Genomic DNA, 144,179 nt, shown 5'->3' with positions numbered 1-144,179 from the left:
CTTCACTTATGAAGAACAGAGGGGGTAGAGTACAAGGAGAGAGCAGCAAGAAGACTACTAGAGACGTTCCTGAGAACTGTTTTTGTGGAACCTGGAAGGGGTGGGGTTCTACCTGGATATCCGATTTAGTGTGCACGTAAATAAATCATTAGTACATAAAAAGCACTGCCAAGACAATAGGTCTGCTTGCATTGTATGCCGTTTCTAAAACCTTTTTAAAAAGCTTTCTGCAGTGAGAAAGTTGTTTACAATGCATCTTTGAGATAAACAATGTCATGTGTGATGATTCAGTGTATTTTTGAAATGTGAAATAGTCCTGCATGTGCTGAATTCCACAGGAGGCAGAATGATACACACCAATCAGCCAATAGCATGAGGTGAAAGAAAAATACTCTTCTGGGTGGCGGTAAAGCCCACTCTATGTATATATTAAAGCTTTGGTAAAAATGGGTTTGATGGATAACTGAGCTCTAAAGACCAAATCATGGAACTAATAAATAGTAGTAAATAGCTGATGTTGATCCATCAAAAGGACAATCAAATGACTTTGACAGTGAGCAAATAACTATGGTCTCAATACTGAGACATAGTTAGAAATAGTTGCCAATATAAAGAATAGAGGAGTCAATTCTGAGTTCTTACAAAAACATTGAGGATATCGACCAAAAAGGCACATATTGCATGACGTGAAGGCAGCAGTGTTCTGAGACACACTTAATGGTGGTAGAAACATCTACGATGATATTCATGGAATGTGGGTTCTGTAGATTTTCATGAACAGTTTAAAGTTTATTCCCTAATGTCATATAACTAAAGAATGTGAATACCATAAACTATTTATCCAGTGGGGATGAGGTAATAGACCTTCTTTATCTATTTGGCCTTTCAATCAGGACAACATCCCCCTGTTCATTAGGGCCGCCCCAACCCTGCTCCACTTTAGGAGAGTGCTGAAAACGCACCTGCTTAAGGAACATTACAACAGTCCACTTTAGCTCTTAGAAACCAGCTACCCCTCAAATCACAAGTTGACCATGTCTCTGACCCTGTGCAACGCTTGCTGCACACTATATTAGTACCCCATATACATACAGAGTCTAGAAAAACATGAATGTGCAGACAAGTCTTTAGAGCGGTCTGAGTCATCCTGACAAATTCAACGGCTCATTAGATTAATTTATGTGTAAAATTAAAAGCATTCGATGTCTCACCAATCCACTTATGTACCACTCATCAGAGGTTATGTTAAATATACCACTCCCACAGGTGAACAAAACAGCTTCAAAGTCAAAGATGCCTTCAACTGCAAAGTCACTCTAAGCCGACCAATGGACAATGAATGGTGCAACATGAGAGAACAAAACTAACAGCAAAATAGTGCCAATAATACTTATAGGTGAATAGGCATTCCATAAAACACATTTAACAAAGACTTTTAGCAAAGACATCCATAAAGACAATGCTCTACACAGATCCATAACATGATAAATCTGGCCATACTCTATTTTCCTGACCTTAGGACTCTGGGCATTTTCCCACTGTACTGCAGCTGGAAAGTGTGCGTGCCCTTCCTCCACAAGCCAGAATCTGGTGCTTACTTGATTGGTTTAGGTATTGTACCCATGAGTGCCTTGTAAGAAGCTACACCACATACCCAGGGCGGGTGTGACACTGGCTAATAGGGTAATGTTGCACTGACTGTGCCACCTACCTGAATAGCCTGCCAAAAATGTCTAATGCTCGGGTTGGCTAGTCTCACTCTGAAGCCAACCCTGAGGGGGCTCTCCACTACCACCTAGCCAGGGTAGGTGAGTGGCTGGGTAGGTACATCTGAGTGTGCTTTGCCCGGATAGGGATAAATCCCCATGTGGGTTTTCCTCGCCTAGGGGGTTGGCTCGCCCTATGAGACACTTCTCTGGTGTGGCTGATTCATTGCCAGGCCCTTAGGGCTCGGGGCACTTTCCCACGATAAGTGCAGTGTGAAAGTTTGCGTGCCCTTCCTAAACACGTTATGAAGTGGTGCTCACCAGAGATGTCTAAAGCATTGGTCATGTCTGCCATGGCGGCCAGGGGAGGCGCGCTCACACCTATGAGGTTTTAAGACCTGGTTCCAGCGTGCCAGGGCAGGCTAGTGTGAGAGCTTGCACCGATGGTGCCTTTGAATACGTGGCTAGCCTGTCATTGCAGGCTGGTGTGCACTCAGCCCGATGGTGTGCTAAACGGGTATCCAGCCTGCAAGGGTGGGCGCACACGCACTGATGGTGTCCCAAAACATGTATTCATCCTGCCATTGCAGGTTGGCAAGCGCTTTTCACTGTGTGTCCCCAAACATGTGTCCAGCCTGCCACTGCAGGCTAGTGTGCGCTCTTGCACAGCAGGTGTCCCTAAATAAGTGTCCAGTCTGTCATTGAAGGCTGCTATGCGCGTTTACTCAAATTAGCCTGTTTAAGTAATTAGCCATTCTGAAAGGACGTTTCACTTTCATCCGAGTACCCTGAGAGTATGTCTTAAAGGGTGTAGCAAGTGGTAGGTGAAAGGCAGGGCAGGTAAATATGTAAAGTAAGGAGTGCCCATGTGTGTTTTCACTGCATATGTGGTTTGCTCTTCCCATAGGATAACATGGGGAAATGGTGGAAATCACTTCAGGATGCAATACAGAGGAGCAGCCTCATGATGTTTCCTATCATTGGATTTGCAGAGACAACCCCTTGACAGTGGTAAAGGTGGCTTTGATGTAATTCGCGTAGAAATGTCACTACTAGAAAGTGGGCCTTTCTAAGATCTAAAACTCTTTGCATGCCTTGGTGCTTGGATCCAGTCCACACTGGAGGTTGGGGAGGACATCTGGGCATTCCCCAGCGACAGCTATAAAACACTGGGTATGCAACTGGGACAACAGACCTCTGCCATTTGAGGGCCAGCTGGAGAGATTGGCAAAAGAGGTTTTGACACTTGGCCTCTGGAGTCAGATCATGTCCTTTTGGCCGTCTCAGGGACATCAAAGATCTACTAAGAGGGACTCCCACAGTCTACCAGTGCCACCTGAAGAACAGTGCCCTCTTAAGTGCCCACATTGTCTGCCGGGTCCCAACCGGTGGCGCAGCATAGAACTAAGAATTGTGCCTGGAGACCAGATTGCCTCGTGCAGAGCCCCGAAGTCCTGCCCGCATCTAAGGTATGTGGTCACCGCATTGTGGGGACCTTGGAAAACAAAAGCATCTTGTTGGATTCACCGGTTGCAAGACACAGCATGGCCTGCTTCGTCAATCGTGCTGTATCTATCTTGAGCGACACGCCAACTGCATGCTACTTGCGTGCAGTGCCCAATTCACAAGTTACAACCCTCTGAGGTGGGGGCGTAACCATAGAAGTGCCTCGTTCTACCTCACGAGGGATTGCTCAACTTGAGCCTGTGTGTGCGACCGGAACAGTCTGGTGCAACCAGTATCATCGCACAGCCGATGTTGTGTCCGGATTGCCTGAGTGAGACTCTGATCAACGTGTACCGTGACAGGGCGCATCCTCCTTCTGAAAACCCCTCCCCCCACTTCATTCTCTATTCATCGACAGTTCCCTTTTTTGGCCCTCAGCAGAGCGCACCAGCTCCCTTCGCCTCACCAGGCACTTCCCGACGACACCGTGTTGCCAGGTAGTATTGTCAGGCTCAGGTCTGGGTGATGAGAGTAACTGACTGGATTGGAGGAACGCTTCCAAGAAGGATTGGAAGTGGATCAAGAGAATGCATGACCCCCGTGTGCTTTGCAGAATGGGGCTGGTGGCGGAAGGCCCTTGTGGACGCCTTTGGGGTGACAGACTATTGGCTTCTGCCCATTTCTTTTTTTTTTTTTCCCCCAAAACCTTTATTAAAAAAAAAAAAACGGAACAGGTCGGACACAGCCGTCTTCCGCCTACAACCCCGCCAGGGCTGGCGGCAGTGCACGTTAAGCATACAGTATCACAGTCTGCAGTTATTACACAGCAAGCCGCCTACAACCCAACAGGGCCGGCCGCGTCAGAACACATAGGCATGATAACTGTAAACATCACGAAAAGCAGCTCAGAGTAGAAAAAAAAGAAAAAAGAACAAACTCAGTGGCACCACAGTGTACAAGGGGTACAGCCAGTATACCTACACTGGCTTATGGCCCTCGCTAACCTGTAGTCACATATGACAATGGTGAGGAGTGAGGCCCAGCAGACCTGTGATTCGCGCCCCGACACACGCGCCATCCGGCACATTCACACCCATGTCAGCTGCTCAGGTCAATATATATATAATAGCCCATACGAGCCCCAGCATACCATGAGCACATCATAGCCACAGCGGCATGGACTCCGCATCCCCCCCCCGTTCCCCAGGCATCCCCGTCGTGTGGCAGGTCAGGGCATGGGGGCAGTGGTGTTATCCAGTATCTGAGGGGTTTGAAGCAGGTACCCCCTTAAGGGGTCCCATATGTCTCTAGGTTTGGAGGCGGTAGGCAAAAGGTCGGCATAGAGAGTAAGTTCTTCCTGCCAACGTATCATATCTTCCACCCAGCTCTTAAATTTCGGGGCGCGCCCTCTCCCCCTTCTGCAGACCACCTTACGCTTAGCCAGGAGAAGACAAAAGGAGACAAATTTTCTATGAGGGGCCGGGATGCTCTCCGAGCACCCCAAGATACCCATTTGTTCGGTCGGTGGCAGAGTGGTGGCAATCATTTCCCCCACCGCGTCAAACACCAAAGTCCAGAAAGCGTGCACAGAGGGGCACGCCCACGCCAGATGCAGCATGCCCGCCCCCTCGGCCTTGCATCGATCGCACCTGGTGTCGTCCCGCAGCCCAAACCGGTGGAGCTTTACGGGGGTATAGTAGTAGCGTTGGATGAATTTATAGTGCGTGACACGGAGCCTGCTACTAGCAGCCACCTGCTCCGTCTGTCTGCAGCTGTAAAGCCAGTCACGATCAGTCAAGGGCTGTCCCAACTCTCCCTCCCAGCCGCCGTGCGCGGCACATTGTGCGTATTCTGTCCCCGTATATATTGAACGGTATAAGGTCGACACCAGGTGAAAAGCCGTCGTGGCCCGTAGCACCAAGTGCAACTGGGGTGATGTTGCCGGTTCTAGCGGATAGTCCGGTGTGATGGCCTGAACACCAGCCCGAAGCCTGACGTAAAGGAAGGTGCCCATTGTGGTGGGAGGAGGGTCAGAACAAAGCTGTTGTAATGTAAGGAATCTGCCATCTTTATACAGGTCCCCCCACGTATTTAGTCCCCTTTGTTGCTTCATTTTGAGGAAAATTCCCTCCTGCAAGAGGGGCATGCGGGGGTGGTACGCGAGCGGGAGCAACGGAGAGTACAAAAAGGGCACTCCAGTCTGTCTTACAATCCACTCCCAGGCGCGTCCCGTGCACTCCACAGTATCGGGGCTGCGCTCGCGATGGGAGGTATGTCTCCACAATGCCCCATCCAACGGTACGGGGTCCGCGAGCCAGTGCTCTGTGGCCACATGTGCCGTGTAACGCGGTCTGCTCGTCCAATAATGCGCGTAATGCGCCTGGGCGCACTGATAATACAATTCAAAGTTGGGCAGGCCTTGACCTCCTGCCGCGTATGGATGAGCCAGAATGTCCCATTTGATACAGGCTTGTTTCCCTCCCCACACCAGCCGTAAGAGTTCAGTGCGCAGGGTAGCGAAAAAAACTTTCCCCGGTTGGTATGGGATATTTGTGAAATAGTAAAGCATTTTTGGTAAGATTACCATTTTGATCAGGGATATTCTTTTCGCAAGGGACAGAGGCAGGGCAATCCATCGCGTTATGGTGTCTTTCAGTGCCTCTTTCGCCCGCCCATAATTGGCCCTCATGAGTTCCTCCCGATCCGCGGAGACATGCACCCCTAGGTATTTTACGGTGGAGTCGCACCACTCCAACGGAAAGTCTGCATGAAAACGCGACACAGCCGAAGTAAGGGGGAAAATCTGGGACTTAGCCCAATTGATGTGAATCCCCGAGAGACCCCCGAACCGCACAAACTCCTGCAGCAGAGGGTTTAGATTATTCTGTGGGTCTTTTACATATAGCGTCATATCGTCCGCGTAGAGCGAAATGAGGATGGGATGTAAGGGGCAGCTGAGCGCCTTGTTTCGGTGGTACTGCCATACCCGCGACGCCAATGGCTCCACAGCCAGTGCGAATAGCAGAGGCGACAGCGGGCACCCCTGCCTGGTACCCCGGGTAAGTGGTATGGCATCAGAGGTGTGACCGTTTATCATTACCTTAGCCACTGGTGCGTTATACAGCAGCCGGATCAAAGCGGAAAACCCGACCGGGAACCCCATGTTGCGCAAGACTGCATGGAGATAGTCCCATTCAATCAAGTCGAACGCCTTAGTGGCGTCTAAAATGATAGCAGCCAAGGGGAGGAGCGGGGCAACCTGATGCATGATAGAAAAGAGAATGCGCAAATTATGAGACGTTGCTCTCCCAGGTATAAAACCTGCCTGGTCTGGCAACACCAGCTTATCCATGAGGAGATTAAGACGATTCGCTATCATTTTGGTTAAAATGTTGATGTCTACGTTGATTAACGATAGGGGCCTGTAGGAATCGCACTTATGAGGGGGTTTCCCGGGCTTCAACAGAGATATAATAAGGGCCTCCCTCATTGTAGCAGGCAATATCTGGGCCTCTAACGCCTCTGAATAGACCTCTAGCAGCACCGGTGCGAGATGGTCTTTATATAATTTGTAGAAGTCCACCGGGAGCCCGTCGGACCCGGGCGCCTTCCCCGATGTCAACTGGGCGATTGCGTCTCGAACCTCATCCAGCGTAAATGGAGCAGCTAGAAACTCCCTTTGCCCTCTACCCAGGTACCCCAAGGTTATGTCCCCAAAGAAGGCAGCAAAGTCCGCCGTATTCACCCCTTGTGACGTGTACAGCGATTTGTAGAATGTCGTGAATGTGCCCAAGATTTCCAGACCATCCCTGTGTCTATCCCCCTGTTCATCCTCTATTTCCAGCACATGATTAGTGTGATGTGGTCGTCTGATGTCGCGAGCTAGGGCACGTCCTGGCCTGCCTCCCACACCATAGCGTCTGGCGGTTACGTATTTCCCTCTGAACCTTGCCTCTCGTTCAGCAGTGGAAGTGTAGTCAGTGATGGTATCACGCAATTTGGCTCTCCCCTCCCCCGAGTCCTCGCGCCAAATATCTGCTTCCAGTATTTTTATTTGACCTTCGAGCTGGTGTAGGCGCCGCCGCATGTCCCTCAAGACCCCAAAGCTCTTTGCCATACAAGTGCCCCTTATTGTGACCTTGAAGGCCTCCCATAGCGTGCCCACCTGTGCCACTGTCCCCCTATTGCGGGCTATGAAGTCCACTATCTCGTCCTCCAGCTCAGCTTTGAAAACTTCATCAAGGAGTGCCTCAGGGACCAGTCGCCAGCTTCTAGGACTGGCAATTAGGTTCGGTATCTCCAGTGTGAGGCATACTGGCGTGTGATCCGAGAACGTGCGTGCAAAATGGTCCACCGCAAAACCCAGCGACACATCCCCCTGGATCCCAGCCAATAATCCAACCTGGACCAGGCCGCATGCACAGTCGAGTGGTAAGTACCCTCCCTCCCCGTCGGGTGAGTGTATCGCCAGAGATCGGTAAGCCCCTCGTGGGTAAGGAGCCCAGCCATCGCCGCCTGACTACAGGTGTAGTGGTGCGGTAGTGCGCTGGATCTATCTGTCTGGGGGTCACTGTCTGTGTTAAAATCCCTGGCCCATAATACATGTATGGCCCTCACTCCTACGATCTGTCCCCAGAGTGAGTTAAAAAAAATCAGGGTCGTCCGTGTCAGGACCATAGCAGCTCACCAGCACAACAGACTGCGTGCCCCACATCATGCAGCTCCTCCCATCCCTGCTTCCCCTCATCCCCGCACACACAAACGGAGTGCTACGTTTCACGAGAATCACTGTGCCCCTAGCATATGTGGAATATGATGAGAATACTCGTTCAGAGGCCCATTTGCTCCCAAACGTCGGGTTATCCCTAGGGTCCAGGTGTGTTTCCTGTAGGAGCGCTAAACTGATATTGTGCCTATCGAGGTATGAGAGGATCTGTCGCCGTTTTCGGGGGTCCCCCAGCCCTCTAACATTCCAGGACAGTAATTTCAATTTCATCAGTGCATGGTGTGCGTGTGTACCACAATGTGAGTATGCAATGGGTTGTCACATAAAGTACCAACCCCAAGTGCTGGCCCCAATCCGTGTTCAGAGGTACCATGTATTTCGTGTGCTAGTACCGCAGTGGTTTCCTGAGCAGGTGCTGATTTCGTCCCTCCCCTCCACCCCCCCCCATCAAAATACTAACAAACCGTGTACTCCGCCCCTTCCCTCCCACAACAGCACCCCAACCGTGCCGGCATCCGTATACCCTCCCCCTTCACAACTCGCTAGCGACCTCAACATGTGGGTCAACTGTATATCCATAACATTCCGACCCTGTGGGGGACTTCCCATGGCGGGGGCTCCTGTGGACCCAGGTATCCCTCCCGTCACCTCTCCCTTGTGGTGGTCTACTTCCCGCCAGCTAGGCAGGAGCCTGGAGAGGGATTGGTGGGAGGTGCCTGGCTATATGGCAATAGTTCGCACATTTCCCTTATCTCTTCAAATTCGCAATTGGGTTAGCACAAGGGTATTGTCCCATACCTGTTATACTGTGTGATTGTACTCTGATATCCCCCCCGCCTGCATTCCCCGGAGAGTGGTAGTCCGATCAAGTCCATGTACGAGTCCTCATTACTACCCCCTCTTCACCCTCTCACCTCCGGCTTCTGTGTCGTACTCCATCCGGCAGCAGGGGTAACTCATATGCAGGAGCGTAGAGTTTTTACTCTCCTCCCCGCGTGCCAGCTGCGGGCGAAGGGGAACGCGATGCTTCATTATCCGCAGCATGGCCAGGCGAGCTGCACCGCAGAGTCTTGAGAAAATCGTCCGCCTGCTGAGGAGTAATGCACAGAGTTGTGCGCCCCCGATGTCTGATGCGCAATTTCGCAGGGTACAGTAGGGCATATTCAATGCTGGCTTTACGCAGTTTTTGTTTTACAGTTACAAATTTCCACCTCGCTTCCTGAACAGCCATGGTGAAGTCCAGGAAAATGGAGAACGTATTACCCTCAAATTGCAAATTTTGTTGCTCTCTCGCCCTCCTCAAGGCCACGTCTCGGTCTCTATAATTGAGTATGCGTGCCACAATAGGCCGAAGCGGCCCGCCAGGCGACGGCCGAGGGCCAAGCGATCTATGGGCCCGTTCCACAATCAGGTGGGGCGAGAAGGCCTCCGCGCCGAACGTCGTCGTGAGGAGCCGCTCCACGTAGTCTTCCATACGTCCGGTGCTGGCACTCTCGGGGATCCCGGTGAGGCGTATGTTGTTCCGGCGGCTACGAGCTTCCAGGTCTTCATTCTTTGCCGCTATCACTTTCAGGAGGCGGTCCATCTGCGTAACTTGTTTACCCATAGTACCTGTGTGGTCCTCGGTATCAGAGATGCGTTGATCCACTTCCTTCAGTTGTTCATCATGTTTATCCACCTTTAACACGAGGAAGTCAAGTCTGGTATTCATCGTGTCCATTTTCCCCGACAGACCATTCAGACTCTGCTGCAGCATCTTAAGCATCTCCTTGACTTCATTTTCCGGATTTGCCGCTTGGCTGGGCGACCGCTCCTGCCCCTGTTCGGGGGGTTCCTCCGCTACCGAGCGGGTGCCCACTTTCTTAGTCTCAAAGTGAAGCCTTTGTTGCCGCCCATCTGTCTTCCCCATCCTGTTGGCCTGCGTTGGGCTGTCTGGGTAACTTATTTAGTGAGGTGTTTGCTCTCCGCTTGAGGGCCGCCCCTCCCTCAAGCCACCTATGGTAGATGATTGCGCAGCACCCAGGTCACCGCGGGGCCAAGGGACCACCAGCCGGCCGTCCCCCGCCACCACCCCAGGAAATATGAGGGTAATTCAGCGCCCAACTCGGGGAGAACAGGGGCCTCTCTTCACTCCAGGTCCCGCAGGATCCAGCAGTCCCCAAGGTGGCCGTGCCAGCCAGCCCCCAACCAGTCACTTATTCCTCCTCCCAGGCGTCAGAGGCCCAATATTCGCCACCTTGTCGTATCTCCTCAGTCCCAAGGTCCAGGCAGCGCACCGGGCAGCGGAGAGGGAGGCAGCCGAAGGCATGCAGCGGCGCCAGGGGTCACCCCAAGATTTTTTTTTTTTTTTGCGGCGCTTCGAAGTGCGCTTCCAGAGTCCTGCATCAACGGGGGGAGGAGTATCCCAACAGTGCCACAGTCGCCCCGGGGGATGCGCCTATACCTTCGCAATACCTCAAAGCATGTTCTCAGAGCTACGCAGCTACCTGGAAAGGATGGGCACCAGGAGCCATGCAGCGGCGCTGACGGGGACGCCTTTAGCTGGTATGTGCTTCAAGATGTGGTCCCAGCGTTAATCCGTGTCCTGGAGAAGGAAGGGGGGCATGCCTATAGCCATGTAGCTGTACAGCAAGGGCGAAGGCTCACACCGCAGATCTCCGCCAGTAACCAGAGTCCGCCTGAAAGTCCACCATTTGTCCCCAAGCAGCACCAGAGATGCAGCACAGGGGGAGCGCTCCGTCACTGTTTCTGCAAACCGCAGGGAAGGCAAGAAGGATACTGAAAGTCTTCCGGCTCAGCGTGGTGTTTCACCCAGCCATCCACGCTATCGGGTGTATCGTGCGGGCAAGAGCTAGGCGGGGCCGGAGCAGCTCCGTGTGCAGGCTGTCAGTGCGCCGCACCCATCCGCCTCCGCCAGCAACCCGCGGCCTCGCCCCTCGTGGCCTCACCGGGCTCGCGTAGGTCCAGCGTCCGTCACAGCGCTCCAGGCAAGTCAGCTTCCCAGCTCCCGGCCGAACCAAAAGGGCCGCCGCGCCCCCGCTCCGCAACCAATTGATCCACAACTCTCACTGAGGGTGGCGGCTGCCTTGCTTCGCTCAGGCGTATCTTCGTTGCGCACGGGGAGGGTGCGAACTGCTAATAATTAACGGATGTACGTACCAGGCTTCCAGAGCCTCACAACGGTGCGGCCATCTTGGTCTGGCGCCACCTAGCGCCCCCCGCCTTCTGCCCATTTCTGCTCAGCATCCTGTGGGCGAACTTCTCGAGTGGCTGCCAAATCCCTTTTTAGGTCTCGCTGAGCCCAGCGCATGGGATGGTTCGGAGAGACATTTTGTAAGGGACTTTTCAAAGTGCTGCCGTTGGCATAGAGCTACAGTGCACGAGACGTGCACGCGCGCAAAGCAGCCATATGGCTTTACGTTGCTCTCCCTCATAGCCTCCCCTCCGCCCCCTTCCCTGTTGCCATTTCACACCAGTTGCACAGAACTCCCACTTCTCCTCTCCCCCCCACAGGTCGCGTCTCGTGGCCGCTCGCGCGGCCAATGCTTGTTTCTGATGAAAGCAGTACAGAACACAACAGTGCGGCTCATACATACTGCGCTCGCTCATGCGATTGTTAGAATGTAGCCGTGCATAAGAGGAGAATGAGGCTCCCTTCTCTGCCCACAGAGCACTAATGAGCTGTAGTAGGCCCGCCCACCACCTTTCCCAAACCTTCCCGTACTTGTGTGGACAGCCCCGTGCTTGGTATGGCGACTCCTCTAGCTCGGGGCACCAGTCCATGGCTGCTCTCCGAGCTCGGTCTGATTTCCAGTTCTTGGCAATTTACTGTTTTGCCAGGGTGACAGGGATCTGTTCTCCCCTGAGGCCCCCACATCATCCAGGATACAAAAGAGAACGAGTTCGTTTTTTAATGAGTACATGGCCACTATGTGTATGTATGTATGTGTGTACTTTGCATGTCTCCACATGAGCATGCAAACTTCAATGTGTACTGTTCACATGTCCACTCCATGCCTGAAGATGGGTGCAATCTCTATGTACCCGCAGATAAAGCACATGGTACATATGACCAGTTGCATGTGACCAGACCACGCATAGGTGCCATTTATGAACTCAACATGGGTGCTGCTGTTGGCCCCAGCAGATCATACCCTGTCAGCCATGCGAGTTTCCGCCTGGCATTGACTAGCACATCCTAATTGTACAGAGAGAAAAGCTGTCAGTAGTTGATAAATTCCCTGCTCCTTTACTGGTGGAAGGCAGTGAACCAGGGCACGGGTTAACAATTGTGAGTAGTGCTTAGGGACTTGCTGTCACTAGGGTAACACTCATGAGTGCCCACTTATCCAGCTCACCTCATTCTTAGAACCCAACACACTTTTATCACATCCACACCTCACACTAGCCCTATCACTGGCATCACTCATATCAGCCACTCCAGTCACACCGAACAGCCCATTCATGTCACACTCTTTACCTCTCACAGCACTGAAATTACACACATCACTTCTACAATGATGCACTAACATGGTTTACATCACTGGCATCACACTCATCACTCAAAGCTTTCCCCACTGTCATTCACATCGCTCGCAACTGGAACCAATCATATTACCAATCATTCCGTTCACAGCACTATCATCATACACACCATCATGCCACTAGCAGTAGAACTACTATTCATATGATGCATGCCCTACTAACACAGCTTACATTACTAACACCACTCACACCAGACATGACTGTCCCGCTATTCACAGATCACATCATACACACCATTCGCAAATGTTCACCACCGACATTACTTACAGCACTTGCACTGCTCCGTCACTCACACACAGCTTACACCACTGACATAGTATACTGCTCACATAGTTTGCCCCACACATAAAGATTCCACTTAAAAAGCTTTCACAACCAACTTCACTCACATCCAACTCCACTCATACAGCTCACATCACTGACATTGTGCACACCACTAATACAGCTTAAATAAATTACATCAAGCACACCACACACAACGGTTACACCCCTGACACCATAATTACCACAAAACCAACTTGCACCACTCACTATACAGACCATATTACTCACACAGCTGTCACCAGAGATATCAAGCATATCACTCACACAGCTTATACCAATAACACAGGTCACTGCTCACATCAAGGACACGAGCACCTCTCACATTAATCACATCAGTCCCATCACTCACCTTACTCACATCCATTGCACAGCTCCCAACAGTGTCACAGGTTACACCACTGACATAATGCCACTTCTCACATACTTACACCACTGACACGGCTAATACCACTGATAACACAAACTATTTGCGAAGCTTACATAATCATCACTTACACCTCTCACACAATACAGATTGCTAATGCGGATTACATTATCCACATCACTCACGTAACTCACATTAGCCATGTCACTCTCATGACTTACTCTACTAACACTGCTTACGTCATTCACACCTCTCAACCACACATATTACTAACATTGCTCACATCATGCACATCACTCACAACTCCCATGACATACACTGTTATCAACCTTCATACCAGGTCTATCTCTTATATTAGGCCTATCATTTTCAACACTCACATTACTTTGGTAGAAAAAAACGGCGCATGCTTTCGATTGCATTGGGTCACGGGTGTAACAATAAATAAATACGGGAAGGGTTTGCCTTAATGAAGGATCTTTCCGAGCAAGCACCTCGCACATCTAAAACGTTGATGCAAAGAATACATGTCCCCAATGAGTTATTATTTGCATCTTTCTTGACAGTTCGGGGTCAGCTGGCAGAGATCAGAACAGGATGTCTCTTCTGATCTTCTGTCGCAGGCTGGAAAACAAACTTACACCAAACGTCCCAAAAGCAGTCTAGCAGTCACTCACTAGCCACAGCACTCTCACACCCTAATGGAGTAGCAGCCGCACATTACCGACAGCACTCTGACATCATTCATAGATTAGCAGCCACACCATACTGATGACATTCTCACAGACTAGCAGCCACACAATACCGATGGCACTCGCATAGAGAAGCAGCAACACAATACCCATGGCACTCTCAGACTAGCAGCCACACAATACCGATGGCACTCTCATAGAGAAGCAGCCACACAATACCCATGGCACTCTCATAGAGAAGCAGCCACACAATACCGATGGCACTCTCATAGAGAAGCATCCACACTACTGAAAGAATTCTTATAGAGTAATAGTCACAGGCAACCAACAGCATCCGAAGTCACTCATAGAGCAGCAGTTTCACATTACTGACAGGACAGCACTCTGACACCACTCAGAGTGTAGCAGTCATACACTCTCAACAGTACTCTTGCACCCCCTTGCACTAGTGTTTCCATACTACTGTCAGCTCTGTCACAAGCCTCACAGACTAGAGTTTCCTACTACCAATAGCACTCAGAAACCAGCAGTAACACGTTACTCACAGCACTCCAGCAGCCTTCACAGAGGAGCAGTCCTACAATACACTACTGACAGTGCTTCCAGCCTTCAAACAGTGGCAGCCTCAACTACTAACAGCACATTCAGACCCTTCACACAGCAACAGTTTAGTACTACTGACAACAATCCTCTCGTTCCTGCTGCAAAAGCTCTGGCTTTAAAATCACAACGCAAACGCATACCCGCATAGAAGTGCACTTGACTTCTCTCGACATCCTTCTACTTTTAGTACCTGTATCGGACTGGAAGCTCCACGCGTAATAGCCTAAACTACTGTAGGCTGTTACATCAAGGGCTTGCATCTGACCTGAGAGACCTCCATTAAAGGCCCATAGCACTGAAGCCCACATCAGGAAATTGCCAATTACATATTCACAAAACTCCGAGGTAAAGCAACTGTCAGTGCCTATGCTACTAGAAACAAGCATTGGCATAGCCAATAGGTCTCGTCTTTGGGACCTTATAAGTGTTTAGCCATGCAACAGTTGATGTTGTTGCACCAAGGATATTGTGCTGGATAACTAAACACTTATAAGTTCCCAAAGGCGAGACCTATTGGCTATGCCAATGGTTGTTCCAACTGCCTCCTAATTGACCTTGCTGCTTACCCCACCTGCTTCCCTGGGATCCTGACTTAGAGTGCTTTCGGCTGCGTGTGGACTAGCACCGGTGGAGGGGGAGGGGTGTCTTCAATCTGGGGGTTAGATAGTCGGGCTGAGTTGGAGGGGGGCTTACAGCCATGGAGTCTGCAGTGTGTAATCAACGGACCTCCTGGGTATTATTTGCAGCATATTAGGGTGCTGAATGTGTATGTGTGCCAGTGCGTTCTGTTATAATTTGTCTGATATTCGTTGCACCGCGTATTGGTGCGGAGTGTGTGGCAGTGGGAAATCGCCGTTGATTTACGATACTGGATGGAGGTTTGCCTGATACAATGATTTCTTGACAAAAAAGCATTATCTTTGACATTGGTTTTTAATTGCGCAGCATCGGCCTGCGATGCTGCTAATAAGTGGTATAATCCTGTGTATGTACATATTTCATTGTGACCCGGGGTGCACCCTCGATCTGTGTGGTATTGAATTATAAGAACTGCTTGGCCCGGGGAGGAAAACGTGTTGCCCTGCATAAGGGTGCTGGAGGGGTCGGGTGTGGAATAGGCTCTTTCCCAAGTGTGCATATTTCTGATGTCATTCGAACAGGGTTAGGCCTTGTACTGCTAGTAATAATTCCGAGTGTGATTTATGCCCAGAAATACGATGTTCATGTTGAGTTGATTATTATCTGTTTCGAATACAAACGTTATTCACATACATCACGTGTGAAGATATTTGAGTGATATTTACACATTGCCTCTGTGATAAGCCTGGCTGATCAGTGCAAAGCTACCCAAGGGTGAGCCGCTGAGGGGATTGGTGGGGTTTGCCTGGCTGGGGTACTGCCTCAGCCAACCGGAAAGTGCCGGTCCTTCTATATATATGATATTAGAAATGAGCGAGGTGGCTCGAATTTTGTTTTTGTATGTATACATATACATATAAATATAAAAACAAAATATGAGCGCCTCGAGCATTTCTAAAATCAAGGTCTTGCTGTTTCGACAGCTCTGTATACCCAACAACCAAACTGCAGCACTGCGCATTCTTCTGGAGTTCAGAGGTCACGGGTTGATCACCCTGGGACCCGCCACCTGTTTTGTTTCACAATGATAAGGCGCCGTCTGAAGTTTCAGCTCGCAAGGACATCCTAATTACCCGGCTGACAGGTGACTGGGGTGTTTTTTTTTTTACGGAAGACGGAGTCTTTATAATTAACTGCTTGCCAAACAATATGCTGTTTACTGTCAATGAAGGTCAGTCCTCATGTAAATGCGAGCTTATTGAACCTTGGGGAAATGCGATTGGTGCGGCTGACATCTAGCGCGCGATAAGTGGCCGCACATTCGCCGTAATGGAATCAATTTAGCCAGGCTCACCGAAGATGGGAACATTAAGAAAATACATTCTTTGTTAAGAAATACAAAAGATTTCTAGTTCGACAAAACGTGTGTGCCCATAAATGTTAGTTAGTGGTTTAATGGGTGTTTTGTCCTTCTGTTCTGCTAGTAAACAAAACAGGAAAAAAAAAACTGGTCAAACTTTGGCTACAAAGCAGTCGATATTTGCCTCGTGTAAAACGTATTGAATCTTTCCTTGCAGTGTGGCTTGCCAGATTTGTCAAAAATGTGTATTTGTAGTTTCTTGATTCTTCTCTGAATTTCTGCTGCTCTGTTGCCACTGGGACCAAGAGGGAACTGAACCCCCTCCGTGCTCTCTTTCCATAAAATCTCAGCATCCGCTGCGGGGCTCCTCCGTCCAACCTGCCAACGCGTGACACCTGCCGCTGGCTTCTGAAGGTGAACCCGCTATGGCTCAAGCACGGATGCGCAATTCTCCGCTAGAAGCTTGTCAAGTTCTCACCGGAAGTCCCTGCGCGAGCGGATGTGAGGACAACACAGGCCTTCATTTGCTCAAATTCATTGGAAGCCAGGAACGAAAGTAAAGTTGCCGGGGTTCACTGCCAACAAACACGCGCAATGGCTACTTGGCATCAGCAGATACGCGTGTCTAGTCACCACGGGGTAGGAAGGCCAGTTGTAAAAGTCAATAGGCATGGCTTTCGTACTTACACTAAAAATACTGAAAGCCTTCTCTGTTTTCATGGATGAGATGTATTTGTGCAAAATTATGGCTGTGGGATGTTATGCTGATAAGGTAAATAAAATGTTTGCTGGTAATTGTTAGATACATTTTATAATTCTGTAGAAGACAATTGTTTTCAAACATTGACACATACAAGTGAAGAAGCAACGAGTGAGTTGGAGACCAGGCATAGAATACCATGTTACAACGGGCAGTGAGTATGAAGTCCTGATGAGCATGTATCCGCTATCATGTATCCGCTATCACCCGCACACAAAGGGGCCGATTAGGATGGCGGGCGGACTTTAGTCCGCCCGCTACCCTAGCGGTGCTGGGGCCGCCCGCCAGTGGTGCGGCGGTCCCGCACCTGCAATTAGGATGCCACCGTGGCAGTGGCATCCTCCATCCTGGCATTGCGGCGGGCGGTGCCACAATGCTGGGGATGCACTGTGTGCATTGTCATGCACAAGGTGACAGGCACCGCAAGGTGCCTGCCACCATGTCCATGACAATGCAGGGGGGTACCATAGGTACCCCCATGTGCACCCCCCACCTCCCCCAATACCCTGGGGGCCCGCAACGGGCCCCCAAATGCAGACTCTGCATGGCTTTCCATGGCGGGTCTCCGCCATGGAAAGCCATGCTCCGCTGCCCAAGCTAATATGGATGGTGGTGTCTAGCAGACACCGCCACCATATATAGCCCCTTTTCCGCCCGGTCGACTGGTCGACCGGCGGAAAACGGCAGACGGTCTTTCCGTCCGCCGGGGTCCCCCCCGCCATACTAATATGGCGGGGGGGAAATGGGTGGCGGGCGGGTAAGGATGTAGGGCGGAATGCCACCGCCATGCAGACGGTGGCGATCCGCCCTACATCCTAATCGACCCCAAAGAGAGCAAGTATAGCATGTACAACAGCAGTGCAAGCTTGCCTCCTATACACAGAACAGTTACAACATGGCAGTAGCAGCATTAGTGCAAATGACCATTGGGAATATTTGAGACTTCATATTGGATTACCTCAAAATGCCAGTGCTTAGTTGGGTAAAACAAAAAGTGTTTCTTAAGAGCCCACTGCCAAAACAAAAAATTAGGGAGGCCGAATAGCAAGGCTGCCTAATTCTGATTTGAACTCATGCCCCTTTCTTCACTTGCCCCACACTTTCTCTCTCCACATCTTGTTTTTTTCTCTGCTTTCTACCTTTGTTACTCTTTTCTTATCTTTCTCTGCCTTCTTTCTTCTTTTCTGATTTGTTTCCCTTCCCCTTGGTTAAAGTAGGATGATGACAAGTGAGGGCCTGATTAAAATGTTGGCGGTGAGGGAACTCTGTTGCAACGGCAATGGAGTTCCCTCCGTGCCAGCATTATGGTCCACCCACACAATTTCGAATGGAGCAGAGCATAGGTTTGATGGTGGCGGAGAGTACTCAGTCTCCATCATGGTCAAACCCATCAGACAGTCTGATGGAGTAAGGGCTAGCAGAGGTTTGGCTGTATACCCCCTGACCTAATTTAGATGGGCAGACATACCATCAATTTTCAATGCCCGTTACAGCCAGAAAAAACCTGCCCGTAAGGGGCATTTAAAAGTGTCAGGTGACCTCACCATGGGAGGGGATTCCGCAGTGAGGAGGGCATTTTTATTTAAAAAAATAAAAACATGGTTCAGGATTTTCTTTCTGAAAAAAAAAAAAAAAACATTGTAGGTTTGCCGTACAGCTCTGTCATGTTGACGAAGGCATCTGTGAAACTTACAATGCATTAACAGGAATAGCTGTCACATCACTCTTTGCCAGTCCTAGAAAATGTCCGCTCGGCATGCGGACATTCTAAATTTCTTGGGTGGCACCTCTATCAGGGCAACCAAGTTAATTACTCCATTGCCCTGCCGGAGAAAAGGGGTGCCTGCCAACATTTAAATTAGGCTTAATGTCAGGTCTCCACAAATGAGGACTGCCATCTTCAGCCACTGGTTCAGATTAAGCACTGCAGAGCGTATAAAGCAAAACAAATCAATGGGAAGAGCAAAAGAAATGTTCATGCACAAGAGGAATTGCTAATACAACCATCAGCAAAGGTAAGTCACATTCCAATTGAACAATGTCCACATATCAATATGACCTCAGCTGGAATAGTATCCACTTCTAAAGGGCTTACATTAAATATGGTATTCAAATCTCCATATTAGAAAGAGGAAGAGCTGCTACTTTCAGAGGCCACATCTAGTGTACAGTGTCAATCACATGTATAATGTTGTGCTCAGTTCTGCAGATCTTATCTGTGGCATTGTGGAAAGTAGTTGGAGTACTGTTACCAATCATAGAAGCTACTTCTAGCAGATCCTATGCCAAGTTCGAGCCCACCGCTGGGTCTGCACTCGGTTCCATCCATGGGGTTACATTTCTAATTCTGGAGTCCTCATCTATAGTGCTTTGTACAAAACATATGTGGTTCCTTTATGGTTAGAAAAGATTTCATTTTCTCAAAAGGAAATAGAAAGCTCTTCTGATAGTCAGACTGGACAACCTTCTCTCCAAGTGGGGAGTGTTCAGTCTAGGGAAAAGCACTAACAATAGAACTGATCTATTAAAGTGAAAATACAAAACAGGAAATATGTTAAGGATTAATTCTTAACAGCACAGTGGACCTGCGCAGAAAGCCTTCAGCTTTCTGATGTCCCTAACAGATGTGAAAGAGAACAGAAACACTGAAGTGGAGACATATTACAGAACATAAACGAACAAACTGAAAATAGGCTGTATTAAGTTAAACTCAACAATCCCTTTGAGTGGCAGATACAACTTACCACACAATTTCAATGCAATAAAAACAAAAGAGGGCAGGCATTACATAGAAGCCTGATCTTAGACAACAGCTCAGTTTAAAGCATAATCAAAGTCAAATGACCCATATTCCACTTGAATCCTCGTGTGCTGCTTCGCAGTGGATGGTATAGTCTATGATGCTTACCAATACCACACTATTGAGAAAGCAAATAGTACTCAAGCAGGCACACTCGCATTCACAAAACTGACTGAGCAGCCAAGTATCACCAAAGAAATAAGTCAGATAACTGCCCCATAGGTTCACAAACACAGCTAGAATGTGCTTCCTTAGGATCTTTAGCACACCTAGGATTATTATCCAGTAGAGATTGCAGGGGTGTGGAATTTAATAAAATATCTACTTGTCCATGGGGCAGATTACTTCATAAATCTACTTCTCCTGTAACAAAAACCACTTGTCCCTTTTGTGCCATGTAATGCGGTGATAAATTATGGCAGCAATACCCTTATATAAGAGCTCCGAAATAGCCTCTCTGAATATGCCAGGGCTCCTTCCATAGCAGGGTATGAATACTAGCAATTTCCTTATGTTGCCACATTTCTGCAGATCTACATACTGGCGCTGAAGTTAAGCAACAGTTCCAGGGTTGGAATGCCCTTTTGAGTCTGTGCAAACCTACTAACTTGCATGTTTTGAGGGTTTTCACCAGACTTCTCTAATCTTTTCCCATACTGAGAAAGGTTGGATATTTACTCCTGACAATGGCAGACATAAAACTTCTTCCTGGGTTGGGAAAAAAGTGGTTGGAGGGGAAGTAAACTTGCAAACGCTCAGATTTTCGCATGAGCAAATCTACACATGCATATTTGCTCATGCTAAAATGCAGTTCCCAAATATTTTCTAGGAGTATTATTTCTTGACCTACTTCTGCAAAGTCTTGTGAATTCAGGAAAGTCGTATATCTGCACTTAATGCAAGGACATAAGTGCACTTTTGAGACTTTACTTAATAATTGGCCCCCTAATTAGGTCTAGCATTAACCATGGCATGTTGTGTTCATTAAAAGGTCTCTCTCTGTCAGTTGGCTAGGTTCACTGTGAATGACAGCATTCTCCTCTTTCACAAGTAGGGTAATTGACACACAGTTGTTTTGTTCAGTGCCAGGAACTACTGTGGCAAAGTGTGCTTTTTGAGACCGAAACAATTTTTGCTTTTGCCAATGTTTGTTATAATGATGAGGGCCCAGCAGCACCCACACCAATAAGATTTTACAAAAGACATGCCAAAACAAGTCACGCATTGATAAAACCAAAAGACTGACCAACAATTTCAGACCTATTGGCTTTACCAATGCTTGTTTATTTTTATGTTTCCCATAATCTTATTAAAACTGGTTACAGTGACTTTCCATTATGAATATTTTTGGGAAATATTAGCATGCATCAACACATTTTACTAAATGATGCTGCAGAAAAACACTACCTAAAATGTTACAGTAGTTTAGCTAAATGGTTTTGTTTTTTTGTGAACAATTTATCTTGAAAGCAAAGAATAATCAATCTTTCTTTCAAGCGTCTCCATATATTTGCATGTAATCAGAGAGCATTCTGGGAGCAGTATGCATAGCCTCATAGTGCTAAACAATGGAAGTGTATGCACCCATTTTTATACTTTAATTACTGTCAGTAGTAGTCTGAGCTTACAACATGTAATTAGGTCACTCACCCTAATAATAAAGGTTTTGCATTTATGAACCATAAATACAAGTTTGACAGCGTTAAAACATGGAAACAAATATTACATTAACCCCTTCAGTGCCCATGACGAGATAGTCTCGTCATGGAGCGTGGTTGCGCTGTGCCCATGACGAGACTATCTCGTCATGAACCCCGCCCGCTAATGAAACGCCCGGCACAGGGCGTGGAAAGGGCGGGGCACTCAAGGGGTTAACTGCAGGCAATGCTTTCCCTGATCCATCATGTGGGACTATAAACTGGCAGGCAAAGGGTTTGTGATGTAGGGGGTTGGGCCTACTTGTCCCAAGGACAAAATACACATGGAAACTTGTTGCCCTTGACCCCAAACAATATGTCCCGGCCACATCCCTGCAGATTGTCACAGAAGCCTGATAAATGCAGTGGATTCTTTTACAATATATGCCAAGTTAACAGATTCCAAGTACTATCATCCATTTAAATGTAGTGCATTTGGACATCTAATGTTTCCTGTCAAAAAATGAGCCAGAAGACAAAAACGCACACAAATGGAATTAATAAGAAACATATCATTTGCTACCACTGCCATCGCAAGTTATAACATTTCTAAGACGACATAAACAAACAAGTAGTATATGGAAACAAAAGACAAACTGAACATTGAATCTTAAACCAAATCACACCATGCACTAGAAGTTATTTAAAAAAAAACCATTTATTAAACATTGTTCAGGCGTTAATATTGTTCAAAGGATTTAATATGAAAACAGATGGAAAATTAGAAGAAGGGTGCAAATCAAAAGTCTGATGTAAAGCACATACTCTACAATTGGCTGTTCCTGCAGAGTGGGGGTTTTGAGTAAGTACCAGCCATTTTATATCTACAAAGTGCGTTGATGTACATCGATGATGACAGGCTTCAACAATCAATGTCAATGATCCTTAAAAGTGTTTAGATGCTATTTGTTGTATATGCTTCATCTTGTTTAAAAATGAGATAAAAGTGTCTAGGAAATAAAACCACAGGAACAGGGGACACACTTTGATGCAATAAACAACATCTGAAGCCATGACAGGATGGTTTATATTTATTAATAACTCGTAGTTATAAGGGCACATATAAAATATAATTGCATTCAGAAACAACCATTGGCAAAGCCAATAGGTCTGGCTTTAATATGCTGATGCATGTAAACGGGTATTCCCAAATGCTGCATGCATCCATTTCTCTATGAGAGATCATGCTGTGGCCATAAACCGGCCGTAGCCCAATCTCCCATAGAGAAATGGGAGTTTATGTTAATCCCTGCACCGAGTGGCAGGCACACACGGTGGAGAGATTAACAAGAGGCACCTATGGTGCCCCCTTGGCCTCTAATTGGAGGCCGCAGGGAAAGGGGACCCTGCTAGGGGCCCCCAAAGTCGCTTTCCAACAGGCTTTCTATGGAAAGCCCGACATGGAAAGCCTGCGGGAAACCGACATCGCAATCCCGACGGCGGAAACGCCGTCATTAAGGCATTAAGTGCCGGTTCCGGCTGGCCGACGGCCTCCTTCAGTCTGTTGGAATCCAGCCAGAATGACCAGACAGTTTCACTTTCGACTGCCGGCATTGCAATGTGGAGGTCGAAAGTGAAACTGACGTAGTGAGTCAGAAATACATCGTAACTCAGGCTCTTGGTGTCTGTGTAGAATGTATATATGAGATTAAAAAAAGGAATGCAACAAACAATGGGATGATTGAGTATACGTTTCAGATGTAAAATAATCCCTCGTGCATTCCACTGGAAATGCTTCCTAGATTGAGGAATGGTATACCAAACAGTCATTTTAAGAGGCGTTAGAGGAGCCAGAGGCCACTCTGTACATTTTAATGAATTCACAATAGATATTACACACAACTACACGTACAAACCCCAAAAAAAGGGTATGGTGGGTTTTAAGAGACATCTCAAGTACATGAACACATTCAAGACCCATGTATGAGCAAAGGCTGAATTCCACAAGCACCTCTAATTGATGGCAAGATTACAGCAAAATGCACATAGAGCACTGCACAACTAGTAAACGTGCAATAGAACCCAACTCTGCAGTCCTTCGAGAATTCATGACATTAACAAAGGAAGACCTACAGCCATGCTATATGGAAATGGACTGTTAGGTACTCTTCCCAGATATGAAAAGTTAGGTTTCCAGAAAAGCCTGTTACAAATTTAAGCAATTCAACTTCCTTCGTACTACTTACTTCACAGCAACACGATTACATACTATTTAACCTTTTCCCATAGGAGTTTGTATGATTTTTAGGTCTCGCCTGACCCAGTGCATGCGCTGGTCTGGCGAGACTTATTGAGAGGGCTCCAAAAAGTGCTACCAGGCCAGCCTAGAGGTACAGTGCATGTGCACGGGCGCGCGCGCCGCGCTTTACCGTGATTACTTTCACTTTTTAAAGTCGCGATCACTTTCGCGGCCGCTTGGCATAGCCAATAGGTCTCGCTTTTGGGACCTTATAAGTATTTAGTTATGCCACTGTTGCATGGCTAAACACTTATAAGGTCCCAAAGGCGAGACCTATTGGCTATGCCAATGCTTGTTTTTAATGGTTTGGGTTTGCCCGATGGTCACTGATTACTGGGAAGGCATAATAAATAAGATTCAACATATGGACTGGGTCCTTAATCGAGTGGACCCTTAAACAATGCATATTGGAGCTACAGCCCAAACCTATGAAAGGGACAAATCATTATACATTTTTGAAAATCCTGTCTTTTATTGGCAAGATGCTGTACAATTATACCCGGATACAACTCTCTGATGCCTATCACAATTATGTTCCTGAATAGGATATGCAATCACAAGAAACCTACTAATAATTTAGAAAGGGTGAGCTGACTCGCACCTTGCTGTTCCCAACTGGCACCTTAATTGGTTTGAGGGAATTGTAACAGTCCCTGTCATGGAATTAATATTATTAGTTCATTTTCCTTGTTCAATATTTACACTGCCAATTAAATGTTATCTAAATTGCAATGGATTGTACTGTTAGAAACAAAGATTTTCAGAAAGAAAAGAGTGCGGCAGCCTAACTGCGCAACTGTCAACATTTAAAGTTGAGTGGTAAAATTGTTAAGTTATGATGCAGTTTCCACACATTTCACATTGATCTAAGGTTATTTTGCTGTGTTCCACCCCCCACAAAAAAAAGGCTGATGATGATTGTGTGGGGAGATGTGCTCAATAGTGTGGTTTCAGTGGTTGTTTGCCCTCCTTTTTCTTGCTGACTGCACGATTAGGAGCTATATCCATGTGGTACCAGTGAACCTGCTCCAAAGATCACCGTTCAAATGTCACACTTCGTCATCTTTTGTACAGGTAATAATCTCACACCTCGGCTTGAAACCACCCAGGCGCCTACCTACTATAACCTCTAAGGTGGAAGGAGAAGAATCACAGGTTGCTTAGCTGTGCCTCTAGTCTAGTGCAGTTGGTTCTCTGTCTCTTCTAGATGATCTCCATTGAGCCTTAGACCCTGGTGATCTGTACCTTCATGTGGATTGCTCCTTGGTATCTCTTGGGTGCATCACACTCATCCACATGCAGTGCAGATTAAATTGTATTAAACAGGCCACTATTAGAACAAATGGTAGGTACCCTCAAGCATGGCTGTTTCTCTTCTCTCATTCTCAGCAAGCCTCATGCATAGGCTCAGCTCCCAGTTTGCCCACAAGGCTCAGAATATGCCGCCCACACCTCTCAAGTAGGTCAAATTACACCCATCAGCCTGCCAACCATGTGCTCTGTCAGGATACCAGGAACCCAATGCAGACAGGAGCACTTTGCAGACTCGTAGGGATATGAAGTGCGCTCAAACCGATTACTAATGGTGCCAATGGGTTTGTGTGCTAACGATCTACAAAAGCCTTTCAGCATCTTGTACGGGTTAGTAATACCCACACCGTGCCATTCTGTAAAGTGCCCTCTTTATTCAAGTTTTTCCAATCAATGGCTCTTTTAATAGACCTTGAGAATGCATTTTGCAAAACAGTAGTACAGCAGGGATGCTCTGGAGCAAAACTGGACTGCTTGATGGCTTTTGCATTGAGTCTAGTCCGACACTTATTCAAACAATGCATGAATCGGTATTATCTCGCAATCCTGTTCTAAATTAAACTGTAAATATCTGTAATGTAGACCTCTTGGGTCCAAATATTGATACTTCACCTAGCCCCAACGTCATAAATAGTTAAAATAAATGTTTTTACAAACGACAGAAAGCAGAGAAATCGCACTCAGTTTCCAGTCGCAATCCCCATCACGTGCTGGTGTCTGTGATTGGTTTTCAGCTGTAAAGCACAAGCAAAATGCTACTCTACTGAGTAAATAAAAATGGATTCCACTGCTCCTTAGACCCACGTCCACACGCTATCAAATACCTACCTGAAATATGTAACAAAATATGATTCCAATAATCATTTGGAAAGGGAGATGGAGCCTAAATCTCTCCTGCTTGTGAGCTTAGTTTCTTTTCTGTACGTGAAAATGATTATTTAAAAAAAAAAAAAAAAGACTCCGTGCAAAAATGCTTTTTGCTCAGTTGCCCTTCAGCCGGATTTAGGATTGTTGTGTAGGTCAAAGTAGTAGTTTTTTTTCTCTTTTTTTAAACAATTTGTTTATTGCAGGCTTACCATGACATTATGTTACAGCTTAAGCACAGGTTTCTTAATCCATTTTAAATTAAGACAGATATTTGCGTTCCACCTGATGCGATCAAACACTTTCTCGCTGTGTGCTATGAAGCTAGTAACAAGGCACATCAGTACTAGGTCACATATCCCTATTTTTCCTGTTACAACCAAATTATATTTACAATTTGCCATTAGGCATATAAAACCACAAACATCACAAGAACATAAAGGCATAGCAAGGATGGTCAGCAGTTTATTTAGCAAGTTGTAGTGTGTCAATTGGTATTGTGTGGAGTTGTGGTGCAGCAGTTTGTTCCAGAACAATATGTCATCGTGTATATCAAGCGTATATCATGGTGGGTAGTCAAAGTCATAGTTTGGTGCTCCAGCAATAGCTTAATCCTGAAATCTGAAAGAAAACAAGGACTTCAAATGTTTATAATGATTACTTGCATGTAGCATCGGAGGGAGATGACCGCCCCGGGGTTGAGGGGGTGCCCCCGGAGCAAACTGGGCACATCACATAATTCGACACATTGGTATTCCTTGGCCTGTACGACATTAGAGGGCAGAGATGGCCGCATGCGTTGTTGAGGAGGAATGAGGGAGGGGGAGGGAATTTAGAAGTTTCGTGGGGGTTAAGGGTAGAGCTTTTGTTCTGTAGCTTATTGGTTTATGCGTTGTATAGTTCGGGAGGGAATTTTATGGCCCTGCTTTAGGTATTGTATAATTGGCAGGGGGCTTGTGCCTTATTTGTAGAACGTATGGTGAAACAAATTGTGCAAGGTTTTATATGTGGTTGTGTAAAAAACCAATAAAATATGTTTAAAAAAAAAAAAAATACTTGCATGTAGCATCAAAATCATAATGTCAGAAGGACAGAATTATAGTAACATAATATGCTTTTTTTTTTTTTAAAGAATGGAATTTATTTTCCAACAGCATAAAAACTACCATTACGATTGATCTTTTCTCCATCAATACATAACTCTGGCCTCATTCACTAAAAAGAACATTTATAAGATTTCTAAAGCTATGCATTATGTTCCAGTGAAAGTGTGATCCGAAAGTTACACAGCCATGTTGTAATCAATCACTCTCTTCTGATTGAGCTACAACAATCTAACAATATCAAACCCACAGCTTCATCGCCGCTAATGGCGTAGAATTCTATTTGCAGCAATTGAAGGAATCATTGGCCACCATGGGGTGTATTGAATCATCTCTGTCTCTTTGTAGGCATACAAGCATGTTAATGAGAAGGGTAGGTATACGTAGTGAGCTCTATATTTTCAACCAATTATAAATATAATTAGGTGTGCACCAATCATAGGTCAGTCCTACCAATTAACACCAATTAAGGGAACCATGGAAAGTTTGATTGCACTAATGCACTACATTTGACATTAAACCTACTACAAAAAACTCACAAAAAGCATAACCTAGAGAAAGTGGGCACCACTACTGCCAGCACATGGGGAATGACAACTCTACAGCTCGATTGGCCATTCTTGAAACACCCATCCCAGCAGAAAAGAAGTATTAGGAATCATTTCCATAAAACCAGACCCAGGGGTTTGAATATCTTATAAGTCACTCAGATAACTCTGTAGCAATCTTGGAACCAATAAATGGGCATAGTTATTTATTTACTTCTGAGGCATCAATGCAGTGATTGCCTGTTTCCGTAGCGTCTGACTGCAAAACAGCAGCAGACAGTTATCAAGCCAAACCTAATTAATTTAGTCTCTAATGAGTACTGCGCTGAGAACAGAATAAAACTAAATTTCATCCTAGAAAACCACATAGGAGGAAAAAGACATAATTCTAGCTAATTTCCATTCTGCAGGCACCTTAAATATGCAAAACAGAGGCACCATTACCCAGTTATTAATTTAACCCTTTTCGTTCTCACTGAAGACTCCCCTTTCTGTGCTATCCTGGCCTCAGTAGTTTTATAAAGATTGTGTCATTTAAGGCCAGCTAAAGTTACTCCAGCTGCTATTCCTGAATTGTCCTTTTTAAAAAGTGACATTGCCCCTGCTCTCCTAGTTTCAGAAATATGAAGGCAGTGTTAGGATCAGAGAGTAAACATAGCTCTTGGAGCCATATTTACTTATTCCAATTTCCCCACCTAGCTTCCTGATTTCATTTTGAGGGGCTGAAGGTGGGACAAGTGGTCAACATTTTGTTATCATGGATGGGTCAAAGGATTATTAATGTCATGTCGATTACTCCTGGCACTTTGGTGAATTTGCATTCACGACTCGTGTCATGATGCTCCCCAGGAGTCACGCGGGTAATGCTATAAGCACTGCAATTTAGCAGACTGACAGTAAGCGCATTATAGCTGTGCAAAACGAAGGATTATTACAAGCTCATTCTACAAAGAAAAATAATTCAGTACATCATTGTGTAATTATATGTGTAATATGAAGGGTAAAAGTGTACGTGTATAGCCAAGATATTAAAAGTTTGCGTCTGTGCTGGGAGGGGGAAGGAAGGGAGAGGAAAGGAGCAGGCCGCCTGCTTTAATATGAATGTTCAGTTCTGCTATGACATACGTCTTTAAAAGCTCTATTATGCCTAATAACAATTATAATAACTGCACGTATATACTGTCATATAAAAACTGAAGTGTCCCTAGGTGCTGAAAACAGGTGTTATCATTATCCAACGCAGAGGTACTAATTTTATGGTCCTCCTAAAATTAGGAGGCAGAGTGGACCCAATGGGATTCGAACCTGTGACCTTCATGCACACACAGATGCCTCAGTGGATCCCTTATTCAAATGACCATCTTAACAGCCTTGTATAAGAGCTACTATTTCTGTTGTTTTTAGTACTATTTTTCATGGTAGTCTGGCGCCATTTTTTTCTCCGTGCAGAGGATCTAATATTCACTTTGAATCAGTGCCGAAGGATCCTGGCCTAGTTGTGCTGTTGCCTAGACTCCTTGACTGAATTTTCTGCAAATATACCGGTTTAAGTGGCACGTTTCTTACTGCCAGAGTACTGTGAGCTTGTCATGACTAACAGTGTAAGATTATAAAGGAGGGCTCACCTACAGTTTATTTTGCTAAGCATATTTTGTCTTGAGTATCATGGCTCTGACCTAAGATGATCATCAAAGCTACAATTCAAAGGAGGGCTCACCTACAGTTTATTTTGCCAAGCATATTTTGTCTTGAGTATCATGGCTCTGACCCAAGATGATCATCAAAGCTACAATTCATACAGGTGTGTAAGTTTTTTCTAAAATCATAATTTTGGGTGACAAAATTGAAAACAAATGATTTTTGTAATTGATCGCTAGGTGTAAATGTTGAACTAATAATACTGCAGTTTAAACGGGTTTAACAGGATGTGCGGGAATGTGTTTATTGATGTAATTTACTTAAAAAAATATATTTATAAAGCGCGAGCTAATGCCTAAAGGCATCTAGATGCTACCAACTAGAGAGCAGGAAGATTATGAGAAAGTAGATGAACCAAGAAAGGGGCCTGAATCCATGAGAAAATCATATTTCCAGAGTACAAAGCTCGTTTTGAGGGGTTTTCTAAATTAAAGCGGTTCGGGCGAGTTCTTCAGATGAGAGGGTAGGGTTTTCGATAGTTTGGATGTGGAGGAAACTAAGCTCCTGCAGCCCCATGTAGAAAGCTCAAATCTTGGAACCTTAATCAAGTTGGCTTTGGAAGAGCGGATATTTCTTTGTGGGGTATACCACCAGAACCGGTGTTTAAGATATTCTTGTCTGGCATTATGTAGGGCCCTGAAAGGAATACATAAGGCTTTGAAATCGACCTTTTTCTTCATCGGAAGCCAATGATGAGAAAAGAGAGCTTGACTGACAGACTGCTGCCTAAGAATCTTTAACAGGAGTCAGGCTGCCACATTCTGAATAATCTGAAGCCTGTCAAGAAGATCCTTCCGTAAACCAACAACAACGGCATTATGATAATCCAACCTAGAAAGAATGAGAGCTAAAACAACTGTTTTCTGAAAAACCTGAGGTAAGAAAGGAAACATTTTTCTAAGCATTTTTAGTGTATAAAAGGTAGATGAAGTGATGACATTTACTTGCTGTTTGAAAGATAAGGCGGTACCAAGATTTTTTGCTTTTATTGCTGGGGTAGGAAGATTCCCAAGCTCCTGGGGCCACCAATTAGGTGACCAAAAGGAGAAACTGGATCCAAAAAGCAAGACCTCAGTCTTCCATGAATTCAATTTCAGGCAGCTCTCCAGCATCCCCTTACTGACCTGTTGCATACAGTTGTGAAATCTGATTGCAGTGTCGGGGATATTATTTGTTACTGTGACAATAAAAGTGTTGTCGGCATACGACACCATGATAAATCCAAAGGATTGGATTCGTTCTGCCAGAAGAGTGACATACAAGTTTAAAAGAAAAGGGCTATGTGAAGAGCCCGGTGGAACACCGCATGGTAGTCGAAAGGGAGGGGACACCAGATTGCCTATTTCTACAGCTTGCTCTCGATACATCAGAATTTTTTTTAGGAAGGGATAGAGCTGAATCCCCAATGCCCAGGCTCTGAAGATGAGTTATCAGCAAGCAGTGGTCAACAGTGTCAATCACTGCAGAGAGTTCTAACAGAATCTAAGCCGCATTACCTCCATTGTCTACCACACATCTGATCTCTTCAGTAGCGGCAATCAGAGCCAGTTTTGTGCTGTGCTAGCTCCTGAAAACGTACTGAGTCACGTTGAGAAGATTTTCCTGTTAATAAACGAGGTAAGTTCTTGATTTATCAGTTTTTCAATGATTTTTGCAGGCAGAGGAAGACGTGAAATGGGCCGATAGCTGCTAGGGTCCAGTTTGGGCTTTTTCAGAAGAAGTAAGATAAAGGCCTTTTTCCATTGCTTTGGAAAAACTCCCGTCTTATAAATCTAATTAAAATCATCTGTAAGATTTTGTGTGTTAAAAGAAGACACACAGGTAAGTTTCTTAGTCTTTTATTTCATGTAATGAAGAACCACCAACTCCAGCTGCCAGCCTGTCAGTTCTCCTGGTAGTAACTGTCTCCACATGAGACGCTACCATGGAGATAGAATTGCCAGGCTCATGCAGCTCGTAGAATGACCATAACACATCCCCCTTACTGAAAATACAAAGGAAAGAAAGAAAAGGAGATAATGAAAGAAAAAGAGAACATGGAAGGCATAAGAATAAGGAAATGCATGAGAATAAGAAAATGCGCAAGTAAAAACATGGCAAAAAGAGTTCAAAAACATCTCAAGAGAGATCAATACATTTCATAGTCTTCATAACGTTTGGGAGGACAACGAGACCTTGGAGAAGGACCTCGCGAATGAAAGCTCGGAGGAGGGACACACTTGGGCAAATTCGGACCATACTTATTTCCATCTGAGCATGATGGAAATAAGGACTTGTCGCCCCGAAGTTTCACCAGGCGAGACATTCTCCACTTGCTACCATTATTAACAGTGACCACATTCTTGTAAACAGAAGTGATGACCAAAGGGCCCATAAACTCAGTGATACCCTTCCTATGCCAGCATGGTCTTTTAAAAAGTACCCACTCACCCACTTTCCATGTTGTAGCTTTGGTTGAATTCTTAAAGTCAAACCTCTCCTTGTACCTCTCTTGGTAAGACTTGATTTTAGCACCCACCTCCTCCTTATCCAAAACGGGACCTTCAATGAGGTAACCAACCAGGATTGAGTTTGGATTATGCAACTCTCCCTCTCAATATCTGGAAGGGAGATTTTTGTAGCACTGCATTGAGAGCAGTGCGATGAGCCCACCATGTATCCCTTAGGACACCCTTGAGAGGAGCCTTCCTTTCAATTGCCCTCTGCACACATGCCTTTACTACTCTGTTCATGCGCTCCGCAAGTCCATTAGCTTGTGGCGCATAGAGCGCGGTTTTCTGATGAGTGATATCATAGTCCACCAAATAGTCTTGCATCTCCTGTGAGATGAACTGCACTCCATTATCCGTGATGAGGAACCTAGGTATGCCCTCACACGCAAATTAATCTTTGAGAAAGTCAATAATCACCCTGGTGCTGACAGAGCTCACGCATTTGGTAGATACCCACTTAGATGAGTAATCCACCAAGAGAATTACAAACCATTCTGAAGGACCTAAAAGCACAAAGGGACCCATAAGGTCCAAACCAAGCTTGATCCAGGGCTCACGTGGAACTTCAACAGGTGACAAGGGAGAGGTACTGGTGAACTGGGATTTATCACTGGAGGCACACCAACAGCACTCCTTAACCACTTTCTCAACATGGCTATCCAGCCTGGGCCACCAATACCTCTCATGGAGACGAGACTTCGTGAGATTTCTACCTAAGTGCCCCTCATGAGCGAGATTCACCAGCTTAGGTCTCAAAGTATCAGGGGTATCACTCTCTCACCAGGCATGAGTTGACCTTGGCACAGAGTAAGTTAATTTCTGATGGACCAGAAAGTTAACAGGTCAGAATCAAGTTTCTTGCTGTCGGGCCACCCTTTGATAACAAATTCCAATCAATAGGAAGCAACACATCTTCCAATGATGCCTGTTCCTATTCCAGTTCTTGGATAGCAGGCTCCTTGACCCAACAAACACTAACAGAATCACAGTCCAAGGCATCACTGCAACAGTCAATGGGGAGTCTCGATAAGCAATCTGCTGCCTTATTGGCAGAGTCATGGAGATATTGTACTTGAAAATTGTAATCTTCCAACCCCTCACTCTAACGCTTAAGTCTAGGTGTAAGTCTTTCACTCTCCACATACGAGAAGACCTGAACTAAGGGGCGATGATCAGACATAACTGAAAAGGGAATGCCCCAAAGGTAAAACTTAAAATGTGTAATTGCCCAAACTATATCCAAAGCCTCCCTTTCGATGCACGAATACTGTTGCTCAGGTTTCTTCAACAATATTGAGGCGAATGCAACAAACTTTTCCTCATCTCCATCAATTTGGGAAAGCACCGCCTCAAGGCCACACAAGATGGCGTCAGTAGTTAGGAAGGTTTTCTTTTTTGAGTCAAAGTGACCAAGGGTGGGCTTCTTACCTATTGCCTGCTTGATGGAATTAAAACCCGAAACACACTCTGATGACCAGACAAACTACGTTCCTTTTCTCAGAAGGACCCTGATGGGTTCAACAATGGAGGCAAAACCTTGAACAAACTTAGAGTACAACTCGGCGAGGCCAAGGAACGACCTCACTTGCTCTTTATCAATTGGGGCAGGGGCATCCACAATACTACTTGCCAGATCCAGTTTTGGTCGGATACCCTCCCCAGAGATGACATGTCCCAAATATGTGACGGAAGATACACCAATCTTACACTTTAGTCTATTCACAGTCAAACCTTTGTCAGCTAGTCTTTATAGGGCAGATCTCAAAACTCTGTCATGCTCCAAATCATCCTTCCCGTAGACCAAGATGTCGTCCTGGAAGAACAGGACGTTAGAAATATCACCCAGGATCAGCTTCATGATGCGCTGTAAGCAAGCAGGCGCAGAGGCTAACCTGAATGGCATCCTGATAAAACGGAAGGCCCCCAGTGGTGTCACAAAAGATGTTAGATGTTTGGATCCTGGATGGAGGGGTACCTGGTGGTAAGCTGAGGATAAGTCTAACACGCTGAAAACCTTTGCACCGTCAAGCATGTTAACTGACTCAGAGAAATTAGGAAGGGGTTGGCTGTTTACCCATATCCACTTGTTTAAACTCCTCAAGTCGACACACATCCTAATACTTTCCCCTCCATCCTTGGGGGCCAAAACCACTGGGGCCAACCATTCAGAGGATTCGATTTCCTCAATTACACCCAGAAATACAAGTCTTTTGAGTTAATTTCTGAGAGGTTCGAGCATCATGTTGGGAACCTTTCTAACCTTGTGTACCACAGGTGTTGAATTCTGCTTAAGTACTATGCGGTGCTAAAAGTTTTTAAGAAGACCAAGGTTGTCAGAGAAAACTTGAGGGAACTCCTCAAAAAACTTACTAGAGGTTGCTGATTGGTCAACCAACATAACTTGCTCAGATGGATAACGAGCATTTGGGTTGACGATTATCCCCAAGTCTCTCTGATGTCTCCACCCAAGGGGATTATCACCTTGTTTGGCGACATAAATCTTCCCAATGGTCTCTCTACCCTTGAAATTAATCTTCATATGAGATACCCAATTACATCAATATGTGAGCCTCCATAACTGACTGGGCTAATGTCAGGGGCAGAAAGTTGTGACTCAGGAAACGTTTTGTCCCAAAGTTCATTGCCCAGCATAGTGAAAGGAGAACCAGAGTCTGCCAAAACCACAAACCGCTTGTCTCCAATCATCACCTCACATTCCGGCATGCTGATGAGATCAGCATCAACCATACAATCACCTCGCACGCTCAGCATAACGGTTCTCGAGATGTCACAGGTCTCAACATTCTCTACAGAGCGCACTCTGCCACCAGACCTGCATACTCTGGCATAGTGACCCTTGATTCCACACTTGTGGCAGGTTGTGTTTCTTGCATAGCAGTTAGGGTAATTGGAGGAGTGGTTGGTGCTACTGCATCTGTAGCATTTCATTCTTGAAAAATCTATTGAAGGTTTGAGCTTGGTTCCACACATACTTTTGGAGACATTATCAACAGAGTCTTGAGGTGTCTCCTTTTGGGCCAACTCATGGACGCTACTGGGAGTCGGAGCATTGTCAGTTATAGCCTTGTGGGTTTTCATCTCTTCAACCCAGCCAGAGGTATTTTCCATCCCCTCTACGATGGCTATAGATGGGTTTCTAGATAAAAGTTTCCTTGCACTCTAGGACTGTTGGTGCACTTGACCATTTGATCGTGTATTAACGAGTCACTAAGGTCACCAAACTCACAAGTGCGGGCTAACGTCTTTAGTGAAGCTATATAATTCCCAATTCTTTCATTAAGCTCTTGGATTCTCATGAAAAACGTGTGCCTTTCTAAAACAACGTTGATGTGGGGCCCAAAGTACATTTCCAACATTTTTATGGACATTTCAAACACATCAGACAGTTCGCCATCACCATCACCAACAGGAATTACATCAATACTCTCATAAATGTTGCGCCCTTCTACTCCAAGATTATGAAGGAGAATAGCTTGTCTCCTATGAGACGAGAACTTTTCACCTCCAATGGCTATCAAATATGAATCAAAAAGTAGTTTTCTTCTTTTCCATGGTAGCAGTGGTTCACCTTTTTCGCAAAGAAATGGAGGTGGCTGGCTCATTGTAGTAGCAGCCGTGGTGAAGCTTAGGTGTAATTGGAAGTTCAGTGGGCCGTTGATTAATTAAACGCAGATGCAATATATATTCATTCCCAAAAATCTCATGTAACAAGAATCAAAAGTTAAAAAAGGCAATGCGGCAAAAAGTCAACTGAGGAAAACGTGAGGAAAACAATCGCTTCAAAGGCAAGGCAGCAAACAGGTACAGGCTTGAAGATCAATGAGCGCAGGCTCAGGCGGCTTTTCAAAGTCACGGACCAAAACAGGGAAAACAGTAACTGTAATAACCTTGAAGAACAACGGATCAGTAAATAAAGTTCAGGGATCCATAGTGGTAAATTAGGCTCCGTGACGATTTGCTGGTTGTCATGGAGACGCGACAACAAATCAAGATGGCGGCACGCACGTAGCGTAACGTGACGTGCGTGTCACTTGATGAAGTGACTAACTGGATCTGTGCGCATGAGTGAGCGCACGGGAGCAGCGTCACCTACAGCGTCGTGAGGAGCAGCAACCGTTGAGAAAAAGGGGAAACTTCTCAAAATTGCCCAATTTCGGCGTGGAATCTCACAGGAACTCGGGAAAAGCAGGAGCATCCATCCAGAAACATGGATAGTCACCTCTTCACTGGTCACGCGATCATACTCGATGAGGAGAAGATGGCAATCCGTGGGTTCATGAAAAAGGGGAGAGTTGGTGGTAGACTTGTCCCCCACAAGCTTCGCTCGTCGCCAGTGTTAAAAGGAGACACAGTGGTAAGTTTCTTAGTCTTTTATTTCATGTAATGCAAAACCACCATCTCCAGCTGCCAGCCGGTCAGTTCTCCTGGTAGTAACTGTCTCCACATGAGACGCTACCATGGAGATAGAATTGCCAGGCTCATGCAGCTCTTAGAATGATCATAACATTGTGCTATGACTGCTGGTGCCAAGCGAATAATACTAGAAGGACAAGGATCAGTGGTAGAGCCAGATTTGGCTGAGCTGAGAAGTTTAAAGACCTGCTCATATGTAGTAGGTGAAACAATGTTTTCAGGCTGAGCTGTTACAAGGCAAGCCCAAAGGAGATGTCTGATTGCTCCCAATTCTACTGCCAGTGGTAGAAAAGCTACTGGTGTTCTTAGGCCAACCTCCACTGTTTAAATTTAAGGAGAAGGCATTGTGAGTACTTGAGCCACATTTTCATAAAATCGCCACATCAATTAACATGGATGCCTTATGGATACTGCTCATTTCATTCCAGCTCTTTCCCTCTCCCATCTCATTCCCCTGCATATCTTCTCTCCCCATAGGCTCCTCAGAGCAAAAAAAGCTGATTTAATAGTAATTTTCCTAATTCCATGTATTGTGAATACACTTTCTAGTGTTCCAACCTGTTGCAAGTGCTCAAGGTCCTTCCGCTGTAGTTATGTTGCTGGGCTTAGCACTCTCTGGCTGGTGTGTAGTCCATTGTTCAGAAATGTTGAATATTACTTGAACTTCCTATGATAATGTGACACTGAGGATGCTCGATTTATGGAATAGTACTAACATATAGTGTCATTGAAATGGATATCTATAATTTGCCAAAAGAAATGATACGTGGGATCATACCACGCTGAATCTGTGGTTTCGCTAATTGTCTATGCAAGAATTGTGCATAAGAACCCCTGGATTCTGGCGATGAGACAGATTTTTGAAGATTTTAGAGATTACTTTCTTGTTTTACTAGGAACTCTGTCTATTTCTGATGATTTATAGACACTTTTCGTGCTGTCCGATTTGATTTATGATTTTGTATTTTGTTGTTTATTTGGGACTTAGAATAATTCTGATTATGTACTTCGCATTTTTGTCTTCATGGTATTTTAACTTTTATGCAGTATCGCTTAATTTTGAGATTTTGTAATAAAACCCTTTACCTTTTCCTGATCTAGAGCTCAGATAGTGAGTGGTCCAAATTAACTATTTGCATCTTTGCTAACTAATGTTTGGGTTGATGTTGCGGAAGGTGCCTTTTAGTGCAAGATCAACACCAGAGCAGAACAGCCAGAGGTACATTTTGGGTGATCCAAATTTTGGGGTGTCTTGAATTCTAGGGTTCAGGGTTCCCATTCTCACACGGGGTATTGGAAACAGAGAACATAAATTAAATCCTTTAATACTTTTGAAAATATGAGGCTAAACTATGTAGTATTTTATCAATAGGCGTTTGTATTGTTCTGCCACTCAATAGTTGACTCATATACACTGCTTAAGGTTCTACATGCACACACTAACCTAGGAAACATACAAATGATATATCTATTTAAAAAAAATATAACATATATCATTATGACCTTGGAACCAATTTACAACACAAGGAATAATTAGTGCACATTTACATATTATCAAATACTTGGACCCCCTGCAAGCAGTATTTCGTCCCAGCCATAATACAGGAACTGTGATTCTGTTGGTAACTGATGAACTGAGAGTGGACCTTGAATTAGTTTTAACTCTTGCCCTAATCCTGCCAGATCTCTCTGCAGTATTTGATACTGTTGATCATAATTTTCTCTTATGGTGTGTTAAAGCTGTGGGTATTGTGGGGACCCGCCATACCTGGTTTAAGTCTTTCCTGAGTTATCCCCCAATTGGCAGATAGGGCTAAGATAAAGCATGGGGTCCCACACGTATCTGCCTTGTACCCGCATTGTTTCTACATATACATCAGGTTTCTTATAAAAGAACAGACTTAGAGAGGTTTCTGCATTTTTAATGACAAAGTTGATTCCCAGATTCTATTACGACTATAAGACAATGCATCACTTATATAAAATATAACCTTGTCTCGCCACAGGAAAAGTAAGGTAAGGCGAAACACAATTATGTCCATCATGATGCAGTGTCCCATAGTTCAAATGCTACGTATGTTTTATGCTCATTCATCAAAACTACTATAAATCAGGATCCGTTTAAGCTCAGATGTCCATCACCAATCACTGCGGATGGACTTGAATCACCATTGGAACATCACTGGTTAACCTGTAGATGTTTCAACATCCATAATATCCTTACAAGGTAGTGTATGTGATGTAATGAGTTTCTTACCTCCGCTGGGCTTTGTCAATACTATGCAAAGAAACTACAGAGAATCCAAAATGTGGCTACTAGGCCGCTGCTCAACTATCCATCGAGGACCCACGTGAAGTCTGCTCTCATTTCCTTACACTGGCATACATTGACCATATGAAGCACATTTCAAGCAACTTGTACAGGTCACGGAGAGATCCATCGGATTGAGACACTTTTTCTTAAAAATAAAATACTCCACTCTATGGTCAAGCCAGACCATTACTTTCGAGGCTTGCCCCATTACCATCTGTCCCTGCACTCCAAAACTCACAAACTGGTGAAACCTCCCTCTCTGACCAGTTGGCCAGAACCATAGAACCCAATGTCTGCTTGTGTAAGGAGAAGAGAGAGCCATCTTCAATTATGGAAGCTTTAAAACTTGTCTCCTTCCAAAACTGTAACAAAAAGATCCTGAATCTGATCTTCACAGATAAAATAAGTAGCTATAAATGGCTGCCTTTCCTCACACGCCCTTCACGATCACTTGCCTCAGTGCTGCAACACATGCGGCATAATGCGTGGCGCATGTGTCTCAACCTCATGCACTATAACCAATATTTCCCACATAAGATATACTACGTCCAACACCATTTCCATCCAAACATTTTGAAATTGCAACCATGCACCGAACCATAGAAGCGCTTTGCAGCTTTGTCAGCTCTTTGAAGCACTATACAAAAGCACTATACAAATGAGTCAATGCATTATTGTGGTCCTTTCCAGAGCAGCTGACTTTGCGTGATGGAAGTCCACCTATGCGTGGCATTCTATGGGAAACAAACATGAGCTGAAAGTACTGTTTCCACCCATGGAAGCATTGGTAAAGCTCACATGTCAGTCTTACCTTACCTTTACTTTATTTTTTCAAACCAATATAAGCCCTTCTTAGATAGCTAATCTTTCCGGAGTTATCTGCATCGTTATGTTGTTTTAAGTAGAAACATTCTGTACCTACCTTGACGTGTGCTGTTCTCTTTCCAAATTTGAAGTGATTTACCCCCACACTCTGAAGAGAACTATATTTAAATGTTGACGGAAATATTAAAAGTTTTCGAATCCAGCCAGCACAGCTGTTAGTGAGAAACACTGAAGCAACCAGGAAAGTGGATGTTACCATCAGATAAAATGGTATCAAAATAATTCTTGTGCCCACGTACCCATGTAGCTTTGTTTTCTCCATAGCTAGACTGCATCCTGTGCTTCAGTTTTTTTATCCATGCTGGTTTCTGCCAAATAAGTAGGCCATTGCAGAGGGGTGTCCACGCTGGCAGCATGCCACAGAGTGTGCATGTGTTTTTGAAGGTGATCCTAACTCTAGTTAAGGGTGCTGATGAGTGTGAGATGCAAGTACAATGAAAGGATATAGGGCAATTGTGGGTGGTTACAATAGACAATGTGTGTGTGTGGTAGGACTGAGAGGTAATAATAGACTGCGGGTCCCCAGCTGAACCTTAGACAGGGCCGGCTTTAGCGCTGGTGGCTCCCTGTGCGACAATGTTTGTTGGCGCTCCCCCAATGACCATCTCTGCCACAGATTCTCTCTCCACCACCCCTTAACAGTGCCCATCAAGTCTCCATAGCCGCTCTTTCTCAGATTCATTTACTTCGTTTTATAGCGCCACCACCACTAATACCAGTGTGGGATGTCAGAGCACTTTACATACACAGAAACAACCTATCATAGGTGTGTCAATCAGTGAATGGGAAACGTTACAGAGGACTACAAGGTGTAGGAGTCACATGTCATCCATACTGGTGGGCAGGAGAGTTTAAGAGGGCTTGGTCTTGATAGGCACCGGCCGCACCGCCCTATAACCGGCCCTGACCTCAGGCCCTGGTCTTCAAGTTCTGTGGAACGCTCGCGATCCTCATGAGAAAAGGTTCATCAGAGAGTGGGCGTTTCCCCGCATGCTTTTGCATAAATTAGATTATTTTTCAATGTCACCTTCCCATTACACACAAAGTAGATGAGGGATCTAAAAAAAATAATAATAAACTAGTGACAAAACTATTTCCCCAAAGTTCAGTATTTTCAAGTACCATGCCTGTAACCACTTATTTTATAGGAAATACGGCAAATGAACTGATTTGCCCACTTAAGTACCGATAATAAGTACCTGAAAAATACTCAAAGTGAATGCTTAAAAATCAGAAAAGATTCTCCTTCCGCTTCATTAGGGCTGGCTTGACCGCGTAACTGTCTGCATGATCTGTTGTTATTAATTCTTGAACAGAGTGGCTTTAGCTTCGCCCAGAGGCTATTTGTCTCTCGCCTCTTGGTAATGAATAATTGGTGTATCGTTCTGCCCTTAGAAAGTGCCTCCCTTTGAATCCATCAGAGATAATTTTACATCTGATAAGTAGATTTAATTGTGTCACTTTTTTCTCAAATTAAATTCTTTATTCCTATATGCATGCTTTAAAAAAAGCATTCACGTTTTCCCACTCCCTCCTCTCCAGGATTGATAAAGCCAATAGGTCTGTCTATCTTTAATGTGCCAAACAGCATCTGTGTATTCAACGTAGGCAAATGGCATTTGTACAAGCCTGTGCTTGCATGCTTCAGCACATGAAAGATAGATAGCCCTACTTGGGCACGGTTTGGTTGGCCATTTTTATTGCAATAAATGGAAAGCAGGCAGGTTTCAAAATGCCCAGTCTGCAAGTCTTTTATTTGTCTGCATGCACTGAGGGTCCTCAAAATTAAGGCAGGCTACGCCTAGTTACACCTGCAAGCTCTGAATCGAACCACATTCTAGTTTTCAAGAATTTCAGTTTTATGGTTTAGGTTTGATGAGTACTTCAGGCATCACTTGTGAAAAAATATACATTCCCTCGGCGTTTCTAGTTATAAATTTATATTAGAAAATTCCTCGAGTGTCGAGAGCATGAGAACAGTTACAGAAGTGCACTGGTCTATAAAACAATTTCTCCTACGTAAATCAAAATGTATATATCTATGAGAAGTGACGCTCTGAAGTGTACTTAAGTGCTTTGAAAAGTTTGCAACCCCTTAAACACTCACTGCAAGCCGCGTTGTCAGTGTCACTTCAAGGGATGGAATTTCAGCTTTAAAATTGGCGAAGCCAGAGGTTCCATTGTCGCAAATGAGCAACAGCTGCTTCTAAACTAGCTGCATGTGCACCCTTGCACTATCGACCAATCGACTGCACGCTTCTTAAAAGGGGGCATCTGGGATCCATTTCTGGCCATTTCAACATGAAAACAAGTTTATCCAAATTGATTTAAGCTGGGCCAGCTCCGGGCTCGAGTTTTAACAGACAGCTCTTTGACCTACACACCTTGCAATCGGCTCCCATTACCTCTTCACGGCGCTAATTGTTTGTAAAACGTCGTGATTTAATACATGGCAGACATAAAAACACGCAACACGAATAATCTCTCATTGATATTAAAAATCCGGTGTTTTAATAAGAAAAGCAAGAATCTTTTAACTAAACGAATACAAAAAAGAACTTTTACCGCCTACGGGTAGAGTGAGGAAAACTGTGGTGAAGAAAGAAGTGTAATAAATGCACATGGTTGGTAAATAACTCATATCAACACTACATGTTATTTAAATGCATCAGTATCATCAAAGGACTGTCACTTCCACGCCAGTTTGTATGTGGTCATGGCGAATTTTATATAGTCACATACGAGGCTATCTCGCACGAAATTCATGTTCTCACATACATGGTTATCCCAGAGTTATTCAGGGCCACTGGAATTATGCGGCAGTAACGGGCAAATTATGCGGCATGGTTGAGTAAATGATGCAGCAAGAAAGGCTAAATTATGCAGCATAATGCGGCACATTTGATAATAGTATTACTTCACTATTTCATCATTTTTAGGTCTCGCCTAGCGACGCAGTGCATGCGCTACTCGCTTGCGAGAACTATTGTCATCGGTTTTGCCTCCTAAGTGGGGTGGAAACTCCACCCATGCTTTGCATTGGCGCACGTCAAAAACGCGTGCTTTTGATTGGTAGGGAGGCATGTTTGTTCACTCCCTGTCTCCTGTTTGCTGTACCTGCCCGGACAGGAGATGTGCACGCGCACGACATCTCTTTTGCTCGCGGCGTTCACTTTCGTCGCGTCTCTTGATCACCACTGCTTTATGACCTGTTTACTTTCTTCACTAAAGAGGAGCGAAAGGAAAAGAAAGCCTGAATGCAATGAATACTTTACATTGCGTCAATGTTTTTGTTTACGTGTTCTCGGTCTGTCTTAAAGTAGGCCCAAGGCCACGACACTGACAGTAATGCACCAAATTACAAGTCCTGCTGTCTGGTTTGAAATGCTCATGTTTAAAATGCAATTTATAAAAACGTGCACAAATGCAGACCTCTGGATAAGATAGATACATCATCATAAACATATACAACTTGTATTTTCAAAACACTGCGCAGGCACAGTTGTATAAACTGTCAAAAATGATTCCCTGCCCTTCAAATATCAATACACACTAAAGGTTAACATGGTGAACTCTCCTGTGTTCTGTAAGGATAGAGCTAAGGGGCTTTCGGCGGCCTTTCATACTATGTGAGAAAGTGACAATTTAATTGTACCCATTTATTCATCTGTCAGTTGTAAAGCCGGTTTCCTGCTGAGTGTTCCAGGTGCCTATAGACAGGTGAGTGGGCTCTTGATATGTTTGTTTTGTCGGATGTCAAATGCAGGTCAAGAAGATACCCCAGTCATTGATCAACCGCTAGCTCCCCTAGACAACCTGCCGCCCAATAATCTATCCTGCCTCCACCAGATTAAGTCGGGTGTACGTCTCCCTGTTTGACACCCAGCTAGTGAAGTGCCCTAACCCTACACCCAGCTAGTGAAGTGCCCTAACCCTACATATTCCATCTGACACTGCAGTCAAAGCAGAGAGGGACACAAAAGCTGTTTTGCTGTACTGGGGACCCCAGGAGGGGGACTGTTTCCTTCCAGGGTCTGAGGGCAGAGCATGGCGAGGCATGTCTGATCAGACGTGAGCGATGACCCTCTAAGTGCTGAACCCCAGGGGACACCCCTATGAGAATGCTGGCGTGGAGGCACGTGGCTCTTCCACTGAAGCTCTGAAAGTTTGTGCTATAGCTTTATTTGAAGCCCCCAAACCTTACAGAGCTGAGGACATGAAGCACACACACAGGAGAAGGAAGGAACATCTACTCCGGCCTCTAACACACAATAAGCAATGCAAGGGGAGTGACTGAGAGCAGCACGGCTTCTGCAGTTCAACCCCCGCCTCGTGAGCGGGACACGGGATTCCAGCCACTACCTTCCCAGTGTCAGTACAGACACTGCAGCAGCCAGGTCAGCGGACTGACGCAACATGTGTATGTGTTATTGTTGTCCTGATGGCTGGCCATACTGACCTGCAAGTGCGCCGCCATGTTGGTGTCAGGCTGGGAGCCGGATTCACAGTGAGGAGGAGGTCCGAGGCGAGGGGTGGAGTCTGCGAGGCGGGCACAAGGTGGCTGTCAGACCTGCAACCCGAGAACCCTCTACTCTTGTTTGGGTATGACAGTGCTAAACACATTTGTTGTTTTGTTCTCGTAATCTGTAGTCCTCTTTAATACTCGCTTCTTCGGTCGGTATTACCATCATGAAAACTTGCCAACACACTCTGAATGCTTTTGATTGTTTGTCTTCCACTAAATCTGACTGATACGGCTACGAACTACTGGCCCTCTGTGTACTCATTGCCATCCTTTATTGAGTCACCCCCCTTAGCCCCCAGAGAACCACCATCGTTGGCCCCATTGTGAGAAAAGTCGGGACACCTGCTGGTCAAAGCTGAGAGGTCAATAACAGAATGGGCATGGAATCTAAGCTCTCCAATCAGCCTCCTGACCCTACCCGAGCACCTCAGTGGCCAGCATGGAAAGACCGCACAGCTCCTATTCTGACACCAAACCTTACCCTGAATGTTCCTAAGCGCCTAAAAGCCCTTCAGTTTGGGTGTAAACATCGCCAGCCCCTTGCTGCAGATGCAAACTTGGCGGCGTTTAGATAATAACGTTTTACACATGATGTTTCACCTCATTACTGTCAGTATGGCACCCAAATACAGAACTAAGCAATAGTTTGCTGGCGGTCAGGCTTTGCGAACGGCCTTCCGCTGCGCAACACCGGTCACTGCGTTTTTAGCAACTTTCCATCCACTTGAGCTAAAAACTATTTTTTTATTAAAATTGCTGATCATGCTGTAGATGATGGTGCAAGTGCAGCACATCCATAAGTATGTGGGAAACACCAAAACCGCAGAATTGCACAATTACAGTGGTTCTGATGATAGTCCCTCTGCCACAGCTCTTCCTGCTCTCCCTGACCTTTATCATCCCACTCTTCTCCGCTTTCTCAGCTCTCCCGGGCTGCTATGGTCCCACTCTACAGGTGTTCCTGCTCGGCATCGCCTCCTTTGTTCCTCTCTCCACAGCTCTTCCACTCTACTCTCACCCGTCTCTCCACAACTCTCCCTGCTTCCACTCTCCTCTCGCTCCTCTCTCCACAGCTCTCCCTGCTTCCACTCTCCTCTCGCCCATCTCCACAGCTCTGCCTGCTTCCACTCTCCTCTCGCCCCTCTCTCCACAACTCTCCCTGCTTCCACTCTCCTCTCACCCATCTCCACAGCTCTGCCTGCTTCCACTCTCATCTCACCCATCTCCACAGCTCTGTCTGCTTCCACTCTCCTCTCGCCCATCTGCACAGCTCTCTGCCTGCTTGCACTCTCCTTTAAAAACTAACACATGAATACAAGGCATTATCATTTACAATGCCATTAGCTAAAACTCTCGTAAATGTGAGACCTATTGCATTGCAAATGCTTGTTAAACTTGGTAGCACTATCTGGACATTGGTTGCACTTCATAAATACCAGTTTAACACCCAAATATAGCAATATGCAACAGAAAGGTGCAAAGGGCCTTCCACTGGGCGGCATCCCATGTTGCTGCATTTATAGTAACTTTTGAACCATTTGAGGTAGAGACAATTTTTTTAAAATTTAAATCTGCAGATTATGAGGCAGATGGATTATGTGGCAAATGCGTTAAATCAATAACTATGCAAAAATCGCCACGGCCGGACAATTGCATAATTCCAGTGGCCCTGGTTATATATGTACATGGGTGCAGAATTAGGACTTTCATTCATATCACTATCCAGGTGTAGACCTGGGAAAGTGACGTGATCTCTCCTTTTATTCCACTTGCATTTCTCCCACACAGAACTGTACTTCAGGGTTGTACGCATAGTATGATTCCGGTTCATGGAAAGCCAGCACTGCAGCACAATGGCACTTTTTTCCATTTTCTTCTCCATGGGGAAATTATTTTTCCGCTTGGAAAATCCCCTATTCCTACACTACGGCAAGGTTGGTTTGTTGCCTATTCCACCCTGGAAAGTGATTTTCTCCAGTCATTTCCAGGAATAAATCGCCAACCATTGCTAGGAAGAGAAAAGTTGGACGAAAGTTTGTGATTGTGAATGTCCACAGACTGTCGAGCCTGTCAAATTTCACAAACTGACAAGGCAGAATGCATCCTCAAATTTACACTGCCACCACATGACTGTTATTCACTCCTGCCTGCGAACATTTACGTTGTTCTGGGGTAACAGCACTTGGCAGTAAATGTATTTATAAGTGCAAAATCACCTTTTGTGAACGCCTAACAGCTGTAAATCCTGCCATGTGTGCTCATGAAACTACATTATAAGTAGGCCGGGGTTAAATTTACATTATTCCAGCTTAATTTGTGACATGTCGGAAATTTCACTTGTTACACTTAGTTCCTGAAATTACGCTATTATGTACCTTCACCTAATTACCAACCATTTACAGTAAACATTTACAGGGAACACTCCATTCATGGTAAAAATTTACTACGAATGCACAGGAACAAAAGAATCTGAGCAGCTTTTCATTTTTGCCCTTTTTTAAGTGTGAAATGCGTCCTCCTGTAAAAAAAACAAAAAAACTGACACAAGGATGCATTTTGCTCTACAGCATAGCAAACAAGCATTGGCATAGCCAATAGGTCTCGCCTTTGGGACCTTATAAGTGTTTAGCCATGCAACAGTTGTATAACTTAATACTTATAAGGTCCCAAAAGCGAGACCTATTGGCTATGCAAAGCAGCCGTGTGGCCGCGAAAGTGATAAGCGATCACAATCAAACATCAAAGCGAAAGTGAAAGTAATCGCGGTAAAGCGCGGCGCGCGCGCCCGCGCACATGCACTGTAGCTCTAGGCTGGCCTGGTAGCACTTATTGGAGCCCTCTCAATAAGTCTCGCCAGACCAGCGCATGCGCTGGGTCAGGCGAGACCTAAAAATGACGGATTTGAAATTCGCATCACATTGGCGAAATTTCACTTAATTACGCCACGGCGAATTTCAGGCGCACCCCTAATTAGGCTTTATGAATAGGGCCCACTCTCCAATCAGCAGGAAGCACTGCTTGCATTATTTCGTACTGAATGGAAAAAGCAGGATTGGTCCAACCTACAGTTCTGTGCAGTCATTTGACCATTTTCAGGAGTAGCTCTCTTCAGTCGATTTCCATATCTTCCCTCACGTTTTCTGTGCAAGGATAATGTGTGTGCATGGTATTAGTGTCACCCACTGAAACGAAGGGATAATCCGTGCACAATGCATTCGTTTTTGCCTGGGCAGTGCACGCCAATTGCCTTTTCGGGTATCCCCTTTAGAAGTCGCCCTTGCAAAGCAAACATAGGAAGAATGTGTGCAAGGGAAAGCAGGACGGCTGCACTAAAACATGCAGCCGTCATAGTACTAACAGTAATATCTTATTTACAACAACTTGTCATTAATATTATTTTCTAGCCAGACACTAAATCCAAGTCGATAGATGGTTATAAGGGATTTGGTTATAAGAGATTTGTGAGTGCGCTCCATGCAACCCAACAGCTGCTTCAAGACACACGACGATGCATTGTGTAGAAGTTGCTAAAAAAAACCTCAAACAAGGCAAACATGTCTCAGAATTACTAGATAGAGAACAAAAGAATGTCAAGCTATTCTATTATCATCAACACTCACGTTACTACATCTGAACTAGGTACAGACTTCTAGTGACCACAGGAACTTCACCCAGGCTACTGGCCAATATTAAAATACAGACCGAGTTTAACACAGAGACATTCACAGGCATCCATTGGTTGCTGAGACTGCGACCGTCAACCCTGGGGACCTTCGAAGGTACATTTTAAACCATGCCATCATGATTAGCTGTCACTTCTGCTGACTTCATCTCCAAACACACCATGAACTAATTAAATTACCTGTCTGACTGTTGTTAAGATGTTATCTTTAATTGTCTCTTAATTGATTTTTTGCTCACTTCAACAACACAACAAAATGGTGGTTACGCTGTTCTGTTTACGTGTTAAATTTCATGTTCCCTCCTACACGACAAGTCTAAAATGGTCGACCGTTCTACTTCAGATGCACGGTGGAAAAGCGTATCTCCAGGTGCCCTGTAAAGATATGCACAATATGGGAGATTATACCTAGCTCTAAAACTTTCAGAATGGTGGTCTCACTACAGGATGAAAAGGGCAATGACAGTCTTTGCCACTCACAGAATGTTGGTGCTTGCTTGCACCCTATAACACAGAACCAATGGGACAGATCTACTGTGTGCACTGAGCCTCAAGGTTCACTTCCTGGTTTGCTTTACCTCATCAGGTTTTAAATATATTAAAAGTCTTGCCTCCCTCAAATTTCGTAATGCAGTTATGAACGAGAAAGGCCACAGTCACTAATGATTAATCCTCTCCCCCATTTTGAGCTGAACTTCAAATGCATAAAATATCTAGCTTGCCCATGACTTAAGAACATCTACAAACTACCTTGCAGGGCAGCAACAGGCACTGAGTTTCCTGCACCCTCATGGTCCAGTTCTCTCCTCCCCCCCACTTCCTCTTTCCACCTCAAGGAGGCGGTGACCAATGGAAAGGGGTTTTCAGGTTTCTAGGGTCCTAGGTTCCAGACCAGCAGACTAAGGGGGGTTTCTTGTCTGGCATTCCCTATCTCAGACTATGCTCCATGAATCTCCACACAACTTGCTCTCAAGCAGGATTTATCAGCAGCCCAGGAATGCTGCAAGGCAGAGGGCTATTATTCTTTAAAATGTGGTCCCAATTCCGGACATGCATTGTATGGTATTTAAATTGTGCTTTCCATACCACATCTGCCAACATTGTCAAACAGCTTTCTCTGGAGTAACTCCAGCCAAAAACATGCAGGCCTTCATAAGCTTTGTAAATAACATCCTTTGTCCACAAATGGGGTTGTAAACAGTGATACTGTTTACCAAAATGCCTTTTATGAGCCAATCCAGCCATCATGTCAAATGGTATGTTTAGGAAGTCTGGGTCCAGTTTACCTCTGGAATTTGTCTCAAGTAAAAAAAGAATAAACAACTAATACTTTTACAATGGCAGCCCCACTCCTACAGTTTAGGCCCCTGGACTGTGACCAAAAACCCTTTCAATAGACCAGTGAAATATTACAGTATAATAAACTTTTATCATACTCTCTGGAAACAATAAGAAATCCAGGTTTTTCCAGGAGTGCCCGATATATCAAAACGTTTGTATAAACAATGTATATAACATCTTTCTATAATGCAATAATTTTCAATCGAGAATGTAATACTTGGACTGTAATACAATATTTATTGTTGAATTGGCAGTCACATTGGAGTCCATTTTTGCTGCTGTGTTCTTCAACTTCACATCTCGACATTCAGGTACTTTTAAATTAATTACGTCTTTGGACTAATACGAAGAGATTAATTATGCACATAACATGTCTACCCGACAAATGAAGCCAAGTTCCTATGAGTCAAACACATGCATGAGGGCTGGCAAAGCTGGAGTGGCCCACTGCCAAGGCCACGCGTCTCACGAAAAGGATACCTTTAAACCTCCTCGGTCTAGCTATATTCAGGTACACAAGGTCGGTGCTGCATTTGCCACCACCCATGTGGATGCTTAACACCTGGCCAGTAAATTTACTTTGAACTGCAATGTACTGTCTTACGTAACGCTCATTTACAGATCACCGTCTGGTGTCCTTCGGAAAATGGGCAAGTTAATCTCCTTCATCGATAGTACCCCTTATGTAACTGATCAAATGTTGTGAGATAAATGCTTAATGCTTACACCTGCAGTGATCTGCAGGTGACAAGTTTGTATCCTGGCAAAGCCAAGCCTGCCTTCCAGTCAACCGAGATTGATATATTTAGTTCCATTAAATAGGATAACAGCAAGAACTTTATTGTCAAAACAAAGCTTAACAACATCCAGTCAGCAGGACTTCTAGACAGTCGCGGCCGCCACAACACGAAGGTGGGGTGGGAGGAAAAATAATAATTTTAAAAAATGTACCCGGAGCCTCCTACGGCGATGACCGCATCCGCCTCAGAGCTCTTCCAGCAGTCTCTGGGAAGGCAGAGGCTGCTTAGTCAATTCAGAACTGCTCTGCTGGGAGATCGGCATCTGGATTGGTCTGAGCAGCCGACTCTGCCGCTCAGACACTGTCTGTGAGCCTGAGGCATTTCTCCAGGCCGGCTGTGAACACAGCCGCGTTCACACCAGGGTTGGAGAAATAGAAGTGCATATGTATGTTTGGCCAGCCTAGGACGGCCGCCAAACGCACATGCACACTTCTAAATGCCCCGCCCTGCCTGTCATGGCTTGGCCCTCCACACATGTCAAATCCATTCAAAGAAAAATAAAATTATATTGTTTCATTATCATTATATTTTTTTGAATGGCTCGGATGAGTGGGGTGACGCTCCGCCGTCATTATGGAGGCGCTGCCCCTGCTTATAGACAGGAAAAAAGGTGCCGTGAAGTGCTACATGTTCTTTGCGGGGCCATCCCTTGAAGCACTAATCATTGATACCTTTAAGCTTTTTTCAACTATAAAACATAGGCTTATTTTAAGGAAGGCCAATGTTTGCAAATGTCCACAGTGGAGGAATTACTATCTTTTTTAAGAAAAACAATAAAGCTAAAATCATACAGTCACTATAAATACAATAAAGTGAGAAACCTAGTCATTGCTTTCCTTAATGAAGCAAAGGTTTTGAAGTTCCTGTCACCAATGTCTTCTTTTCATTAGACAAACTGGTTGCAATATATTATCAGAACATTATCTCAATCTTTAAGGCGGCAATCTCTGTTCAATAAGGCATATATAGACGACAGGCCAAAACATATCCAGTAAGAGTCTGCTTCCTAAAAAGCGGGCTTCATTCTGGAAAAGAACTGTATGCTCATTCGGTTAGCAGAATATCAAGTCCAGTCGGCTGGGAGGAAGGACGGGAATTAACAGTGAGCTGATCATACAAATGTAAACTCTTACTAGATCAATTCAATGATGGAGCCTATATTTACTGCCTTTACATATTTGTTTCATTGTATTTTATTCCAAGTGTTTACTCGATAACAAGATCTCTTTCAAGAAGTACACAACTGTTTTGTGAAAATAAATGGAACACTCCAATTAGCTATATACCCATTTACCCCCTTTACGAACCCTTCATGGTCTCTGCTGCTTATAAATTCCTTCATACCAGTCAAACCAGCAAAGCTATTGCTCTAAGTAGATTCTCTCCAAATGAATCAAGTTATCCAAATTAAGTTTTGGTGTAAAAATAATTCAGATGTATTGGTGCCAGAAATAGTTGCTCCTAGGGATACTTTACCCCCCTAGACCTGGTAGGAAATAATGGCATTTTTTTCCTTTTTAAAAATCGGCCCCATGGAGCCGGTTAAATGAAAATATAGTGGTTTACCGGCTTTTTTCTAGGACAGAGGACTGAGTCCTAAAATGGCTGCCGCCACATCTTTGTTGATGTGGTGGCAGCCAATCAGCTCTTATCTCTAATTCGGTTGGCTTCGCAGATCCTGAGCCATGACATAGCTATACATTTTCAGACTTAATTTATCAAAAACTACTGAATGGATTTACACCAAATCAGAAAAAGAAAGCTTTTTGGATCAAGCTACCTGCCAAACTTAGTGTAAACTCTGTTCAGTCCTTTTGGCTGGAGCTGTGTCTAATTTTCCTATGGAGAATTGGATTGGGGGAAATGTGTTTTTCTCAACCCCAGCTTGACGGATCACCGCAAAACTTTCCAGGATGAAGCTGAGATTTCTTCTTTTTTTTTTTTAAGATTTGGGAAGATTTATTAATCAGTGCCAAAGTTTTTAGCAAACCAATAGATCCATTTCCTATTGCCATGTGGACCTAGAGGTATATATATATATATATAATTACGTTTGGGGGAAAAAAATAAATATATATATATATATCTCCACACAATTCGCGTGTGCTCTCAGCCTCTGTTGGCGGCGGGCTCAATTGAGGGCGTGAACCTCCAAAATATACTTAATCCAATGTCGATAGACAAATGTTCATCGAGCCCAATTCCATGAAAGCGTGGAAACTTTATTCAAAACATAAGCAGGTAAACGCCCGACGCATTTCGGTGCAGCAGCACCTTGGTCACGGGACCAAGGTACGACTGTACCGAAACGCGTTGGGTGAAGTTTCCACGCTTTCATGGAATTGGGCTCGATGAACTTTTGTCTATCGACTTTGGATTAAGTATATATATATATATATATATATATATATATATATATATATATATATAGTTATACACACACATAATACTGTGAAGTCTGTGTAGTTATATGTGACTCACAGGTCATAGTCGTCGTACAAAGAGAATTTTCTGTTTTTCTCATAAATTAGCTGCGGTTTGTCTAATCTTTACAAAACTTTCCAAAGATCATCCATCTCAGCTTGTTCCTGCAAAGGTTTGGGGTGATTTGCGAAGCAGGGGCTAAGTAAAAGGTGGTGGGTTCCAAAACACTTTATACTTCATGCATTTTATATAGCCATCAGAGAATTTGGACAAGAGTACAGAGAAAACAGCTGAACAGAATTACATCAAATTTGGCAGAATGCTAGATCTTTACCTGGAAAGCGTCCTTTTTTGTGATTTGGTGTAAATCTGTTCAGTATGTTTTGAGAAATGAAGGTTCAAAATGCAGGAGGTTCTCAGAGAGACCCCCCACCACCCGCAGGGCCAAAAATGTAAAAATGGTTTTAGGCCTCTTTGTGATGACCCCAACCCCTGGGTGTTCTTGTGAGAATTCGCAAAGTCCTACAGGACAAAAAAATCCAAAACATTTATAAAGAGGGGTGGGGCGGGGTCTGCGGCTGGATGGCAGAAAGGCATGAGTGGGGGTGGTGCAGCTCGCAGAGGGTTTGGTGCAGGACCTGGCCTTAGGCCAGGCCTTGCAGCCAAACCTCCCCTCGCCATGCATAGCCAAAAGTCATGTGTGGTGAGGGGTTGATCGCAAACTTACTGTAATTTGATCTAACGCTCCACAAAAAAAAATACATAGGAATTCACTGTCAAAACCAAAGGTTAAAGTGTAGATATACGTGAGGAAAATAGTAAGATTTTAACTTGCATTAAAAAAAAATGGAAATTCACTGAAAAAGCAGTAATGTTGAAAAACCAAGACACCAGAGAAATTGGCCAGTTAATCATAAATCACATAAGTGAACTTGCACCGCCATAGATTACAGATATCAGCAGTGATGATGTATGTGAGGTCATAAGCTAAGCATCACAGTGGTGCAAATTATACTTATGTCAGTTACGTATAACTGGCAAATTTTCCAGTTTTTGCAGTTTTCGAACTGTAGTGCTTTTTCAATGAATTTCTAAGGTTTTTTTTTTAGCATTTCTTAAAAAATGACTACCTTCCTCACGTATAACTCCACTTTAACCTTTATTTTTTAACCTTTCTTTTTTTTAGTGAATACATATTTTTTTTACTGGAAAAAGACAAAAACTCAGTTATAGTTTTGGCTCCAATGTGTTACAACCACTGAAATTCATCCTTTCTTATATATGCAATGCACACCATAACACACACCGCCCACCATCTTTTTTACTAGCCTGTCTTTTGTTCCTGTGCCATGGTCATAGCGTATTCAACATGGAGGGTGGCGACATAAGGGCTACCCATTTAATATTGTCCAAAATTGCCATCAAACGGCAGTATTACAGAACATGCTCCAGAGTGCAGCGGGCATGTGTGCCTGCTTTACGTGCCCCTGGGGCACACTGGTATTACAGAAGGGGCCGCAGACGCTTGTGCAGCCCCTTCTGTAATACTGAAAGCGCTTGTGCACATGTTAGCACCAACGCTTTCTCAAGAGGGCATTCCCTAATTTGCAAGGTAATCCCTTTGCCTCTGCACCCACGCCGTATTATAGACTCAGATGCAGAGGTAAAGAAGCTGTCAGGAGGCGCACCCTAATGGCAGCACTCTGGAGGGGGGGCAAGGGGTCCTATGGACAACCCAGGCATCCCCTTGCAGGCAGGTGCAGTCACTCACTGCACCTGCCTGCAAGGGGATCTCAAATTACTTTTGAAACTGCAGGCGGGTTGCCGCCTGTACAGACAAACACTGAGCAGCTTTTAAACAGCTTCTCTGTATTAGCAGCGCGAGTTCGCAGCTGCCCTCAAGGCAATGCTTTCTACAGGATAGAGTGCACTTTTCCTGTTTGCACCCGGCGCACCTACTTGAAGGTTCTCCGTGCCGCAAACAGGACAAGTATGCCCTATGTGTAATAGGGCTCCAGGGGGTTCTGGCGACACCATAAATCCAAGGCTGAAGTCATAGTGGTTTGTAAATATCACCTGAGCCCCACGAAAGCAAAATAGGATTATATTACATGCTACCCCTTATGTTTTTAGATCTCGCCTAGGAAGCGCTTGAGCTGTCTCTTCGAGACATGCTATATTCAGGATATGGGCATTAAGCTCCGCCCACCTCCCCTATCTTTTTAATTGTCTCCTGTTACTTTCCTTTGTAAACGATGGCTTTTCATTGGTCAATAGGCTCAGTAGTCCCTCCCTTTCTCTTGTTGTAACCTCCCATGAGGACTGCCCCTGTTACATGAGTTGTTACTCTACATGTTTTAATTACAGCCTGTGAGCACTGCGGCTTAACTACATGGTAACGCTGTACACGACCCATCATCTTTAACAATGGCGGCCACACCTTTCTCTTCTTGTGCGCAGCTCGACAAACTATTTTTTTTTAAATCTTAACCAATGTTTTACGCCTCTATTTTGTCATTTTTTAAACAGCACAGCACGCCTTCGAATCAGCAATATAGGCGGCCGCGCGTTGCTTTTCTTCTGGGTGGCTTTAAAGCATGAAGTGGAGGCGCGGGCTCAAGTGACTGACAGTAGCCTTTTGTCACGCCTTTTTTTTCAATTTCTTTACTTTTGTTACTATTGCGGCACCCGCGCTTTAGCTTTAAAGCACAGGTGACGCGATGGCTTCAAAAGTAAAGAAACAGAAAAACAAGCAGTTGCAATACAATAGGTCTTGTATTACTAAAAGTCTGAGCTATTGGCGATGCATTATTATTAGCAACGCCAATAGCTCAAACTTTCAGTAATGCAAGACCTATTGCATTGCAAATGCTTTTTTTAAATTTCATGTTCATTTTGGGGGTAGTTAACTTGAAAAAGGTTGACAATGTGCACTGTTTGGAATTAGAATATTTAAGTTTCATTTACCTTTGATGAATACACTGCTGATAAAGCAATTGACAGGGATTCTATGGTAGCTTTGACAATGGTAGAGCTCTGCAGAGTTGTTTGTGGCTGTCATTATGATGATGACATACACATTTCACAGAGAACCATGAAAGATTTCACAGTCCCTTTGAAATATTGGTTAAATATCCCTGTATTTTGAGCAATAAAAGCACCCAAACATGTGATATATGGCTATTTCTTGGAGAAAGGGCATCTAATCGAGAAAAATTCCAACTTGAACTTTCGACAGCGTTGCACACAATTAAGCCTCCCACTTAGTCCCCCAATTAGCAAAGGCAGCTCCTGCAATTAAAAGCCACAAGGTGGTGTGACATGGGCCTGCGCTGAAGGACACTAACGCAAAGTGACACAGGTATCCTTTTCCAGTACTGTCGCTCATGCTTCGGTGGAGTCTCACCCCGGGGGGCTAATTCACATGTCATGTTTGGAAGAACCTTTTTAACTGCGCTCTCTTTCTAAACTGCTTCCTTTTAAGAATACATCCAATTTGCAGCCTGTCGCAGGAATTTCTCACTGGGTGGTTTGATTACATTTCCAGAGATGTCATAAGCAACGACTTGTCACCATCTGCCACAATAAATAGAACTCAAAGCTGATTGTGTTATTGGCCAAATAAGCAAATCTTTCATTAGCCACCCACTGATTTTTGTTAACCTGTAGAGACTGTAGGGGGATCGGAGCGCACAGGTTGCGCGGCGCAGTATAATAATAGGTTGCGTCTCAGCCACCAAGGGACCCTCAGGGACAGCAAGTCACATTTTCATATCAGCTTATGGAAACACTAGATGCAAAATAGCTCTTCGCATGAACGGAATGTAATAATGCAAATAACGCTCAGGGACGAGTGCCAAGGACGGACACTGCCTGCAATTCAGACGACTAGTAGCCTCAGCATGCCTTCATGCTCTGAAGAAGGGAAAACACAAAGCACAATCGGGGGGGTGAGGGGGGGGGGCTTGTGGGCCTCCTCACCTTTACATGGGGGACCCTAGGTTGCTGGTTACTTGACTTGGCACTGCCACTCAGAACGATATTAAACGGTATTTACACATTAACGGAAGGAAAAGTAAAAGAAGCAAAGAAAAAATGAAAAAATATGCTAACCACTTTCCAAAATTCAAAAAAGTATATTTTTCTTTAACATGGAGAAAGGTTTCAGCTTAGTAAATCAGATTAAATCACTGCATTGAAAGGTAGTTTTTAAAATGTATAGTTCTCAAACAGGAACTTAAAATATATTCGGGGGGGCGTGGCCAAGATGGCAACCTGAGCAGCCGCAAGACTCCGCAGCTCCTCGCACCCGGGCCCCTTTCCCAGACAAATCTTCAGAAATTCCCCCCGTCGGGCCCCACAAGTGGCGATACGACGAGCGGGGGTATAGCTCCTACCACAGGAGCGAATTCAAGCAAGGTATATCTCCGATTATCACCCTCCAGGGCCCAGCAGCCGGCCGACGGACATGGCGTCCGCTCCGAGAGCCCCGTAGAGCGGAGGATCCAGGGAGACAGACACGGCCTCTAGTCAGAAGGGGAACAGCCAGATCTGAAAGCGGTACAAGGAGACAGTGTCCAGCGAACCAGCGCCGGAGCAATCGCAGTGCAGCAGAAGGTACCGCGGTGGCTGGGAGTGGCGTAGGGGGCGCTGGGACCGCAGCTTGCCCTCGAGGACGCGGCTTGCAGGCCTATTTGGGCGCGCATCCAATTCCGGAGGCGGAACCGAGGAGGAAGCGGAGCTCCGTGCCAACACTCAAGCAGCCCAGAAGGTGAGGCGATCAGCTCCAGGGGGGGCCGTTACCACCGGCAAAAAGCCATCTCCCTTGCTCCTGGACCCCGCGCCACCCTAACAGAGCACGCCAAGGCCGCACACCACCAGGGGCGCCCAGCAGCAATGGCGGACCACGAACTCCTCCTCTGACTATAGCGGTGGCCTTGGGGCCCACATATCCAAAGTGGCATAAGAGGCCAACGGGTCTGCACAGGACACTGCTCCCAAGTTCAGACTGCTGGCCCCAGAAGCGGGGCCACGGCAGGGTAGGGACAGAACAGCAGTGCGTACGAGGGCGGGAGTGTCCCTTCACGGCAGTGGCAGCAGCGGTCGCGGGGGCCATCCAGCCCGCGGCAGGGCCCTTCACCCGCAAGCCCACACAAGGTTATCCCGAGCAACTCTGGGCGGAGCACCTAACTCTGGGTTCTGGGTCACCGTTGCTACTTGTGTCTGGATTTTCGGCGGCACACAGGGGGACTGATGCCGGGGCTGGTCTAGTGGGTGTCTCTGCGGCCTGGTGGCAGGACTTGCAGGCTGCTCTGGGAGACACGCACGAAGGAACGATGCACAGCCAGCCGTGCCTGCATCCCCTTGAGCCCTAAGAAGCATTGCGACACGGAACGCCGCTGTGGGGGCCCGCAGGGAACTCCTGAGCCAGTTGGGCACTCAGCACGGAATGGAAAGGTAGCGGAACCCCTAGCAACGTACAGACGCAGGTCCAGGATCCGTTTGCCTTCCAACCCCCCCAGAGGAGCCTCTGCACCTTCAGAGGAGCCCACCCACAACACACATGCTGACCATAGCCGACGAACGGATGACCCCGCTATGTCCACTGTGAAGAAGAGAGGGGAGAGATCACTGAAAGACATGCTTACTAAAGGCGCCACATCGGGGGGAAAAAGGAGGTCGTGCCTCTCCGGTCCCCCAATCACAGGCGGAACAAGAAGTTGGGGAGGTGCCAATAACTCGGGCATTTCTTGAATCCTCCGAGAAGATTTTCAAACGCTCAAGCATGAAGTGGCAGGCGAGGTGAAAGAGATACGCCGTGATGTGGACGAACTCGGGGAGCGGGTGGCTGCAATAGAAGATGGTGAGCAGACCAAAAGCGAGGAAATAGAGCACCTACAACAAGAACTCATCCGCCTAAAAGATCAACAGGTGGATTTGGAGGCCCACGCGGAGGACCTAGAAAATCGGTCAAGGCGTAACAACATACGCGTCAGGGGGGTTCCGACGAAAGAAGAAGGGGCAGATGTCACCCTATATCGACAGGGCATGTTCCGAGAGATCCTGGGGGAGCCCTCTGATTTCAACATTCGCATTGAGAGAGCGCATCGGGTGGGTAACGCGAAACGTGCGGCGGCCCCTCCTCCGGACATTTTAGCCTTTCTACCTGACTTTCTGCTCAAGGAACGTATACTACGCGAAGCAGGGTTGAAACAACCTCTCCAGTATCAAGGCCACTCCATAGCGCTCTATCAAGACCTGGCCTCCATTGCCCTGCAGAAGAGGAAAGCGTTCAGGGACGTGACAACATTCTTAAAAGAGAAAGGAGTGCCGTATTCATGGGGTCACCCCTTTCGCTTGATTTTCAAATGGCAAAGCAAGCTGCATCAAATGCGCTCTCTTCAGCACGCACAGGCGCTCCTAGGCCTAGAACAGCGAGGCGAAGACGTGTCACCTAGCCACACACAGCAATCTTCCGGGGGCGGCTGGCAGAGAGTGGGAAGTAGGCGTTCGCCTCCGATGGTATCGCGACCAGATCTCGCTGCCATGATGCAAGAAAGGAGGGCGGCCCTAGCAGCGGTGTCACAAGATACTGCATCGCCGGACAGCCTTTAACTGGCACGGGGGACACAAGTGCATTGAACTAACGCTGGCTGGGGGGGACTGGGGCGAGGGGCCAGGTCGTCTGTTCCACACGTTCACCTAACTCCTTTTTTTCCCCATATGTCCGCAATCAGGATTGACGGGCATTGGACTATGGTAAAACTTTGGGTTTGTTTGGTTGGTGTTAGGCAAGGAGACTGGGGGTTCAGAGGGGTTCGGGTGGAGGGGGGAACGTGCAGGTTGTTGGGACAGGGGTGGGGAGGGGGAACCGGTGTGTAGAGAGGGGCAGGGCTGAGACGAGGCCCTGCATCAATGCGGGACAGTACCACGACGCAGGGGAATGGGCACACGTATAGAACGGGCAGTCCTCCACAAACACAGCAGATACTACTCGGATGGGCACCATGTCACAACATACCCTTCACGTAATCACGCTCAATGTGAAAGGGTTAAATAATCCTGTTAAAAGGCATGTTATATTGTCTTATCTAGAGAACTCCGGTACCTCGATATGCCTTCTACAAGAGAAGCATCTTCTCTCCAGAGATTGGCAAAGAATGAGGTCTCGCGCTTTCCTCCAACAATTTTACTCCTCTACATCAGAAAAGAAGGTGGGGGTAGCTATATTGTTCGCCAGACACTTCCAGGGCAAAGTGGGAGATAAAGTGGCAGAGATCAAAGGCCGACTACTGGCATACAGGATATGGGTGGGTGGAGTTCCCGTAGTGGTGGGATCCCTAAATGCCCCCAACACAAGTCAAGAGAACTTCCTTAAAGGAGCCATGTCAGAGATTCTCAGCACCCAAGAAAGGCAGATATTGCTAGGCGGTGATCTCAATCTGGTTATGGACCTGGAGAAGGATAGGTCGGGCCAACGCTTTGGACAAACAGGGGCACTATCGATAGATGGGAAGGAATGGATGAGACACAGGGGACTGGTAGACATGTGGAGGGAGGCCCACCCCAGGGACACACAGTTCTCCTTTTACTCCCACGCACATCGCACGTATGCAGACTAGACCACTTTATTGAGTCTTCAGAGTTAAACACCCTGGTATCCTCAGTGGGCATTATCCCAGCTGCATATTTGACCACGACGCGGTAGTGGTGACACTCAATGACCCCACGACTCACAGACCATAGGGGAGGTGGAGATTAAGGGAGAACCTGCTTCAACGCAAGGGGGTAGCCAAACAGATACACAAACGCATCACTGACTGTCTTGAAATGAATGACAACACTGACACGTCCCTGCAGCAATTTGGGGGGCCCTTAAGGCGGTGGTGAGGGGCGAGCTGATAACTATCTCCGCTGCGGAGGCTCGAGAACGGAAAGACAAGAGAGACTCCCTTACGGCAAAGGTAGTCGAGCTAAAGAGAGTGCACAGTCGAACAGCGTCAGATAAAAGCAGCCAGAGCGCAGTTAGCCAGCTTAGACCTGGACAGGGCTGAATATGCGGCCCTGCGGCTCAAACATACCTATTATATAGGGGGACATAAAACGGGATGTCTCTTAGCGAGTACACTTAGAGCCCGCACTCTGCGTTCTAAAATCATGGCCCTTCATACTACACGGGAGAGAAGGTAGAGCACGATACCCGGGTAGCGGAAACCCTTCGGAATTTCTTTGCCTCCTTATATAGTAACAACATACATCTAGAGGTGGATAGTGGGGCGTATCTCCAACGAGCTGCAACAACAGCTCTGAGTGCGACAGGAGCGGAAGCGTTAGACGCACCGATTAGGATTGACGAAGTGGTAGGCGCAATTTCACTTCTTAAACCTCTGAAATCACCAGGGCTGGATGGCTTTTCAGCTGGATTCTATCAAATGTTCTGCCCACTCCTTGCCCCAGTCCTTACCCGCCTTTTTAATTCCTTTCAGGGCCCTGGATCCATCCCCCCAGACATTCTAGCGGCAGATATAATTGTTCCTTCCCAAACCTGGGAAGGACGTCACTCAATGCGCCTCCCACCGGCCAATTTCCCTACTCAATCTGGATCTGAAGGTATTTACGGGAGTTCTCGCGGTCAGACTCGGTCCACGAATGCCCAGTATTATCTAACCAGATCAATCGGGTTTTATTCCCCTTAGACAGAGCAATGACAACACCAAACGTATTCTCCACCTTATAGACAAAGCCCACCACACTAAAATGGATGCTCTACTGCTGTCGATAGACGCTGAAAAGGCATTTGACAGGGTGGACTGGGGATTCTTGGACATAACGCTGGCGCACTTCAGTATCGGCGATCGGTTCAGGGCTTGGGTCGCAAGCTGCTATGACAAGCACCAAGCCACAATACGGGTGAATGGGATACTTTCGGAACCCTTCAGCATCCAGCGGGGCACCAGGCAGGGATGCCCGCTGTCGCCTCTCCTTTTCGCGCTATATATCGAGCCTCTGGCGCAGAGGATAAGAGATAACCCGGATATCCTTGGCATCCCCTTCGGTGGAGAAAGGCACACAATTAGTCTGTATGCGGACGATATTTTGGCGATGCTTGAAACACCTGAACGCTCGGTGCCTGTTTTCCTTCGGGAAACTGACTGCATTCTGCAACGTGTCCGGCTTCAAAATAAATATGGGGAAGTCGATGATCCTACCCTTAGGGCAGAACAGGAACCTACCCATAGGTGCACGCAGGGAGTTTGGGGAGCTCCAACCCCAGACCATGATCCCCTATCTGGGGATAGTCCTGGCCCTGTCTATTGGACAAACAGTTGCGACAAACTACACCAACCTGCTCACCCACATACAGGGCGATTTTCGCCGCTGGCAGAAGCAACCTTTGTCACTCCTAGGTCGCATCGCAGCCGTGAAAATGTCCATCTTGCCTAAGGTGCTGTATGTCTTCCAGACCATCCCGGTTGAGCTCCCAAAGGGCACCATTCACAAGCTGCAAGGGGCAGTGCACCACTTTATTTGAGCTGGGAGACGACCACGGATGCGTAGAGATGTGTCTCTCTGCCCCCCCGCCCCCGATGAAGGAGGGTTGGGGGTTCCTAATTTAATGGATTACTTTCGGGCAACGCAGCTCAGATGTATGGTCTGCTCGTCCGAGAAAAGATGGCTGTTTCAGGACAGGTCGTTAGCGCAGACATCCCTCTGGAAAGTGCCTTTTCTTAGAAGGCCTGATAGACCTCCGAATCTAGACGGTTCCCCCATTACACGCATTGTGTTGCGGGTGTGGGACACGGTAGCGGTGAAACGCGGCCTCACTTCCTTTCCTTCACCATTGACGCCTTTGTTCGGCAACCCGGACTTTCAGCCGGGGCTAGAGGAACGAGCATTCCAGCAGTGGAGGGCCTCGGAGTGCAAGTCGGCAGGTCATCTATTTGACCTCGAGGGATTCCCCAAGTTCTCAGACCTGGCACATATCCACGATATTAAGGAACCGAAACGTTTCCAATACTTCCAAATTCGTCATTGGCTCATGCATCCGGAGGTGCGCCCAAAGGTCGGTAGAAAACTAACAACGTATGAGAAATGACTCATAACCAAAACCTCAGACCGCAAGATGATTTCTGAACTATATAGAATGCTACGTCCCACTGCGGGCCCGGGGCCCAAGGCTGGGCAGAGGCGATGGGTGAGGGAACTGGGTAAGGACCTCTCAGAGAAGGAATGACGTGACATTTACTACAGGGCGCATCATACGGCCAGAAACACAGCAAGCAGAGAAGCAGCAGTTAAGGTTGCAACCTACTGGTACTTGACACCTGCCAGACTGCATAAGAGAAATCCTGATCGACGCCCGACATGTTGGAGAGGCTGTGACGAGGAGGGTACGCTGACTCACTTACTCTGGGACTGTAGAGAAGTGACAGGATCCATGGTCCTCGACGTCATTGACAAACATTTTGAGACTGAAATACCTCGCTTTCCTGCCTATACTTTTCTGGGGCTTCCCTACTCGCTTACCTTTACACTGAAGTCAGTTCGGGGGAAACAAATGGGCCTGGCAATGGGAGCGGCAGTTCAACACATTCTTTCTTTGGGGCACACAAACTCGGCCAACACACACGGGATGGCTACACAAACTGTGGTACATCATCGAAATGGAGAGAATACAAGCCAACCCTACGTGTTCCACAGCCTCATTCAAGACTATATGGCGCCCTCTACTATCTCTGCTAGCGATGGAATTCAACGAAATAACATGCCCGAAATACCTTTGCCTGCTTCGTCTCACCGATGCTCAACAAGCATTGGCAGCCCCCTAAGATACACCATGAACTTGAGCTCCCATATAACGCCCTAACGGGGTACCAAGACAGCACACCGGTTCCAGGGGAGGGGGAACAGGGAGGGGGGGAGGAAACTCAAGGACGGGGGTGCGGGGATTCAGGTTGGGGTGGGCCATGCATACTACCCATTTCAATTGGACTTCTACCCCACCTCGCCGGCTTGGACAGAGCATTTACTACAAAACCATGTTTTGGTCCCCATGGGTGGGAGGTGGCGGGGCTGGTTCCGGGAGGGGGGATTCGGTTGCCAAAAGCTGGAATAATTTGCTGTATGTAATGTGCCTATTTTGTTGCTTGGAATTCAATAAAACAAAGTTAAACATAAAATATATTCAGGCCTTTCCCGCCCTGACAACAATGCCATCAGTGACTCAAGAGACAAGTCACTTGTCACGGGCATTCTCTATGTGGTATTGGTTATTATTAAACATGGAATACCGTTATTGTTTGTTAAATCACACACAAGAAGTTTTGGACAGTGCGTACCCTGAACTCATATCTCAGGGTGCTTTTATATGTTATAATGAAGAAAAGGGAGGCAAAGTGAAATAAAACAATTGTTTAGGATCACACAGTTTGATCAAGTGGGAAAGCAGAGATTGATGCCCAGTTTTCTGGTTTCAAACTGTGCAACTTGACCACTAGATTGTTATCTCTTTCTCGCTCTCATTTTACATCAAAAGTTAATGCATTGTCTTTAATTCTTGGTGCATGAGGTTAGAATGTGGGTGGCCTACAAAAGTTTTGGGTTGTTTCGGGACTGAGGATCCAAGGGAATGTTTAGCTGAGCCAGATCAAGTCATCTGGCTCGAGCTTTGTTTAAGCCATCTGTGGCTCGCCCACCTCTATCACATAATGTCAATTAAGCAGACAAAGGCATAGGAAGGATATGATCTGACTATCATCAAACAATTTGGTGAAGCAGAAGGACCACCGCCACACCAGCGGACTCCTTCTTTCACGATTACTAACTTTCTCACCACAAATATTTCACTGAGTGGACTATGAGACAGAGTGTTCCCTCTCCCATGAGTAAAATAGGATTATTCTTGAGTTACAGTTCTGTTTTCCTACTACATATTACTGGTGTTGATTTTAATTTGAGTTTCCCTCTCTATATTTCTTTTTAAAGGAGCAGGGAAATATGTTCAGAAAGTGATTATCCAAGAGTGCAAGTTTGTATCAAGGGGAGAAAGAGATAAATAAAAAAACATGCCTTCTGGTTCCATAGTTTCCATCTTACTCATTAGACAACAACTGGGGTGTGAGTGGTTCTGATGGTGAGGCTTAGTGACTCTTAACAAAAATATCCCACTGTGATGTGGGACCTTTCTCAGACTTTAAATACACATCCCACACCCAGCATATTTTGGCAAAGTGGGAAACAAGGATTTCTTGTGTGGTCTCAAAGTGAAGTCGCTACAAATTCCCACTGTTCTGAGTGTAGCAGTGGAGGTTAGGTGTTTGCGTCTACCCACCTCAGTGAATTGCAGACCTTGTTTGGAGGCCTTTGTCGTGGATTTTTATAGCACTTGATACCTTAACAGAGCCTATTTGTAAGCACTCCTAATGTTTATAGTTAAGAGATAAAAGGCATAAGGAGATTGTGAAACCTAAGATTCTATTTGATCCCAATTCAATAATTAAGTTACTTCCTTTGTCCACTTGATCCGCTAAAGGTGGTAATAGTAACCAGAGAAGGCTTAACCCATGGTGCAGTAGAGAGGCAGTGGTGTAGATACAGCATAACACAGTATTGTCAAATATATGACTCTTCTTGAGACTAGGGGCAGAACAGAATAACTCCATAACTCACTGTGCACACCGAGTACACGCTTCACTTCTCCTATGCCCACCATCCAATCTCCCTCCCCCCGTCACATCTGTCTCCACCCTTCTGGCATCAATGGGGCCTCTGTCGCACAACAGACCATACTTTTTGGTCCCCTGGAAAGTTTGCGAGTAACCATGCTCTAAAATGCTCCAACACAGCACATCGCATTAATCGTTGGAGAAACTGAATCCGATACAGGAATGAGGTCAGTTCAGTGGGAGGAGCATCGTACTACATACAACGACTTTGCAAGGTGATTGGATGGAATTAGAACACAAAACACCAGAGAAGTACCAAATTGGGAGTGAAAAGGATAAATGTGGAACATGCAAGTAAATTAAACTTCAGCATTCACAAGACTTTTTTTTTTTAAGAGCTCTTACACACTGGGGAGGTACCAGAAGGTTAAGGCCTGGAACTACTGATAGCCACATGAACACTTATCCACAATTCTAATGCTAATAGGAGGTCTCTACCTACTTTTCACCCAATCTTTTTCCTAAGAAGCCTGCAGCATAGAGTGTCACTCTTAAAAGTTGGAGCAAGGATTTACCAGTTCTGATAATCTTTGGTCACATTGTTGACAAACAAATTAAGTAGCTGAGTATGCCAAAGAGGTTGGGTGATGTTAATGGTGGTGGCATGTCAATACCAGACAGGCACAGCACATCCACTGGGAGCTAGGCTGAGAACACCACACTTTTTTCGCATGTTTACATAGACCATTCACAAGTGAAGATCAATGGCCTAGTATGCCTGGTTGAGACTACACAACACCAATTAGTGTAGAGCTGCTGCAGTTTGTTTTGTCATAAGATCCTGCACCCTTCCCCGCATTTCTCAAAGCAAAAACAAATTTTCTCCATGTTTTGCCTCAGGAGGGTCATGCGTGTCTCCTGAAGGCCCACTGTGACACGGAATGATGCCCAGGGTGGCACTTTATGCAGTGTGGATGGCACCAGTGGCGTAACGCAAAATGATGGGGCCCCTGCAGAATGTGCTAAGGGGCCCTCGAGTCCCCAACGTATCACAAATATTCATAGGCTTTGGGGTGAAAGGGGGCCTCCTGGTGGCGCGGTGGCCCCATGCACCGCAGGGGCTGCAGAGCCCCTGGATGGCACGCTGTGCGCACCCTCATTCATTCAGCGTGACTGTCGTCCGCGGTGTACCTTCTTTGCGACATCAGGAATCACTGTAATGATTTTCAGTACATGATGTTAGTATGTTGTGTCTGCTGTGCTTAAAAGCGTTTTTACGCTTCACAAGAACCACGCCGAACAGCACCGGGGCAAAAAACACGAGCACAAAAGCACAGCTCAGAATACACGATGCGCTCTTAAAAATCAATCCAACCCACACAGGGGTAAGATTCTGCCGCATCAGCGACGCTCACTCCCCGACCGATCAATGGAATGATCACTCGTCAAAACGAGCAAGTGATGACCCGCGGAGTCTCTTAAAGAGGCGCGCGCGCAATCATCCCGCCATCCATCAGGCATGTGTCGCACTTTTCATTTGGCTCCGAGGCCCGGAGATGCATATGATTGAACATGGTGAGAGGATTCATGCTTTTGGGGTCGTTCCCAAGTAGAAAAAAAAAACATCTGTTACTCTGCTTTTTGCTGGCAACAGATCGCGGCAGCGCGCCACGAAAGTGAGCGAGGATAAACATGCAACGAACAAAACACACAGCCCATCCATCCATCGAAACCATGCTTTACATAAAAATAAACACAAAGCGTGGAATTACTTCAAAGCGCACATCAGCAAAACATGGGCATTACAATTTGTGGTATTGTCACCTGCCAATAAGGCCAAGAATACGGTTCTGTGTGCAATAACACAGCCGAGGGTTCCAGTGACTTAATGCTTTACTACTCACATGGAGTAAATATTCCCACAGTGCAACGTTTTAAATATCACTTTACTATGTGTGAGCTGTTTCCTGGGCAAGGCAGAGCTTTTAAATGTATTTCCTGAAACTACATGTCCACTGTTTCAACTATGACCAGAAATCTTTTTTTGAAGGGGCTTACATTTTTCTTAAGAGTCAGACTCAGACACTGCCTTATGCCAATGTTACCTAATACCAAGGCTGCCTCGTCGTGATTCCACCCCTTGACTCCTTCTTCCACCACTCAACACTTTCTGTCTCTTTACCTCACACTTGCTGTTCTTTACACCCCTCCTTTCTCCCCTCAACAATATTTTTGCATTGTCCTTGCTTTTCTGACCTTAGCTCTCTTGCTATGGGTCACAGCAATGATTTACATTTTCAAAACAAATACATGTCCTATAATTCTTGTTCTCATCAACATTGTTCATTGTCAACATTATGAGCATCAAAGCAGTAGCCTTGTCAAAGGTGGGCGACTAACTCTCCTGCATGGGTGCCACCAGCAGTCCAGGACAGTTCCGCCCATGGAACTAAAATACAAAAGGGGATGGTAAATCAATATAATTGATAACAATGTTAAGAGCTATAGCGGTTTCACACTGATCTCATATACACATGATCAAATATTTTGTATTGCCACTGGTCTTGATTTATTCTGGGCTTCATTAAGTGGTATAGGTTTCTAAACACTCCAGTAGGCACAGTAGATATTACACAATGAAACTGGTGTTCATTTAGCAATCACACACAGATTACATTCTAAATTGGCCTTGGTCACAGTACATAGCATCGCACGCAGTAAGAAAAGGACTAGAGATGGGCATCCATAAGAACCAAGCATCGGAAGATATTTTGAACGAAGTCCTATTCAAATTGATGCGAGGGCCTTTAATATTTCTACAAGTAATAGAGACTAGACTACACCACCCTTCTCGGACACCTCTGAAATGGCATAAGGGTTGGGTTTCACCAGAAATGTGTTCTAACATTGATTGCAACTATTAGACGAGAAGTTCAACATTTATAAAAAATAATTTATTCTGTAAAACTGTTAAAATAATCTCTTTGCCCTGATCTCTTGAAATATTTGCTAATATGAGTTAACCGATGAACGAACACAGACGATTCCATAATGTTCTCAGTATGCAGAAGACAGGGAGAGACATATAGGGTACTTCCCAAAAGAGATACTGGAGAAAAATAAAAAAAGAACATTTGGACAGAAAAGATCATTATAAAGAAAAGAGGTTGGTTTGTCATATCTGCTACACTAGAGCAATTACTCAAAGGAAAAAGTGTGTGTAAAGGGTGCAGGGTCTCCTCTCACATCAATCTTGTTACTTGTTTACTCTTTCTGTGTGCATGCCAGATGACATCTTTTGTGGACCTTACCTCCAATTAGCAAATGCTTAGGCTTGGTGTTAAATGCCTACCCACAGCTTCACCTGCGGGCACAGAACCACTCAAAGTGAAATGTCTAAGTGACATGATTCACATCTCCTTGCCTGAAAATATGGTATGCAGTGTAGTTAAGAATGGGTTAGCATTTCTTTTACTAAAACCTCTCCACATTTTAATTGGATCCCTTCAGGAAGGGTTCAGATCTTTGAAGGTGAATTAAGGCCATATCAATGTCTCAATATGTTTAGACATTTTTGAGTCATTCAAAAGAGTCAATCGTATCATTTTGATTGACTGTCAATCTCAGAATAGGATCAGAAGTACAGCCTTTTGCTCATGTTGCTTCTTCATGAAATATGACACCTTCCAAATCTACTTTTTCCTCAGACAAATGTGAGGAACTACAGGAGTTTGCACTCTCTTCACAGTTCTTATGTGAAACTTTCACCTCTTATTGTCAACACTTAAACCGTTTAACTTACAATTATACTCATGCCTCCAAGTTGGTGCTGAGTCCACACCCTCAAAGTGTCAGACACATCTACATGCCTGGAGCTCTCTGTGACAGTTCAGTCTGTATGAATAAATAGCCAGTGAACCCTACGAAGGAGGATGTGCTTGTATTTGGGTCAATTTAGCAGATTTTAAATCCATTTAAGATGCCTGTAGATTTTAGTTGATTTCCCAGCCCTACTTGATCATCTACCAATCAGATTCTTACCCTATGTCCAAGTCAGGTTCCCATAGTCTATGAATATTGAGCAAAATGTGTTACTATGTGTGTTTTTCTCCGGAGTTCATCAAGTGATTTTAATTTCAGTGTCCTGTTTAGATTACGTGAAGTGGGAATACTTGTGCTATCTCAAGTTGTTCTTTTTTACATTAATATAATACGGAACCCTATTACTCTGCTAATGGCGGATCCATGTTGCTTCCATCATGTTTATCTATGCTTTTTCCAGGCCAGATCAGTCAACATTATCTGCCCTACCTCAGTGGATCACTATAAGATCCTGTTTAAGTCAAAGAATCCATTTCCCTTGAGGAGGCCATCCATCCTTTAAAATAGGTAAACTATATCCCAAGTGAATAACTGAGGTCACCATAGACTCTCCAACTCCATTTGGTGGGTAAGGACGGTTTCCAGTGACATATATCAGTGTCCTGACTTCTAAGCTGCGATAGCTAGCTGGTTATCTCAAACGCTAAGCTCTTCAAGAGATTGCTTAAGACGAGTTCTAAGTAAAGAGTATCTGTTTATATATTCAGTGACAAACCAGTGTCAGGAGGCCAGAATTGTGCTATTTATACACTGTGTTGACTTAACAGAAGATAATTGAGGCTAGAAAAAGAAATGAGTTTAGAGAAATAAAGCAATTGAAGAATAAGACAATTCAAATGAAGACATGCAAGAGAGAAAGAGGTGATAGTAACATTCCATTATGGATTAACTTTATGAGGCACTTTTTAATGCTTTAGTCTCTCTAACTGCTAGATCTAGATCAGAAGTATCTTCATATTAGTGAACAGCCCTTTTCAACATTTGTGTCATGATAACTATAACATGATTCGTGAAGGTCGTTCAACTGAAAACAAAAGATGATAACACTGAACTGAATAATCGTGGTACTGTGATTGTGTGACTTGTACTGAGCTTTGTTCAATAATAAGAAGTTTTAAAAAAAAACACACAACATGATTGCAGTGTGCCAGAACAGGTAGATTGTTATCGGGGGCACACAAATTCCGTTAGTATTTTGCCCCTTAGACAAGTACAGATTTTCCTAACTTTCTAGTTCATTATTCTCTTGAACTTGCTACAGCTTAAGCGAAGACAAAAAGGTAATCTCTATAGGCCCTTACAGGATAGAACCCAGAAACATTATTGTTACATCTCAGTCATGTGTCTCTTGTGGAGCCTTAAATACCTTGAGCGAAGGTATACGTCGGAAATGTATTGTATTTGTTTGTAGTTTTTGTATAGGGAATCACACAGCACAAATCGCCATCACACCATTTTGGACAGGCAAGGAGAACAGTCAGGGTGGCAGTATATGAGAGGAACTAGGGCAAAAGAGTTTCGGATTAGAACAGTTCCTAAGCTTTGCAAAGGAAGCACTGGGGAAGCCTTGACAAAGGGCCAGAATGGAGCAGCATCAGAAAGGCAGGCCTGGTCGTGGACACCTTACCCGAGTCAGGTGCATGAAAGTGTCTGAAAGAGCCATTAGAGTGATGACCTCTTAATTAAAAGCTGAATGTAAACAGCAGGCCCTCATACCTGACATTGTTTCAGGAAAATGTCTTGAGTCTTAGGCACACTGGTAGGCTGTTCTATAGAGTGGAGTTATGCATGTCATGTGTTCTGTAGCCCATGATTGTTAAGACATTTTTCAATTCCTAGTCCAAAGGTACACTTAGAACAGAGTGTTAAACATACACCATAACAGGGCACTTTTCTGCTAAATGGATGTCACAGTACACACCAGCACTCACTATTAGAACATCAAACGAAGACATCAGAAAATAACTATATACAAGCAACAAAGTGCTTACATGCAAATAAGCATCAAAGTGCTCCCAAAGTAACTTTAAGTAAGGAACAATATATGCAAACTCTCAACACAATGTATTAGAAATACCACCTCAAGCACATCCATCACTCTTGAAATGCACTGCACAAAGATGGAATCAGCATTCTCAGAACAGTAATCAACCATACCATCAACCCATACTATCAAAAATAATAAATGTCTAAACAGACTTCATGACATCTACACTTTCAATCCTGCTATGTCAGCCACCAAACATCAAGACTTCCAGCCACCAATCAATTCAACATCTAAGCCCGCTGGGTAATGTCAAAGCCAACACAAGTTACCATTTTAGCATCTTTGCTAGATCCCTAACCACACCCAACAAATGTATAATTCAAGATGACGGTCTTGAATGGAATTTTGGTAACCAAGGCAAAACCTTTAGAAACCATTGGCGCATCAGCTCATACCAATTACAGAATTTGTGCCATATAAATATGTATATGACTGGCAACGAGTAAAGTGTTTTAAGGGCTGTAGTAAAGTGACCATAAAGTCTTAGGTTCATACTAAACTGAGCAGCATGGTTTTGAGCCCTTTGAAGATTTTCAAGGTTTTTAGACTACCATCTATAGATGTTGCAATAGTTTCATATACTATGCTTAAGGTGAACACTCAGGGTAAGGACTATTTTGGGTGCAGGGTGAACAGGAGGAGGATCATACAAATTAATCAAATGAATAGTGATGTATTTTTGGCGACTGTATTTACCTAAAGTGTGAAGGATAGGTTAATGTTAAACAACATTTCTAGGTTCTCATTGTCTGTATTACTGTACGGTGGGAGCCCATTGTGGTTGGCCATGTATATGGCAAGGAACAGAGATCCACTTACTCCTTAAGTCACATTTCAGTTTGCTGATCATTGTAGATAAAATAATTGAGTGCTGGACATTTATCAACAATTAGTCACTCTCTGAAGGCCCTTCCTCAAGTTTTATGTATATTAATGTGTCACCTCCAAATATGTGGTGCCCAATGCAATAGGCATTTGGGATGTGGGCACTGGAAAAAGTAAATGTTGAAGAGGAACAGTGGACAAAAAACTGATCCCTGTGGGACTGCGATATCAACAATGTTAATTTCAGGTAGGTGAAAGCCACCCTGGACTATTCATCAATAATTGATGCAATGACACATTTCAAACTGAAAAATAGTGCAAAATGATACAACAGCATTTGACATAAGCGGTACAAAAGAGGGTGGTGATGGACGGAGCATCAGAACCAATCAAACACTCACACTCAGTCAACAGATCAGGGTTTGATCCATTACCGTTCTTTAGCCCACTCTGCCACCCCAGTTCAGACATGGCCATATGCAAATCAGTCTGACCCTGTGCCTCATGGGAACAGTCCAGCCCGAACTGCCAAGCCATGCCTTCCCTGGACCGGAAACAAGCTTCCTAGGACCGGTTTCTGGCATTTCAGCCGTCTTCAGCCAGGCTTGCTAGAATCCAGTGGCAAAGTGAGCAAGGGACTCACGTCTGAGCATACCCTGCCAACTTATGGCGAACAAAGCGGTACAAAAGAGGGTGGTGATGGACGGAGCATCAGAACCAATCAAACACTCACACCCAGTCAACAGATCAGGGTTTGATCCATCACCGTTCTTTAGCCCACTCTGCCACCCCAGTTCAGACATGGCCATATGCAAATCAGTCTGACCCTGTGCCTCATGGGAACAGTCCAGCCCGAACTGCCAAGCCATGCCTTCCCTAATATTTGTGAAGGAGGAAACATAGTCCGTGATTTATTTGACTAGTAGACACTCTAAGGACTCATATTCATTGCCTTGCACTGCTCCACAAGTGAGTAGTGAATTGCCACAATTAAACCTCCTCTTCCCCTATTTTTTGTCTTGATTATGCATCTAACTGGTAAGACAGAATAGATAATTGGGGAAAATGCATCAGCAAATCATATCACCATTTATAAATGACCTTGCAAAAGAAATAGTCGGAGGACAAGGGTCTCAACAGAATCCAATATTATTTGGTTGCTTCTAGAAGCGAATGTCATATTTAGTTGGGAGTGGTATCCGAATCACTCTTTTGGACAACCGTGGTCTCAGTCTTGTAGCTGAAAAATGTATTTGGTTGTATGGTGGACGATACCGTTGAATTCACGATTAATGAAGTTTGTGGGGCAAACATTGGAACCCATATCTTTTAATGGCATGGCATTCTGGGTCTTATACTGTGGGATAGAGGGTTTGTCACTGGTAAAATATTGTCTTTTGGTCATGGTAGGCTTGAATTGTTTTTTTATTGTTTTATATACCTTTAATGAAATAGGGAGTTTGAAATTATAGTGGCCAACATGTACCAGCCTACATTTTTTAGTAGGACTTGTAAAAGGTCTGACCCCAGGTGTACATGGGTGAGGTGTATGGAAAAGCAGTTCTGTGTTGCCATTGACTTTACCTGGGCAGTTGCAGTTGCTCAAGTTTGCAGGGTGTTCATCAGGACAGAAGGGTATAACAGGAGGTCAACTGATAATGATTCATTCAGCAAACTCTCTTGAGGCCAATGCTGTGAGTCGAGGGGTGCTGAATGAATTAGGAATGGATGTAAAATTAGGTGATAGTATCAATTTCAGATTGGCCTGTGACAGCAAGGTTATGTCTCCCACACAAAGTTTGAGAATGTGAACAAGGACAAGATGAGAATGTAGTAGGAGGTTAGCAAGTAAGCAAGCACTGCAGTTACATTAGCGGAGAAAATAAAGATAACGCGTGAAAGACAGTGGATAGGATTCCTTATCCTGCTGTCTCAATCAACTTGATGGTTAGAAATAACTCCAAAGGAGCAGGATAACGACTTTGCAAAACATCAATGTTTACATAGTTTAGTAGGACTTTTGGCTGCCCATGAGAAGAACACGTTTTGCAGGTGTAGGCTGATGAATTAGAAAGAATGGCAGACTTTTGGCTAGCATTCAGTAGTTAAATATCATAGAGAGCTTTGCAGTGCTGATAAAGGAAACACGTTTTACTAATGGAGGAGTCAGTTTTGCTGCTGAATGCTGAAACAAACTTTGCTGCTCTTGTGCTGATTTTGCAGTCTTGTTGTAGTGTATGGCAATAAAGTTTAATGACATTTAGGGTAAAGAGACTTACCATTGGCCTATTTCCAATATGGCCAATGACCTGTCTCTTTAGAGCTGGGTTGACCAGTTGGGCAACTCAGTATGCACTTCTGTGACTGAAAGAATAGTAAAGGAACAGTACAGAAAGGTTATTCTAGGTTTGGTGTGAAACACACTAGAGCTATTAGGCAGCAGAGTTGCCACTACTGGGGAAAAACACTCCTGTTTAATTTAAAGATTGGCAGTCTAATTCAGATAGGTATATGGTTATATGCATTTTGCTACCAATCATTAACGTGGAAATCATTTTACATCAACTAAACTCCTTGTCATATAAGTCACAAAAGCTGTGAGGTCATCTCACAGTTAGTCAGAGTACAGAGGAATCCATTTGTGTCATAACATTACTTGCAATATAGTGCAGAATTTGATATCAGAATTACTGACTGTTCCCAGGAGAGAAAAATTATATAAAGAGCTGCCTATTCAGATGGGCTTCCGATTGTTTAGATGTAGTTGGCCCTTGCAAGATGTGGAACTAGAGCATGGAACAGCCTAGTTGTCTAGTTATGGCACATTTGTACCAGTTTGAAAGAGGGGGATCAGCCAGCAAATAAGTGAGCTTTGTATCACAGAAAAATATTCTTGCTCTATGTTAGGTGGAACCAATTTACATAACTACTGGTATTAAACTTAAACTTGCTCAGACTTTTCCACCCCAGTGCTGAGCCCTGTTTTGACTATTTGGGGTACTTTGCGGTTAAGCCTCAATTTAACTCAAAAGAAAACAATTGCAATCTTTGCATACTTGGCTCCCTGTGTACTGTAAACTAATAGAATTAAAGTGTCTACTGTCCAGCTCGATATCTAAAACACAGTTCGTCCTGAAAACCCACACAAAGTGGTTGGAAGGCTTCCATTTCACTTTCAGGACAGCTGGTGAGAGCTTCTGGGATCAATCCGCAGACCCATGAGGAACCAAAGCAAGGTGCTACAGAGACCCACCCATGTTGCAGTCAAGTAGCCCTTCTTTGCAAGTTACAAGCCATCAGTTTTGTAAATTGCAAATCAATTAAATCTAGCAGATGTGTGATATACCTTGAAATATTTTACACAGCTTCTTCACAAGCCCTGCAATGTATACATTTCAGATTGTTCTTTCAGTGACAAAGGTAAATTCACAGTCTAACAGAATTCATATAGATTAGACAACAAAAAGGCTGAAATAGGTCTAACACTTCTCGTGATAGGGTACAGAGGACACGTCATTACTTTTCAGTCTTTTGGGGCGGGACTTAAACTGGTCTGCATGAAGTGGGCCTTTATGTAAAGTCACCCAAAAAGAAATTAAAAAGCATGATAATGGAAATGAATTCTCCTTGGTTAATTACGAGTGACTCAAGCTGATTCAAGCATTTTCTTCAAACACTTTTTTGATGTAAATAAATTACATAGCTGTAAAGTAAACAATCCAACCACTAAAAATAAAAGAAAATTAAAAAAGAAAATCTAGGTTATGCTACTACTCTTGTTTAGTAGCAATCAGAAGCAGCATTTTAACATGCCCAGCAGTGCCACCACCCTATGCTTCTTCATATGTTCATGACTTGACAGGTGGCACCCTATTTATCTACTAAAACACAGGAAAGCTGAAACTGCAGGAAAGTATTTCAATGCATGCTTGACACACTGCCCTGGTACCAGTAGCTCACTTCATCTGTCAGTGCAGTATGGCGGTCATTAGCATGCATTGATTTTTTTTTGCTGCTGAAAACAAGGATATAAACAGCTGTCACTCAGGTGATGAATACACGCTGCCAGCTTTTTAAACAGCAGGTACAGACTTGGAGTTGAGAATTAATTAGCATTTAGAAAGCCTTTACATTTGATGATAACATTTCCGAATAATCTGTGTCCTTTCGAGCACATTAATACACCCATTAAAATAAGCAAGGACACCAAGCACATTGTAATTGCCTCTGCTGAACACAACAGCACAAACGCTGTAAACTGCTGTCAATCACCCGCCGAGATGCATGCACACTCACACATGGTAAACACTAGCAGTGACACACAGGAACAAGAAGATTAGTAAATTATGTTTTGCAGCACGTTTATTTTATGCTTGGGTACCATGAGGTATATAAACCCTGTTCTGCGTGTTGGCATTCTACATGGACTGAAAACACGCTGCTTGCAAGACCCCAGCTAAACTGGCATTCTCAACTTTCATCTTAATAACTATGTATTTATGTTTGAAATATATATATATATTTTTTTACAGAGAGCTCAAGGCAGTTTTGTATAGACATTAGACACTTTGGACAATTTATGCTACAATTATAATGCGGATTAAGCAAGCAAAGAAAGATGTCTTCCACGAGTTTCTAAATCCCATTAATTTTATCTGATGTAACTGAAATGTGTGCTGTTTAAGGTATCTGTATAAATAGCATGAAAACACGAGAATGGCGCAAATGGCCATTTAAACGATTGTTAAACAACTTCAGGAAATAAACGTTTCAGTAACAAGGAAGCAACACAGTTTAGACCGGGTGTATAACGTCCACTAAAAGGCACCATGCGCAAAATGTGCTCTTGTACTAGAATGCAAAAATGTTTTAATTGGAAAGGCAGGGCCTCTGATTTTAGGACAGGAATGCGCTAAAGTCCAATGTGACACTGTCTGAACTGACATTAACTGGTAGAGGTAGAAGTGTATAATCTATGCCCAATCCCAATTAATTCCACCAGCAATAGTATTGTTTTAGGGGTACCCCAGCGGCGGCCCGTGCAGGTAAGAGCGGCGGGGAGTGGATTTCAACAGACGATGATGATGAGGGAAAATTAATTATTTATTTAATTTCCCCTCGTCATCGTCCTTCGGAATCCCCCCCAACCCACCCCACCGCTCTTACCGGCATGGGCCGTGGCTGGGGTACCCACATTTCTGAGCTTGCTGCTCCCAAAAGTTCAAACGGGTGTGCACATCCAATAGTCATTACAAAGTTAGAAAGGCACTCTCCATAAATTCACTCAGTATCCAAATGTTCAACATTATTACCTCAATGAAAAAAGATCAAAAAAGGTCAACCTCCAAGCAAAAAGTGTGGTTCCAATGAAGAAAGTTTATTTATAACATTTTTTAGTAGAAATTGTGTAAAAATACAATAGAAATGTATTAATATATCTTAAATGTTGCAGAATCCAACAACCAACATGTTTCATGAAGTATGCAGAGCTTCTTCAGAGCAACTTTTTTTCCATTTCACCAAACATTAATCCACTCATACAGTTCCTTTTAGGTACATAAAAATTGTGTTCCCTCTCAACTTAGTGAATGTAATTTCACTAAGAGTCACCTGTGTTTACTGTAATTTTGAATGAGGGAATCCATCTGCCTTGCATGTTCTCACAGATTCTTTGGTTTATAACTCTGTATTTGTTTTTAACTTTTGCTACGACTGTAGCCTGCATTCAGAAATCAACCACAAACGCATCATTTAAACAATGTGTTTCGGACTTCTCTCAGGCCCGCTTGATACTGGGAGCCATGTAAGCCAACCATGTGAACATGACTCGTGTCTTGAACCTAAGTTAGGAGGCAATGAAATCAAAAGTGTGCTTCAACTATCAAAAGTACAAAATGCCTTGCAAGAGGATATCTCTGTGACTTAGCATGGGTCTGCTGAACATATCTTGAAAGCACTGTTGATTATTTAGAGAGTGGTGGTGGCTAATGAGATTAAACAAGTCCTATAATGAAGCTGATCACAAAGAACCAGGCCTGTAATCAGACCTGACCTTGTGGGTTGTTATTCCACACCTTGGAAAAATAAAATACTATTATGAAGAGACCACCTTACCTAGCTAGAGCGATTAGTGTGAACAGTGTGTTATAAGTCTGCCATTTGGGAATCTGAATGAGTCTGTTATCACTCGGTGCTTTCCAAGGCCTGTGTTTGTGTGTGTGCACATGTGTGGGAAGGGGGAGTGGGGTTCAACCAATTTCTTGGCCTTTCTGAAGGAAACTCTCCTCAGAATACCTCCGATAACATATAAGTAAGTGCATGGTCCCAAAGTGCATCTGATGTGTGACTGGTGCAAATCAGGGCTCTGTGCCCTATTGGAAAAAACACACGGCCAACAGTGGAACTCCTGCGGCAGAGAGCTCAATTTTGTAAAACGGGCCAACTGTTTCAAATCACCCATGCTTCTTTCAATGCAAGATGTTGGCCTCAATTTCAAGAACTGGGCATGGACACCTTTCACCGCCGGGTGGATGCAATGTGTGACTTCACCCAGTTGCGTGGATGGTCGACCCTTGTTTGCCGTTTCTCCTCCTAAAATGCACCATTGAGGTGCCCTAACTGTGCGCTACTTCTTGTCCCTGCACCCACATCTGTAATGCAGTTTGGGTATGAGGGCAAAGGTCATTTGACATATTCCCACACGAATAAGGGAAAGCTAATTGACATCACACAGGTACAAAATGTGTGCTTGCAGAATCCGAATTACAGAAGGAGTCACACACACATCTATCCCCTTCTGTAATATGAAAGAGACCCCAGGGTGCAAAAGTCAAGTGCAGATGTATGTGGTTTATCTCTGGGGTGGTGCCCTGTGAGCGATGGGAGACGGGACACAGCTCACATCAAGAACGTGGCCCTTCTCCTCCTTCACCAGCTCCATCACTTCCTAATGAGAAACATCTTCAGTCCGGAAACAAGACTTGTGAGCATGGACCAAGACAAAACAATTAAATCAGATTAAGTGCAGCAAGTATATAACCAGTATTATTAAATGAACCAATGACTTGTAAAGCACTATCCCTACAGCTTGTATTTTTTAAAATTATTTGTTTTGGCATGTTACTGTACAAAATAGGACGCAGAGTAACTTGATCAGTTCAATGGAGCTTCTAACATATAACTCAAGTAACAATTAACCTATTCCTTTCCCCTAGTACACAACAAAGTGGTATCTAACTGATTCCATTTGTTCTGTGCGACTAAGGACATGATTTAGAGTTTAGTGGACATGGTGTCTGTCACAAATGGGGAAAATGTCCCGTCCGCCGTATTACAAGTGTCATTCACAGTAATGCACTTGTAATATGGCGAACGGTACATCAGCCACATTTGTGACAGAGTATCCTGTTGGCCAAAATCAGTAACAACGAATGTAGGCTGAAGTTCATAATGTTTAAACAATTCCTGCAGGACAGAGCATGGGCTTCTCAAGCAGAACTTTTATGGTAGCTTATCTACCACAGTGGAACAGCAGATTAACTGTGAGGTCAAATGGCACCTTTTTGCATTAATAAAAAAGACAATGTCCATCATTTCTCAGGCCAAACCAAAGACCAGTAGTTCCATCTGCATGCAACACTGGTGGCCTTAGAGACATGCAAGCCAGGGAGTAACATTTGTTTCCTAATCACGTAACAGATCCCCTCTCCCCCACACTGATAACTCAATTTATCCATGGTTTCGGTTATCAGACAATTTTGGCAGCAAAAAAAAGAGAACAATGAATTGACACAATCCCAACTTTCAGTAGTGACCCTCTATAGCGAAGTCATAGCTTAAGAGTGACCATTCTTTCGTCTATAATTCAAGGCCTTCAAACATTCTTACAGCTGGAAAAAATCTCCTGTTCTTTAACGTTTCTTTTATGTTCCGAAACACTCCCAACTTGGAGCTGACTAAGTGCCCGATTAAGAGTTTGGCGGTGCAGGAGCGGGACCATCACGCCACCACCCCGCACCTGCATCGCCAAACCCATGTGGGCACCGCCCGCCAGATTATGACTTCTTTAGTCACTGGCGGGCGGTTCTGTGGCATTCCCACGGCGGTGGCTATGAAATAGGCATCACAATGGGAATGTCAAAGGCAGTACGTGCACAGCATGGACTGGTGCAGTCCATGCCGTGCAGGTACTCTGGTGCATGCACACAGGGGGGCACATGTGCTCTCCTGCATGCACCCAATGGCCCAGAGGCAACAGGGGGCTGTTTCCTCTCTGCCACGGTTTTTATGCAGGAGGAACCACCATGAAAACCGCGGCGGAGAGGAAACTCGTAAAATGCTTGGTGGGACCGCTGCGATCCCGCCAAGCAAATTGTCTCAAGACCACTGTGCCACCGCCAGGGATCTCTGATCCCTGACGGTTGCAATGGTGCAATGGCGGTTCGACCACCCAACTTGTAATGGAGTGGTCGGACCGCCGGTGTAGCAGTGACTGAACTGCCACTTCCACACCACCATGAGTCTGACGGTCCGTGAGTCTGGCAGGCCATAAGCGGGAGTGCACAACCGATCTTCTCAGTTTGCTGCAAGAAGGGTAGGTTGCTATCCCATGTGGCATATGCACATGGGATAGCAACCTAGCATAACCTAACCGACTGCATTTCCCAGAAGGGATATGTGCTAGAGAGGGAGCTCTAAGAGTCCAGGATGAGTGTCCCTAATAAAGGAGAAAACCCTGAATCATGCCACAGAAGCTTTAGCAGTGGATAGGCGAGACATTGGGGCCTAGTGGACTAATGCGTGTGCATGCTACTGCCTGCAACTTCTGCCTATCCACACAGGAATGAGATGAACCAACATCTGCTTCTGTGCAGCAGAAACACCAAGAAAGAGAGCCCATCAGCGTCACCTCTGCTTTTATCTGTGTTTAGTCTCAGACAGTTTTATTCTCTCCATGTTATCACCAAATCCAGGCGCGGTGACAGGAGGGAAATTGCATAATCTGAATTTGAATTACAGTGTGTGCCATCAGCATACTGATTATAGCTCAATCCATACTTTCAGACAATATTATTTAGTGGTCTGACAAACAGACTAAAAAGTGGGGGAGACGGAACAGAGCTCCGACACGCTGAGTTTGCCATGTAGGCGAGCAAGTAATTATTCAGCACGGATGAAAGAACAAAGAAAAACGAAACGCGACACCTCGCAAATACATGTTTGCAAAAACAAACCAGAAAAAAAGAGCCATTTAAACCTCCCATTTCTTGCATTCTTACAAACATGTTACAGTATTTTAATGTTGCCTAAGTGATCATTAAAAAGTCCAAAACATTTGTCCCATGAAGACACAAGCAAGGTCAGTTAACCACAGGAATTGAAACCGGCGGACAGATTCAGAAGCATGACAACACAGGAGAGGTGGTTGTGATGGGCACGGGAAACATCCGCTACAACGCAGCCGTTTCCACGCATAACCTTAACCACGCATGCATTACAACTCATGCATGGTTAACACGAATAGCCTTTACCACCCATACCTTTACTACGAGATACGCAGTAAAGGCATGTGTGGTAACGGTTAAAATTAAAAAAGGGGGCTTGGGGTGTCTCCCCCCCCACAAAAAAAAGAATGGGTGCGAAACGAAAAGGGGGCTTTAGGGGGGTCTCCCCCTAAAAAAACGCACCTGATAAAGTAGCGATGTGGAGGCAATCGGGAGGTAATCGGCGTCCTTAGAGGAAACAACACTTCTGTTTCCTCTTTACGACATGCAACGTGAACTTGGGAGATCATAGAGAAGAGACGACAGACGAGACAACGTGGAGAGGTAAGGGGAATTTTAGAATAAAAAAAAACACAGGGGTGCGATTTTAGGGTTAAGAGCGAGGAGGGGTATTTGTAAGAAGGGTTTAGGGGTGTGGGAATAACCTTTACCAAGAGTATACCCTTACCATGCATGAATTTACAACGAAAATCGTTGTAAAAGTATGCGTGGTAAAGGAATATTCGTGGTAAAGGTTATGCCTGGGAATGGCATTCGCGTAGTAACGCATGCGTGATAAAGGCATGCGTTGCAACGGAATGCGTTGTAACATCCTACAACCATGGGTACAGGCTATGTAGCTGGTCACATGTGAGAGAGCTTATTCTTTCGAGGCCAGAGCTCAGAAGTCAGATTGATTGGGATCAAGTAGGGTGTTGGAGGTGATGAGGGTGGTGATATGTAGGGAGGTGAGTCATGGGGGAAACTTCACACACAAAGCACTTGATCATCGCACTCCCACATCACCCAGCCTCCCCCTTCTGATGTTATGAAAAGAAAATTGACATCCTACCTTCCTCAAGGCCCTTCCTTGTGCTTTCATCACATTCCCCCTAGAATATTTGTTTTTGATGAAGTGCTTCACATGGCTGCCTCTAAGCGCTGTAACTAGCATATAACCGCTACCCAATGTGATGATACTTAATATAGTAAACTCAAAAGGAAGGAAGTCTAAGTTTACTGTTCTGAAATTTGAACTTGTGACCAAAAATTATAAGCAATGAACGATTAACTCACTGAGACATCATGGCAACATGAATATTTTCTATGAAACCATTAAATACCTGGCATCCTGACCCAATAACCCACTGTGCCTTCCCTACCCTTACAGCCTGGGGCTGCGCACTATACTCTAAATTACAGAGAGAAGAAATGTCCTTATGCTGGCAGCATTGCTCATGGATACGCTCTCAGCACAGACACAAATGTCCAGCCAACCGAAATCCTGCAAATGTGTGTGGCAGGCGTGGCACAAAGTACTTGGACAGTAGAGACCTTTAAGACAGGAGATAATGAGGGCGGGATTGAAGATCATTGTCTGCCATTCCATCACTGAAAATAGGTAGCCACAAGCGCCGCTTAATTTGTAAAAAAAAAAGGAAGAGCCAGGCCCAAGGTGTTTCACTGGAGGCGCCCAAGGTGCTTCACTGGTGGCTACCGCAGCCTGCACTACCCAATGTCCCTGCTAATGCTGTCTAATTCCAGTGCCACTGTTATCTACTAAACAGCACAGTCCAACAGTTGAGACAATTCCATGTCACCCAAAGTTCTGAGAATGACCTGGACGAGTTATTAGTATTGTAATTTTAAATACTTTAAAAATAATTGGCTGATGTACCCTTATTAAAAAAGAGCGCCAGCTTGTGGTGTTCTGTCAGAAATAAGTACCGGTGTTGTGACATGAGTGCCGGTGCAGAGCACTGGAAAACACTGGCACAAATTAAGCACTGGGCAGATGATCAACCCATGGAAGACTCCCAGCATCAGAGTGCCTTTTCCCTGCTCTGAGGTGACATCAGTTTCTGTGTTTTGTCATCAGAGTGGATAATAACTGGGATGCCAACTCACAATAAGGTCATTGCATGTGCTATTTACTACTATCACTGAGGATAGGGTGGATCGTGTGGACTCAACTAAGTTTCGAGGTGGGGGCATTAGCCTCTTCTGCCTCATGTTTTTGTGTTAATAAAACATGTCACTCTCAGCATGCCTGCACATGCAGTTTATAGGGTGTTGCTGTTCCATGTGCAGAGCTTATAAAGAAAGATATTTAATCATTTTTCTTCCTAGAGCTAAGCTATGAAGACATTATTTGAAAGCAGAGAGGAAACAATATCCAACCTTTAAAGACGATTGCTGGAGTTCTAATAACAGGTGTGATGATTCCCCACCTCAGTATCTCAGACTACTTACTCTTTTTTACCCATAGTTTCAGGCACTGGCGGACAGTAATTTGAGCAGACAGGAGGGGGGCGGGTAACACACGCATCCATACTCATTCTCACACCCATACATTCGCAAGCAAGCACACATACACTCACCATTCACAAGCTCAGGTAGACCCCCATTCACAGCACACACGCACGAATACACATACACTTCTACATACACTCACACACGCACGCATGCAACAAACATTAACAAAAAAAAAGGAAAACTTATCGGGCTGCAGAGGTGATCTCAGTGGCAGAAGAGAAGCCTCAGAGGTTCCTGGAGGGCTGGGACTACCGTCTTCTCTCATTGGCTGATTTTGTGCGAGCCATTGAGAGGAGGCGGCAGTCCTTTACTTTTCATAGAGTCGGATGGGGTCAGTAAGAGCTGCTGACTCCACCCCACTCTGTGACGAGGAGTCACTGATGGACTCTCGCCCCTGGGCATTTCAGAGCCTAAAACCTAAGTGGCCAGGTCTGAGTCAATCCGTGAAGCAGCCCCGCGTTGTGGTGAGGAGGACCTCCAAGTACTTTTCCAGGCTGAGGGGGTTACTCCCACAAGGCTGTGAAATCCTCAGCCTGGCAAAGTTCAGATGCGGCAGCAGGGCTCCCGAACATGTAAAGCATGCACAGAGCCTGGCTGCCTGACCTGAGCATGAAGAGTGCCTGACCTATGCTCAGCCTGACAGACACTCTTCATGTTTGCAAAAAGGTGGGTAGGGTGCTTCTCCACCCCGAAGGATGGCCCGCCCCTGGTTTCAGGTCTCTCAAAAGAATACAAAGAGTACACTTATGAATGCCTTACGTGTTGCGGATCAGTTATATAGAGATATTTGTCACATATGCATTTGATGTAAAAAGGCTACCAAATATTGGAAGGAGCCTTGACGCCTTTTGGCATTTGTTGTGCTCTATAAATCTTTTTCATTCATCCATTCATCATTTATTCAGGTTTGGAGTAAATTATATCACCTGTTGATAGTTAGAAACTCATGTTATTTAAGTTATCTATCCTGTGTTTTTCTCAGTCTTAGATGAGCGCAGGGAATATGCTTATGGGTACATGACTGATAGCAATATTAAATAATCTTCTAAGTTACCCTTTTCATGTTTGGTGGGAATGAGTACCCAAATGTGAAAAGGTCGATTGACTTTTTTCTATTTAAAAGGTCAGCTCACAGCAACAGTTTCTTGTGGTACAGTCCATGGCTATACGTTTTAATAATATTTACAATTCCCTAATCATTGTTTAACCTACTCTGTATTGCTATATGTGTGCAACTTACTTGCATTTTTGTTTTCTGTTATATACATACATCCCTCATTACCATATTAATATTGTGCCCCACTTCCCATCCTTTTCATAAAAACACTGTCATTTACACAATAACTTTTTTTTAACCCACACATTATTTAGGAACTTTCTAACGTATTTGTCTTGTAATATTTATGCCTTTAATCCCATTTCTCACATATGTATTTCAATTTTTGAACCAACTCATGTATTGTATGGATATTGAATTGCTCTATGTTTATATCACCATGATGCTTCCTTTTTGACAAGCCCTGGGATCTGTGACAGTGAGGAGCTCTATTAGTACAAAAGAGAAAGAAAAAGAACAGCCTAAATACAACCTCCAAGTAAGGATTGGAATCAATGCAGCACAGTTCTTCAAAGAGAAACTCATTAAATACAAGACAGATCAAGATGTGATGAACTATGGTACCAAACAATGCTGAAAGAGCCAACAAAATGAGTGCAAAGACACCTGCTTAATCCTAAACCTGGCATATCATCAATTACTAGGGGACACCGCAGGATACAGGATAGGGATCGGGCACACCGTCATCGTTCAGTCTTACACTGCTTAGAAAAGTCCAGCACGCTATGCCAAAGCCCATGTGGGCTCTCAGAATGTTAATGAGAATTCTGTGCATCATCAAATCAAAGGCAATGGAGAGATTTACTGAAATGGGAGGCATTTGCACCACTACAGCCCATAATTGATGAACCTGAGAATCAAGAGCATTGCACCTTGCAATACAGAATCCAATACTAAGAATGACTGACAAGTGGCCACTGCACTCTTTTCTATAACAGTATTGCCACTAGTTTTTTCAGTGGTCTATTTTGAAAAGGGGTCATAAGGGGCCGTGGCAGGCTTTCAAAGCCAAATTAGTTTTTTTTCTTAAGGTGTCACTTAAATTAGCAAAACAACGAATTGCCATATCATGGTTGAGCCCCACTCCTCTGCGGATTGAGGCATGGACAAGGGAAGTATGCAAATGGGCAACTGCGGAGACGGTCCGCATGAAACATGTCCCTCGAGATGATAAACTTGAAGATGATCTCTGGGCTTAGGCGGCTATGATAAGGGACGTGCAGGGTTCCCAAACGCCCAAGACACCTGAAAGGGTGTAACGCAGAAGGCAAAACTGATCCTTAGATACTACACAAAGAGGGGGACAGGCAGAGGGGAACTGTGAGCAACACGGACTGATTGACGCCCCCCAGGATATAATAGGGAAGGATAAACACTGACACGAGGGGAGGGGAGAGGGAGGTCTGAGGATTCTATTGGCATAAGATGTATAAGATAAATGTACGAGAACCAAACTTGATAATAGATGAATGTAAACAGCTAAATGTTGTCTGCTCACACGGGCTACAGGAGGAGGGGAGGGAGGGGTACAGGAGGAGGGGAGGGAGGGGCATCCTCCTATCATCACCTCTTTTCCTGGCTGCAACAAAATGTATTAAGACTTGTAAATGCCAATAAAAGTATGTAAAGAAAAAAAAAAAAAAAAGGGGGGGTCCCTGAAATTTAAATGGTTCTGGCAATACTCTCTAACTAAAGCTGATACCTAGACACGGGTAGAAGTAAGGTTCAAGTATTTCTTTTGGGCAGCGCTGTCCATGTTTCTACTTCTGAACCCTGACCTGCAGACGACATAAAATGTACACATTTGGACTTTCACATAAACCTGGAATGGTCCTCTACACCCCGATAGCTGTAAGGTATAATGCAGATTGTGTATATGTGCTATACTGTACTTGCTGATTTTGGGGAGGTGGGCGGGTGGGGTTGGTTTATAACACGCAGAAAATTGTTTGCACCTTAAATGATCCATGTACAATGCCAGAGATGTTATCTGGCTTGCTGTATATTAGGTTTGCAAACTTATCAAAAAAAAAAAAAGTTTCAAGCATTTCTAGCCTGCTTCCCAAACAATGGAGGCAGATTACGAAGCCGAATGATGGAATTCAACTGACTTTACAATTCTGCGGGAATTTCAATGGTAATGAAGGAGGTGCAGGGTGTGACGCATTGCCTCGGTACACCCTCAATCCTAAGAACAGCCCATCAGTATAAAGGTGTACTGAGGCGCAAGCATGGCCCGGTGAAATAATACCTTATAGGGTTATCAAGAGGATTATGTAGAGGAGGTCGCAGGCAGATGCACTACGGGGATCTGGAGCAAGGGCTTTTTTCATGCCTTTTTTGCAAGAGAGTCTGTGTTCCTGCCACAAGAAAGACATAGATTTAAGGCAACAGCCCACATGTTACTCTAATTAAGTGATTCACAGTAGGAATAGTTTAAAGTATGCTGTTGAGGGGATTTAATGAGTTACTGCTCTATAACCTATATAAGACAGAACCAAATTGGAAAAAACAGACTTTTGATACTAAGCTGTGTCAAAGGAGCCTGCAAAGAGTGTTGATGTGCATGGATCCTGTGATCCTTGTTACCTCTATTATCACTTCTCAAACAATTTCTTCTAGTTGTTTACACTTCCATTTTTAGAGTACAGCAGGCAACGCAGAAAGAAATAGACGTGTTCACACAAAGCAGCCGCCTTCCCGTCATAATTTCATCAGCGGATAATTGCTGCTCTATGTGGTACTAATTGGATATCCAAAACTCTCCCATGCAAGCACATCTAAGAAGCAGACGCAAAATCAATGTTCAATCTCAAACGAAATTTAAGAAGCAATGTAGTCAGGGGATGCTCATGACCAACGATGAAAGGCCCAATGCTGTGTTTAAATTAATTAAAATAAAAAATGAAAATAGTTGATACAGTTTCTGGTTCCTCACCTATCTTCAATATTCAGTGGCCTATTTCTCAGTTACCAGCAATATTCATCAAATAGTGCCAAAGTTATTAGGAAATGGCAATGTTTGTCCCTCATTAACTTTGTACCCATCAATGTATTGGCACAAAACTTGTCATAGCAATAGAAAACTAAACTTATAAATGAATTTATTTAATCACGCAGGTTTCTTAATGGGAGCCAAAGTTATTAAAAACTAATAATGTTTTGGCCACCCTTTAAATTTTTCCTATTATCTCCTTGTCAAATTTGCATGAAACTCGGGATCACTGCACAGGGCTCAGCGTAACATACAAACAGAAAAGTAGACATGCTCATGTCTAGAAAGTTTGGGCGGATTTGTCAAACGTTATTAGTAACACCTTTTTGTCCCCTTTAAACATGGTTCCCTGGATTCTCATATCAAAAGTAAGCTAAATGTGCTTAGTGGCCTATCGGAAAATGATGGGGGCCCCCCTGCTAATGTGATGTGGGGCCATTGAGTCCCCCATATCTCACAGATACTCAATAACCTTGAGCTGAATATGGGCCCTCTTAAGGATTGAGAGACTCCTGAAAGGTTGGGGACCCGCCTGGACTGCAGGGGCTACAGGGTCCTAGGTTATGCCCCTGAATGTAATTGGAGTCTGCAAATGTCATGCGTTCCATGACATACCACCAGATTAATCACAAATCAAGATATTTTAATCCCCTCCTTCACTTTGCCCACCCTTGTCGGATCTCAGTGAAGACCGAGATACCCACACTGGGTTTAAATTGCTAACAGCCTGGCAAATGTTATGCAAATCTATTAAACAGCACCAAAGTAAACTTTTCTGTAAGAGCAGGCAATTGTTCAATTGATGTATTTACATATACAAAAAGGAAATCTTAAAAAAAAAAGTTAAAAAAAGCTACACCCACTCCTTTAAGGAAAGTGGGCTGTTTTAAAAAAAAAATACTTCCTATTTGTTTTGAAAATTCAAATACAGGGTGGCATCCAAGGTCTGCTGTCCTTGGATGCCACCACCCCTGTGTTTGGAGTCAATTGCAAAATGGTTACAAATAATTAGCTACCAAATTAATATTCATCAGGCAGGTCATTCTGTGACTGGGTTGTATCTCAAAATCACAGACAGTTTGCAAAAAGCTGCATTGTGCGATCTGTCTCTTCTACATTGGACTCCAAGTTCAACCATAGGTATGCCCTTGCAAATCCAGATAAAGAAATCAGTGTGAACGGAGAGAAACAAAAAGGTACTCTAGAAAAAAGAATGTTCCAAGGCCCAACTTTTCTCTAACCTAATCTAATATCTTTGAGGCTCTCACGTTTCTAAGGTCCATGCTACAGTATATGACCCAGAGCAGGATTTTTTTCGCATTTAGGTACTTGTAGTCCTCCTTTCACCATTATATGTTTTGAACCGGTAGCACCAGGATGCAAAGCAAAAAGATCTGAGCAGTCAGCTACACACATGGAAAAGGGAAACTCAATAGATCTATAGCATGGCCTAATACTTCATCTTCAACTTAACTAGTTTGTGTCCTGCAGCTGGTCATCAGATCCCACAGCAGCCAAAGAGTAGCTTATTGTTTGCAGTGTCTCACTTCTGTCTATGCCAAGTGTTAAGAATAAGACTGAATGAGAATGATTCAATCAATCGAGACTTTATTTCGGTATTATTTCACACCATAAAAGTACACATATACAACACATTAAATATTAAGATTAATCATACTTAAAAAACATTTATAGTACATGAGGCAAATAACAGATTAAGAGTAAAGTGCAAATAGTGTCAGGTTTGGTAGGTGTTTTTTAAAAAATCTTCCAGAGGATAAACTGATCATAAACTGAACAGTGGAACGTCATTGAGCCAGACAATTTCTCATTTTGACAGTTAATTTTAAATATTCTATTACATGTAAAACACTATCACTATACAGGAGCTGAAGATACACAAGGGCTGGTCTAATTTGATTAAAATTAAGTTTTTTTAAAAGGGCAACAAGATAACGTCTACGCGGGTATTCATAAAATTTACATAAAAATATAAAATGCAGCATATCCTGTGGAGACAATCCGTCGCAGCCACAGGGAGCAGCAGTTTTATTAAAAATATCTAGTTTTGGTCTGATTAAAAGGTGGTGAAAAATATTGAGCCTGAACCTTGTCAGTAAAAATTTTTCATGCGAAGTGAAACTGCCCATTAAATACGGTTCCATTGTATCACAGGTTTTAAGAATCTCGTATTTTCTGATACTGGGTTTCATAAGCTCCACCCCTTCTCTTTGGGCCACCCTATCCATAAAAAAAAGCTTGCTTAATTGCAACCACGTCCCCCTTTACAATCACGCCTGGGATTTCAAACAGATTCAGACAGCCAAGCCTGAAAAAGCAAGATTTCAAATATTTCAGCCAGGGGACGCACATTGAGTTATCCTGGGATACAAGGTCTTTCACAATTAGATGGGTAAGCGGTATATCTTTGTTTCACCACAGATTTACCCAACAGATCAGCGGCCTTAGGGCAAATATATCACATAAATACTTTATCCCCAATTCTTCATGCACTGCCATATTCGGTGTACTACTGGGAACGCAAAGTAGACGTTTAAGAAAATGATTTTCTGCGACCTGTAAGTGTTCTCCATTTACGTAACCCCATAATTCGCTACCGTATACAGCGGTAGCTACTGATTTAGCATTATAAAGTTTAATCATTGCATTAGTTGGCTTCTTCCCCAATTTTGTAGCAAAATTAAAAATAGAGGCATTTGCCCTTAACATTTCCCCCTTTTTTTTAGCCAGATGAGGCCCCCAACTAAGCTTGGAGTCAAATAAGACACCGAGATATGAAAATGATTGTGTAGTGGGGATTAAAGCGTCATCTAGTTTAAAAACAAATTTCTTTTTTGGTTGACGACCAACATGCATAATATATGATTTGGCATTATTGACCATTAAGTCTCTATCCTACATAAAAATATTAAAAGCGTTTAGGAGAGCCTGGAGCCCCTTCTCCGTTCTAGAGATTAAAACCGCATCGTCTGCGTATAAGAGAGCTGGAATACTCCGCCTGCCAACTCTAGGGCAGTCTGCCTGAACCTCCTGTAGAACAACATCTAGATCATTAATATAAAAGTTAAAAAGAAATGGGGCGAGAATACAGCCCTGCCGTACTCCCTTCTTAATGTCAAAGTTACCAGTAGTATCCCCATTTTCAGAGTACCTAACGTTTGCACTGGTATTACTGTGCAGGTCCACCAGAAAATCAACAATCCCCCTGTCCACCCCCTTCTCCCTCATGGTGTGCCACAGCCTTCCCCTGTTAACACAGTCGAAGGCTGATGACAGATCCATGAAGGCCAGGTGGACAGTCCCCTTCTGAACAACCGTATATTTACTCAGAACCAGAAAGAGATTAAGGCACTGAGTTATGGTAGAGCGTCCACTGCAGAATCCATACTGAGAGATTGACATAATATCATTGTCATTCGCCCAACATGACAATCTCTGCAGCAGGATTCTCCCCATGATCTTGACCATAGAATCGATCAATGAAATTGGTCGGTAGCAAAGAGGGCTGCCCTTGTCTCCTTTCTTAAACACCGGAACAATCGTTGATAACCCCCATGCCAAAGGACAACCCAATTTAGCAGCTGCATTAAAAACTGCAACCAAGATGGGGCCCCAGAAACTCGGGTCAGACTTATACAGGTCTGGGGGGATCCCGTCAGGTCCTGGAGCTTTCCTAGCTGTCAATCCCTCTATGGCCTCCATAACCTCACTTCTGTTGAACTTAATAGTATCTCCCCCTAACACACAGTTTTAAATTAGTTTTTACAGGGAGAGCTGAGTAATACAGTTGTTTAAAATGGTGTTCCCACTCCTCTTTGGTTATGCAACAAATTAAACCATCACCAGGATCTTCTACCAAAAATGTTTTTTTAACTAGTGCCCAGAATCTGGAAATGCTTTTTAGGGTGGCGGGGTCAAGTATCTCGCTCCAAGCCTCCTCTCTTAAAGTCTCCTTATGAGATGCAGTAACAGATTTATATTCTATCCTACATAGTTTTACATCCTCCTGGATTCTCGGTTTAACTGCTCGGTTTAACGGCTCTCCTGAGATTGCGAGCGGCTTTGGAGCAGTCATGATTAAACCATCTTGGGCCACATTTCTCCATATTATTTGCGGGGACCAACAACAGCTTAGACACCTTCTCCGTCAGGTTATGATATGCAATAAGAACCTGCCTTGGGTCTCCCCCCTCACATATACAGGTCTTTATATCTTCAGTGCATTTATCTATAATATTTTTATATAGTTGGTCTTGTGTGACCATTGACCATTTAAGTCGCCTCCTCCCATCAGTTGTACCCAGCCTGCCTGAACTGCAGGTCTGCTTTTCCATATTAATCCAGGGGCCCTTTAGGCGAATTGTCAGGGGGTTATGATCACTAAATTCACTCTGAACTATTTTGTACGAATCCAAGAAGGTCTGCATTGGTATTGACAAAAGCATATAGTCAATAATGGTGCCCCTGCCATGCCCTTTGAAAGTAGGGATATCAAAGCATTTTGAAGGATCCCTAAGTGTCATTGCCAAAACAAGATCTACATTGTTCAATAAGTCGTTACAAAGTTCCCCATCTACCGTATGTTCCAGATGTAAACCACCCAGGCGCTCACACTGCAGATCTGTTAGACATTTCCTCAAAGGGTCACCACACGGGTGTACATTAATGTCACCCATGATCATGAGGTTATGAGTAAAATCCTTCATAGAAGTAGTAATAAAAACATGCAACGCAGTTATTGAACTAGACGTTGAGCTAACATTAGGGGCGTTATAAAAATTCACCAGACCAGCCGAACAGTTTTCACCAGTTAAAACTAGGCCCATCATTCTAGAATGATGTGTTGCGATTCTACGGGTGTTGCAGGGGAGCGTAATAGAGACAAAGGTCACCAGTCCCCCCTTTGATCTACCTCTAAATGATGGTGTAGCTGGCACATAAAAGGCCTTCTATCCTTCTATGAACATGTCGCACTCTACCGACCAGGTCTCCTGTAGACAAATTACCTTGAATTGTTTGATATAATTAACCCAATTAGCATCCGCCATCTTAGCAGCCAGTCCCGCGATATTCCACGAGACAACATTACTGGTCATTGCTTTTCCCTGTAAGTTTACAGCAGGTGCTAAGTCGCCTATTACTTCAGTACCCTGTCCCGTAGGTGCTTTATGTCAGTCGCACATCTCAAATCCAGATAGCACTTCATACCTATTCTGTGTATTAACATTAGACCCATGGTGAAAGTGGCCAACAAAATTAGTCTCGTTCTGAGCCTTGACAACATTACCAAACCCACGTGATTTTACAGTGTTATATACAGATTGGGTATTCATCATCGGGGTCCGAGATTCAACCGCAGGGCTGATTAACATTTGCGGTGGTGAATTTTTGCACAAATGCGTATAAAAATACCCCAGTGGGCGAACACATATACTATTCTCGTTATATATAAGTGTGGATGCTCTTAAGAGTACAGTTGCCACATGTTGGGGTTGTTTAAAATTCACAACGACACAATCCCCATTTCCTTGCTTTTTAGACGGACCTACCCAGTCCACCCTCCTCACTGCCATTATCTGATCAAGGTATGGAATTGGGAAGCCACAGTTTTTATTGAGCCATGCGACTGTCTTGTTTTTAAGTGAATCATGCGATTCACCATACGGTGAGGCAGGATGGGAGCCGCAAGGTGGAACATTAGTGAGGACTACCACATACGGTGCACAGTCAGGTGGCAAGTTGAGATGGCGATTGGTCCTGGAAGGTCTATGATCTAATCTAGACCTCAGGGCTATATTAGGGGCTATATTATATTGCGTCAGCGGGGCAGGTATTACTAAAGTATCTGGGGTAATTAATGTCTTGTTCACTGAAGTGGCTCCTTCAACAGTGTTGCCAGTATTACAAGTATTCTGATAACCTTTATCACTCGTCACGTCTCTCAGCCCTTCTACCGTAACCTTATCCTTAGCCCTTTCGCTTGTGACCGCTGCCAAGTGTATAGATACAAGACCACCAAGCCTAGCCACCTCCGTCGTCAGGGTGTCTATCTTGGTGGTCAGAGGTCTGATCATCTCCTCTAACCTCTCCTCTAACTTTGTCTCTAGGTTTTTGATAAGAATGGCAATCTGGTCAGTATTCATAATCGGACCACTTTCAGTGTTTCCAGCAAAGACGAAAGGGTTTAAAGTTGGACCAGTACAAGTTGACTGATCCAGCTCACATCTTTTTTTGTTGTGTTTTGCCCCCCGTTTAGGCAGCGCTTTCCTACAGTTTCGCACTGGCCTTGAGACTAATGGCATTTCCTTTATTACCTCATTTGCCATGTTATGTTCGTCTGAGTGAACCTCAACATTCACCACCATTGGCGTCATTACATTTTCAGTGGCTGTGTTATTCGTTGAAGCCTCACACTCAGTATCCACCACTGGTAAGTGCAACTCCACCAATGCCGGTGCTGGGCTCTCCCTCCCTAGCGAAGCACGCCGGTCACTATTAATCTGGCTTACTCTCTTCACCAGATAATTATCAATAGTTCCCTGGCCGATAGCATATATTTCATTATTGGATCGCGGCATACTAGACAAATATAGGTAACAGTAAATTAAAAAGTAAAACTAACTATAGTCAGTCTCACAAGATATGTACACCACAACAATCTAAAAGCAGTGGGCTAGACAAGATGGTCCAATCTCGATTGATTTGAGCCCACAATAAGTCACACAATGTCTCACAGAAATTACTTGCCGCATGGAATGTTTCCTCGAGGCTTAGGGGGGTGGCCCAACCCGACCCCTTCCGGCCCCCTAACGGCCACACAACGGCCCGCCCTTTGCCCGGGCTTAGCCCGGCGCAGCCCGCGCGCTGTCCCGCGACGCGGGAGGAAGGCAGTTTTAAATAGCGCCGCCAGGCGCGTAGGCGTCGTTTCTTGGTGCAGCCCCCTGAGCGCTGGGCAGTCTGGGCAATGGAGTCCCTCCGCACTGCGGCCGCGAGGGATTGTCGATGCGGCGGCGGGAGGGACACCCATGGAGATCTGGAGCACCCTGCTCAGCAGGTGCACGGGTAAGCTTCTGTGCGGTTCTCTTGTGAGGTCTTGCGTTTCAAACAATATCAGACTCACCGGTAATGCCGCCCTCCTGCCACTCTCCTGCCTTAATCCACACTCGAATCACTTGGCCTTCAGTGCTTCTAGGATTCACTGCCCAGCCTGCTTGTTGGAACCACGCTGCTGCACTTCTCTGCACTTGACCACCTCTCTGCGCACGAAGCACAGAGCCTCCACTCAGCAGCTGCTGTTAAGCAGAAAAGATGAAAAAAAAGGGCGGATGAAGCCTCCACACTCCGTACAGCACTCAGCACTCAGCGGTCAGCTGTGAGGGATATTGAGACCGGAGCCGACGAAAGTCAATATCCAGCGCCATGCATTTAAACCCTGCACCATCAACTGCGTTCTCCGTCGCCGAATACCGCCGGGAAGCGGCCAGGACAGCAGCCGCTCTGTGGAGGCAGCGCTGGCTCTAGGGTGCGCGATCTAAGTTTTCAGCCCGCAGCTACTCGGCATCCGCTCACACCACGCCAATCCAGCAAAGCCGCCATCAACAGAGGGGGATGAGAATGATTCAAACAGAGCAGCCTTCAGCACTTCTACTGCTGTCTTATGCACATAACCACACGAAAGAAGGGTACCATATACCCTTAAAAAAATGTAAGTTATCACTCAACAAATAACCATACAAGAGCAAGTTGAAGATGAAAACCTTACAAATTAATACTGTTTTCAACAAGGTTATGTTTGCAGCACATACATCGTTATTCAAATACACACCATGAAGCAATTTGAGCAGCACAAAAGAAGTAGAGAGCAAACATTAATATAACAGGCTAAATGACCCTCACACCACCTGTAATTAGGAGTCATAAAGGATCAGATTCTGCAAACCACAAATTGCAAACTTAATAATCGTTAAAATATGCAACTACAATTCAGAAAATGGAGAACCATATTTCATAGCACTCGATGCAGTGAAATTTCAATCATGCACTTTTTTTTTTTTTTTTTTTTACAGAGCAGCTTCCTTGGGTGTAGATGCTCAAGTGACAGTGGTTGTCCAGCATTGGTGCTATGATCTCACTCACTATTACTGGACTGAATGCATGTATGTATGTATGTATGTATGTATGTATTTATTTCAAAGGAGTTCTAAAGCACTCTTGGATCCCATCCACATTAACGTGCTTGACATGACATATGGGAACAAGCTTACAAGAGAAAGCAAACAACTGGAATATGGAAACAGACGCATCCATTCTAATTTAAAGTTGGATAACGCGACACTGCTCGTGTGGCTAACAACAGTAGATGTTCTCAGAGTTAAGTGTAGACTCTCTCCAAAGCCCCAGAGTGATAAGAACCACAATTCAAGTGTCCTAACTCAATGAGACAGGTGATTAGTCAGAGAAAGAATTGTTTTGCAGCTGCAGATGGATAGGTCGAGTCAGACGTAGGTGGAAGTATAAGTAAAGTTATTCCAAGAAAAACATCCACAAATAAGATCCCACATGAATTCACAAAGCAAGAATCACTCCGACATTCTCTCCCTCGGTGTATGGCAGGAGAATGGAGCAATGTAAAATAATGCAGAATGGGTTGTAAGAAAAGGCCTGAATTATCCAGCGATGACGTCACCATTTTCTAAGACAAGCAGAGTGAGAGAATATGCCTTATTAGTGAATTCCATGAGGAGTGTAATTAATGACTGGAGTGCCCCACGTTAAGTCTCTGAGGTTTAAACTTCTAATGGGAAAGTCAAGCTCCCTGTAGGACTGACTGCAATTTCTGAACCCCCTCATATACTGCATTATATATAAAGCCTCCTCTGGGGCTCCTGGGCCACGTTCTCTTAATGCTTTGAAAGATAACAATTCATCATGGTCTATTCTCGGAAGAACATGCACTCTTCTGCTTGAATTTCTACCCGGTTTAAGATGTCCCATCGTTAAGGGTGTTGTAGCCACAGTACAATAGATGTGAAGAGGCAGGTGCCGGAGGAGTGTCACCCCGCTAACTAAAATAGCCCCAAAACCCCCAGAAATGAAAAATAAAATGGTAATAAACTTCTTTTTCATCCACTCGTCCCGAACCGAGGTTCAGGACGGGGCAGGGCTTCCTGGGTGGCAGCAGCAGGAAGGAGGGTGGGCTGCCTGGGCACTGTTTAAAGTGCACTTGTCCCGTTGGCCGGCCATTTTGGGACGGTCAGCCAGACATGGGCACTTTGAAAACTCTAGCCCAGCTGTCTTAAGAAAGCTGGGTTACAGCAAATATAGGCCTTCAGTGCCCTCTGGCGTGCCCGGAGAACCCACTCCCTCCAATCCTGGTGCTTCTCTGATGCTGTTTAGCAGCACGAGAGTTTCTCCAGGATAGGTTAAGTTAAAGCAGTTAACTGGGGTCCGCGCTGAACACCGGACTGCTGGAGGAGGACGTGCAGCTTGTCGGAGGACTGTTGAAAGTAAGTGGATTTTCACTATATTTTTACCATCCACCCACTCCCCATTTACCTGCACCACCACTCCCCATAGATGCCAGCTGCGACTGTGAAGAGGCTGATTAGACTCAAAGTATTGAAAGTGATGAAGGACTATTGCACCACAACAGCAAATATTCACTGCATAAAGTTTCACAACTGTGTTTTCGGATATCAAAAGACGTGTCTCAGATGGCCTTGCTACTAACCCAATAGCATTTTAAAGAACTCGACCACTTGTCTGTGTTTTCACAATTAAAGCTAGATAAAGAAAGATAGAGCAATAAGTCCACTTCCTGTCTGCATTTAAGTCAAGAGAGCAAACACAAGTAATAATTGGAGTAGACACTAGGATCAAGGTGGCCTTGCCAGTAATGTTATCTTAACGAGACAGTACAAGATGCTAAATAAATGCAGGAAAACAAGGCTTACAACTTCACTTTTTCACAGAAAAAAATAAAGGAACTCAGATAACATTATAAGAAAACATATGGATATAAAACACGGGAAATTGTAAAAAGAAATAACAAGAAACCTGGAGCACTAATCATAAACGATTAAGATTTCGTAAAAATAAAAGCTTTTTTCTATTTCAGCTCTTTTGTCTACTTCTAAATAGAAGCTATTTTTTTTTTACACAAACCATACCGCTTTCGTAGTTTTTAAAGATAAGGGAATATGTATTGTTTTGCAATATACTGCATAAATAGCATTTGTAAGCGCTTTCCAGCCCCTCAGGAGTTCTCAAAGCACTTCCCCTTGGTCATTTAAGTAATATCTCAGTTTGCTAATGTTGCTTTTAAGTTTAGCGTTAGTGTAGTGTACACAGGCATCACAGATTTCAGAGAGCCAACTTATTTCACAATCTGTTCCGTCTAGAAGATCCTTGGGGACTCAATCGGAGGACTTTTCGTACATTTATTATGCAGATTCGCGTGCTGCTAGACAATATACTCCCAGAAGGAAATGCAGTACCACTGTTGCCTAAGTAACATGTACAGTTTGCCCAAAGTTACCTCAAAATGTATTCCTACACATTTATGCAGCCTTAGCGTGACATCATGGATCTGTCCTCATTGTTTGCAGCTAACAATATAGTGAAAGAAGAAACACCTTCACTAACTCTTCTAAAGAGATATTTGTCTGTTGATGTTTTCTGTTAGTATAATGATGGTAACACTTTAAATATTCAGTCATGGTTACCATTTATCATTTGCAATGGTCCTCTACAGTAGGCCAGGACTGCCTGGTTTTTCCACCAGGCATTTCCTGGTGAGTTGGAGTCTTTGGATGCCGGTGTTGAGGGCAGAGAGCCGCTGCTGGAGCATACGTCACTTCCTCTGGCTTCCCCTTGTATGACAGCAGGCACCAGGAGCGCGTCAGTACGGCCCTGTGGTTGCGTCTAGCTCCTTCTGCTTCTGGCTCGGGTGCTGGATGCTGCACCGTGGCATGTTGACGTGCAGGGGCCCTGCTCAGAAGCTTATGCAAGGGGCCAAGGAGGCTCTTTAGTGGTGGCAATGTAGAATGGAAGGGCACAGTGCATCTGTAGGAGACTAAGCAAAGCAGCTACTAAGCTATGCTGACCATCAGAACCTATACCCCACCCTAACACCTGGCTCCCGATTTCAGTCTGGATACAAAATAAGTGACAATGGTTCCATCACCAGTTGCCTCTGTCAATATTTATTTTATTTTACATTATTCTATAGCACTACATTTTTGCGGGTGCCAGGGCGCTTTTTAGAGAACAGCAGCAGTGAAGTGCAGGTCGCAGAAGTTTACATTGAACAGTTTTAAATGAGAAGAGGACATTAAATTCATGAAAAAGATTAGGGTCCCTCAAAAATGTGGGAAGAGAAGATAGGTGGGTGGAAACTGCGGTGTATGCAGCTGGGAGTGTAGCAGGAAGGGAAGGACCTTTGAACTGGAGGGAGGATTGAGGGAAGGGAGAGAAAAGGAAGGGCTGTAGAGATGCAGAAGACGCAAACCAGGAGGAGAGGGGAGGAGAGGAGATGGAGGCAGGAGATGGAGGCAGATGATGGCAGTAGCCGAGAGAAGAGAGGGGAAGAGGAATGGTGAATGTGGGAATAGGGAACCAGGCAGAAGGGAGTGAAGAGGAGGTGGGTGTAAAAAGTGGGCGGAATTAGAGGAGTAGGAAGCAGGTAGGGGAGGTAGAGAAAGAGGCAAATGGTAAATAGTAGTTGAGCCATGGAATGGAGAAGAGCAGGTTGGTAGTGAAGAGGTGTTATTGAGAGGGAGAAATCGGGACAATGGAGTTGGAAAGAAAAGCGAGGAAGTGTGTGAACAGAATGCTAGAAGAGAGCTCAAAGATAGACACGAGGGGTGACATAGGAGAAGAGATTAGGGGAGGTGAAGGGGAAGAGGGGGCTATGGGAAAGAAATGCATTTGAGGAGATTAAGTTTGAAGCCGTACTTGAAAAACTTCTCAGAATTAGTTTAAATAACATCTGAAGAGAAGGATTTTGAGAGTCTCTGAAAGTTAGGCGGTCACCCAGCAATAAATACCAGTGGGGAGATAATTCAATAGGGTGGGAGATGCTCCAGATAAAGACAATGACTTGGATAGTTGGATTTACAGATTTTTAGATTCAAGTCTGGCAATGTCTCTCCTTCCGAGGGGCTGTTTTGCCACTTGAAAATGTAATGGCACAGACAGTTTGGGTCAGCGGCTTTAAAGGTTAAGCATGCCAATTTGATTCTAGCCTAGAAGAACTACTACTGCAAGTCTCACAAGACAGGGGTGATGTAGTCGAATTTGTTGATGTCAGAGATCATCTGTGTAGCTGAATAAAGACCAACTTTGAGAGGGACCAAAAATGATTTAGGAACACAGATGAAAATCGCATTGCTGTACTTTATTCTGGAGATCACCAAGGAATTAACACCTAGCCGAACATCTGTTAGAAGTAGGAAAGGTTTCAGTATTTTTAGTGAGATGACGGACATTCTGATGGATTTAGCCATGGGTTTGATAAAGAATGACATGGTTAGGGTGGTATCAATCTAGATAAACAGTGATTTGACTTCTGAATAAAGAAGTGAGTTTAAAATTGACAGATTGAAATGCCTTCATGGTTTAGTTTGTGGTGGTTTTGTTTGTACATGCTTTTGTGGAAGTTGATGGCCATCCAGTCTTTCAGTTTTACTAAATGGGTTTTCAAAAGGTAAATGTCCTGAAGCGAGTTGGTTTCTAGATAGATCTGAACGCCATCAGCGTACTCTTGTATTTTGACACCTAACCCTTCCATTGGATTTTGATAATAGTAGAGGGATTTCTAAGTAGGGGCATGGCCATGACACACAAGGGAAGTTTAACCACAGAAATAGACAGTGGGAGGCATAGTACCACATGTCGCGGCTTTCACTAGCATTCTTCCATTTTTTTGGTTTCAACCCTCCACATTTGCTGTTCCGTTGCCTGACCACCACCTGCCAGGTGCCTACCCTGAGAATGGCAAATTCAGCATTTCTGTCACCTTCAAAAAATAAATCAAATTCCAAAGGTCAAGACATTTTCATGAACATACATGGAACAGACATGGAATCACAAAAAGGATGCTCTTCCTCCACCTTCCTAAAACAATGAGTTTCTAGAATAAAAGTTATTTTATTGAAACTGAGAATATTCATATCCTTGCCCCCAATGGTTAGCATTGGTAATTGTATATGCCATCAAGATACCCCCGCCATCGCCAATGTTTGCAGGAGCAGTGTTAAACTTTCTTGGCAGAAAAGTACAGCTCCCAAACCTTGACACGGGTGAAGGAACAGAGGCAGATAAAAGAAGGCAGCAGACACCATTGTGGTTTGGACTGTAGTAGTGTTGTGCTCCATGAACAACACCCATTGAGCCTCCCTTAGCTGTGGATTTTCCTGATACACTGACAAGAGGGGGTGGTAGGTATATATACTTTTTGGAGCTGCTCTAGTCAGCCACGTTGGCATTCTTGTTACTCTACAACCTTTTAGTGGATATGAGAAGAGCACCCAGAATTGTGAGTCATTTTACCTTAAAAATTGAATTAAACCAGTGGAATAATTAGCAGGGGATTCTAGAGCAATGCCCTACTGACTGTGCCAAATCCAAAACAGAGTCATGAACTTTTCTTCCCTCCATGTATCAAGCCATCTGCTTTATTCCTTTACTAATTCATAATGCCCGGAGCAGTAACTGTTGCTCACTCATTTTGATCAATTGTATATGAGTACCCACATCACCCAGCACTGAGTTGTCTTAATTTGGACACCTTAGTCACTCCATCTCCATCCCTCGTTAATGAGCCATCCCTGGCCTGTATTGATCCAAAGGCTCTTTACAATACCCATGATTGCTAAGAAGATGGTTTAGAGACTTGAACACTAGTCTCTGGAACATGTGGTGATCAGTAGGTAATGAGATCAAATTCCAGCAAGGCCAACTCGCCTTTCATCCTTCTGGAAACCAAGTAGCCTTGCATCTGGTAATAGTAGCATCTGTTATTTACTAGACTTAGAAACGGCGGAAGTGTGGTGTGAGGATCGGTATAGAAATAAGTAAAAAATAAGTTATTATCTTTATTACTGGTAGTTATTTTTCTATTTACCTGGCCTTCATCCAACCCTGCTAAGAAGTGCCTCGAGGCACAAAGGCAGAAAGTTTACCAGCCTCAGAAAACATGAGGACAGAGAACGGTGGGACCTAGTCTAGAGGGCAAAAAAGATTTTTAATGGCATGCAAGCTGATACCTTTGTGGCAATATACTTGTTGTTCAAAATCTGATTACCATTTGCCCAGTTCAGTGCCTTTGTTTTTATCAGAATTGTGTGCAGTTCAAATTAAAGATGCTTATATGATAGCCTACATAATAACTGAGTGCAGCCAGCTACTTGCACAGTACCTTATTTTTAGTCTCGATTCTTTTCACATCGAGGCAGGCCACACATCCACGCAAAATAGAGACAAGGCTAGGAGGACTTATTGAAAATCAGCTGTTGCAAAATGGCGAGGGGTTGAAAGTGGCATTAAAAACAGTAACATAAAAATCCCTTTTGGATAAATTTAACCATAAGAAAATATGATCAGAACTGATCATATTTTCGTGATCTGGATGACTAAACAAGTTATAACTCCTTGCCTTAAAGTAAACACCTGAGACAAAATATTCACCTTAAACATTTATGACGTTAACACGTTTCAACAACAGCTAAGGTGCAAATTGGCTCTGGGTGTTTAGCAGTGTGCAGGGAGAGCTCCTAGCAGGCATTCACTTGATCACAAACATTGCAGTAAAATATTGTACAGTCGGTGTGGTGGGTCTGCTAAATTATTAAGATTTACTGGTGTACTAGGAGATAATTCAAAGGCGGAAACTAAATAAGCATGTGCTTTGAAAATAAACAAGTAGTGAAGCTTGATCATCTAGGTCACCATATGGCACAACCCTGAGACAGTTGTGACATTACTGGCTGGAAAAATATCAAGAATAAAAGAACCACTGCGATACACCAATGGCTCCTGGACCCGCCTTACAAACGAAAAAGAATGAACGAAGTTGTGGTGTTACTAATGACATAGCAGCAGGGGGCATTTTTGGGGATGGCAAATGCACTAAGAGGCTGTGTCTCAAAGCTCGCTTTGGGTGTGCTAACTTAGAGAGTTCTCTACCACAGTGTTGGGATGACTTGTGTCTTAAATAGGTGAAGAGCTGGAGTAACAGTACCTTATCATGAAAGATGATTGGTTGCTTATCAAGGGAACTTTAAAGGCATGTGCTGGTTTGGGATGGAAATGTAGAAGAATTTGTTGACTTCGCCAAAGTAAACAAAATAACATAACACAAAGCAGCAGAATTACACAGGTGCAGCTCCTCTACTAAGGCAGAGGAGGATCGCCCCAATGAGCAGGTCAAAAAGGAAAAAAAGAAAATGATAACTCATTTTATTTTTCCGATGTTGCTCAGCTGGGTAGGGGCAGGGCAGGGCAGGGCTGGGCTCTCACAGAGGAGCTGGAGGAGGATTGGTTCGCACTCTTTTAAAAGTGCTCATGGTGGTTTGGCCAGCCGTCTCAGACAGGCCAAACCGTCATGCGCACTTTGCATGTTCTCCACCCAGGCGTCTGAGCGCTGAACCACAGTGGTCAGACCAATCACAACGCAAGCCTGGTGCTTCTTCTTCCAGCTTCCTGCCCTGGAAGCGAGCGTTGAGGAGGCGCGGAAGGACACAGGCAAGTGATTGTTTCTTTTTTTTTCATTTCTGTAGGAAGGTGGAATCTGACTATATGGTTGCCCCCACTTTTTTCCTGGTGTTTGAATGGTTTTTGACTAGTCTGGCTGGGATCCTGCTATCCAGGACCCCAGCCTATCTGCTTACTCCCTTAAATGATTGGTGTGCATATTAGATGCACTAGTGATTGGATACTGTGGTACCTTATGAGCCCCTAGTATATGGTACCTAGGGCATTGGTTCTTCACAGGCCTACCAGCATGTATTATGCCACCCCTGGGAAGCACTCACAATCTGACACCACAGGCCTACTACAGCAGCATGTGTGAGGTAGTGTTAGCACTCCTCACTGAGATATAGGTTCCTATATCACACCATACACACACATATAAACCTATCAGTCACCCCTATGGTAGGCCCTATCAATCCCAAGGGCAGGGTGCTTGGTTTACTATGTGAGGGGGTGCTTCTGACTGAGCAGGACCCCTCTGCAGCTAGCAGAGTCTATTCTCTGCTGCTGTTTGTGGATGCGGTTAAACCATATACTCTTAAGTGCATTATAACCTCGCAGTAAATGCTAACTTTGGAATGACTGCATCAAAACATGTCGTGTTTGGTGTCAAACAACTTGGAATCCTACCCCCACACCAGTAACTGGTGTGGGAGTAGGATCCCACCCTTCTAGAGGGGACGACATGTACACACTGTACTACACGGTAGAAATCATCTAGAGCCCTGGCATCACAACATGGATGCCACCAGCACAGACACCGGGCTGCCCTCCTGCTGCTGACCGAAACTCGTAGTGGAGGGAGCTCAACAAAGGGTTTCCTGTCACAGGGAGGTGTCACCACCTCCCAGACAGGATTTAGTGTATTGGAGCTAGGTGGGTGCACTCTTAGAGTGCTTTGAAGTGCTGCACTGGGGGAGCAGTAGGCTCCTCTGTGTATATGCCAGCTCAAACTGGTTCAGGGGCTACCTGCCCCTGCTCTGGCGCGAAACTGGATAAAGGGAAGTGGGTGTAACCACCCACTACCCTGACCCTCCTAGAGGAGTGGTCATAGAGCTAGTCCCTCCCATCTTTTCACTATAAGATACCACACATTGCCAATGCAATTTGGATTACACCTGGACTACGCTCTACGAGAAGAATCCTGGCCCTTCAACTTTCTACTATCTCTAGAAGACCTAAGGATCTCCCTTGGAGTCAAGGAGTGACTCCCCTGCTTGGCAGGCACCAAAACTACTGAACTACGGTTGCAAACTTTACCGCTCCCGCCGGAGCCCGAAGTCCCTGCATCCCCTGAAGCGGATTTCCTGACCTCTTGACGGCCATTTTGAGTCCCCAGCGAAGCTGTGGCATCTGGACCCCACGAGTGACGAGGAACAGCAATACCAGGGAACCGTGCACTGATTTAGAGTGCAAGCCCTAAACTACGTCCAACGAAGTTGTGCTTTGAACCACTTGTTGTCCAAGTCCCGAGCAGGTCTAGTACCGAAGATCAGCGGCCTACCTCGTCCCGAGTGACCGTGGGCTGTTGGTGAACTTTTCCTGCAAAGGCGTCTTCGCGGTTGCTTGCCCGTTGGCTAGTGACTCTCCAGAAGACTTCCACATCACCTTCAAGGGCTCGCCTGGTTGCTCTGGGCCTGCCCTCACTTACCCTCGCTGGGTAAGTCCATCAGACCTTGCTGGTCTGCTCCATCGACAATCTTCCATCCACACGAGACTTGCCGGTGCCAAGGCTTGTTGGCTCCAAACCGAGTGCCGACACCGTCAACAGCTGCAGACGTCGTGGGACCCTCCGAATCCAGCTGCTGGTCTTCATCGATCCCTCCTGGTCCTCGTGAGTGAAGAGACAAAACGACATCAGCGACCTGAAGAGACGCGACAGCTGTGGTCATCCATCTTGCTGGCCACCGGTCACTGGCAAGTGACTTTGAACTCTGTCCCCCTCAATTTCTAGGTCTTCTGCAACTCCAATCCATCTTCGGATTCCAGCGGACACTTCTCTCGACGACACAAGCAGCAAGTCTTCAGCGATCTCCATTGAAAACAGCATCGCGACCCGACACCAAAGGACACGTATGCACCCGGCTTCCCTGGGTGAGGTAACTCTGGCATTACGGTGCCCAAGTGTGCATTGGTTCTCGAAGTACTTACCCTGTAAGTTGTTTGCTTTTTGTCCACTCCGAAGTGCCCTAGAACTGTAAAATACAAACCGCGACATTTGCCATTGAAACGCATAGAAAACCTGCGTGTGTGTTTAGACACTGCACGCGTCTCCTGCGGGCTGATTACTTACCTGCTAACACTGCAGAAGTGAAGCCCCAGCGATTCCCAAGGCCCTAGGCCTCTTCATATTGCAAGTCGAGTTTGTTAAACCACTATTTTAGTATATGGTCTGGTACGCCCCTAGGGCTACAGCCATATTTGTGCTTAATTTATTGAGAACTGTTGATCTTTTGAATGTTTACCTGGCTCTAATCTCATAAAGAGATTAGTAGAGTATATTTAGAAATAAATACATATATATTTGATATATATACCTGTGTGTGTCTTTTCATTTGGTAATTCAAGACATTATAAGGTAAAACAAGCTGCTTTAAATTCCTCAGAGACTTAGCCTGAAGGCTGCTCTCCACAGCTACCACTAGGATAGCTTTCTTTAAAAGGTTGTCTTTAAACCTATCTACCAAGAATCGAATTGGACTGGTGCAAGGTGACCACTATAAATAGTGACCAGCATATGCCAGGCCAACTTCTCACAATTTCCTCCTCCCTTCCCCCTGCGACCAGCCCCCCCCCCCAACGCTGTTAAAGAGCAGCCGCCACTGGAATTAAAACATAACAGGGCACCACAGTTGTAAGTTGTACGTAGAACAGTGATGTTCAGTGAACGAAAGTAAGAAATGTGCCTGGAAGAATTTTCCTACCTTTTTATTATATTTCACAGGAAGTGCTCACTATGGCGAGACAACATCCAAGTAGGATACTGATACCGGGCTTAAATCCAACAGTGCCTTCCCTGATTGGTGCATTGAGCACGTTATTATACTCTGTTTCTCCACTGTACTGAAGTCACACATTTTATGAAAATTAGTTCTGGCTCTGCAACATAGCAAATGGCACATTTACAGAAAGTACAGAGAGGATGTATAATATTTATTGCTGTACGCTATCCGACCTGAAGCGGAGACACACTTTTAAAAGCCCGATTGGTGTCCAATGCATATGAAATGACTGACCCATTTCCCCTTGTTTCTGAGCTGTGGCACGGTGTTTCCGCTGCAACCTTTTCTGCTGCTTCTATCCCACCTCAAACGTTTATTGACAAATCGAAAACAGATCTCATCATAAAGACATAACAAGCATTTGCAATGCAAATCGGTCTCGCATTGTCAGAGTTAGAAGTATTTGCATTGTAAATGACAAGGTCTTTTTCATACTAAAGGAAGGAAAGAGGAAAGAAAATATAAACTGAAAGTTTGCTACAGAAAGGAGGAAAATTAAACAGAGTAGTAATCATGGAGCCATACATTTTTCTGAGAACAGCGTGCAAAAGCCCAATTTTAGAGGACCAGAAACAAGTTGCAACTGCCGAGCCCTTCTGAAAGTAGAAAAAGTTTAAAAAATAAAATAAAATATAAAATAACTGTATAGGAAGAAAGGGCAATGGAGAAGATGGGGGTTGATGGATCACGTATACATTTCTGCTCAGCGACGGCTTTGAGTACGCTGGCCATAACGGATGGACTAAATGTGTTCCTCGCAATATGTGGGCTCTGTGCACGAATCATGCTATTTCAGTTCTAAGGCCCTTGTATCGAAGCAGCGCTGGTCTGTACTCCAACACACTATGAACCAACAGTGACTGTGACTTCCTGACACAGGCAACGAGGTGCAACCAGTTGCCTCCTACAGGTGGAAATCTGTATGATTTCAGAGAGGTGAACCTGCCTTTCAGCACATCCCTTCACCTTCCCCCAGCAGCAGGATCCACACGTCCTGCTTCATGGCTCCGGTTTGCCCTCCACTCCCAGTACACCAGGAGCTGAACTCCTACTTTGCTGCCATCTCAGGAGAGGCAAAAGGAGTCAGATCTGGCATGTCGGTCTGGCAACCGGCAACACTGTCAAAGTCCCACCAAAGCAATCCAGGACAACAAGTGGCAACATAAAAGGAGGACTATGCTGAATGCCCAAACGCCATTTCTGTAGAAACCGGATTCATGGCGACCATACTAGAAAGGTATGTATTTTTTAATTGCAACAATGGTTGGTCAAATGTAAAGCAAAACTCTTGTACATATTTAGGTGACATTTGCCTATTTTATAATTTATTTATTGCTACCAATTTACAGCTTGACAATAGTGAGAATTGTTCCCACAAATAATACTCAGGAAACATAGAATACGTAATATATTATTGGCACATATTGTGTCTAGCTGATTAGTACATAATACTCAGGAAACAGAGAATATGTAATATATTATTAACACATAATCTTTCTTGCTTATTAGATTTTCCTTTGTGAATGTTTCTGACTCCTATTGAAATATCAACTTTCTGAGTCTTCTAGAACATTGCAAATTGTACTAAGGAGAGATGCAGTATTACTCGCCAAGCATTGTTGTTTACCGTACGAGTGCGTCCTCAGTTTTAATTGTATAATCTGCCAAAGAAAGAGGCGAGATCGGGTTTAGGAGTTACGTGTATTGATTGAAAAAGTGAGTCCAGCTGAAGCCAGCAGCTCTGAACATGTCACAGCTAGTGGGTTCTCTGGTGGAGATGTGCACTGTGTCACCCCTTTCTTTCCGGCCGACCAAAGGAAACCATTAGTGAAATCGCCACAGAGCAGACACAGAAAGGAGGGACCAACACTGACAAACACCAATAGTAAGCCAGCATTTCTGATTGTCTTGTCACAGATAACTAATGGCAATAGGTGGGTGTGCAAAAAGCCCACATAAGAGCATACAACAGGTCGAACCTCAACCTAAAAAGCAACCATCAAAAATGTGACATAAAAAACAATAATAGTTCATCAAAATGAATAAAAAAACTATTCCAACATATACATCAATAAAACACTGGTACAATATGTTGTAAATTTCCAAAAAAAGAACTGCATATGTAACCTGCCTTTGCTCTTCCCCTTTAAACCCTTCCAAATCTTGCTTCTACCATGTGCTCTTGTTTATCCTACAGCCTTCCCTTTACTCTGTCCTCTCAGTTCTCTGTTTGTTGCCCCTTTTGCCCTGTGATGACCCTACTAATTTTCAAAAGCTGTTTGTAGACACCCCTCTGCCTAGACATTTTCGCACTATGTGAGCCACTTAAGAGTGAATAACCAGTTCATGCACTCACTAATCCCAGTGCCAGTGGTCAATTCCAAGATTCAAGCACAACAGAGTCCTGGTCCTATTTACAGGGCAACTGCAGCCATGGATCATCACTAGATGCTAATGGTAAAACCTTATCTCATCTGCCAGCGCCTGGATACCCTCATGGGTGACAAGCAGCGCTCTACAAATCCACCCTACATTACATTTACTAACGAGAAATAGCTGGTAACGTTTTAACTGGGTAGGCTAAACTTCACAGTCCTGGAGAGGTTACTTCCTTCCTCGGTGGGAGAACTCCACAGGTGTCCCTTGAGCAATTCAACTGTAATACAGGCAGTTGTTCTTGTGGCATCCCACAAGGCGCAGCCCTTTACCCCTACCACTTTCATATGCTCTTTTGGACTGAGGTTTTACACTTACTCAGATGACACTCAAATCCTCTACAGACACAACAATCCCTCCTGTGATGACCTAGCGCTTCAAAGCTGTCACTATGCCATGTGTATCTGAGTGGGACAACAGTGGCTGAAACGATAGAAACGAAATCCTGCTCACTGCTGCCAAAGCCAATCCTTGGCAATCTCACTTTTGGCCAACTCATTTTGGTACTTGTCCTTGTCCCACTGCCCCCACAAAGAACTTGGGACTTAAAATGTGTTTGTCTTGCAAACAGCACTACCTCGTGACACCTCCCCACCTGACTATTCACCACTGGAGGACAGACTACTAGATGGCTATCTGCCCGAGAGAACCATCTCCCTAACATATAGGAAACTCATTAACAATATGGATGACCCATTGATGCTACTGCGGGAGAAATGGGTGAAGGACGGTATCGAGCTTGACGATGAAAATTGGCAGACTGCAGTCTCCTCCCCCAAAACTGTCGCCATCCCGGCGCGCCTCCGTCTCGTACAACTAAAAATACTACACAGAGTCTACATCACGGGGCCCCAATTGATACACATGGGTGGCTCAGCGGATGGGTATTGTAGAAGGGGATGCACCCAGATGGGTACGTTTATTCACATAATATGGCACTGCGACCCAATACAGGCTTACTGGCGAGATATTCATAACATTATGAGCCAGGCACTGGAGCTTACTATAAGGCCTGAAGCTCCCAGATGCCTCTTTAATATCTGGGAACCCACTGACCTAAACTCACATGCTATACAATGGGTCACACTGGGCTGCATCATTGCCAAAAGAAACATTGCTCAACTCTGGGGGGCAACACAAGCCCCAAGGGTTGTGGATTGGGAGACGGACCTCGACTGGTGTATGCTACGGGAAAAAACTGTATATGCAGCTAGGGGCTGTCCCCGAAAGTGGTCTAGGATCTGGTCTCCTTGGAATGCATATCGTGGCTATATATGTACCCCACCATATGATCCCGAATGTGACAGTCCCCCCTCACCATAACAACTATCATCCTCCCAGGTTTACATACCTTGATATCGCTGTGTTCCCTGTCATTGATCTGATGGAACTGTACCTATGTTGAATAAGCTGCACATGTTTAATAAAAAGAATTTATAAAATGTGTTTGTTACTCCCGGTAGCCCCCCAAGGGTCTTCAGTTATTTCCTCCTTATCTTTCAGCGGAGAAGAGTTCCTCCTATTTGGGAGCAGGCAAGTGTGCATCTCAGCTGACACAGATTCCAGGCTGGGTTACTTCAATAGCCTTTACAAAGGCTTTAAGAGCCCTTTTCCTACTCCCTTACAATATATCCAAACCCAAGCAGCTAGTTTCATTGTTGGTGCACCCCATTTTAGCCATGTGAAGCCTGTTTTAATTGCTCCACATTAGCCACCAATTCACCAGGGTATCATTTGAAGTGCTCTCCATAGATCACGGTGCCCTTCATAGCTAAACTCCAAAATTAATTGGCAGGAGAATACGCGAATCCGTCCCTGCAAGAAGGCTTCCTTCCGTTGCCACTGCTTGTCTGGTCGCTCCTTGCTTCCAGAGATACCGTCTAGGAGGGTCATGCCTCTTTGGTTCAGGCTCCACAGCTGTGGAACAACCTTCCTCCTTTTCTAATTTGCTCCATTTTAGGAAAGTGCTCCAAATCTGATTATTCATATCATTCCTATGTTGGGTTAAATTTCTCCGTAGCACTAAAAAACCTTCAGGTGGTAGCGCGCTATATAATCTCAATATTCAAATTCACGATTGCTGTCTCGTCTACATATTGTTCCCGGAGGACTGATTAACTGCCAAAGAGGACTTCCTCTACTCTCAACACAGCACAGACATGCCTTCCCTTTAGTTGTCCATCACACAGCTCCAAAAACATTAAGAACAACTTTAGACAGAACATCTTTAATACATCCAAACCAGCACAGATGTGAACACAGACGGTGCTTAATTTGAACCGGTGGAGCCCACCAGCACTCATTTTCTTTTCCTTCAGACATTTCCTGAGAGCAAAAGTGGGAAAATGCACAAAAGGGAAAGAAGAAGAACGAGAAAGACAGATAAACCGTTAAAATGGAGAGGGAAACAGCTATTACAACGCATCTGTTATGACGCATGCCTTTCCCGAGCATGCACCTTTACCACGCATAGCCTTTACCATGCATTTTTGTAGAACGTATCTGCCTTTACCAGGATTACCTTTACAACGAATTAACGTTGTAAAGGTATGCATGGTAAGGGCATATGCGTGGTACTGGTGGGATGGGCATATGTGTGGTAAAGGTGCAGGCGTGTTTAAGGCTATGGGCTTTGTTAGAGGAAACGGAGAGACCCTTCTGCTTCCTCTTTACGACCAGCGCCACGCCTCAAGAGATGCCTCGTCATCGTTGTGAGTGAGATAAGGGGGATTGGGTCTGGGGCAGGAGTACGGCTTTAGTGTATTTTTAAAAAGGGAGGGCCGTGCAAGGGGTCCTATTTTATGGGTCAGTGCAGGGGACGGATATTTTTTTAAACGGCTGGTGCGGGGGGGGGGTCGCCTAGGGGTACTGTTTTATGGCTTAGGGCAGGGGATGGGTATTATTCAGAAGGGCTACGGGCCGATTTTAGAGCTCTGGGCAAGGGTCAGGTATTTGTAAACAGGGCTGGGGGGTGAACCAGGGACCAGTTTTAGGTCTCAGGGCATATGCCTTTAACATTCATGCTTTTACAATGAAATTTGTTGTAAAAGCATGCGTGGTAAAGAGGCCTAATTTGGATTCCAGACAACGCAGCCTTGGTATTTGGCATTCTGACAGTCAATAGTGCCCGCCATGGCCTTTTCAGCAGAGCAATGGGCACCAGCACTTATTCTTCTACAAATTAAGCACTGCATGCAGACAGTTATATCCATGCTCCAAACCGCATTTACGACTATGACGCATCATCTACAAACCTGCGACTGAGCGCTGTAGACAGAACTTCTAGCATGCATACAACACAGCACAGATAGATCCTATAGCTGGCTCTCGCGACACTCACCAATTACATCTCACACACACAGACAGCTCCATCCACCAGGGAACAGATGCACTGCCTGCGGTGGAAGTGAAAACAAGTGGCAAAGCCTTCACCCACACCTCAGACATCCAGGTCACATCCTTGACTTTAATTAGACATGACTACCCAATGAGAGAAGGAGCAGAACTAAACACCCCTAACAAATCATTGCCTCCAGGACCATTTGTAAAGTCACCCTGGGGAATCCCAACGCTGTCAGAATGTGCGCCATACAAGGAAACATAACAGCGCATTACATTTGCTGCAAAGGGCTGGGTGCAGCTTCTGCCACACGGCGGTGCTTCTACATATATTTAAAGAAATTAACTGAGTGAGAAGTACATGTACGCTGCAATTTGGGACATTTCTGAGTTTAACCTTACAATTTAAAAGCTCTAAAACTTAAAATAATTTCAGCTACTCCCTTAGCCCACATGTCACATTTGTTCTAACAAGGTTTTGTGTTCAAATCCCAGGCCAACACCGCTTTACATAAGAACTCATTAAAGGAGCCTGTTGCACGTGGGTGATAAAATAAAACCCTGCATCTCTCAAAGAAAGGTACCATTGTAGGAGTAGTCAGCAGGAAACTGCAGTAATACCCTACCATGTTCGTTAAAATGGCACTGTCAATAGAGTGGCTGAGGACAAAATCGCAAATAAAATGGTGCTTTGAAGTCCTGGTTCTGAACCGAGTTGCACACCGCTCGCAAGCACCAATAAAGAGTCCAGGGTTGGAATTCTGCCTCCCTTCGTTTGATGAAGTGATGTAGGGCCTGAAATGGTTAGCCCGCGTTTCGGCTAATTTTATTAGATGCAGCTTTTAAGAAATAACGAATGCTCTAAGAGGGGGTTCCTTTTTACAATGGCGGCATGGCTGATGACGCTATTTACACAAACTGCAGCGTGCTCATAAAAGTACAACCGCTCTCTCACAGCTCTACTTAAAGAGGGGTGGACTTTCCATTTTATTTTCTGGCATTCTTTAAACGGGCCTTTTTGCGTGCATCCTGGTTGGCATGAAATAAACGTACGTTTCTACAGAGAGCGCCCTCTTTCCATTGATTGACATTTCTGAGTGGTTTGCAGATAATTAGGTCTTTTTTTTTGTTTTTTGGCAAGATCATTTTTAACCAGAGTTACTTCTTGGAAACTAGAAGCCACAGGCGCTATTTTTCCGCGGCTGCTCTAATGATCGCTCTACTCTTCTCAAGCGCACGCGCACCTGCCACAATAAAGAGGCGCGCACACATTTACCACCATTTCAACAAGGAGCCATTTAAGAAAAGGCCGCTCGAATGGATGTAAAACCTATCCGGTTATCACAACTTGTTTTGCTGTAAGGGAAGCACCCATATGTTCTGTTAGAGATTATCACCCGCACATATGTGCAAAAAATAGGATTGCTACGACAATACGTGCTAATAAATTGAATGGGGTTGTTCTTACTGTCCTGTGTAGAGGTACACATTATCCCAACCTATCCCCACCAGATATGTGCCTGTTTATCTCCCACATCAATATTGTAAGCAATGAAGATGTGCCAAGTATCTCAGATTGGGGACCACTACAGGCACTTAGGGGCAATGGGAAAATAGGTTGTAGGGCACCCTCGGGCCAATCCTTTTGAGCAAACAAGCTGCCTGCACTATTTATTTTATTTTTTACAGAGTTTTATATAGCGCTAACTTGACCCGAATCGGGTATCAGAGCACTTTACATAGCACCAGTTGCATTACATGAAAACACATTAATTTTTGTTAGGCAGGGGGAGATTACATGATTTGCCCAGAATCAAAGGATGTTCAGCGTCATTGCCGAGACTCAAACCCAGTTCCCCAGATTCGAGGTCGACCGCCCTAGCCATTAGGCCAACTCCTCTCCCCAACGACTCTACTTCCCAAATGTTCCTGATGATGACCATTTACAATGTTATGGGGCGTGCACTGTTTTAATGCTTTTGTTTTCTTTCTGCATGATAAAATACCATCATGTCCAGTGCAGAAAATCACCATTGACTATTACTGGTTTAAGAGGCACAGATAAAGGCCTGAGCAGAGCTACTTACTAAGAAGAGTGGAATTCCTTTCAGGATAATGCGGTTAAGCCATACCATGCTGGGGTTGTTCTATGGAAGATTAGGGCTCTCAATGAGAAAGGCAAGTGGGGTTTCAACTGAGGGGCAATTCAACGCTGAGCTGATGGAATTTACTGAGTCAATTTATTGGCATTTCATGAATGTCATCAGCCAGTTGTGAAAAATTCTTAAATAAATGAAATATTCTTTGCTCACAATTTTGATTTACATTTCCATACACAGAAAAAACAAATTTATAATGGGCACTTTTCAACAATAGCACTAAAAACTCTTTTTATGATTTCCCGAACTCCACCTAGTAGCATTTGTCTAAAATGCAAATGTTTGCGCCAATGAAAAAAGTAAAATCTTTTATATTAGTTCATAAGTATAAAGGAACATTCTCTATGGTGTTAGGAACCCCAACAATATTTCATATCGCAACTGTCATTTTCTCAGTTTGGTGAGCATGTCATTTATATATTGTTTTGGGAAGGTCTATTATCATCTAATGATACACGCGTACGGAGTGCGTATCCATGCTTAATTAGCTCAGCACCACATGAACATATGGGCGCTGATAAATCATATAATCCATAAAAGAACGTCATATACGTGCTGTCCCAACAGTGGGTGCATTTTCTGGAGGTCCTAGCCTTTATCAATTTATCTTTATAACATCATATGTTCTGATGACTAGTTCGTTATAATGGTCACCCACACAATCTGGTTGGAAACCGCGCTGTTCGGTAATGAGGACGCCTGGAGATATTTGAAGGCCACAATTAATCATCATATTGCCAATTAAAAAATCCATTAGAAACACTACGTGTATCCATCAATCCTGCACATCTATGCTTCCCAGAAACAGGCTAAATTGTTTGGGAAGATTTAAACATGAGTAGCACCATACTAGACAACATTTCACAGAGGTTAGAAAATAAGATTCCACTCTAAGTGTAGCGGGTTCTGGTGCACAGGTTTGTGATTTCATTATGTACACTAAGATTTTAAGATCAGTAAAATGGAGCAATTCTTACATAGCTTGGACTTCTCCCGGTGACCATAGAAGTTTTGTGCAATAGAAGATGTGGCCTTTGAGTGGGTCAAGTCCTTTCTTTCACCTTGCACTCCTCTAATACTGGTCAATTCCTTATCAGAGTCCACCACTGTCTCCAAAGGGATACGCTGAGGGTCCAAAATGCCCCGATTACGCATGACCTCGACAGTCACAGAATGCGTGCTATACTTATAAAGATGAAACCCGGCTCCATAATAGGGTGTCTGTTGACTGTGGGAATCAGAGACCAGACCTACTGCCTCAATAACAATCAGAACATCAAAAGGGCTGCAAGATAAATTTATCACACTCTCTCCACTACAATCTGACTAGTCCACTCTCTACCACAGCTGTTATACAAACTGGGGGTCACCTTCGACGGTGAACCGTCATTTATTGTACACATAAACAATGTGGTAAAGTCAGCATTCTACCACTTGCACACTCCCACAGGAATCTGGATAGGGCTGCTATCTCAACAGCACACCACATTGGTCCAGGTAGTTCTTCTCTCCTGCACCTCCAAACCATACATGGCTGATACCCCAAAAAGGGCAGAATAATGCTCTTTGTTGTCACTTCACTGGCCATGTCTCTAAAAGTCAAGGTCAAAATGCTGCCTCCCACACTATGCTATCCACTTCTGTGCAACTATCTTCCAAAACTGATGCTTCCGCACTGGCCAACAGACCAGATGCCAAAATACTCCTGTCCAGAACAGACTACTTCCCTTCAAGGTGTGATTCTAACATATTAGGAAGGGTCATTTAATTCTCTGTGTTCACCGGTATTTAATTTTGTCCCACCACTTTCAGGTAGAATTTGGAAAAGATTGAAAACGCACACTTCCATTCAGTATTTCTACTAATTTTACTTAAGTACTAACATGAGTGTTTCTTGTTGTACTCCCTGCATCACTTGCTGGTTTATCGCCCACTTAACCGGTGCTAGCACCCTGAAAGAGCTAAAAGGCATTATGGCACAAGCAAACACAAATATGTTTTAAAAAGTATGTTAATACATTTTAGAATGCACTAATCTAGGACTCAGAATGTGAGATATCAAAGGAGCACAACACATGTAAAGCAAGCATTGGCATAGCCAATAGGTCTCGCTTTTGGGACCTTATAAGTGTTTAGTCATGCAACAGTTGCATAACTAAATACTTATAAGGTCCCAAAAGCGAGACCTATTGGCTATGCCAAGCGGCCCTGCGGCAGCGAAAGTGATCGCGATCAAACATTAAAGCGGCCGTGAAAGTGAAAGTAATCGTGCTCAAGCGCGGCGCGCACGCCCGCGCACATGCACTGTAGGTCTGGGCTGGCCTGGTAGCACTTTTTGGAGCCCTCTCAAAAAGTCTCGCCAGACCAGCGCATGCGCTGGGTCAGGTGAGACCTAAAAACAACCGACTGTTTTTAGTAGTCCATAAATAAAACACAGGTGCTAACAGGATCCAAGTGCTAGAAAAATATCAGACCACAAAAAACGCCAAAGACGGTTTAGAAGCCACTACCATTTCCTCGATGGAGCAGGCTTAAATAGAAATATTCATGCCCATTACCCTCACAATCAGGTGGCATTTGTATGGGTGAGAAAATCGTAAAAATATGTAGAATCCCAAATCTAGTAAAGGCTAAAATGCTCATGAGTCCCAGAGGCAGGGATTATCACAGTATAATAAGAAAGAATGCATACTCTGTTGAATTACACAAATATTTAATCAGAAAATTGCTGCTTCATTGTCACCGATTTGCATCGTCACTGAAGTGTAGTAATAATTCCGACATCAATGGAGCATTAATGTACTGTATACAGTTATTACTGTACAGTAGAAGTGAAATGGGCGTGTAATAAAAAGCAAGAGAGGAGTCGGTTCAATGCAGCCTCTTGCAAAGTTCCCAGGAGGACAAGTACTCAAGTGACTCAGTAACATGTTCTAGAGAACTGGTGCTGCCCCTGAAAGAGCACAGCTCGCAAAGGGGTATTCGGACAGATGGGCTAGGGGAAAGGAGGGGAGGCTGCCCTCTAGGAGAGATTACAAGCCCTCCCTTGATCTACAAGTGTAAGTGAGGACTACTCCAGGCTCAGAGGAGTCTGCAGCAATGTTTAAAATCATGTATGAACAACGGAAGTCCGTAAGGACATGTCACCCCTTATACTTGTGCGTTGCAGCTTTATCAGTTGTATCTGTATGGTTGACCAAATATTTAACTGATGCATTTCTCTGATTGTATTTATCCCTCTGTTGAGTTGTTTCTAAATATAAAAGCGTTTCAGTGTAAAAGAAAAAAGTAAAAACATTATGATCCTAATGAAAATTGGGTAGGGTAATCTTGTGTCCGGCACAAAGTTACATTTGCGCCCAACATGAGATTACAATCGGGGCAAAAACGAGCACAAAAGCTCACACGTTAGATTAGCAGCGTAACTTTTCATTTATTGAGGTAGGTGTTCTGATTTTAGACATAGAATTGATATATTCCTAGCCCTGATTACTTTATTGCACACACAGGTCTCCTGTTTCACAAATGAATGAGATAGGCTCTGAAGTGGGGACCCCTCATTAACGGGGAGCGAATTCATCCTTTCTCTGAAAAGCGAAAGGAGGCAGAAGTCAAGACAGACAGTCACCAGCCTTGTTCTACTACCTTCTCTGATGATAGGGTTTGGGTGTAGGAAAGGAGGGTGCTAAACTTCTCAGGAGTCTCTCTCCTGGTGCAAGATTAGTCTTACTGAGGGACAGAGAGGCAAAGAGGGGAAAAAAGTGCAACCCAGTTTACATAAATGGTTTGTCTGTATCATGGAATGGCAGAAGTCAGTATTTGGAGTGACCACACCCCATTCTTTTGTGCTGTACTGCTATGACGTTAGACCCCTGTGGCTACAAGGAACCAGGCCATGTGCTACTTTGGGCCTCCTGTGATACCTGGTTATTATCCAAGTAATGATGTTGGCTTCCTCACCTCGGTACACGCGCCGCCTACTCGCCTTTGGGAGCAGACATTGTCCTTGGTGTTCTCCCATAGGAGAAGCTGCTGAAGTATCAAGTGGTGGTTATGGGCGCCATTAAGGGATCACCAGGGGTCACAGCTGCGACCCTCTATCTTGCCCCTTGCGAGCTCTGGCACTGCCTTTGCGACCCCTAGCCTCAGAGTTTGCAAAGTCAGTGCCAAGAACACAATGGCAGCTCGTCCTTATGGAACCCGGTCCGGGCTTCACTCTCTTTGTTTCCTCTCAATTTTTTTATTTCACTAATGGTGAATAATGTTTCATTACTCACCATTAGTGTAATAAAAAAACGGAGTACTATAAGCTGGAACGATCTTCCCTGGCAGCTGAGGTACCTACAAATGCTTTTAAATGTATGTTGGGTGCATGCTTGCAGGTGAGAGTGTGTTGACGTAAGAAAGTGTATGTGTAAGTGTGAATGTGTGAGTATGTGTAACCATGTGTTAGTGAGTGAAATAGAAGGTCAAAGGGTATGTGATGTCACTTTCACTACCCATGGCATTTTGCTGAATTGTCGTTCATGGTAGTGGTCCAGTAGCAATTTGCAGCCTTAGTTAGTGCTGAGCTAACGAGGCACCAAAGAATACCCTTCTACAAGACCAGTGTGGCAAGCGGGTCAATGGCACTTGGCCGACTTTGAATCTCAGCACCCAAAACAAACTCTGGAGAAACAGCAGCTGCCACAAACACCAAAACCAGTCGCAGAACTCTATTGTGAATTATTCATCTAGTTACACAGGGGTTTTTGCCTTGACGATTTTAACCAGTCCAGACCAAACCTGGTGCAAACCAGTTCTGTAAATAACTGACAGATCCAATTTGCTCACCTGAGAATAGGAGCTAATGTCTGCTAACCGTGCGTTAAAGCCCATTCTGACACGCACAACGGGTGAATAGATACAAACAGAGCACCCAGTAAATACTGAACCCTGTCTAATTAGTATTTACCATGTGTGCTGTTTCTGCCTAAGACAGGGTGCACTTTATGGGCCATATGTGACTGAGGCCGAAATGTTGCTAGACCTGGGGGTGAAACCATACCCACACATACTTACACTCGGGGACACAAACTGCTACCTACAGTTCTTGTATTTCAGTCGTGGCAATGGCTAGTAATAAATCATCTCTGGACTTCTGGCCCAAAGATGACAATTTCATTATTATTCATTATTCATGATTTAGCACCAGCACTGACGCCACTCACCTGCCTGAGCTAGAACGGCGCATTCTTGACGGGGCACCCACGCTGTTTGTCTCCCCCGCTGCCCTGACGACATCGAGGGCCGCGGTGGGGGGAGACTACAGCTCCCGTGAGCCTCCACTGCCACGCCCCCTTCCAGGAGATTGCGCGCCCGGAGGCGCTTTAAAATCGGCGGCTCCCTCGGTGGAGCGGGGGAACTCTGATTTAGCACCAGCACTGACGCCACTCACCTGCCTGAGCTAGAACGGCGCATTCTTGACGGGGCACCCACGCTGTTTGTCTCCCCCGCTGCCCTGACGACATCGAGGGCCGCGGTGGGGGGAGACTACAGCTCCCGTGAGCCTCCACTGCCACGCCCCCTTCCAGGAGATTGCGCGCCCGGAGGCGCTTTAAAATCGGCGGCCCCCTCCGCGACGCGGGACGCGCGCGGGCGGCGCCGGGCTGAGCCCGGGCAGAGGGCGGGCCGTCTGGGGCCGTCCGGGGTCGCTGGAGGTCGGGCCGGGCAATCCCTCTTGGCCCATTTCATGTTGGTGCCCAATCGGAAGTCATCGCCAAGTTCGTGAGTAAAGCACACGCTGTGCATGGGATTTAACTTTCTATTGCTGCCTAGTACACTCAAAATACTTATCGGAAAATGGGGAAAAAAGCCCCACCTGCGCATAAACCGAGTCGTAAGCAACTAACATCTCCCTCAACTGTTATTGCTCCCACCCAGCTGCCTAGTTTGACCGCAATTGATAAAATGCTGCAGAGGACGATTGGCGTTGTGGCTTCTGCCATCCAAAACACCGAAAGACGCCTCTCGCTCCCACCAAGCACGCAATTACCTTTGCTGCAGGACAATACATTGGATTCCCTGGTGGCCACATCGGACATAACCTCCTATGCGGGGCTACCAGGCACCAATTTAAATGCGAATTGTATAATCCTGGACAGTGTATCCCCTAATCATCGCACCATGGAAAATAGACTATCACAAACACCGTCCATGTCACGATTAAGTGTTAATAGAATTACTGATACTTCCCTAACTAATGAGCAGGAAGGGATAGAACTATGCTTAGACACGGACGTATCAACCACAGACAAAGAAAAAAGTGATAGTACACCAGCACGAACTAGGGGTCAAAAAGCAAGAAAACAAAAAGCAAAGCGGAAACAGAAACACCTAGAGTCACTAGCAGACAAACGTAGAGATAATGGTGGACGCCCTCAATTGAGTAGGCCTCTTTCTCCTGTAGCACAAAACCATATCCAAAGTGAGGTGCACTCGGGCAAAAATAACGAACAAAGCTCATTAAATAATGCAATGCTGGGCAATGAAGATTTTTGGGGGAGACTGGAGACCTTAATAACTACTCTATTAGGACCTTTTAGCCAACAAATCCTTAACATTGATAAGAGGTTGAAGGCATTAGATGACCATGTGTTGAAATTAGACACAGGGTGTAACTCTACAATTTCATCACACCATGTTGCATCTAACACTAATATACAAAAATCACAACACATTATGGCCAACAAGAAAAGTGCAGTGGAGACCAATGCCACTCCCTCTACATCTAAACTGAGTAGAAATAAAGGTCAACCAAACACAGAATGCTTAGCCAAACAAGCATTAGACACCAAAACAGCTACAACAGTTAGTTCGGGAGGAAGGGAGAAACCTACTGACACAAATAATAGGTCAGTAACGAGGCAAGTGCAGGATGCTAACCAAAACCACCTAGCAGATAAGCCCGACATAATTGAAGTGACTAATAAAAGAAAGATCCCGGCCCGCATTAGTTTGCCCCCAGATTGCGGACCATATGTTCTGATTTTAGCCAATGTCCCAAAATTGGAGGAAACCAAAGAGGAAAATTACACAAGCCTAAGAAATAGAACACTCCATTGGCTTTCTGCAAACTGTAATTTCCCTATGGAAGGAGTAGGAGAAATCATCCATACACAGAGAGTAGGGTGGGTGGGCCCATTGAGGAAAAATTTTGAAGGAGATTGCATCATTATAAATTTTAGATCTCCACAATGGGTGCAATCCACACTCTCAAAAGCCCCACCGCCCTCACCCTGGGAATTTAACACTACTCTGCTTCCCCTTGGGTACTTTTATAGACATTTAATCGACCTTCATTCTAACCCTGGGATTAACTTTTTAACAGATCAACCGGGCATGAATCGTAACATTGCTAATGGCTATGAACACCCTCACCAAGAGTTTAATACTAATTTTAGGAACGGTCGTTCATTAGGCCATCGGATTATACCCCCACCATATCAACCCCCATATTTACCTCTTCCCACCCCCTCCTATCCTAATCCAAGGGAGAGACCTTATGTAAGGCCTAAACAAAAATTTTACACGCCCCAGAACGAGCCAAGGTATATATACAATATACCAACGCACAATCGTTTTGAACATGTTCTCTCCAACCTGGAATGTCAAGACTGACTGGGGAAAAGAAATAGGGGGAGTGAGGTTGCACAAATTATTGCTAAGGAAAATCCCTCAGATGTACAACGCAATGAGACTGCGACAATGGTACCACGCACTGTTTTGACTATGTCCCCAATTACACTTGAGAACATAACTACTCCATCAATACAACCTAAGCAGTCTAGTGGCTATAATACTTCTTGTGCCCTAAAACGCTCCAAATTGTCCATCCTTAGTTGGAACGTTGCTGGGTTGGAACCAAGATTGCTTGACCCTCAATGGATCAAGCTATTGGATAACAAAGATATTGTTATGTTCCAGGAGACATGGGCTGTCAGCAACTTATTTATTGAGGGTTACCATTGTTTTAGTATAACCTCAAAGAAGCCTATTTTTGGCCGCGCAGTAGGAGGATTATTTATAGGTGTCAGTATATTGGTGGGAGGCACCATTAAGGACTTATCAGAAGGAAATCCGAACATTCAGGTCCTTGAGTTGAAGTTTAAACTAAAACCCAGGATTTTTATAATTAATTTTTATAATAACGATTTTTACTCCACACCCAACACAAACTATATAGCCCTCTCTAAGACTCTAAGAAAACTGGAAATAAACTTGGAATCAGAGGGAGGGACAGGGATTTTAATCGCTGGAGATTTTAATGCTAAATTATCAAAGAAGTCTTGGACCGAGGACATTAATAAAATCACGGACCAAGCTGAAAAAAGGGGGCTTGAAATAGCAAAATTATTGAATGAACACAACCTTGAGAATGCCATGGAAGTATCTTTAACATCTGACATGGACTATGTCCCCACGTTTAGGGGGCGCGATTGTTGCTCTACCATTGATTTTATCTTTATGTCCCCCGATTTGCTGGACCGTGTATTGGAATCTAAGGTGATAAAAACATCTTTTGGTGATCATAACCCCCTCACAGTTTCTTTGCACTTAGGCTTCCGCCCTGTATATCTGAAATCCATCGGTGCAAGAGACATTACACCATCAGGTGACGGTCTGCGGCTGAAATGGAGGGGGATTGACAGCGGAGCTATTTTAGAAAATGTGCAGAACAATCATGTTGAACTAATTAATTCTTGTCTATTTTCAAATGGAGATAATAATAGAATAATCTCTGACTTTGGCAAATTGTGTCTAGTGATCAAAAAATTGTTGTTAGTCCCACTACCAAAAATAGTGAAAGAACCGAGATGGTTTGATTCGACCTGTTCTAAGGCAAACAGGGATTTACGTAAAGCATTGTCTACTAATCCAAGGTGTATATTGGAGGTACAGATGGCCAGGAAGAATTACAAGCTAAAAACTACTGAAAGGAAGGCCGCGCTGCTGGTAGAACAGTGGGAAGCATTGGTCGCGAGTGCAAATTTGAAGAGCAGCGGCCCCTTCTGGTCAGCCGTTAGGAAGACGCGTGATATGGGGAAACAACTGTCCCCAATTAGCTGCAACATTTCTAGTAGTAGCTGGGAGGCCCATTTTGCTAAAATATATGCTACCCCCTCTAAGGAAGTAATTATTCCTTTTATGAGGGTGACAAGCAATCTCAAGATTGACCTCCCCGAGATAGTCACAGCCATTAAAGAAAGCCTTGGTAACAAGGCCCCTGGCCCCGATGGGCTTCCTATAGATATTATTAAGTATAACACGGATTTATGGGCACCAATTCTCCTTAACGTTTTCAACAGTCTACCTATGGCGCCAATGCCTGATACTTGGGCGACTAGCACCATAGTTCCCATTTTTAAGAAGGGAGATAGGTCAGACCCAGCCAACTATCGTCCAATCTCGCTACTGGACAATACCTTAAAAATCCTTGGACGAGTTATTTACAATAGGATGATAGAGTGGACTGAAGACACTGACCTATTGGATCCGTGTCAGCTGGGATTCAGGAGTGGCGTAGGCACAGTGGAGCAATGCTTAAATTTGAAATTGATTATCGATAAGTACAATGTTGCCCGCTCTAGTCCAATTTACCTTGCATTTATGGATCTTTCATCTGCATTCGATCTAGTTAACAGATCCAAATTATGGCTCATGCTTTCTGACTATGGTCTGGACGCAAGTCTTGTTAATTTTTTGGCCTACCTCCACACGGACCTTAAAGCACAAGTTAGGATCGGGTCTGGTGGCGATGTGTCCGGACCCATAAAAATAGGTAGGGGGGTGAGGCAGGGGTGCGTTTTGGCACCCCTGCTATTTATTATCTATATTAATGGTCTTGCCAAAGCCCTGAGACAAGTGACAAGAGATGTACCAATTATCCAGGGGAATCAACTACCAGTTTTATTATACGCAGATGATGCGGTCATTATGGGCCGCACCCCTAATGCTCTTCGTTCGCTCATTAGAGCATTCGTCCAGCATATGGAGGCACTCGATCTGCGTGTGAATTTAAAAAAATCTTTTATCATGTCTAGCGGACCCGGGAAAAGGAAGCTCAATACGATAAACGTAGGCTCGGACAAATTAGAATCCGTAACCTCCTTCCCATACCTAGGAATGGTTTTCGCTGCGAACGGCTCATGGAGTGGGCATGCTGCCCACGCCTTGGGCAAGTTCTCGAAAGCCACCAATTCTATATTGAGCCTCCAACGCCCGAAGAAAATAGGTGCCACTAGGGCTATTTTAAAAATTTTTAAATTACAGTGCATTCCTGTGGCAACATATGGGGCTGAGGTCTGGGGTTCAGGGAGAAATTCAGGGATTCAACGGGAGGAAAATCGTTTCTGTAGAAAAATATTGGGTGCTCCCTTTTCAGCCTCTGAATTCATTTGCCACAAAGAACTAAATCTCCCCTTTGTATGCGATTTTATCAGAGCCAGACCAGCCCTATTTTGGATTAGGATTTGGACAAATAACTTTGCGACCTTAACCAAAAGTATTATACTGGACTGCCTAAAATGTGATCACTATATGTCCATACCCTGGTTAGCTGAGGTCTCTAAAACCTTATGTGCAGTGGATAAAGGCAATCTTTTCTCAGAACCCACAGTAATTGAGATGAATGATAAAGTCATAGTCAAACAAGCACTTTATGCACTTTTTAACTCAGAAAGACTGGGGAAGGAACTATCTAAATCTTCTGTTGCTACATACATGGGGTATGACTTGTGTAGACACCCACTACCATCTTATTTAACTCTCCCCATGTCCAATTGGGAACGATCGCTGCTCTTTCGTTTAAGGGCAGGTTCTGTAAAAACTTTGTTGGCTTTCCCTTTGGGGTATCATCACACAGTAGAATATAATCCTTGCCCATGTGATGGAATTAGCAAACAGAATGACATCCATTTCTTATTCTTCTGTAAATTTTATCAAAAATATATTAACTGGTTTTTAACTCCCTATTTTAGGAAATTAAGACCTCTTACACTGGGGGAATCATGCTCACTTTTATTTTCCCTGGATACTGATGAATTAATTTTTCGCACCAGCACTTTTCTGAGATTAATTGTACACGCACGTAAAACGATGGAAAATCCCTGAGAATTATTTATGTTAGTTGTATATTTGCAAATGAATTACTGTGATTGTGGTGTTTTTATGGATCATATTATTGTACAAATGTGTTGTTTTTCTTTGTTGTACTTTTATGGATTTTACGAAATTCGAATAAAGGTCTTTTTGAATTTGAATTGAATTTGACAATTTCATAGGTCTGATTTCCGATTCGGAGGCATCAGAGGTGAAAAGAACCTTTTCAATGTCCAAAATTGGCAATTTTAGGCACAAAGTACGAGGTTAGTTGTTCGCAGAAGGATTGAGTGAAAGACATACCTAGGGTAACTTCGAATTGGTCAGAAAGCTTCTTAACAACGGCAAACATTATTTATGCTTACTTGATGAGCTATTAATTCTGTTGGAGTAATATTATTGGCAGGCAGAATTTTTTTTTTTTTTAACTTGGGAATATGGTTTACTCCCTGTACATTCTAGGTGACTAAGATTGGTTTTAGACTGTAGTAATTCATAGGAAAACCAAGGGATAGGTTTAAGTCACCTGATGACAAATTTAGAAATCGGGGGTTGTTTTATCCATTTTGAGAATAAAAAAACATTGGGGTTCCACAGAATTTTGCTGTAGAAAACTAGTCCCTTTAAGAGAGCTAGACAAATTGGAGACATTGATTTTACTTTATTCTTGGAAGGATACCTTAACCTATTAGATGTCGCATTGCTTTCTGATAAAAGTGTACAGAATTTGATTCAGTGCTTATCGGACCAGGAGCAAGGAGTACCTAATGCGGTAATTAAAAGCAAATTATAAGACCAAAGTTGTTCTAGAGCACACCATTTCACATGTAGGTTTATGAATTGTTTGGACTAGCTTACGTTAGAACATTAGCAGGGGCGTGGCTAGAAAAGATGGCCGCCTGGATGTGCCCTTGAGGAGCTCCATCTCCCCTCTTTAATATCCTCTCATTATCCTGTCTCTCACATGCCATCGGTGGATGCAGCTGAATTCTGCTGCCCCACCGCAGCCGCCTGGCTGATCGCGGGGATATTATGGGAATCGGCAGCCTCCCATTTGCGAACCGGCCTGAGAACGCAAGCTGTGACCTGAACGGCACTGGGCATTTTCCCTTGGCCAACAAACCACTGCCACCAGCCCTTTGCGGAGCCTGTGAGGGTGCTGTGCGAGGCGTGAGCAGGACCCAGAAGAGGAGTAATCGCTTCCCCCACCCCCTGAACTCTGCAGACATCGGCAGTCGCAACCCGTCCCAGCGGCCCTGCCTGGAATCGGAGCCTGCCTGCCGGCGTGACTCGTCTGGAGCCCCGGCAGCCTAGCAGGGCGCACAATGCAACGTCGGGGATTGAAGGCCTCAGCCGAGACTAGGGGCTGAATATTCTTGGTCTCGCCCTGCTGTGACTGTATATAACAGGGGGTGGCCCAATTAGCCCTCTCAAGTCTTAGGCACATAAACAAGATTAGAACAAAAAAATGAGTTTTGAGGGAAGACTACTGCAAATATTTGTAAACAATAAAACTCTTAATTATTATTGGACTTCTGTAGATATTTGTAACACGTATGTTTTTTACAGAGATTGTTTCAAACACTTCTGAAGATAGCTGTAAATCAATTGTTACTTTCTTTTTGTATTGGGTCCGTCCTTCGGGTAGCCTGCTTATGAATCCCATGAACCAATTGCCTAATGTTCATATATTACGCATGCAATGTGACTAGGCTGATGCTCCTTGTACTAACAATTCTTTTAATTTGTTGTGGACTCCTTTTTGAAGATAGTTGACGCGTTTCGGCCAGGTGACTTCCGGCCTCCTCAGGACTATACAAGGAATGTGAATCCTTCCAGCTCATCTGGTGAAGAGAATGATGTGACACCTGATGGATTGCTGCCAGGTTGGGTGCGATGATAGCCGCATTATCAGAGCCCGCGGGCGGACTAGAATTCACACTGATAGCCAAGTTTTGCTGTTGGGAGCGGTAATTTCTCACCCCCATTGCGAACTGGCCAAGGTGTGTTTGTTGTTAGTAAGCCCACTACTTCACAAAATTCTAGGGAAAAGGAGGGCACATAGTAAGGATGCCAACAGGTGAATCGGATCGACCAAATGAAAGAGTCAAGTTTCAGTGTTATTAGAATCAATTCAGCATCTTTAGTAGGGTTCATAGGCTATATAGCGGAAATTATGCATTCTTTCACAGTAATTGCACCCCCCTATTTTGTTATCTAATCTGTTTTGGAAGTGTAGCTGAAATCCCTTGGGAATAAACAAAAAGACATCCACAGCTGATATGTCTTTTAGACAGGTTGATCAACAATAGTACATCAAAGTTTTCACTGGATAAATAAGCAATTTAATTAAAATTTGTGTTTTACCATAGAACACGTATAGCGAACATTTATTTTGAAGAGCTTTGATTTAACAACAAAAGCCAACCACCGAAATGTATACTAGAACTACAATTTCACCAACAAACTGTGATTACCCATTTGAGAAAAATGTGTTCATAGTAATTAGATTTTACTTGGTTTTGTGTACCAAACATAAGTGTGTATTATCTATTTAATTGAAAAGAAAGTCCTACTTGGCATTCTCGACATACTCAAAAATATCATGTATCAAATTCTGAGTGCGGATTTAGTGCCTTAATAATTTTTGTACTTCGTTGCCAAACAAGGTCTCTCCTCTCCTTGAGTTTAGACACACAGATTTCTGGAATGATTCAATGGATATTGTAAATAAAAGTATTCTAATGCCAAAACTTTAATATTATGTGTACCTGTTTGTAGAAATAAACATTTCATTTTACTTTTTAAATACCTGCAAGGGGGCGCAGCTAAGATGGCGGCGAGATAGGACGTTCATCCCTATCTGTCCGGCGCCACCGCGACTTACCTTTGCTGTATCGCCCGTTCTGGCGCCCATCTGTACTTACCGGCGGGTGCGCTGCATCACGACGATGCCCTGGACTCGGTGGCGGGCTTCGTTTTGAGATACTGGTGCCTTTTCCCACTGATCGGAGCCTTTCCGTCCCCGGTGTTGCTGCGGCCTGGTGGGAGACGGTCAGCCGGGCAGGCCACCGAGCGGCGGAGTAGACTGCCTTGACACCTGGGGCCACCTGCGCAGGGAGCTCTACGCGGCACCTGCAAGTACCCCTTATCAGATGTGACTCTTGCTGCTCCGGCTTTGGCGTGGGGGCGGATTTGGCACGATCGCGGTGTGACGCGATCTGAAGGCAGCGCCATTTTGGGAGCCCCGGGACGACCTACTCGAGTTCCCCAGAAGATGGCGGCCGGCAGTGACTAGCAACAAAGGCCGGCGCCCTGGCTTTGGAGGAGTTCCTGCCCCGGATCCCCGGTCGCTGTGTGGGGTCCTGCGCTTGTGAAGCGGCTGGGAGCGGCAGCGTGGATGTAGCGGTGGTCCCCCGGGAGGCCCGCAGGTGAGAAGCGGCGGGCCAGGAGTGTGGGGCGCTCGCTGCAGAGGCGGGGCTCGGTTCGCTGAGATGGTGAGGCGGCCCGATCGGGGCTGTCGCTGGTGCCTGGGAGCTTGAAGGGGGAAGCGCTGCAGCGTTGCCCTGCGCTGCGCGCTGGTATCACAGTGGCGGCGGGACCTAACGGGAGTGGTGCAGCCAGGAGGCGTGACTCCAAGAAAGGGAATGACTGTATGCGACAGCCTGCACGGCGCTTTCTGCAAGTCCCCATGAACGCTTTTATTGCCACCTCTCCCCCGCTGAAGTCAGCAAATAGTGCTTTTGATGGTGCCTTGCGTGCCTGACGACACACCTACGCTCCCCACTGGTCAACAGAACATTTGTGCAGCGAGTAGTCCTTGCCCCGGTGGACCCTTATCGGCTGCTCCCTTTCTGTGTCAGTGGTAATGTGGCGGGCTGTCATTCAGTGACTTGGTGGCTGCAGCGCCCTGTCCTCCTGTCGGTGCTAGCCCCTGAAGGCACTGGTAGAGGGGTGGTAGTTCCTGTGGCCCTGGCTCTTCATGGGTGCTGTCTACTTTTGCAGGCCTCTGGACCTGGCTGCCCCGCTGCCTCACAATACTCCCTGTGTTATTCCTACGCTAACAGACCGGAGTGAGTATTACTGGGAGTGAGCGGTGCTGCCCAGATGCCGCGGAAAGCACGGAGTGTGTAAGTGGCGCAGGTCTGTGGTGAGGAGCTGCGGGGGTGTACCCTCCTGCGCACCGGCAGTATACTAAAGAAGCCTGTTGGACTTGATGAAGTGGGCCTGGTGGTCGTGTGTGTTCTTGATCGCTACTCGTATTCGAGGAAGGGGGCACAAGCAGTGTCCCGCAGAGTTCGCCTGTGATCACTATGTCACTGACCAGGGGAAAGAGAGACAAATCTTTGAAGGATCTTCTACAGAAAACAGCAGGGCACGCCATGCCACAGACTGCCTTTGGAACGGCACTGGTGGATGGGGGGACGCGCCGGCGACTAAGGCCTTTATGATCGAGCTCTTCTCCACTATCAAGGCGGACATTCAGGACCTCCGTTCACAGCTTTCTGCGGATCTGCGTGAAGTTCGGCGTGATGTTCATGGAATTGGGGACAGAGTGGCGACGTTGGAGGAGCACGACCTGAGCAGGGTGGATGATCTTTATCAGCTGCAGCAGGAAATGCTGCGCCTTCGGGAGCAGAACATCAAATTGCAAACCCACGCGGAGGACTTGGAGAATCGCTCAAGGCGTAATAATATTTGGATCCGGGCGGTTCCGTGGAGGTGAGGGCGATGATCTCCGTGCCTATGTCCATGCCTTGTTCCTGCAGATTCTTGGGGATGGCGAGGTGCAGGAGATACAAATGGATCGTGTCCACCGTGTGGGCCTTCCGCGTGGTGCTAAGGCCCCGCCCAGACATACTCGTCTGTGTACATAATTTTCAACTGAAGGCGCGTATCCTGCGTAGGGCTAGAGATCTTCACCCAGAGCAATTCCGCGGCCACCAGCCTACGCTTTACCAAGACTTAGCGGCTTCCACACTGCTTAAACGCAGAGACTTTAAACCCATCACCAACCATCTCCGAGAACAGAAGATTCCTTACTCTCGGGGCCATCCGTTCCGCCTCATCTTCAAACATCAAGGCAAATTGCTTCAAATTCGATCCCTGGCATAGGCGTATGACAAGTTGGGATTGGAGGGGCCCCCCTCCGGGACAGAAGATGCCCCACCGCTCACTCGCAGACGGCGTCGCTACTCTGAATGGCAACGAATTGGGAGGTCGATGCCGAGCCCTGCACCTGACATGGCTGCTAGTAGGCTGGAAAGAGAAGCATCCCTCTCTTCGGTTGCACAAGTTACAGATACCACCGCGACACCTTGAGGTACTTGGCATGGCGTTCACCTGAATACTACTATTGGCGTCGGAGGGAGGGGTACGCAGTGTTGCCTCCCCCTTGCCATCAGTGTGATATACACGTCAATCTTGGTGCGCACTGGCCTGTGCCACGTTCCCCTGGACATTCATCACTACGACAAACTTTTGTCATGTTTGCTGGTTTTCTATCTGTTATGTCTTTTTCAGGGATTTTTTATGTTGCTGACAGGGGGTATTTTTGGGTGTTCTTTTGGGGCTCCGCATCAGTTCATGGACGCGATAGGCAAGTAGCCCGGTTTGGGGAAATGACCCTCATTAGAGTTGATCCCGGTGGTCTGGGGTCGGTGTATGGATATTTCCTCCTTCACTGCTCCGATGAGTAGGGACCTGAACATTGTTAGCTTAAATGTACGGGGGCTGAATAGTCCTGTCAAGCGGTTAGCAATACTTCCCCTTTTAGAAAATGCTGGGGGGGGATATTTGTTTGCTACAAGAAACCCACCTTTTGCCTAAAGACACCAAGCGTATGAGGGATAGGCGCTTCCCACAACAATTTTGGTCCTCGGGGCTGTTCAAACAAAATGGGGTGGCGATCCTCTTTAGTGCACGTTCACAATGCAAATTAGTTTCTACGATAGTAGAGCTGAAGGGACGGTTCTTGGCAGTCAGGGAGCAATTGGGGGATATGCATTTTACGGTTGGGTCCTTATATGCCCCGAATGAGCGACAAGAACCCTTTTCACGCTTAGCCCTGTCTGAGGCTCTTGCTTCTCATGATTCAGCACTTCTGATCGGGGAGGCTTAAATGTAGTGATGGATCCGGAGTTGGATAGGTCGGGCAGCGGTCTAAACAGACAGGGGCATTGTCACGAGCTGGGAAACAATGGCTATCTGACTGCGGACTGTGTGATGTGTGGTGAATACAGCACCCGAAAGAGCGCGACTATACATACTTTTCAGTAGCACACAAAACATATGCGCGTCTTGACCACTTTCTAGCCTCTACATCTCTTTTCCCTCACTTTCACGCTGTGGATATTACTCCTCGATCCCTCTCAGATCATGCCCTCATTTTAGTCCAACTTCCAAAGCGCTGCGCGTGTTCTACTTCTCCGGACTGGCGCCTTCGCGATTCCCTCCTTCACTCTGACGACGTCACTCAACGGATTCGGGATATTATAAAACATTACATCTCTGAGAATGATCAGGGAGACACACCCCTCGCATCGGTATGGGAAGCCTTGAAGCTAGTAGTATGGGGGAATTTATCGCGGCAGCGCCATCTTTCACGCGACTACGCAAAGGAAAACGAGCGGAGAAGGAGGTAGGTTAACTAGAGGCAGTTCACAAGCGCACGGGGGCGCCGCGAGTATGAAGGGAGTTGGAAACGCGGCACCGTAGGCTGAAACATCTGGATAGGGCTGAGCATGCGCTCCTGCGGCTCCGGCAAAAATTCTACCTCAGTGGGGATACATGTGGGAGGATGCTCACACAGATTACGGGTGCAGGCACAGGTGTCCGCAATACCCGTCATACGGGGTCAGAATGCAGTAGAGCATACCACGGATGCCCTGATTGCCGATACCTTTTGTCAGTTTTACCAACGCCTTTATTCAAGGAAAGGCACCCCTTTGCATGACCCAGGGGAATATTTGGCCTCCTGTAATATCACCCCCTTACTCAAAACATCGGCTGACGATTTGGACTCCCCTATTCAATAATAGTAATATCGGCAATAACGCGGCTCAAAGTGGCTAAGTCGCCGGGCTCGGATGGCTTTTCAGCCCTGTTCTACAAGCAATTTTGTGCGGAGTCGGCTCCCCTTTTAACGAAGCTTTTTAACTCCTTCCTAGACACTGGGGGGCGTGACGCCTTCCATGTCTGAAGCGGCCATCTCTGTAACTCTAAAACCCGGGAAAGATCCAGAGGAGTGTGGGTCGTACAGACCGATCTCGCTCCTTAATATTGACACAAAGTTGTTTGCCGGTGTGTTAGCCTCACGACTTAGTCCCCTCATGGATAACATTGTAGACCCGGATCAGTCCGGCTTCATCCCGACGAGGCAAGGACGGGATAATACTAAGAGACTATTGCACCTCATTGAAGGCTTTTGATCGGGTTGATTGGGAATATTTATTCGCAGTGCTTCGTACATTCGGGTTCGGAGATAATTTAATCCGTTGGGTTAGTTGTCTATATGCCTCCCCCAAGGCGGCGGTGCGGATCAATGGCTGCAAGTCGACCCTGTTCCCTATTGCCCGGGGCACGCGGCAGGGTGCCACTTGTCCCCCCTCTTACTTGCGCTCTATATGGAGCCTTTCGCTCAACGCGTCCGTTCCAACCCTGACATTGCGGGCCTGAAGTTTGGAGCTGATGTTCATAAAATTAGTATGTATGCTGATGATGTCATCCTCTCACTCACACAACCCCGAACAACACTGCGGTATTTGACTAAGGAGCTTTCTACCCTTGGAAATGTCGTGGGGTTTAAGGGTTTAAGGTCAACTTCACAAAATCGCAAATCCTCAATATTTCTATCCCGGAGACTGAGATACAGGATCTCCAACAAGATTTTGAATTCCAGTGGGTGTTCACGGATATTACCTACCTGGGCATTCGTCTGACCTCTTCCATTGCTAGGACGGCCGCTCTTAATTACTCCATGTTGCTGGAGCAGACGACCAAGGCACTGGCAGCCTGGTCGTGTCTCAAACTGGCGTGGTATGGCAGGTTGGCGGCAGTGAAGATGACGGTGTTACCGCGCATCCTCTACATCTTACAAATGCTTTCTTTGAGTCCGCCGCCAGGTGTGCTTACCAAACTACAGGGACTTTTTAATAAGCACTTATGGGACAATAAGAAACCACGTCTCGCATTTGCGCATGTGACCTCCACGAAGGTGCAGGGAGGGCTCGGCTTCCCGATAGTGAGCGCCTATTATCAGGCAACATGTCTCCGTTTCATCATGGAATGGAACAGGCCTCTATCCAGCAAGCACTGAAATTTTATGGACCAAATGGTCGCCGGTCGAAACATATGGCGGGAACTGTGGCTTCCGCGCCGGCATAGAGTATGGGGGCTATACTCCTCTCCGGTTACCTTCCCGACTCTCAAAGTCTGGGATCGATTAGCAGGCCCAAAAGGGTGGACTACTTTCCCTTCCCCTCTGTCCTCCATAGTAGACAACCTCGACTTTCAGCCAGGATGCGCATCCCAGATCTTCCAACGATGGCGGGAGGAGGGTTGCAAAAGGGTGGGTGCCCTGTTCTATCTCGGGCGTGATTCCCTTTCCTCAGCTGTGTAGGGATTATGATTTGCCTGAGTCCGATGCCTTCCACTATTCGCAGGTCGTAAACTGGGTTACGTGCCGGAGAATTTCACTCTAATGTCTCACCCCCTGACGTCCTTCGAAAAATGGCTGGGGTGTAAAAAGGACAATAGTAAACTCATCTCTGAACTTTATGCCATGATCACTACACAAGCGAAGTGACACCGCACAAAAGCGCAAGTCAGATGGGAAACTGACCTAGGGAGGCCCCTGTCGCACAAAGAGTGGGAACACATTTTTTACAGAGCGCACCATACTGCTTCCAACATGGCAGGGGCGGAATCTGCATAGAAGGTGGTTACTCACTGGTATTATACTCCAGTGCGCATTAAGAGTTGGGACAGCTCCAAGTCAGACCTCTGCTGGCGGGGGTGTGGTCTTGTTGGCACTCTGGTGCATTTACTTTGGCGCTGCCCCAAACTGGTGTGCTATTGGACAGCAATCATTGATGACATTGATGCAGCATTTCAGATTACTTTGCCACGTACTCCCGAGTATACCTTGTTAGGTCTCCCCCATCCTAAATTTTTTCCGCTGAAACCACTGAAGGGTAAGCAAATAGCCATGGCATTGCTGGCAGCGTGACAGGTGCTCCTAGCACATTGGGGATCGCTAACGATTCCAGACTCTCGAGATTGGATTCAGAAACTTTGGCAACTCTTAGCAATAGAGCGGTTATCGCTGAGTGTAGATGGGAAAGGCAAGGACTTTGCAAAACTGTGGGCTCCTTTCTTGCAGATTCTTACCAAAGATATGAGAGAAGTCACATGCCCGAAATATCTGCAAATTCTGCGTCTCATACCTTTAGAACCGCCTGGTGCATCCACAAATTGACTTACTAGTTGACTGAACATTGATTGGAGACAAGAATGAACTGGCTTTACCAGATTCAAACTAATGCGGAGGGAGGTGGGGGTGGGTTGAGGGAGGGGAGTTTGTTTCTTTATGTTACTGTTTCTTATAAAAGTGGCACTCGCTTGGCGCCTTACTGACTCACTATGGCTTGAACTCATCGCGAGGTCGTCCTCAGGGTTGTAGACCTAAACGCTGTGTCATTCTCAGTAGTTTTCTCTCTGCCGGCGCTATGATGTAGGCAGCTAAACTGTGTATTTGCTTCCTTGCGGCCACGTAATAAAAATGATCGATTCTAAATACTTGCAAGGGTATTTTTTCCCTTTCTAGCCAAAAAATGGAAATGTGCGTTTTCACCATGAGAATTCTCTTGTTCTCCAGTCACAGGAATGAAGTATATACCCCCGTCTCCCGCACAATTCATATTTAGAGCACACTAAATCAAGAAAAAAATCGAAGCTTTATGATTACTCCTGTGTGTACTAAGACTCACAAATGTATCCATAGTCTATCAGTAGGGAACTCAGTTTTACCATATGTATACCTGAAAACAATATTCTCACCTTATTAAGAGATTTTTACCAGTTGAGAGAGAAACGTGATTTAAGACAGTAACATCAGCTTTTGTTCAAAATGTTTATATCCAGGGGCGTAACACAGGCCCCCGCAGTGCGGGGGGGGCCCCAACCTCCAAGGAGCCCCCTCGGCACTGTAGTCTGGCCGGACAGCTCCAGATTAAGCCCAGAGGGGGCCCCTCTACGTACCGTGCAGGGAGGCCCCCCTCATTTTTCGTTACGCCAGTGTTTATATCTCATTGTCGATATCGCATTTCAAATTTACTACATCAAGTTTCAAGATGTAAAATCATTTTCATTTTTCTTTTCACTAAAATTCTATTTCCAACCCTAGTCTGGATGATTTACTCTGAAAAGTGTAAATGTTGGCTCATTAAATCATTAACATGATCTATTCTGAAAAGTGTACATTTTTACTCATTAAATCATTACTCACAGAATGGGTTCAACAAATTTCCTCCTTCAACGTTGGAAAGAGTGACAAGATTACTGGAAATCACCAAATCAAGATCCCGTATGGTCCAGTTTCCGCCTTATGTATTACAATTGGTTCCCCATACGACTGCGACCCAGCTTGTCTTACTTCTAAATAAAGTACTTATTTCAGGGCACTTCTTCATAGCCTGGAAAAAAATCTCTTGTTCGCCCTATCTTGAAAAAAAATCACAAGATCCTACAGATGTCCAAAACTATAGGCCTATTTCCTGCCTACCACACCACTCCCCTCTAAGATCTTAGAAAAAGCTTTAAAAGAAGACCTGATGGCCAAGCAAATGATCAGTTGGACCCATCGCAACACGGTTTAAGGCCACAGCATTGCACATAATCAGCTTTAATTGCAGCTATGGAAGAGATCTGAATGCAGGTTGACAGGGGAGGGAAGGCGGCACTTATTCTGTTGGATCTCTCAGCCACTTTTGACACAGTTAACCATCAGGTACTTCTCAAGCGACTGCAGAATCTGGGGATCAAGGGCATGGCTCTGAGCATACTCAGTTCTTTTCTGTCAGACAGAGAACAGACTGTGGTGTTGGGAGGGCATGTATCAAACTCTTTCGCTCTTTCCTGTGGGGTGCCTCAGGGATCATCATTATCCCAAACACTATTCAACTATGTCACCCCATTGGAACAACTCATTCGATCTCATGGTTTTTCTGCAATTCCTGTCGCTCTTTCCTGTGGGGTGCCTCAGGGATCATCATTATCCCAAACACTATTCAACTATGTCACCCCATTGGCACAACTCATTCGATCTCATTGTTTTTCTGCAATTTCTAACGCAGATGATACACAGATAGTGGCATAAATTTCATCTAAGTCAAATGGTGCGGCCAAAGAATTTAATAACTGTATAGCACACATCACCAGATGGATGCAGGAACATTGTCTTAAGTTGAATATGGAGAAAATAGATGTTTTACTCTTTGAAAACAACACCTCTTTCTGGAACGATTCTTGGTGGCCGGTCGTCTCAGGGCTGTGCCCATCCCCAGTTCGAAAAGTAAAAACTTTGGGAGTTATGTTTGATGATCAATTGTGTTTCTCAGAACAGATCAATCTTAATACATCTTCATGTTTTTATATCTTGAAGATTTAAAAAAGATATTTCTATTCATCCCATTAGACTTACAAAAAATGGTAATAGTTGCCTTGGTTCTACTAAAGATAGACTACTGTAATGCTCTCTCTTTGGGAGCACAGAAGCGTTTGCTGTCGAAGCTTCAGTCTATGCAGAATGCGGCAGCCCGCTTTCTAGTAAAAATTCCAAGATGTAGTCCCATATCAAAGAGCATTAGGGATCTACACTGGCTGTCTGTCCAGTCTAGGGTAAAATTCAAGGCCTTATGTATCGTACACAAGGCCGTCCATGGTTCGGGCCCTTCCATCTCTCAAAAGTCACTTGGGTGGCATGTCCGTCGACGTGACTTAAGATCAGCCACCGCCCGATTGGTGGTTATCCCCAAGGTAAAGAAGGCAAATTGGGGGTGGGGGGGGGGGGGTTCAGACGTTTTTTCCACTTGGCCTGTAAGCTGTGGAAATCCATGCCATTATCATTGAGGTCTCAAACAAGCAGGCTGGTCTTTAGAAAATCCTTGAACAATTGGCTATTTGTTTCTAGTGTCTAAAGTATGTCTCTCGATCAGTGATAGCACTCATTAGCCCTAAGACGCCTTGGCATTCACGCGCTTTAGAAAAATATTACTTACTTAAAATTAACATGATCTATTCTGAAAAGTGTAGATTTTGACTCATTTAATCATTAACATGAGCTATTCTGAAAAGTTTGACTCATTAGGTTGTTTTTCAGCTGCCCTATGTTGCTTCACATGATGAATTTATGTAATTGCAACATAACATTGTACTTGGTTCAGCATGGCCCGTTTGAGACCATGCAGAGATATGTTTAAGATTTTATATTGGATCCAAAACTTCACAGGAAGTCAATGCAGGAATTGGGTGGGGCGGGTGACGTGGTTAGAGTGATCCATACGCCATAGCACCTGAGGTGCCAAGCTCTGCTTGAAGGTCTCTTTATCGACACAGTCTGCGTTCTCTATGAAGTTAATTCTGGTAGTCGCAAAAGATGAACCAACTCTTTACACAGTTTCAGCCTGCCCTGTAAGCCTCTAGCAAGGCTACTGGAATTATGGAGCAGGAAAGGACCAAAATATCCAGCAGGATTGACTAAATTATGCAGAAAGACAAGACAAATTATGCGGCATAATGCAGCACTGTCCGGACTAACATTTTACCTTATTAGTAAAGGTTTAACATCTAACATTCAAATACAGCAATAAGCAATTGAAAGATGACCAGTTCACCTTTGTGAAGGGCCTTAGACTGTACAGGACACGGTTGCCACATTTGTAGTAACCTTTGATCTATCAGAGCTAGAAACAACAGGTTTTTTGTTAAAATCAGCAGATTATGCAGCATATGATAGATTATTTGGCAAATCCACAACTATGCAGAAAATGCCACAGCATTACATAATTCCAGTGGTCCTGGCCAGTAGTCAACATCTTCCTGCAAATACCCATGTTACTATCTATAACTCTGAATTTATGACCATGGAAAATGTACCATACCCAGTAGTTAGCTTCATATAAATGCTTAGACGTCCACAAACCGGGATTTGACATTGAAAGCCGAAATTGACACATGTCCACATAAGTATGACTATAGTGTGCAACTAAAGTGTTGTGGACCTGGTCGAATGTTTCCACCACAATTTATTTAATATATTATGTTTTTTGTTACTACATCGCGAAGGGAAATTCAGTATCTTTATTTACATTGCTTTGAGTCATTCCCAAAGTCAAATGTTCTGTTTTGCATCGAACACATTAACCTGTGAGCGTTTGAAAAAACAACTGCAAAAATATCTCCTGACTCACAGCCCACCTCAAAATTTAACACATTAAATTCTATCTTTACTGACATTTCAGTATACAAATAGCTTACAGCACAGCGACACTTGTCACCCAACACCCCGTAATCCTTTTTTACTTGTGTTTAACATTTAAAGTAATACTTAACAAGCGTTTAATTGCCGTTTATCAGGTTCATTATTTGCACGTTAAGTCACAAATTAAGTAAAATGCTCATTAATAACACTTTAATGTGTTATCACATTTAAAAACCTGAAAACACAGGAAACTTAAAAACTGGCTAGTTACTCGACGTGAATATATAAACAACTAACGTACTGCTTTTGGCATTTCGAATAATTATCTTGCTTTTGCAGCCTGGGAAACCTGCAAATGTATTTCTTTATCGCTGGGTATGGCCCTTGCCCTCAGGCAAAGCCAATGTTTTACCCTGTAAATGTGTATACCCTTGTAGCACAAGACTAAAGTAAGAGAGAACGTGTGTACTTATGTATATATGTGTTTGTGTATGTCCCTGCAGTGCCCACTGCACGTTCTTATTAGCCACATCTGTCAAAGACACATTTCCATGACATTGGTCTTGAGTGTTAAAGCGCTTTTTGTGTCCCTCATCGCTGTGTTTCGGGTTAGTCAATAATTCCACACCTCACTCCTTATAATTCCAGAACCACTACCTACCTCTCTCATGGAAGCCATTTAAGTGCACCCCACGCACCTCTCAGTTGAGCCTTCTCAACCCAGACTACCCCATCTCACACAATGACAGCTCCTCAGCCGTGGGTCTGATCATACAACCAGTGTAGGCTGCTACATGGCTGCCTCTTCATCCATGCCACTAGCCCTAGCATCTTGGTCAATTACTTGAATAACTAGGCAGTTGAAATCACAAACAGCAGCAAGGGATTGATGGATAACTGTCTGGTGAGAGGTCAGGATTTAAATATTACTAAATGGAACAAACTATAATTAATACATCCTACAAACCGTACAAACTGGTTGTTGATCCTTTATGTTCAGAATATCATAAACTGTGACACCAGATGAATTACCTAGCCAAATTAGCTCCGATCATTCAGCAATATCTTACTTTGAGCAAGCATCCTTCTCTTATAGATGGTGAAGATGTAAGTAAGTGGGTTTGAAATTACCTGGGTAGTACTAATTATGCACCTGACCCAGAGGCATAGTAAACAATTGTCTTGTTGACCTGTTGGTTTTGAAAATGTTTTTTGCTGATGATGCGCAGCACTGGAATGAAGCAACGGGGGGTGGGTGGGGAGGTAAGCAACGGGGAGCAGATGGGGAGGTAAGCAACAAGGAGCAGGCTGGGCTGAGTGATGGGGAGCAGGCACGGGTAAACAGCAGGGAGTGGGAGGGTGGTTGAGCAGCAGGGAGAGGGTGGGGGCATAAAATCAGCAGGGATTGGGCAGTGGCGTAATCTGCAGGGGAGCAGGTGGGCAGGGGCATGAGCAGTGGGTGGGTGGGCCCTAGGGTCTGAGTCAATCACTTGAACAACTAGACAGTTGAGACCACAAATTCAGTCACTTGGAAAGAGGCAGTAGATGTTTGATGGATAACTGTTTGGTGAGAGGTCTGGATTTAAACATTACCAAAAGGAACAAACTATAATTAATACAGCCTACAAACCGTACAAACTGGTTGACGATCCTTTATGTTCACAATAGAAGAAACTGTGACACCAGATGTGTTACCTAGCCAAATTAACTCTGATCATACAGCAATATCTTACTTTGAGCAAGCATCCTTCTCTTATAGATGGTGAAGATGTAAGTAATTGGGTGTGAAATTACCTGGGTAGTACTAAAGGATACACCTGACCAAGAGGCATAGTAAACAATTGTCTTGTATTGTTGACCTGTTGGATTTGCAAATGTTTTTTTGCTGATGATGTGCAGCATTGGAATAAAGCAACGGGGAGTGGGTGGGGAGGTAAGCAACATGGAGCAGGTGTGGAGGTAAGCAACGAGGAGCGGGCTGGGGTGAATGATGGGGAGCAGGCACATGTAAGCGGCAGGGACCGGGAGGGTGGAACAGCAGGGAGAGGTTGGAGGCATAATCAGCAAGGAGAGGGCAGGGGCGTAATCTGCAGGGAGCAGGTGGGTAGGGGCATGAGCAGCGGGGAACGGGTCGGCGGGGTAATAAGCAGGGGGTAAGCAGCGGGGAGAGGGTGGGGAAAAGCAGCAGGGAGTAGTTGAGGAAAAGCAGCAGTGGGTGGGAAGACAAGTAACCAGCTGGGAGCGGGAAGGCAGAGAGGAGGGTGGGTGGTCAGAGAGACAAGCAGCAAGCAGGATGGTGGGCGGAGGGGCAAGCAGCAGGAGGGTGGGCGGAAGGGCAAGCAGCCGGCGGGTGGGTGTGCAGAAGGGCAAGCAGCGGGTGGGCGGAAGGGCAAGCAGCAGGCCGGGGGTAAGCAGCGGGGTACAGGCAGGGGCTTAGCATTGGTGAGTGGGAGGGTTAAGCATTGGTGAGTGGGAGGGTTAAGCAATGGGGAGTGGGAGGGTTAAGCAGCGGGGAGCGGACGGGCTAAGGTAAGCAGCAGGGAGTGGACTGCTGTGGCTAAGCAGCAGGGTGCAAGCAGCAGGGAGCAGGTGGGCAGAGGGAAGCTGCGGGTGGGGAAGCAGAGGGTAGCGGGTGGGCAGAGAATCAGTGGGGAGTGGGTGGGTGGAGGAAGAAGAGGGGAGCAGGTAGGAGAAGGAAGCAATGGGGAGCAGGTGGGTGGGGAAAGCAACAAGGAGTGGGTGGGCGGGGGAAGCAGATGGGAACTGGTGAGCTGAGGAAGCAGCAGGGAACTGGTGAGCTGAGGAAGCAGCAGGGAGCTGGTGGGCTGGAGAAGCAACAGGGAGTGGGTTGGGGTAAGCAGCGGGGAGCAGGTGGGTGGGGGTAAGCAGCAGGGAGAATGTGGATTGGGGTACGTAGCGTGGAGTGGGCGGGGGTAAGCAGCGTGGAGCAGGTGGGGGTAAGCAGCGGGAAACAGGCGGGGGAAGCAGCAGGGAACAGGCGCGGAGTAAGCAAAAGGGAACAGACAGGGTAAGCAGCGAGGAACGGGCAGGGGGTAAGCAGCTAGGAACAGGCAAGGGGTACGCAGCAGGGAACAGGCAGGGGGTAAGCAGCAGGTAACCGGCGGAGGTAAGCAGCAGAGAACGGGTGGGAGCAAGCAGCAGAAAATGGGCGGGCAAGGGGGTAAGCAGCAGAGAACGGGTGGGGGTAAGCAGCAGAGAATGGGCGGGGGTAAGCAGCAGAGAACAGGAGGGCTGGGGTAAGCAGCAGAGAAAGGATGGGGGGTAGGCAACAGGGAACGGGCGGGGGGTAGGCAACAGGGAATGGGCGGGAGTAAGTAACAGGGAACGGGCAGGGGTGAGCAGCAGGGAGCGAGCAGGCAGGGTTAAGCAGTATGGAACGGGTGAGGGTATGCAGCAGGGAATGGGTAGGTGGGGTAAGCAGGAGGGAACAGGGCACGGGGTAAGCAGGAGGGAACGGGCAGGCGGAGGGGAAGCAGCAGGGAATAGGAGGGCAGAGGGGAAGCAGCAGGGAATGGGCGGGGTGTAAGACACAGGGAATGGGCAGGCTAGGGTAAGCAGCAGGGAATGAGCAGAGTGTAAGCAGGAGGGAATGGGCAGGCAGGGGGTAAGCAGCAGGGAACAGGTCAGTGGAGGGGTATGCAGCAAGGAACAGGAGGGCAGGCGGGGGTAAGCAGCAAGGAACGGGAGGGCAGGCGGGGGTAAGCAGCAAGGAACAAGTAGGTGGGGGAAAGCAGCAAGGAATGTGCGGGCGGGGGTAAGCAGCAGGGAACGGGCAGGTGGGGGGGTAAGCAGCAGGGAACGGGCAGGGGGGTTGGGGGTAAGCAGCAGGGAACGGGCAGGCGGGTGTAAGTAAGCAGGGAATGGGCAGGCGGGGCTAAGCAGCTGATTATGAGCTGGCGGGGCTGTAGGCAGCAGGGAATGGGCAGGCGGGCAGATAAGCAGCAGGAAACAGGCAGGCAGAGGGATAAGAAGCAGGGAACGGGCGGGTAGAAGTAAGCAGTGGGGAGCAGGGTGGTAAGCAGCGAGGTGGGGGATGGGAGGTAAGCAGTGATCAGCGGGCAGACATGGGGGTAAGCAGCAGGGAGCGGATGGGCGGGTAAGCAGTGGGGAGAAGGGTGGGGGTTTATGCGGCGAGGAGTGGATGGGTGGGGATAAGCAACGGGGAGTTAGGCAACGGGGCGCAGATGGGGGCAAGTAATGGGGAGCGGGCTGGACGGTAAGTAAGCAATGGGGAATGGGTGGGTGGGGGTTTATGCAACGGGGAGCTTAAGCAGTGGGAAATGGGCTACAGGAGAAGAAGCAATGCAGAGTGGACAGGAGGGGGAAAGCAATGAGGATTGACAGGAAGGCGAAACCTAAAAAGTATGTCAGTACTGAATACAGGGTGTGCCATCTTCTTTCAATATTTAATTTTGTGTGTTATTCAGGTAATACATTTGATGACGGACTACTGGTTGCTATTTCCACTTTTTTCTGAGAGTCCTTCCTTTCAGTTTTTAGTGAAATTGGTAGTCTAAGTAATACTGCATATTGTTGTGAAACTTCAACATTCAGTGAGAGTTAAACAGTGAAAAATGTGCACACTAAAACAGTGAAGAAGTAGCACACTAACAAAACAGAAATCCACTAATAAGAGATATTTTAATTATAAGCACTAGTCGGCTAATCAAAATGCTCTTTAGTAATTTCTGTCCTCACTGTGTGTACGTTTGAGCAAAAAAACGATATACATGAGTTCAATGATGAGATTAGGGGAAAACGTTTTGAGACAATGCAAAAGTGCCTCACCTACTTTCTTAACATGAGCAGGTATCCCTGATAGGTTAACAGATTCGGTAGTGTCAAAGATTATTCAGTGAAAATTCTTGTGTAAACCTTAAGTAGATGGGACTCAGCGAGCACATATTTCTACTCCTTCACTGCTACTGTCCAATGCGTCTAGAAAGGTAGACTCTGCAACAGGAAAAGTGATAACCTCCAGCAGAAGCCATTGGGGTGTTCTTTTCTAGCTAATGGCAAGTAGCGGTAGCAGAACACACTGGTGATTTGGACACGATTTATATAAGGATGTCATGCACATTAAATGATAAACCCACAAAAAGTGATCACCTTCCATACTTGTTTAATTTCTGCTTTAGAAATAATGAATCACACATTAACTATATAGTTAGGAAACAATATACAACAAAAACATGTTGCACAATAAGAGCAGGTGTCTCAGTGGGACATGCAAAACAC

This window comes from Triturus cristatus, chromosome 6, assembly GCF_964204655.1.
Source record: "Triturus cristatus chromosome 6, aTriCri1.1, whole genome shotgun sequence".
Classification (NCBI taxonomy): domain Eukaryota; kingdom Metazoa; phylum Chordata; class Amphibia; order Caudata; family Salamandridae; genus Triturus; species Triturus cristatus.
This window is presented reverse-complemented; position numbering follows the sequence as displayed.